Below are 144,179 nucleotides of genomic sequence, written 5' to 3' on the forward strand. Positions count from 1 at the left end.
GAGAGAGAGAGAGAGAGAGAGAGAGAGAGGAAGGAAGGAAGGAAGGAAGGAAGGAAGGAAGGAAGGAAGGAAGGAAGGAAGGAAGGAAGGAAGGAAGGAAGGAAGGGGGGAGGGGGAGGGAGGAGGGAGGGAGGGGGGAGGGAGGGAGGGAGGGGGAGAGAGAGAGAGAGAGAGAGAGAGAGAGAGAGAAACCATACAAAGCTATACTTTCCAGTGCAATGCAGTGCCAGAAGTGTTCAGAGAAAGATGCCACAGAATAAGCTTTAGGCCCTGGAGTGGGCAGTATGCTCAGAGCCATTTGATGTTCAAACATGTCCATAAGGAATCATCTAGAAGGTGCTACCCAAGAGGTCACTCAAGTTTGAAAGCCTTTTCTGCAAATATGATAGCTATACTGCAAAAAGAATAAAAACATCTAAGTAAAAACTGGAGCCTTTATTAGCTTATAATGACATGTGACATCTTTGGGGAAAATATTAAGCATAAATTCTTCCACTAAAACACGTAGGAATAACAACAAATATTTTACAATGCAGTTTGTTAATATGAATATTGTAAGGCTGAGGGCATTCACTGCAGAGTTGGAAGGCACAATGATGCTTTAGCAATCAGTTAATTACTCCTCAGTGTCTCATCAATCCTAGTTATTCAGGGTTTAACCAGGAGTAATGGGGATAGATTAGGAAGAAAAAACTATGCTGGATATCAGGAACATTTTCTTAATCATTAAATCAATTAAACAAAAGAATTTAGAAATGGATATTTAATGTGACAGATGGAACCACAAAAGAGAAACTATAATATCAGGAATGAAAATGAAGTAGGATTAAAAGGTAAGCACGAGCCTATCCTTCTGGTTTGGAAAAAACAATAATTTAGATTTCCACTCAGATAGTTGTCCTTTTGGAAATTTTTGAGATTTCAAGACATACACTTTAAAAATAAGAGTTAAATTTCTCCAAATCCAGTAGATTCTGCTATAAAAATCTCATTAAACCTCGGAAAAGTTGAGTGCCCATTCCTCATACTCACTGAGAAAGACAGAAAGTAAGAAGACACCCATTGCATATTATCCTGGATCACAAACTTCCAGATTTAGCAAAAAAAATGTATAGGATGCTACTATAATACAAATTAACTCATGTTAAGTGTGTGTGTGTGTGAGAGAGAGAGAGAGAGAGAGAGAGAGAGAGAGAAAGAGAGGGTGGGGGAGGGCAGAGACAGAGAGGACATGCATGCACATAAACGGGGCATGCTATTAGGAGGCGAAAACTCATTTCCAGCAACATGGGGGTTGGGGGTCCCCTGATCTACATTTCCTAGTAAAAATAATTATGGATGCTACATTAAATATTTAAAAATATGCTTTATGGGGCTAGAGAGATTGCTCAGTGGTTAAGTTGCTTTCCACACAAGCATGAGAACATGAGGGAACCTGAGACCACCAAAGTTTGAATCTCCAAATTCCACACAAATAGTTGGTCACAGCCATACAAGTGTGGGACCTCCCCTCCCCAGTCCCACAGAGGAGCAGTGATCTGAGAATCTTTGGAGCTTGCCACAGGCAAGTGTATGGGATGCTGCAAGGGTACAGTCACATGCACACACTGCCGGGCTCCCAGGGTGGGGCCAGGTAGTGCCCAGGGAAGCGCCAGGCCTGCTGGTTCCTCCACAGGGTGTTGAGGGGATGATGAGCGTGGGACACTCAGAAACCTCTCCTGGCAACCGGAGAAAAACCACATTGAGTCTTCTCCAAGCGGAACTCACTTTATTGTTACAGGCGGGTATTTATACAATGTTGAGAAAGAAGGCGGAGACTTTAGGGTGGGGTGAGATGTAATAGCATACTGCGACCTTTGAGATGATTGGTTCTAAGCGATCATGAGTGGGGGACTCCAACTTCCTGTGCAGAAGCTGCAGGCTAGAGGCCATTTGGCCCCCTGCTGAGTTCTAAGCATGCAGGGTCAGGAATTCTAATTTCCTGTGTGGAAGTAGCAGGCCAGAGGACATTTGGCCCCCTGCTGAGTCATAGCTGGGCAGAGGCACTTCACCAAAGTTTAGCTAGGCTCAGGAGGTTTCTCACATCTGGGCCTCTCAAGGCCCAACAACACACCACATATAGCACACCACACCATAAACACACACACACACAACTTCGAATGCATTGATAAACTAGCAAGTTACTCTCAGAATCCAGCAGCTAGACAAAAGTAGGAACTTGGGCAAGGACATAGAACATGGAAAGCTTTTGCTTTCAGATCCCCCAGCAGAGGACACAAAGACATAGTGAATGCCCAGGTCCTGGCCAAGATCAGCAGGATCATAGAAGTTTCCTCTACATGAAGATGCCACCCTAAATGCATTCTGCCAAAGGTAAGCATAAAACTAGAAATAAGCTTTGGTCATGAGAATATAAGGATAATTATTGTTCACAAACTTGATACTCATTGAGATAGAAAATTCTCCTTGTAATTTGTAAAGGTCAAATAATCTCTACAACTTGTAACTGAAATCCACATTATTTGGGTGATTGAAAATAATTTGCAAGCATGGATTTTTTTCAAAGTGGTTCTGGGTTTAGCCTGGCACCAGACAGAAGCAAGCAAAATAAATCCTCTGTGGAAGAGCAAACCCCACATCTGTTCTTATGGAGTTTCTTTAGAAGAAATTCTAAGAAACACAAAGAAATCTACAAAAAAAAAAAAAAAGCAGACATGGGGATTAAGTCATTTTCAATATTAAAAAATATACTGGATAAATTCACTATTGTGATATGACCCTCCAGCCCCCATGATGGTCAGCTTTCAGTTAACAAAATACCTGTGATAATTACTTGGTAAAGAGACAAGCTTTCTCTTGGCTCAGTTCTAGAAGTTTCTCCATGACTGCAAGGGATGGCATTAATTTAGCCTCTGGTGAGGGTGTAAGATGTTAATGGCAAGAGATGGATGGTATAGAAACTCCCTGACCTTTCTTGGCCAGAATGCAAAGGAGGAAGAGGAAAGGGCTAAGTCCCAGCACCTTCTCTAAGGCCTACTCACAATGGCCTAGGAATTTCACACAAGTTCCTACTTCCTCAGGGTTCTACTACTTCTCAATAGCATATCCCTGTGAATCAAGCTTTTAACACATGGGCCTTTAGAGGACATTGAACATCCCAACTATAGCAACCCCTAATTCTGTCCTCCTGTTATGGCATTTATGGTGTTACAGGTCCATGCCTATGGTATACTAGAGTTGATTGTTGTGAACATAATGTGCACAAGTTATGGGTGGGATTCACTTTGAAGACTTGCTTCTGAAAACTACTACACCTCTGTAGTGGAGGTCTCTCTGTCTCCCTTTCTCTCTTCTTCCTCTTACTTTCCCTATCACTCTCACTTTATTTCTCTCTCTTATCATTCACTGTAGCAGAAGGAAAACTGCTACAGCATGAAGAACTCATGCTTCCTGCCAACAGTCATGTAAGTAGACCTGACAATGGATTTTCAGCTTCCTCAAGTGGCCACATCCCTGGCTTAAAGCTTGGCTGCAACGGCATGAGAAACCCAGAGCTCAAACCATGCAGTTACAAGCTCCCTGGACTCCTGACTCCCATAAATGGTAATATATAATACTTTACTGTTTTATGCTGCAGTTTGGGAGTCATTGGTTACCCAACAACAGAAGGTCTGCCAAGGACATGGCCATAGCATGTTCCTCTAATTATAATTCCCATGCCTATCCAGTCACAGGCATGATTACTAACACCATTGTAGTTACTACAAGAAGATAGGACAGGAGATATTTTATTAACCTTGAAAGGAAGCCACTCACCAGTCTCTACAGCTGCAATTGGGCAGTTCTTACATCTGTTCTAAGGGAGGATAAGCCAAGTTATACCATGTTCTCCAAGACATCCACCTTATGAAGTAAAAGGAAAGTAATGCAACCATGGAGGTCACCCTCAGAGCATGAAAATAGTGGTTTTCAGAGCAGTGCAACACAGGAAATTTGTTCCAGCTTCTGATATCTTCAACAGATATTTAATGAATATCACTGTACCCTCAATACAGTTTTAGACATTCAGGATATTAACAAGTATAACAGACAACATGTCTGCTTTCATGGACATTATATTCTAGTGAGAATAATAACCAACAACCAAATAAATGAAAATGGAAATGTATCAAATTACTAATTTTATAATTTTAATTAATTTTGAAGTTTCCTCATAAACATATTGCATATTAGTCATATTTCCATCAAGTTATACTCTTATCTTCCCTCTCTCCCACTCCCATTCCACTGAGAGCCCTCCTCAGAGGATTATTGGTATTCAAAAGTGACAAATTTTATTGATTTTTTAAAAAGTAAAGAGCAAATAAGAAGATAGATTCCCGAATGAGGGAAAAGAGCATACCAGTGTAAGTAAAAAGATCTCTCCAAATGAATATTTGTGTTAAGTCCAAAAACAAAAGTACTCTTCTGTTTTCCTTTAAAATATTAAATAAAATATCACAACTTGAAACTCTGCTTTTACCTTCCTAACTCCCACATCCCATCACACATTCTCCTGTGAAATCCACAGTGTGCCAGCAGTGCTGAGGCTCCTAGATAATGTGGCTTCCTCCTCAGTCTCTTCTCTGAATTGTCCCACCTTATGTCAGGTAAAGCAAATGAGTACAGAAACTGTCAGGATTTCTAAGATACAATTTAAAGATAAAATTGATTTTTATATGGGAAATCTCAGTCGGTGCTTTTAAGAATGTCACCTGACTAGATAAGGCCCACTCATCCACATTGCAAAGGATACTTTGCTTTACTCAACATAGGTACACCGAAAACATACCATACCTTCTCAGCAAATATCTTCTAGACTTATTTTTCCTTTTGGTAGTGCTGGACATCAAATCCATGACCTTGTGTATGATGGGAAAATATTCTACCATTGAGCTCCACCTCCAACCTACACCTAGATTTGTGTTTAACCTTTAACTAAACCACTGAATGCCATAGTCTAACCCAGTTGACATAAGCTATTGACATCATATTCCCTTCATATTACCAAGTCCAATCAACTTCCTTATGAAATTGACATTAAAATTGCCTACATTTTATAAAGGAGAAAACAAAGTCCAGAGGACATGTCTAATATCATACTGAATGTTGCACCATGAAAAAGCACCCATCCAGGACAGCCTTGACACAGAGACCTCACTGTCAAATACCTTCTCTATGCTCAAGGATTCTAGTTAACATAGAGGAAATCTAAAAGCCACACTTCCTTGTCCCCAAGTCCATTTAAATACTGAGTCTATCCTGAATATCAGCCATGACAGCCTTTTATTTCACTTGCTGCAGTAAAAAGACTATATGTCAAGCAGAACTGTGGGGTGTCTCCCCAGCCAGAGAAAAGATGGGCACTGCAGGATTTGAGAATTTGTACATTGGCTTTGAGCTTATCAAAACACCAGACCACCTGTTGCTGTGAGCATAACTTTTCAATGTTTAGAGTTTGAGTGAATCAGATTACAAAAAGAAAAAAATAAAACCATCATAAGCACATTAGAAGCAGCTTTTACTTCTATATAGAAAAACCTTTGGATCAATAGCCAGTGGTCTCCCAGATATGATTGCCACTTACATTTCTGCATTTCTAACTTGGGTGGGTCCATCCAGAATTTCCAATAAATATATGTACCAGTGGTAGAAGGAATAAGGTTTTGCTGCATAAAGGAATGATGCAAGTAGAAACAAACAGAAAATGAATCTTACTGCTCCTGTAAAGTTCTCTCCTGGAACTTTTCTACTTCGGGTTATGGGTTTTTTGTCTTTGTGCTGTTCTCCCATTTTTATTCAGAGTTCAGGCTCATGATTTAATTAACAGTCTGGGTATATTGAAAGAGTCCTTGCTCACCAATATGTGTCTGTCACTTGCAGGAACCTCCTATGCCATCTCCAACCCTGAGTTACCTATTGCTTCACATTTTATCCTCTGCACTAAAATTGAACCTTCCTTCTGTCACAGACTTCATTTTGTAGCACCTGTTGAATTAATAACTGGAAAATTCAGTTCAACCAAAGGCCAAACACTTAGAAAGCATTGTTCTGATGCAGTAATTAACCAGGTAACAAAAAGTAATCTTTGCAGATTTACTTCCAAATAGAATACCTATGTGAGAATCCATTTCATCTCTACACAGTAATAGAGTCACATTATTTTTTGAAATAATTATACTTCACTTTTTCTATAACATAAAATGGGAAAGTATGGTTAATAAAACTAGCAGAACATAGCAATCTGTTTGAAAGATGGCACAGGTTTCTGCCTTGTCTTTTGATTAAAAGACAGTTTATAAGGATGAAAGGAAATGTCTCTTTGTGTCCTGACTTATTTCAATCTAGACAATGTCCTACAATAGAAAGGGAATAGCTTTGAAATCAGATTTATTGGAGTTTAAATACTGATTTGGCCATTTAGCTGTGGTGTGACCCTTGAGCAAAACACTTTGCCTCTTGGCTTACAGTTTGCTCATCTGTGAAATAATGATTGTGAAAACTACAGGACTGTGGTGGTAGGGAGAGAGGGGGTGATGGAAATAGACAATCAAAGCACCTCACAGCATTCATAGCTTAAAGTAGGTGTTCAATTAGTGGAAACCACTGGTACAGGAGATGATAGGTAGGAAAGACTTCAGGGACCAAGGTGCCATTTTTCTTTCTCAGCCCCTCATTCTGCTTCACTGCTTTCTGCTCCCACTTGGCATCCACGTACAAGTAGTAACTTGAACCACTTGCTTAGCAGCAAAACCTCATTCCTTCTACCACTGGTACATATATTTCAACTCCAATACTGACTTTACCACAAATAAAAGTTTACCTTCACCCATACTCAAGCTCAGACTTTACCAATACCACTAAGATAGGTAATAGATACCATAGCTTTATTGTAACCATTGAAAGGATTTAGATACATTATCTCTCCTCCAATGATTTAAAGCACTGACTAAATTTTACATCTATGCAAATAAAAATGTCTTGACATCTTATGTTTGGTTTGGTTTTCATTTCCCTACAAAATTACTGACACACCATTTATTTTCTGATGACATATTGTTATTATTTCTTACAGATAGTTATAGTAGTATAAAAGGTGAACCTGTGAGTATTCGCAACATTTCCTCTATGTCACTAATGAGAACTCTGACGTGGCCCCCTTCAGTCTCTTCCTTTTCCTCTGCCTTCAAAAGGGTACAGACTAACAGACCAGGCTTGAGCCTTCTGAGGTCCACAGCCAGGAACAAAAGGGAAGAGATAGGAAGGGATAACCAGTATAGGTGAACACTTTTGAAGAGCTATGGGAGATTTTTTAGGAACTTGGAAAAGATGATAGAAGGATAGGAGCTAAGAGAAGGGAGAAGATTGAAATGAAGGGAACCTTAAGAAGCATTAAAGTCTCTGCTGCATTTGGTAATGCTAAAGGAATATAGAACTAGAGTTCATTATTTATTTTGAAATATGTTTACTTATTTATTTCCAAGCAAAGAGAGAAAGACAGACTAAGAGAGAGAGAATGGGCATGCCAGGGCCACTGCAAATGAACTCCAGATGTATGTGCTACTCTGGGCATCTGGCTTCACATGGATACTGGGGAATTGAACCCAGGCCATTAGACTTTGAAAGCAAGTGCCTTAACCACTGAGCAATCCCTCCAGCCCTTGAGTTTATTTTTAAATCCCTTTCAACAGCAAAAATTGTGTTTTTTAAATCTCATCATTGCTCCCAAATTAAACACTATGGGTTAGGGCATTAAAGACTTATTTCTTACCAATTGACTATCAGATTTATTTTTATTGAACTATCTAAACACCTGCACATGCTTCCAAGCTTTTAATAACACACTGTTTGCTTTGTTTGACTCACTTTGACATGGGTCATCAAAGCCAACAGGACCTCAATTGCTGTTTGAGATAATCAACGTTCTATTCCATTTTCAAGAGTTGAGAGATTTATTCTTAAATAGGAAACAGGATTGGAAGATGCTGCTCCAAATAAGCCCTTGTCAATATATTCAAAGGATTTTAGATGTGGTTGAAGTGCTATCATTGAACTTAAGGAGCCCCTCCTTAACTTAAGTGGAAGATAGTCCCTCGAAAACTCAATATATGCAAGTGCTATTTGGATTTATGTTTTTTTGTTGTGGCTGTTGTTGTTGTTTTTACTATGGGACTGGAGAGATGGCGTAGAAGGTAAGGCACTTGCCTGCAAAGACAAAAGGCCCAGGTTCCATTCCCCAGTGCCCACGTGAAGCCAGAGGCACAAGGTGGTACATGCGTCTAGAGTTTCATTTGCAATGGCTGGAGGCCACTAACTGCCTATTTAACTCTCTAAATAAATTAATAAATTAAATATATTTGTTAAAATGTTTCTTCATGACATACAGAGCACTGAGCTGGAGGATATCTATCAGGGCAACATTCTAGAACCATTTTTCTAAACAATGGCCTGTGAGTACTGAGGAAAGGCAGTGGTAAACTCAGCATGAGCTAGCAAAGAACAGTCCTGCCTAACTAACCTTATCTCCCACTGACAGTTACATGAAGGAGCAGAGAAACAGCAAAGAAATGGTGTAGATTTCAGTTGTCTCAAAACACTGTTGAAGGCAACACTAGGAGAGCACTTCAAATGATGCTGTGGTTGTTCAGACTCACAGTCAAAGGAAAATTAGCATCCCCAAATGATTAATGAGTCACTGAAATTCAGAAAAATATTTTAACTCAACAAATTTACCAAATTTTTTATGTTAGCCACTATATCAGGCCTAGTGATATAATGGCATAGGAACAGAATGGGTAAAACCAAACATAGCAACAACAACCTTCAGAAGAATCATTTTTGTAATTTTTATTACAAGGTATCAGGGAACACCTGAGGGCATGTCAGACAAGCATGTGTCAAGAAGAATGTGGGGGCTTTGCTCCTCTCTCATGCAGGCTGTGTTCATGTGTGCTCCAAGCACTGAGATGCTAGATCACATTCCAAACACAGGAAGAAGAGTGGAAAGAGAACTTGGACATAGGTCAAGGCCTTCCAAGCAGTAAAAGTGAGGCAGAGCATGAAATGCAGATGGACCACCTATACAGGGGGTGGGTTTCTTTATGAATGGAAATGCTTAAGTGTGGCCTAGAGAAAAATACAGAGTGAGAGATGGAACCCATGACTTTTAACCTCAAAGCCATTCTTTCCTAATCAGAGATTCTGAAATCTCCCAAAGACTATATAACCTCAATTGGTTCTCTATTGCATACTTTTCTGTAGGATACTCTATTATTATTTCAACTTATTATAATAATTCAAGAGGCATTTTAACATATAAAAAGGTACATAGAAAACACAAACCAGCATATTTCCACTACCTATGTAATCTAAAAATATTTTGCTATTTGAGCTTCAGATTATTTTTTTTATTAGTTATGTACATACTGAGTGTGTAAGCAGCCATGTTGGTACCATCATTAGCCTCCTCCATGTCCTCCCCCCTCTGCAGGGACCCTCCTCGTTGGGGGATGTGGGTCATGCATTGTGGGGTTGGCCATCAGTTATGGGGAAGAGGCAATGTCTCTGTGCATAATGTCCCAACTTGTGGCTCTAACAATCTTTCCACCCCCCTTCCATGAATTCCCTGAATTATGTTGGGTTCATTTTAGGTCTACTTCAGTGATGAGGTCTTGGGAGGCTGTGTGTCTCTGGATATCTGCTTTGGTAGGAGTTGAGTATTCTCTGTGTCTATATCCTTCACCCTTGTGCTGGTACCAGGTTCATAAATATATCATTATACACAGATCGCTCCTTCCCTATACAGTGCCAGCAGTATGGTGAAAATGGTTCATTCATGTATACTCTGTCTACATGTTTCATTTATGTCATGTGTATAAATCCATAAATTGTATTCCGGTACTGAGAGGTATATAAAGGGTCCAGTTTGCTGGAGGAATTTATATAAGCCATTACAAAAGATATCATGCCAAGTGTTGAGGGGCAAAGATCATTAGTTCCAGGTAAAGAAAAGATAACTAAATCCCTCTGCCTGCCTCCTCCCTCCCACAAAAAAAACCCACAATTGACTTATATAGCTTTAAGGAGGAGGTCAGTGAGGAGTATGAAAACAATGAAAATGAAAATTTAATGAAGACCAAATAAGCAGTGTGTGAGAATATGATTTATATTTGTGTTAGAGAAGTGAATATACTAATGATATGGTTAGACTGGAAAGGGGAATAAAAAGGCTGAGAGTCAACCAGGTGAATATTCTAAAAGTCTTACAGATAATATGAATTTAAAATAACTAAGAATAAAGATGCTAGATTAAGAATATCTCTTTTTTATATCTTTTTGGCTTTTCAAAGTAGGGTCTCGCTCTAGCCCAGGCTGACCTGGAGTCTCAGGTTGGCCTCAAACTCACAGGGCCACAAACTCCTAGTCTTCCTCCCAGGTGCTAGAATTAAAGGCGTGTGCCACCACAACCAGGAAGAATATCTTTAATGGGGCTACAGAGATGACTCAGCAGTTAAGCCACTTGCCTGCAAAGCATAACATCCAGGGTTTGATTCCACAGTACCCACGTAAAGCTAGATGCATAAAGTGGCATGTGGGTATGGCCCTGTTGTGCCCATTTTTTTCTCTTTCTATTCTCTCTATGCTTGCAAATAAATAAAAAATTATCTTTAAATGGTTTTAAAAAGAGGATTTTTAATATTATTGAATGCATGAAAGCCTACTTGTAATAAAAATGAAAGAGATCTAAAGCTATGTATTGTATTTCAAGGACAAATTTGTAACATGCTGGTTCAGAATTTTGATAGTATAGGTTAGGTTAAATAACATTATTAAATTAATCATAAAATAATGTAGTAAAGATTAAAATTATAAAAATTCTTATAGTACCACTAAATAACATACTTTTTGATTTTTAATAAACCCATTTAGTTTTCTAAAAAAGCTTTTATCAGTTTGTTTTGATGTATAAGATAGGTATACAGCCTTATTAAAAATAAACATTTCAAAAGTTAGCTATAACGGATATAGCTTAAAAATCATTTTATTAGTCTAGCTTCCATTCATTGTTCAGCTGTTTCCTCCTCCATTTGCTCTCTTTCCAGTGGAGAAAACAGAACAGGGTAAGAAGACAGTGAGTTCTACTCTCTTCCTATAGGAACAAGAACAGAGACTTGATCACCCCACTCATCTGCCAGGAAGATATGAGAACAGGATTCCATAGCACAGGGTGTGCAAACACATATGTTCTGGTTCTCACAAAGAAAGCTAGAACTATGGGAGCACGAAAGAGGATTCATTTGTGTGGTAAACGCATCCTATTTCATTTTCAGAAGTACTTGTTCTTGTATTTGTTCTTAACAATGTTACTCAGCATTGTGTAACTCCAAAGTGATTAGTAATTTGCCTGAATTTTACCTTTAAGTCTTTTACATATTTTTATGTGTAGACAATATGAAAGTTAGTAATGTTTGTTAACAGTGGAAGTTTTATTCCCCCTTCTTGTTTCCTCTTCCTTTTTTTTTTTTTTTTTTTTTACAGTTTAGAGACAAATAAAACAATGGGAGATCTTAACAGATGACTTAATTATCAAGAGGTATCAATTATGTAAATGAGTCTGATGCCAAATAGAGCATCTTTTTCTTACAGAGTTGTTACTTTTTCTGGGACAATGGTTTTCAAACTTGAACATGTATCAGAATCACCCAGAGGGCTTATTACAAAACAGATGGAAGATTCATCCCCAGAGTTTTTGATTTAGTAGGTCTTGGGATGGGTCCTGAGAATTTGCATTTTTAATAAGTTCCCATGTGGTGAGGATGCAGCCGGGCAGGGACCATCCTTTGAAAAGCTCTGCCCTAGGAAGACTTTCCTACCTCTGAGACTGAGTTCAATGGTCCTTTTATGAGCCTCTCTTTCCCTCTGTTTATCCCTCTCCCAGGATTACCACTCTGCAGTTTGATGGCTGACTGACACGTCTCGCTCTTTTATGAGAGTAAGCACATGTTTAATTTACAGCTGCATGCCCCAGAGGACAGCATAGCGTTGGCTGGTAGAGACTAGTACATGGTTAATATGTACATGCTGGATGGCGTTAAGTAAATGCAAATGTGCATATATGTACACATACTTATTTATAATTTTAAATTTTCAGATCAGTGCTAAGAAATACCGTGTATTCAGGGATAAAGGAACATTAAAGAGACTCACCAAAAAAAAAAAAACCCTAAGAAATTTAAAATCCACTCTAGTTACTGTAGAATATGATAAAAATAAAATATTTTTGAACGATCATAGCAATAAAAATGTGAAAATAGTTTCAACTTTGTCAGATATACTCTTTGGCCCACAAATACCTCTTAATACTCCATCCTGTGTAGCTGTAAAGCTAAGACTCACCCCAATTCACCTACAGTATAGCCAGGGGCATACCAGAAATGAGAGAGGTCCCCTAACATCCTAAACAGACAAAGAGAATTATAAGAAGAAGAAAAATGGAAAAGGCCTATGAGGTCATTCACTTCTAGTCCCTGGAGTAGTGGATTAAATAAAGCAACACAGGAAAAAAAAAAAAATTATGGAAGTCTAGCCAAGAAAACTTAAGACTTTCTGATCCTCTAATTTCTAGTGCCTCATGAAGTTCAAGGATTTATTGTCAACTCACTGCTTAAACCAACATTCATCAAAAGGAAAACATTCCCTATAGTCTGCATTAGAAATGGAAATAAGAAAGGCAATGTAAAAAGTTGGTTTTGTGGTATTAAATGACTCTCTTTTTCTTGTGTTCATGAATTTCTGGTTTGTAACGGTACTTATCCAAAATATTAAAATGACCTTGAGGCCAACCCCTTTACTTAAAAGTGAAGGGGGAAGAGAAAATTACTAGAAGTTGACCATTATAGAAATTACTTGCACGGCATTTTTCTTTGATAGCTGCAGTTTCACTCATATTATCATCCTTTTCTGTTGACAAGTTTCTAAGATTTTAATCTTGGATTGGAAATGTTACCCTATCAGAAAGGGCTTATATTGTCAGGAGTAGTGCTGTCGTGGAATGTAGAATCATATATGAGAATGCTTGTTGTACTGAAAAATACACCACTGCTAGGAAAGGCATTTAAATGCTTAGTCGGCTTGCTCATAAATCACTTTCAATGTGCTCAAGTTCTCAGACAACATGCTGAAGGCTTTCCTGTTTCCTCCATTACAGCTGTGTCATCTGCATTGCTGAACTTGGGGTTATGTTGGCAATTCCAGATGAACCCTTGCTTACAGGATTCATAACTCTCTGATTAAATTTCACCCTAGCTTAGAATTCAAAGGTAACATTTTTATGAGTTTTTTTTAACTTAATACATATCTGATACTTTTAAGAAGTGGTCAGATTCACAATGTGTGTTTACCAGTAGAAGCAAGCAGCCTACAGCACACAACACTAAGTGAGCACAAGAAGGTTTGGGAACATTTTTCTGAATTCACTGTCTGCTTAGTTGCTTCAGAAACACATAGTAAAGTATGCACAGTTATCTCCCACTTACTGGACAGTTTGGCTGCTTTCCTCCTCCTTTGCTTGCTTTTCTATTCTTCTTATTATTGTGGCCATTTTTGGACAGCTTTATCGGCTTCCTCTTCATCAGAATATTCTAAATTCACCTGGACATCTGCTTACTTTGCATATGCGCATACTCTGGACCCTCATTTTTGTTGTCTGCTGCTATAAAGCCAATATTGTTATCTGTATTGCCTGCTTAATAACCACCTGGCATTGTTTTCAAAAGATTTTTAAAAAGTATCCATTAAACAAAATTAAAGAGAAAGATAAGCTAGAGTATATTGACAGGAAGCTTTTGAAGTAAGGATGAAATCGAATTGGGATGATGAAGTGAAGCCCCACAAAGAAGCTGAACCCAAAGGAGATTCATTCATGCCCATTCTCTCTCTCTCTCTCCACCACCCCTCTTTATCTCCTTCAAATATATATGGAGAAAGTGTGAAACCAAAAACCAACAAAAAAAATAGGATCATAAAAGTTCTGTCAATACACACATCTAGACTCTTGGAAAACCTTACTCCACATATGCTAAAAATGGAGTACAGTTTAAATAAATGGGCCCACCCAGTAGTTACCAAGATGTATCAGGGAATATGATCACAAAAGCAAAAGGAGGAACCTTGTAGGTACTGTCTCATTGCTGGGACAAGCCACCCAACCAAAAGTGGCTGATGGGAGGAAAGGATTTATTTAAGCTTTTAGTCACAAGGGGAAGCTTCATCTGATCAGGAAAGGGCGGCAGGACAGAAGGTGGGCATCATTCATGTCACAGCAGCTGGCAGAAAGCAGCAGGAGAGTGAGCTGAGCTCTGGCAGAGGGAAAACTCTATTGTAACACCCCAAAGCCCATTCCCAACCACACACCTCCTCCAACAAGGTTCTACCTCCCAAACTGCCACCAGGTTGGAGCCAAACGTGCAAAACACATGAGTCTATGGAAGATATCTAATTCAAACTACCACAGGGAGTGAGAGGATCTTTAGAGTTCATAAGGCCTCAAGTGACTGCTGAGTGCCCACAAGTAAGATTGCTACATGCCATGTGGAGAAATTGTTGGGTTGCATGGTCCTGGGAAATGACAAGTCTATGAAAAGTCTCAATGCTAACTAAGTTGTCCATTTCAGTGAGTAAATGGATGGGAGTAACCTTATGTGAAGGAAAGGGTTTCTAAACGGAAGCAGAATTGGATGGAACAAATGGTTTAACTTGGAATGCATTGCAATTGAGGGCTGACCATCCAGAGATGCCCATAAGATGAGTGAAAGTGCTAGCTAGATTAGAGCTCAGTAGAGCATGGAAGTCTGAGAATAAAGGCATGATTTTGTGGCTCATATTGAGAACTTCACAAAGAATATTTTTTAAGCACATATGTTAACAAAGCTTCTCTCTGTTCCTTAAAAGGCAAGCATTTATGCCATCTGGGAAAATAAAGAGCAGGTATGAAGTTTCATCCCTATACCTTATGAATACAAGGAGAGCTGGGAAGATTGCTCATTGGTTAAAGGCACTTGCTTGCAGAGCCTACTGGCTGAGTTTGTCTCCACAGCATCCATGTAAGTCAGATGCAAAAAGTGATACAAACTTCTGGTGTTCATGTGCAGTGACAAGTGGCCCTGATGTGAACTTGTACAAACATACACAAATTGCAATAACAAAAAAATTAATAAACCAAGGTAAGAATGTTCTGATGAAAAATAAGGTGCTTGCTGGAGAGAGTATGATGAAGACTGACCTTAATCTTCTACAGCTTCCCAACTTCTCTCTCTCTCTCTCTCTCTTTCTCTCTCTCTCTCTCTCTCCTAACTCTTGTATATTACTTATCTTTTTCTTCCTTTTCTTAGTGGGCACTGACCTGTAACTCCCAGTACCAGCATGGGGCTATCATCCACAATTAGCTTTTGATCAGAGAGACCTACAAAGTTTCCTAAAAGACAGATTTCTGTCCAAGTACTTGATGACCCACCAAAGGTTAGTGGTAAGACCCTACTGCTGAAGACACCTTATGTGGTTGACACGTAAAATGGAACGGCATGGCTGAAAGATGGAAGAGAGTCAGTCCCCATACAGTCAGCATGTCTAGTGTCAGAAGGTGCTACATGGGCGACTGGGAGAAAATGACCAATATCTGTCTGAGCAACTCATGGTCTAACCTATTTAGCAGAAAATAACCTGTTGTGATGCCCACACAAGTACAATAGTGGCACACAGCCATGGTGGGGAACCAACTGCTCTTGATTCAGCTAACTGATCCCCTCAGTGGTGCAGGACCCATAGCTGGAACTGGGAAACAAATCAGAACCATATCCAAACATAAGCCAGCTCTCCATTATCAAGGTCCCACCAATCATGGGCTACAAGAGGGCCTACACCTACTAAATTCTCTATTAAAAAAAAATTAAGCATTATCTCGTTTGTCCCGGTGCTAACTTACTCTCCATTGGAGAATCTGCTTCTCTTTTTCAGATAGATGTAGATCCTAAGGAGAGAGCCACCCCATCATACCTCAAAAGGGCCCTGGTTGAAACTAATTAAAATTGGCGAAACAAGCAAGGGTGCTGTTTCCTTGGTGAACCGGGTACCAGCACAAGGGTAAAGGAAATCAACATAGAGAAAAATCAACTCCTACCATATCAGAGAGCTCATTGTGGATGATCCACATGCAGGAAACTAAAACTTGACCCACACCTTTCACCATGCACTGCACTCAAATCCAGATGGATCAAAGACCTCAACATAAGACCAGAAACTCGAATACTACTGGAAGAAAATTTAGGAAGTACTTTCCATGATATAGGAATGGAAAAAGACTTCCTGAACAAAGCCCCAGTGGCTCATGTTCTTAAACAGTCACTCAACCAATGGGATCATATGAAGCTGAAGAGTTTCTTTACAGACAAGCATATAATAAGCAAAGCCAATAGAATACCCACAGAATGGTAGAAAATATTTGTGGGTTATCCAACTGATAGAGGCCTAATCTCTAGAATCTACAAAGAACCCAAAATTCTAAGCAATAAGAAGACAAACACCCCACTCACAAAATGGGGCACAGAGTTGAACAGTTCACAGAGGAAGATATACAAATGGCAAACACACACTTAAGAAAATGTTCATCAGGGCTGGAGAGATGGCTTAGCGGTTAAGCGCTTGCCTGTGAAGCCTAAGGACCCTGGTTCGAGGCTCGGTTCCCCGGGTCCCACGTTAGCCAGATGCACAAGGGGGCGCATGGTTTAACTTGGAATGCATTGCAATTGAGGGCTGACCATCCAGAGGTGCCCATAAGGTGAGTGAAAGTGCTAGCTAGATTACAGCTCAGTAGAGCATGGAAGTCTGATAATAAAGGCATGATTCTGGAGTTCGTTTGTAGAGGCTGGAGGCCCTGGTGCGCCCATTCTCTATCTCTCTTCCTCTATCTGTCTTTCTCTCTGTGTCTGTTGCTCTCAAATAAATAAATAAAAAATTAAAAAGAATGTTAAAAAAAAAAAGAAAATGTTCATCATCCCTAATCATCAGAGAAATGCAAATTAAAACAATTTCAATTTTTTATTAAGAGCATACTGTGTATGGATACATTGTGTGTTGGTACCATCTTTTTCTTCCTCTCTGCCCCCATTCCGCTGAGGTGGAGTTGGTGATATTCTCCACAGGGTGACGTTATTCTCCAGTGGAGAATGCTTTTCTTTTTCAGGAGGTAGCTGGACCCAAGGAGATAAACCACCTCCCATACTTCAGCTAAAGCCCAGGTGAAACCACAGAGGAATTGGGGAGGTGAGCAAGAGTACTACTTCCGTGATGAGCCTGACAATCAGTACCAAGGTGAAGGAGACAGACACAGAGGATACTAAACATATACCAAAGCAGAGAAAAAAATATCATTAAAAGGAGAATGGAGAGTGATCAAAAGTGCCAAATACTTCAGAGATTGTGTTAGTTTGGGGCTCAGAGACAAAGAGTAGATACAGTGACTCTGACAAATAGGTATGGCGAATTCAACCAAATGTTCTCCATAAACTCATGTGTTCTGAATATTTGGTCCCCAATTTAGGAGGCAGACTCCTGCAGAGGTATGTTATGTGTGGCTTTAGGGATATCATAGCCAGGTTCCCCCTGCCAGAGCACAGCTCAATCTCCTGCTGCTGCTGTTCACTGGGTGTTAGCAGAAGTGATATGCAGCCACTGCTCATGGCATGTTTTCCTCTGCCATCATGAAGCTTTCCCTAAAATAGACTGCAAGCCAAAATAAATATCTTTCCTCCTATCAGGGATTTTTGTCAGGTGCTTTGTCCCAGCAACAAGAAATGATCTATAACAGTAGGTTTTATGTCAGTCTTTACTGTGAACTTTACTGAAGAGATTTTTATATGTAATTAGAAAAGCACAATTCTGGGTGTATGAGAAGGTGTTTCCAGAATGAATTCACATGTAGGACAATAGCTGAAAGGAAAAAGAGCTGCCCTGAATGTGGACAGCATCTCAATAGACCAGGGTCCATGATGGGACAAAAGTGAGCAGAGAGGGCTGGAGAGATGACTTAGCAGTTAAGGTGCTTGCCTGCAAAGCCAAAGGACCCAGGTTCGATTCCCCAGTACCTACATAAGCCAGATACACAAGGAGGCGCATGCATCTGGAGTTCATTTGCACTGGCTCCATGGAGACCCTGGTGTGCCCATTCTTTCTGCCTCTCTATTTCTCTCTCTCTCCCTCCCTCTCCCTGCCTATTTCTCTCCCCCTCTCTCTTAAATAAATAAATTTAATTAATTTTTTTAAAAACATGACCAGAGAAGCAGGCACAGGCAAGCTCCGCCCTGCATGAGCACATGTGGCCATGGCTGCTGTCAGTCACAAGCCCACAAGCCCAAGGACACCAGCCTCCAGCACACCAGCCTATCCACAACCCTTGCCTTTGGCATGAAACTGAGACTGCATCAATGTCCTCCCACCTTGGATTAAGCTGTGTTCTCTGCCCCTCCAGTGTGCAGATGGCCATTGTTGGATACTCAGCCCCTATAATGTAAGTCAATTCAATAAATCCTCATATCTATCTATCTACACACACACACATACACACACACACACACACACACATATAGAGAGAGATATAGATATAGATATAGATATAGATATAGATATAGATATAGATATAGATTAGATATAGATCTAGATATAGATATAGATATAGATAGATATAGATATAGATTGTTTTTTTCCTCTTGAGTACCCTGACTAATCTAGTAGGAAAAGTTTTTTGCATGATAAGAGAGAGGGTTGGACAGCCAAGCCTAGAGAAGAAAGTGAAATTAGAATAGGAAGATGTTTCTTTCAAGAAGTTTTGCAGTGAAACAAAGATCAAAGATGAAAGCGAGCTGGTACATTGAGTTGTACAACCAATATATATATGCCTCCGTGCTCATTGTGGTGTGTCTGTGTGCACACATGCATGCACAGCATGTGAGAGAAAGAGAGAGATCCAACAAGAAAATAGAAGTTGTAAATTTAATTTTCGAACAGAATACTGATGAGTAGAAGTACAGATCCAAAAAGCAGAAAGGACTAGAATTCAAATTGTGGAGAAGTGAGGAACAGCTTTTCTCTCCCAAGAAGAGTCAAGAGCTAAGGTAGATGCAGGTGCAATCAGGTCTGGAGGAGAGAGGGCTGGAAGTTTCCATCATCCATTCTTGTCAGCTTTTTTTTCTGCCCTTCTGGTAGCAAGAACAAGGTTTTCTGCTGAGTCAGGGAGATGTAAGGTTGGAGGCTTGTGGAAACTGGCCAATTTTGGAAGAGCTACTATGTGCATTAGAAGAATGTAGTGGTTTCAGTGTGAAATGTCCTGCACAACCTCAGGGTTTGTGACTGAGCCTCATCATCAGTCCCAGCTGGTGGAGGCTGGCAAGAGGAAGCATGTCACCAGAGGCAGTCCTTCAGGCTTAGTAGCCCAGCCCCATGGGATGTTCACTAGCATGCTCATTCTTCCTGTTCTCACCATTACTGATGAATGAAGGTGTGAACTGGCTGCCTGCTCTGCCATGCTTTCTCTACCATGATGAAACTTCCTCTCAAAACTGTAAGCCTGAGAAAAGCACTTTCTTCCCATAAGCTGGTCAGATGTTTTGTCCCTAGAAGGTAACTGCAAAAGAAGAGGTTGGTTTTCTCTTAATAAATAATCTGATTTACTATAGCCAATAAGCTTTAAATGTGAAGAGTTGAAGAAAGACTCCAGTGTCTCACAGACATGCTCCCTCAGCACTTCAGCATGGGTAACTAGATGTCTGCTGTTAGTTTCTGCTGTTACACACCTATAGATAACCCAGGCTCTTTTAAAAATGACACAAAATCACAAATATCCATAGAGCATACCAACAAAGGATATGAAACAGGAAACAAATGAGGTATTGTAACAGGCCATGGGGGAGAATTGGGAGCCTAGCAACCAGTAAATCATATTCATCCAAATTCTTCCCGTGCAGCCACTGGTGGTTGAATAGGGAGGCAAAGAAAACTGGATGTGATGAGGTTTTGTGTCTTTGAGGATTGAGGAATCAGTCTGTACAGAGGGTTTTGTGGTCCTTCATCAACACAAGCATGGGATTAATGAAAGTGGCTCTTCTTTCTCATGTATGGCAACATATTTATCACTATTTGCTTATTCCCTGTGACCCCTTGAAAATGGCTCCATCCCGTGGCCCTACCAACTTTTCTCAACTAGAAGAGTTTTGATTGTGTCTGATTGTTACACTTCCTATAGAGGCTAACCAAAATAGAAAATCTATCCACTCATGACAGTAAATTTAGACAATGTCAATGTCTGAAAATGAAAATAAGATTGTGACATTTGAGCTCTATAAGTTACAAGTGATGTGAACCTCAACATTTGTGGATAATATTTTATGTAAGTTGTGTGAGATATAAAACATGTATTTTGATGTGTCCATATCATGCCATAGAAACGGCACCTCTAATGGTGGGTGGGGGCAGACAAGAAGCAAACACACAAGGCCAGGCCCATGCTATTCTCACCTGTTCCCACCTGACTAGAGAAGTTGAACTTTCATATTTGCAAACAGTTTCCAGACAAGACTATGTTTACACATAAGTCTCCTGCCCCAAAGGAACAGAAAATTTCAAAAGATCCCTGCACTAAACCAATGGATCATTTCACCTATTGGACAAATGTTAGCTGAGTGTCCTCTGTGTGTGCACCTGTCCATTGCACAATGATGGCTATGAAGAGGCTAGACAAACAGGGAGCAATAATAGGGAGAGAGAATTAATGGAACACATCCTTGAGAAGGGCATGTGTGACCCTAACAGGGAAAGAGAACAGTCTTAGGTTCCTCACAACAAAAGAAATGGCACAACGTGTTTGAGGGAGAGGAGAGATAAACAAGGATGAGGAAAGTTTTAATAAAGGTTTGAACTAGGATTTGAATCCAAGTCTGTCTGAATACAAAGCTCTACTTCTCACCACAGCACCAGGTTTAATGTCTCTTCACTGACATCTAAATTTTTTTGTGGGTAGAGGTGGTGTTTGTTCTTGTTTGTTTTGTGAAACAAGATTTCACTATGAACCCAAACCAGCCTGAAATTCCCTATGTATAGCCAAGGCTTACCTCAAACTCACAATCCTCCAACTGCAGCCTTCCTAGAGCTGGGATAACAGACGTGCACCACTAAACCAGGTATTCATAATCACTTTTAATACCATTTACCAGACTTTCCCTGAATCTCTCACCCACACATGACAGAAACCAAAATGGTTTCTTTTATGAGAGAGAGAGAGAATTGGCATGCCAAGGCCTCCAGCCACTTCACTGGAACTCCAGACATGTGCACCCCATTGTGTACATGTGCAACATTGCATGCTTGCATCACCACATCTGGCTTTCATGGGACCAGAAAAGTCAAACACGAGTCCTTAGGTTTTGCAGGCAAGCATCTTAACCACTAAGCCATCTCTGCAGCCCCAAAATGGACTTTAAGAATACTTGACAATTTTCTGAAATACCTTTATCCCCACAACACATGTTGGAGGGAAAATACATTCTCTGAGGGAAAATACATTCTCTTCTAAATGGGTTTCCATTTGCCAGAGACAACCAGCTCGTCAGGTGAAGAACTATCGACAGCTTATTTCTCATGGACTAGTGTTTGGCTTTGAGAACTTCTGGGAGTCTGTGTCTTGGCCACGTGTACATCTCAGTATATAGCACAGAGCCTGGTGTCTTGTGCCTTGTGCACCATGCAGAGGAAAATTCCAGCTAATCCTAAAGGATATGAAATGATCAAGAACATGAACATGCCCTTTTTATGACCAAGCTGGTAAAGATGCCCTTTGTGCATGGTCTCCTTGTGCTAAATCTATCCACAACATGATCTCACAATACTCCTAAGTATTTGAGTTAATTTGCTTCTCAACAGGAACCTGTGTTTTAATACCAAACTCAACACCTTTTTATCCCATTTAATTGGCATCTACCTAACTCTAATGAACATTTGTGAGATAAAATGTATAGTCTTCATTTTGCAACTGAAAAAAGTCCCTAAGGATAATATTTGTTTGTGGACTGTGAGGATGGCTCACGGGTTAAAGGCACATGCTTACAGAGCTTGATGGCATAGGGTTCAGTTCCCCAGAACCAACTGGAGAGATCTCTCAGCAGTTAAGGCACTTGCCTACAATGCCTCATGACCTGTGTTAAACTCTCCAACTCCCCAGAACCCATGTTAAGCCAAGATGAGCAAGATAGAGCTTGCTTTTAAGAGCTTGTTTGCAGCGGCAAGAGGCCCGGATGCTCTCACAGTCAGCATCTCTCCCTCTTTCTCTTTCTCTCTCACTTAAATACTATTTTTAAAAAGATGGTTTTTATTCCTACCAAGAAGCTCAGCTAATATGTCATGGAGACATGATTTCATGCAAAAATTTAGAAGGAAGTTTTATGATGGAAATCAAAGAACTCTTCTAACAAGAACTAACTGACCTCTTGATGAGAGAAGATATTCTATCTGTAGCATCAGGAGGGAAAGCGCTTGCACTTGCCCTTACCCTGGAGATATAAAGAGAAGATTTTTGTCACCAAGACAGTCTCTGCAAATGAAACTAGAAGATCCCAGAAACTTGAGAAAATAAAAGACCTAGGATTAATTTCCTATAATACATCTATCATTAATCTTTTAAATGGATTTTGTAAGGATTTTATTACACATAACTCTAGCTGAAATCTAAGTCAGATTTACAGAAGCTAAAATTTCCATAAAATATAAAATGTGAATAATTTAGATTACATTCTACTGTACAATAAATATACATCCCAGACAGGAAGAGATCTATAACCTCATTTTCGTCTTGACATCCACAGAACAGCTTTCCCTGGCAAAAAGTTTGCTGACTCCAGCAATTCAGCCAGAGTCCTAACAAAGCAAAGCACAGTTTTCTTTGGTTAAAAAATGCCTTTCCTACTAAAGACTGTTTAGAGAACAGGCTCTGGAGTTAGACACTCTAGTTTTGAACAGTCATTTACCACCTAAAACCTATGTGACCTTCCTGTGTCTCATGTTCCTCCTCTGTATAAATTGGTCTAGGATCAAATGAAAATAATGTATATAACTTCATTAGATTGTTTTGGCACATAATAAGTACTTTAATGTTAGTTATCATCACAAATATTAGCATAGGTTTATGTTTACAAAAGCCTAGACAAAATGTTTCACCTGTGCCTTTATTCTACTGAGCTCATGGCCAGTGACTTTTAAAGTGACAGCATCCACAGTGTTTATGTGCAGAATCAGAGGCAAGGATTCTAATATGTATTTTCAGTTCTCTAGTAAGCAGTCTCACAGAAAAATTAAATGAACAGACGGCTGTTTTTAACACTGCCCTGATAGGGTACTCACTATATAAGAAGTACTGTTTATAATTCTCCCAACAGTCCTGCAATTCTAATTTGGACTTTCATAGCTAAGGAAATGAAATCTCCAGGAAGTCATACTGATAAGTGTTAGGAACCAAAAGACAAGCTCAGATTAGTCTCAAAACAAGAACACTGAAGCTATTTCTACCATATCATCACATTGTCTATGCTAGGTGACACTCCATCCTTTAACTGTGTCCTGTTCTGTTTTTTTTGTTTTTTTGTTTTTTTGTTTTAATTTTTTATTTATTTATTTGAGAGCGACAGACACAGAGAGAAAGACAGGTAGAGGAAGAGAGAGAGAATGGGCGCGCCAGGGCTTCCAGCCTCTGCAAACGAACTCCAGACGCGTGCGCCCCCTTGTGCATCTGGCTCACGTGGGACCTGGGGAACCGAGCCTCGAACCGGGGTCTTTAGGCTTCACAGGCAAGCGCTTAACCGCTACTCCATCTCTCCAGCCCCTGTTCTGTTTTGATACCCCTGCCCACCCCAACTCACTCCTTCATGCAGTGTTATAACTAAGCTGAGACTTTATATCCTCTGACTATCACCTGGACTTGACCTACCTCCCTTACCTAGTCTCTCCGGAGTTCTATTCATTTTTCCTTTTTTTTTAAGCTATGGTGTCAACAAACATAAATAACTTAATATTAACCCTCCTAGAAAAAATAAGTATGTTAGCCAACATGTTCTTACTTGGAAAATATGTACCTTGTGATTACAATTTTCACAAAATCATTTCAAAAATGACAAAGTTAACTCAATTTTATGAAAATCACAAAAGTAGTTATTGACAGTTTAGATATTATCTAGCACTTACTGATACCAAAATAATCAAACCATACTGAGAATTTTATTCCACCATACATCCAGTACTGAGATCAAACTAGGCAAGTGCTCTACCACTGAACTGTATCCCAGTCTCTTTTCACTTTTTTTAAATTTTCGAGACAGTGTCTCACTAAATTGCCCAGGCTAGCTTTAAACTCACTCAATAGCAGATATCAAATTGGAAATCCTCCTGCCTCAACCTCCTGGACATCTGGGGTTATAGGCCAGCACCACCAGGTCTGAGCTCTTACTTTAAGTCAAAGCTTAAACAGGCAGAGTCAGGCTTGTTCAGAAGACGGAGCTGACAGAGATAATTTAGCCCATGTTTACAGTCCACAGAGTCAGCAGCTGGGAGTTTTCTAGCTAAGGTTCTATCATAATTACTCCTCAGGTTTTCATTTGTGTACTTTCTTCCAATCACAACATTAGTCAGACAAATGTGCAGTTTAAAAGTAGAAAAACTTTTTGTTTAGGTTTGGCTTTTTTTAATATTTTATTTACTTATTTGATAGTGTGAAAGAGAGACAACAGAAAGAGAATGGGCATGTCAGGGCCTGTAGCCGCTGTGAACAAATTCTAGACACATATGCCACTTTGTGCATCTGGCTTTATGTGGGGACTTGGGAACTGAACCCAGGTGGTTAGACTTTGCAGGCAAGTGCCTTAACTGCTGAGCCACCCCTCCAGCCCTGCTTTTGTTTTATTCCATTAAACCCAGAGTTATAATGCAAACCTTGTTACATATTAAGGTATACAAATAAAGCATTAAGGATCATTAACAAAAATTTTTAAGTCCCTCACAGAGACCAGACAGCAGCTTTTCTTTACAGACAAGCTCTAGAGTCTAGTGAACATAGTCATTGTATTCTCAGAGAAATTGCTGAGTTTGTACTGTTGACTCAAAGTTGTAGCCTCTTTCTGGGTAGGGTTCTCAAAGTAATCTGCCACAAACAATAACAAATATGACAAATCAGGGAGGTCGCATTCAGCTTTTCTCTAATAGTCTCCTATTACTCTAGAGACGTCTTACTCCAAACCCTGCTTTATATGTTTGGAGTCTTCCAGAAGCATGACTGATCTTGACTCTTCTCTCTCTTTTTGTGTGCATGTATATGTAGTGTGTCCATGTATCTATAGTGAGTGAATGAGTGAGTGTGTGTGTGTGTGTGTGTGTGTGTGTGTGTGTGTGTGTTGGTATCCTCAGGAATGCCATCTACCTCTCTGAGACAGACAGGATCTCTCATCGTCCTGAAGTTTACCAATTAGGCTAGAATGGATGGTCAGTTAGCTCCAAGGGTCTTACTGTCTGCATTTCCAGCTCTAGGATTATAAGTGCACACTATCATGCCTAAAATTTTATAGATACTGGGAATCAAAGTCAAGTATTCATCCTTGCAAGCCAAGCACTTCGCCTACTGAACTGTCTCCCCAACTCCTCCTCCCTTGCTTTTTAAGAGTATTTCTGGGCTAGAGAGATTTCTTAGTGATTAAGGCTCTTGCCTGCAAAGCCTGAGGACCCAGGATCAATTCCCTAGTCCCGACATAAGCCAGATGCACAAAGTGGTGCATGTGTCTGGAGTTCGTTTGCAGTGACTAGAGGCCCTGACACACCTATTCTCTCTCTCCATATGTCTCTCTCTGCTTGCAAATAAATAAATAAAATATTTAACAAGTATGAATAACTTTAAACAGAAGGTTTAAATTTAAAAATCACAGCCTGAATATCTAAAACATGGGAACCTGCTCTTCACAGCTGTCTGCTATACAAGCTCTGCTTCCTTTTGTGACTTGTCCCCCTCTCAGAGAGTAGGGTGAGAAGAACAACAGGGATCATGAAACTGAGGGAGTGCTTGCTAAACTCTAACTCACCACTCAAAGGTAAGGGATTATATTATGGTTATCATTATTGATGCTCTAGACTCTTCCTAGTTAAGAACTGTCAGAAGTCCAAAAAGAGCACCTAGGGGTAGGGGGTGGAGGAATATAGTTTTTGGTAATTCATTTAGGATTTGCACCAGTTGAATTTTAACTCTAGACCATTTCCAATAATTATGATTTACCAGTGCCAGAAACAAATATAGCTATCAAGTTCAGCCACTTGCTCAGAGAACAAATTAATTCATAAATGTAATGGATTTTATCTCCAGATTGAAATTTTGGCCTAACTCAGTGACAGAGAGTAAGTCATTTAAGTTCTCAGTGGAGTAATTTTGGTTAGTTAATGCTCTCAAGGGGAAGAGGAATAACCATGAAGAGTAAAATAAATAAATAAATGTAACTAGGGGAAAAACATATTCCTTCAGAATATTACAATAAGTGTCTTGTTTATGATATTAAGATGGACAATTGTTTTTTTTTTAATTTACTTATTTATTTATTTGAGAGCGACACACACAGAGAGAAACACAGATAGGGAGAGAGAGAGAGAATGAGCGCGCCAGGGCTTCCAGCCTCTGCAAACGAACTCCAGACGCGTGCGCCCCCTTGTGCATCTGGCTAATGTGGGGAGCCTCAAACCGGGGTCCTTAGGCTTCACAGGCAAGCGCTTAACCACTAAGCCATCTCTCCAGCCCGGAAATTTGTTTTTAAAGACTGCAATTCAATATGTCTTTGGGATCTGCAGTTCTGACAATTTTAACAAAATTATTCTTGCATTTTTTATTCTTTGGTTTAGAGAAGGATTGAGGATTTTTTTTTTAATAAGAATCTTAAGAATTTTGATGCAAGAGGACCTCAGAATCACTGTAGAAAAAGCCTTTCAAACCAGACTCCAGTCCAGATCAGAGAAAGAACGGTGAAGAAATGAGGGAGAGAGGCAGGCCTGTGGGCTCCATGGTGAGCAAGGAAAGCCCCCCTCTCTTTCAGCGAGGATCTGCTACTTTCCATCATGAGTCAGGTTTTATGCCAAGGAAATACACACCCAGTTTTCCAGGTGCTTCCATAGATATCCAAAGTCTGAATTTGGGTGTGTGTGAAATGTCTTGATTTTTAAAAATGTTACCTGAACTTTTAAAATACTATGTGAAGTACACAAAATGTTCTGGAAGCTGGGCATGGTGGTACATGTCTTTAATCCCATCACTCGGGAGACAGAGGTAGGAGGATCACCGTGAGTTCAAGGCCACCCCAATACCACATAGTGAATTCCAGGTCAGCCTGAACCAGAGTGAGACCCTACTTTGAAAAAACAAAAAGCAAAAAAAAAAAATTTTTTTTGGAGCTAAGACTACCAGGTAAATAGCTATTCTGATACCTCTGTTCTATCTAGAATAGCTGGGAACTAATAGAGTATGGGCCTTGTTATCAGCAGGTAGGTGGGAGGGTTTATGGGTGGATGAATGAGGGGCACGGAAGCTCTTTAGGATTGCTGACCTGATCAAGCAAAGATCTGTCCTAACACTTGAAATAATTAAAAATGATCACCCTTTTGTCTTGAGTGGAGTGAACTGTCCAATAAGACAACTATACACTTGTTCATTGTGGACACGTCCTTCCCTCAACATAACATTTTATTTTGTTCCGGGCGCAGTTGTCTGCCTATCTTTCATGGTGCAGCTCATTGCATTTTTAAAAGATGGTTTTTTTTCCAGGAGCTAATTGAGCTTTATCTATGTGAGTGAGCTAGAATCTGTCACTGACAGCCTACAGAAGGCCATTTCTTCAATTGCTTGAAAGAACTAAAGAGTCAGACATGACAAACTGCAGCTCAGAATACCTGGCAGCAAGCCCATTGCTGCTGCTGTGCCAAGATGTGCTAATAAATTACTTAGAGAACACAGACTCACTTTATTTCCGTCATGAAACTTGCAACCCTAAAACCAAAGGAAAAGAGTAGGCTTCCCCCGCCCATCATAGTTTGTCAGAGGCTTTCAAAAATAGAATGCATTTTTTTTTATTTTTTTGCAAAACGTAATTGCTGGCAAACCCACTTTGGTCGAAGAAAACAGCTTCCTTTTGTTTCTTACATGATTTCTAGAGAAACAAACCTTAGGCTTTCTTAATACCCCTCTCTCTCTGCCAAGAAGCAACTGTTAACACAGAAACAACTGTAACAAATAAAAAACCAAACTGTTCATTTCTTTCCAGTCCCATTTTATAAACTGGATCCTATCCTCCTAACTTGCTTTGTAGCCTAAGAGGTGATTGACTTTTTCCTAAGGGGTGGAGCAAGAGTGTCCCAGTTTATTAGGATGTCCTTATCAATCATTGATTTAAGGATTAAGAACACTATGTGAAAGGTGACTGCCAATGTCCTGGGGATTTGCTCTATTTAACTTAGATCAAATCCTTCCATAGGCAGAGCAGGCCACAGAGGATTCAGGCCTTAAATTGATAAGTTCCTCTAAAATTATCCTCAGGTAATTCCCTGAATTGATTCTTTATGCTGTTCCCATCCCAATGCTAATGCTCATTTCTGATTATGTAGCCCCGGACTACACAGTTTTCTGTATTGTCTTTGTATGGTCCTTGTTGATACAGTCCTTGCCACAACAGAGCCACCTGGCCAGTAGATGGCAATTCTCTGTTGGCAAGTCTACAGATGAACCTTTCATGGGACAAGATGTACTGGGGAGGAACAGGAGCCCCAATTAAAAGTAGAGTGTTGTTGCAAGGAGGTAAGGATGGGATGCAGATAACTGAAAGTGAGGAATTCATGTCTAATCGATTCATCTTGAAGCTCAAACATACATGCAGCTGCCAGGCACACTGAAGTCCAATCTAAAGGAGAACTTGATACAAATGTTTTGAAGCAATAGAAGCCTTATAATAATAAGTGCAAAACCTTCCAAGGGATCTTCAGCACAAGGAAGATACTCATTTGGAATTAAGACCTCATGTAACAATTGCAAGCACAGCTTCAGTGTTCTTTGTCCACATGCTCACAATATTAGCAAGCTGACAGATAGTGGGCTACAGAAAGACATGCCTGGGAAATTCTAGTTTAAGTATCTTCTCCAACTTATTCATCACTAGTCATTCACTCAGTGCAGTCCCCAAGAAAATCACCTTGACAACAAAGGAAGCAGCTGTTCAGCTGATAGCCTGGAGCGTGGGGACAGAAGGTGAAAATGCCACAGGACTTCCTGTGCTCACCCACTACTGTCACAGCCTATCCCTATAGGGTCATGGAGCTGGTGTCCCTAACCCAGAACTTGTCTACGCAGAGGTTATTATTTACAAGTTTTGTCTCTGTGTACTGTGCTGAGGTTGAGGATGAGACAGAAAAAAAAGGAAATGAGTAGACATCATTCTGGTACTCATTCCTTTTAACAGACTCGAAGTTCAGAATCTGTGCCCGTAATCACATATTTCCATCATAAACAACCTTATGGATTACTTTTGTTGCAGCTGTCATGGAGAAATCAACCTGCTCCCTAGGCAAGGTTGTTCCCATGGATTTCCAATAAAAGTGAGACTTTCACTTGCCATCTGGATCATCTTTTTCCTCACTTAGATGTCCTTCCCCTGGACAATGCCCACTTTCATGAGCCAAAGGAAATCAGAACCTAGCATTTCCCCTATTCCATCCCCTATGCCCCACCATCATTTCAGTGGCCATAGCTTCTTCTAACATCACATTAGCAACTCTTCTTAAATGGCCTCCTCTGGATGATGTTTTCTCTTAACTACAACTTTCTGGTTAACTCAATGACTAATATTTCAAGTGTACCATCTCTGCATCAGACCCATACTGCTCACTTAGAATGAAAAACACACTGTTTAATTCATTGAAGATATATGTGCTAAACACATCATCAATGCATGGAGAAAGAAAAGCAAACAGAACATATTTATAAGAAATATGGCAGTGATGTTACAGGGAGCTTTATACACTGATTTGGAGACACAAATGGTTCTCTTTCTAGTGGAATCCCCTTGGAAGATAATATCTTGTCCTGAAGAAATCTGGTAAACTCTACCACACCATGCTATTCTCTTCTACCTAGGGCACCCAAGCCCTTTAACCCAAGCAATTTTGGCAACAGTGCTGAGAAACGAGCCTTAGGGTCTCGCTCAGTTTTCATTTCCCAGGCTAAAAGCATAAATAGGGAACAATATTCAGGAAAAAGTAGAATAATATCAGTTGAGTAAATCAGGAATGTAAGCTCAGCCTGCAATCCCTGCAATCAGAAGGCTGAGGCAAGAGAAATGTAATGAGTTCAAGGCCAGCCTGGGCTATATAGGAAGTATACGAAGTTCTGAACCAGACCAGACAGTTTGAGTCTGTTTCAGAAATACAAGGCCTGGGGAGATGGCTGAGTGAGTGAAATCTCTGGCTATGCAAGTATGAGAAACTGAGTTCAAACCACAGCACCCACATTAAAAGTTGTCATGGATGCTCAAACCTGTAACTCCAGTGGTGAGGGGAATGGAGGCAGAAAGATTGCTAAGACTCCCTGTTCAGCTAATCCAGCCAAGATATGGAGAGCATTAGGTTTGGTGAGAGACTCTGTCTCAGGGTGTGGTGGTTTGAGGAAGTTGTCCCCCATAGACTCATGTGTTCTAAATGCTAGATCTCCAGATAGTGGCAATTTGGTAGTTGCTGGAGAAGGTGTGTTGTTGGAGACAGGCTTTTTGGGTATTATTCCCCTTGCCAGTGTTTGGCACACCTTCCTGCTGCTGTTGTCCACCTGATGTTGGCCAGGAGGTGATGTGTAGCCTCTGCTCATGACAATTTTCATCTGCCATCATAAAGTTTCCCCTAGAGTCTGTAAGCCAAAAATATTTTTTTTTTCTTCCTACAAGCTGTTTTTGGCCAGGTGCTTTGTGCCAGCAATAAGAAAGTAAATGCAACACAGGGAAATAAGGCAGAAAAATATAGGACATCTCACACACACCAAGGCACACACATATACAAGTATCACACAAACACGTGCATACACACACACACAAACATAAAAATAAAATAAAATCAGTTGAGTTGTTATCACAAAATTAGTTGAAATAGGGCTGGAGTAATGGCTCAAAATTAAGGTGCTTGCCTGCAAAGCCAAAGGACCCACATTTAATTCCCTAGTATCTACATGAAGCCAGGTACAGAAGGTGGCATATGCATCTGGAGTGTGTTTACAGTGACTAGAGGCCATGGTCATTCTCTCTCTATCTGTTTCCTTCTCTTTCTCTCACTCTCTCTCAAATAAATACATATATGTGTGTGTGCACGCACATTTAAAAAAACATTAAAAGTTAGTTGAGGGCTGGAGAAATAGCTTAGCAGTTAAGGCCTGCAAAGCCAAACGACCTCGGTTCGACTCCCCAGGACCCATGTAAGTCAGATGTACAAGGTGGCACATGCATCTGGAGTTTGTTTTGCAGTGGCTTGAGACCATGGTATGCCCATTCTTTGTCTGTCTGTCTCTGTCTCTCTCTCTCTCTCTCTCTCTCTCTCTTTCCCCTTTCTCAAATAAATAAATAAAAGTATTTATTATATTATATATAATTATATATATTATTATATTATATATATTATTATATTAAAGAGGAGGGGTGTTTTTAAGTTAGTTGAAATAAAATGTGAAACATACATTCTCTTGACTTAGGATTCATACTTCCTTCTGTGAGAACCATGACATAGAAACATTATTCCTTTTGCTTTTGATTTAACACCACATAATTCTGGTCTGTGACAACAGTTGAAATAGAAGATGGTGCAGATGTCCACCTGCTGTGAATTTCCTGTGGCTTCCTTCCTTCTAAGGCCCAGGGCATCACTAGATGGAACTCAGTGTCACTAATAGGGATTAGTTCAGAATGGTCATCACCCAAGAGCCTCGAGGCTACACTAGGGAACATGTACTTGCAGGTGTAATGTTCATATTCTGATTGGATAAAATTATGAAAATCTGTGCATTTCATTTTTGAGCCACATTTGGAATATGGTGCTTCTTAAGCATAGAAGCTCATCAATGAGTGAACTTAGGCCACCTCTCAGTAAGCATGCATCAACCTTACATTGATTTTTGTGGTTTACATACAACTGTGCATATTTTTGCTATGTATATATTTGATAGAAATAATTATAAAAAGCACATTTTTAGCAAAGTGACTCACCAGTATCTCAGAATATCCTTTATAAAATACTAACAGTCTACTATATCTTGTAATCTACATTTTCCATTTTCTCCCTGGCACTGACTAACACAAAGACATATTAAATTGTTTATTAGATATTGAATGCAGCTTCAACTATGAGTGGTTTCATATGATATACTTCAGACACTAGGATGATCTGTAGGGATGCACAAGATTTTCAGAAACTATTTTTCTATGCTTTCCATTTTATTTTTCCATTTTCAAAGGCTTAATGGTACCCATCTAGATATTTACATTTAAGAGTGTCATATTATGGGATTCTTAACATACCGCTTTTCACATAAAATGATATTTGGGGATCTAACTCCTTACATTACCTTCCTGGGGCTTAAGTAATCCTTCTGCAATCATATGTTATTACAATGAGGTTTGGTTCTCTGTTTTAAACATGGCATCTTTACCAACCTGGAACTTTAATGACAAATTCAGTATTCAAGCAACACTATGATAAATTTTCTGGAAGAAATAAAGGGTCTGACACCACAGAGATATTGTTTCTAAGTGTGGATTATCCTTTTGCTTTTCTGACCTCAGGCCATGCATGCACTCCTCTGAGATTTAGTTTCCACTCCTGTAAAATATGAATTGTAGTGGGTTGTAATGTGGCCCTTAAAGGAATATGTGTACATCTTCATCTGCAGAAACTGAGAATATTAGTTTACTGGGGAAATAAAAATATTACCCTATATGGTGAAAAATATAAGGATCTTGAAAGAGGAACTTCTCCCAGATACTCTGAATGGGTCATATATATAATTATGCACATCCATGTAGTGGTAGAGCACTTCCACAACATGCCCTGGGTTTGATAGAGGAGGGGGGGGTTTAGAGATAGACACACAGAAGAGAAGGAGTCAGTGTGATTTCAGAGGGTCAGTGTGGTGTGACATAGCCATGAACCAAAGAATTCCTAGACTTCCAGAAAGTGGAAAAGGCAAGGGACAAAATCTCCCATGGAGCCTTCATGGGGAGTGTGGCCCAACATTAACCTTCATTGCAGACTTAATCAGAACTATGAAAAGATAAATTTCCCTTGTTTTAAGTCACTAAGTTTTTGGTAACTTGTTAAGACAGCCATAGTAAATAAGGCCAGGAATTAGAGCTACCCTGAGAGTCAATTGAGATTGAGGTTAGGAGGCTGGAGAACAATGAGCTTTCAGTAAATTATTGTTTGGATCACTGTCTTATTATTCCCTAACCAGGACATGCACATACCAATGTTAAAGTCACAAATATCTTTATGCTTCTAGGAGAGGAATAACCAACAAAGAAAAACCACCCTCCTTCCCAACTTGATCTCATAGTACACGCTTACTCTTAGCCAGCTTAGTTCCTGCCTGTTGTCTTACACTGTCATTATAGACTGTTCCACCTTTTACCCAGATTGGACAACACATAACCTGGTTGCCCTAGTACACACCAAGCATGCTAGAATATTGCTAATGGCCACTGCATAAGTTCCATAATCCAAGAACGCTTCTAAACATTTAACTTATATTGAATTATCTAATTATTACAGAAATTTACGAATAGCAATATTAGCTTTATTCCCACTATACTCAAGGATGCACACATAAGTGAGCAATGGAGCTGATGTGGGTTCCTTGACCACATTGTATGGTTATCTCTCATATGTGGATTCTAGCTACAAATGACTGAGTTCTGTGGGAGTAGGAAGAAAACTCAGTAGCATAGGCCAGTAAGCTAGAATGAGATATAAAGGGAATAGAAAGGGAGAGGGGACTTAATAAGATGTTATTGTATATATGTAAGTAGAAGAACAGATTAATGAAGGTGAAAAGGCCTACGTAAGGTCAGGGGAAGAGATTGAGTAAAGGAAAGGTAGAGGGAGGGATAATCAAAATCTAAGAGGATATAAATAAGTCATATGGAAACCTACTGTTTTGGACAATGGAATACAGAGGAGCCATAGACTGTTGCTAAAAAATTTTCAGCACGAGGGCTGGAGAGATGGCTTAGCGGTTAAGCGCTTGCCTGTGAAGCCTATGGACCCCGGTTCGAGGCTCGGTTCCCCAGGTCCCACGTTAGCCAGATGTACAAGGGGGCACACACGTCTGGAGTTTGTTTGCAGTGGCTGGAAGCCCTGGCGTGCCCATTCTCTCTCTTTCCCTCTATTTGTCTTTCTCTCTGTGTCTGTCGCTCTCAAATAAATAAATAAAAAATGGACAAAAAATATTTATAAAAATTTTCAGCACGAGGGATGGGATACCTTCCAGTGAGTTGTTGGCCAGGGAGGTTCCTGATGTCCACAAAACATTACAGGCCATTGCAGAGGCCCTTGGTTTCCCACCAAGAATAGATGGTAAGACCCTATTGCTGAAGACTCCATATTCTTGAGTTTCAAGGCCACTGAGAAATCCTGCTGGAGCTGAACCAAAAACCTCTTCCATGTAGACCAGCTAACAGAAGCTAGAAAAAGCCACACAGCATTGGGAGAGAAAGAAATCACCAGTGAAGATACCCAACAATGGACACTGCAAGCTTTACATTTGGCCAGGCAGGCCAAATGAGCCAATGGGTACTGGCACATCTGCTATGGGGAAAACCAACTGCCCTCTAATTTGACTGGAGGCCTGCTTCATGGGAGGGAATACATCCCTGATACCAAAAACCTACAGCAGAAGTACTCATGAGTCCTAGGGGTATAACATCTGCTGGGGTCAGGCTAAATGTGTGCACTGTGCTCACCAAAATGCCCATTCTCTTAATGTTCATACCCATATATTAATACTACTCTCACTTTTGGTTAGAGAACCTTCTCTTGTTAGATGGCAGTGACCTTGGGATGACTCAGAAGGCACCATGGTGCTGAGAAGTGACAGAGGAGTGCATAGCACTGAAATATCTCAATCATACCTTCCATGGCTCAGGGCTCCTTGCAGAAGAGGTGGTAGAAAGAATGTAAGAGCCAAAGGAAGGATACAAGTCCTTACAACATGCTCCTCCAGAAACAAAATGGCCTGGATATCCATTACCTTACAGTGCTTGACACTACTTACACAAAACCATCATAATAGGAGGAAAAGATCATGACATCAAAATAAAAGAGAGACTGATTGAGAGGGAGAGGGGATATGATGGAGAATGGAGTTTCAAAGGGAGGGAATAAGATTTCCATGGGATATTGTTTGCAATTATAAAATTTGTCAATAAAAAATTAAAATTAATAAAAGAATGTAGATTTGTACTCATAGCTACACTGCTCTTCTGCCTTGTCATTGCTTGACAAGGTCTGCCACAAGTCCATACTCACACTTCACATTTGCTAGGTTCTCAGCTGCAGTGTTAAGTCACTGCTACCTTTCAATCAATTGCTAGGAGTCACATGCTTGATGTGTTATTAATTATGTGTTCTGTTGTCAAAACATGTTTAAATAACTTAAAGCAGATTCAGGATTATTCTCACAATCACATCACAAACTGACATGAAATTCAAGTAACAATGGACAGAAGAAGAGCTGCTGTGACAAAGGACCAACACACTCAGATATGGGAACCCATGCAGGTGATGGGGACATCATTGAATTGCCTACACTTCAGTGGGTGGGGAGGGGGAAGCTGAGAGCCACATGCTTCCTTTATCTCATTCCTTTATCTGGTACCTGTCCTCTTGCCATCTCCTATCAACTACTTACCATTTCATTCAATCCCAGAGTGTATGGTAGGTGTTTGTCAGCTTTCTGCTGCTTGACAAAGTTCCTAGGAGAACTCAACTTAAAAGAGGAAATGTTTATTTGAGTTCATGGTTTCAGAGAGTTCAGGCCATGATCCCATAGTTCTGTTGTTTTTGGGCCTGTGAGGCATGGCCTTATGGTGCAGAGTAAGCAGTTGAGCCAAGCTGTTCACCTCATGACAACCTGAAAGCAAAGCGGGGAAGTGGGGAGGAGTAGAAAACAAAATAGATCTTTCAAGAAGACATCTCCAATGATCTACATCTTCTAAGAAGACCATATCTCTTAATATTCCCACCATCCTCAAGTAGTACCTTTGGCCAGTGACCAAGCCTTAAGCACATAGCCTTTTGGGGACATTTCAAAACCCACCAGAAATAATGATCACCATTTACAAACATCTGTGAAAGAAAAAAATTGTAATGACTTTTGAATGCTCATTGTTGAAAAGTTGCTTTGCCATGCATCCTAGTTTACAATATTGCATAGTGACTGAGATATTATTCTATATCCCAGCTTCTCTACAGGTCCTTGTGGATATAGACCAACTCATGCTCTGTTCTACATTCCAAGCAACAGGCACAGCTTTCCTACACAGAGGGTCCTGAGATGTTAGCCTTATGACTTAGAACTTATCTCATTGTGCTATGTTTATTACTTTAGCCTATCCTGCCATCCCATAAATTCTTAGCCCACTAAATGAACAATCAATATTAAGTTTGTAATATTGTCTTGAATGACTATTCTATAAAGCATTTTCTGTTTATACCCAGAAAAACATGAGAATATAGGCATGAGCACCAACATTGCTTCTCTATAGACAGAACAAGGCTAGTGACTCGAACAGATAGTTCCCCTATTACATATGTGGATCTAGAAAAACTTCTCAAGGTAAAGAAGAAAAGGCACTCGAGTTTTGTGGTCCTCAAAGCATGCTTCCTACAACAGCAGTAACATTTCATGGGAGCTTACTAAAATGCAGAGTGGCAATCCTGCAACAGACCTTCTCTACTTGTAGAATGGTACCTGGCACTGGCAAGCACTCACAAGGTTATTGATTCTTAATATAATCAGTAAGATGGGTTTTGTATGATGATGAGGTAGTTTTCAGAGGGGGATAGATAAGATAGAAAATAATTCCTAACAGTGGAAGGTGCCTAAGTACAGTCAAGGAAACTCAGGGGCTTAGATAAGGCATTTGCCATAGATGCTGTGGTCAGAATAAAAACCCACATCAGTAGTTTGATGGATCTGGAAAAAAGTATATATTGAATACCATTCCCACAAACTTCTTTTCTATATTGGGGACAACAAATATGTATACAAAGAAGTAATAATGCCATACTTCTTCAGTATTAGGAAGTACTAAAGAACAGCAAGGCAAGAAGAGTAGAAGTAGAGAAAGATACCTAGAGAACTATAGTATGGCTACAATCTTGGCCAAAAAAAAAAAAAAAATGGTGGTTATGTGTGACAAAAGCACTGTGGGCAGATTAAAGACACACCTCTAAATAAGAACATCTAGTTTTTAGTCAACAATTAGTAATAAGGTGACTGTGAGTTTCATGTCCAGAGTAAATAATTGTTGTAAACCAGGTGACATAACACACACCTATAGTCCCAGCTACTCTGAAGACTAAAGGAGGAACAGAGCTGAAGCCCAAGGGTTCAAGACCAGCCTGGACAGAAGAGAAAGACCCCCTCTCAAAACAGCAATAACAAAAAAATGATGATGATAAAGCATTTGACCATGTGTCTAAGTTATACTTAAGTGGCAGCTATAAATGCAATAATAGAAGTAATTAATAGAAAACTCAGAATAATACAGACTGCAACAAAGAAACTTGTTTTTCTATTAAGCAGTAGCCCAGATATAGGCAATCCAGTATTGAGACAATGTTCCTTGGAACTGGTACCAACACTCCTTCTATCATGTTGTTTATTATTGGGGGACACTTACCACAGTCACCTTATGGCCCAAGTTCATTTACAAGCTATACTTCTAGCCAGCATCTCCTCATTCCAGCCAAATGGGTTAAGGAAAGAGTACTTTCAGTGGCTTCCCATTAAGATGTTTCCCAGAAACATTCTCTTGTACCCTTTCATTTGTATATCATTAAAAAGAATAAATGTGGAGAGGTAGATATTATTTTGAATGTCCATTTGCCCAATTAAAGTTAGATACTCCACTACTATCTTAGAAGTATACAGAAAACCCAGAGAAATAGGACAAGGGAAGCAAACTTAGCTCAGAGTAAAATAAAGCAGAGACTGGGGTAGCTATGAGGACATTCACTGAGAAATGCCCAGGAAGCAGCTGGACATGTCTCTTGAGTCTAGAAAAACAGTGTGAAGATGGAGATGGGACGTTTATATTCCTTTCTTTCTGCTTCTCCTTGCCCCCAAATAAGCCTTTGAGATTCTGAAAGTAGCCAATTTATTCAATCTATAGAGAAATGGCATGGCATGGCAACAAAACTGCAACAGAAATTACAGCATTATGATTGTCAAAAACATAGAGTAATCCACAAGGTTTACGGTAGAACCTTCTCCCAGGATTGCTCAATAGCTCTGCTTCTGAGGCCTATGGGCAGGTCATATTTTACATCTGTCAAGTCTGAGAGCCATTTCTTCATTTTGTTTCATGGATTTTATGAACATTCAAAATCCCTTATAGCAACTTCTTTAAAACATACTTCATATCACAGTGTTTATGCTTTGTCAATAATAACATTTATTTTCATGACTCTAAAGTTATAGGATTGAATTGGAGAGTCAGATTCCTTCCAAGAGTTTATGGTACCTGGAAAGTTTGACTATCATTATCCTGGTGCAGGGTCTGACTCCCTCAGAGCAGAACTCAAAACTATTCTCAAGCTGGCCTTATGCTCCCAAGGTACTACGACTAATACTTCTGTGAAGAATTTAGGGCCCTGGCAAAGTAAAATAAATAGATCCGCAGAGTTATCCAGTCACAAGTTAAAAGAGACATTGGCAACTTGAGGACTGAGAGACCTACATATTATAAAGGAGCTGAAAGTTCAGTCCATATGAGATACTCCAAGGATTCTTCAGAAGAGGTAACCACAGGAAGATCACACACAGACTCCAAAAGATAAGGCAAAACACATCCTCACTAATAACAGGGACCCAGGAGAAGTTAAGAAATGAATAGAACCTAAACTGGGAAGCCCTCTCTATCAAAATTCCAATGAATTTTCCACATAAATAGAAAAAACAATCAAAATATTTTCAAAATACATAATAAAAAGGAAGGAAGGGAGGGAGGAAGGGAGGGAGATATGGAAGGGAAGGGGAGGGGAGGGCAGGGCACAAAATACTAAAATAATATTGAGGTAAAACAACAAAGTTATCAGCCCAACACTAACTACTTCAAAATATACAATAAAGTAAAATAGATGGTACTGGCATTAAAATTTTAAAAAAAGACATGCAGACCAAGGGAAAGAAATCCCAGAAATAAATTCATGCTTTTATAGCTAAATGATTTTTGTAACAGTACCAACAATGCACAACAGGGGAAAAAAATAGTCTCTTTAATAAATGGTACTGGAAAAGCTAGATACCTATATACAAGAGAATAAAATTAGACCCTTACCTCATATCAGATATAAAAATCAACTCTAATTGATTAAGCACTTAAACAAAAGTCCCCAAACTATAAAACTAGCAGAAGAAAATATAGTAGAAAACTCCAAAATATTGGTCTGAGGAATGATGCTTTGGAGAAGACTCAAAAAGATAGGCAGTAAAATAAAAAAAAATGGGATTGTGGGGCTGGAGAGATGGCTTAGCGGTTAAGCGCTTGCCTGTGAAGCCTAAGGACCCCAGTTCGAGGCTCGGTTCCCCAGGTCCCACGTTAGCCAGATGCACAAGGGGGCGCACGCGTCTGGAGTTCGTTTGCAGAGGCTGGAAGCCCTGGCGCGCCCATTCTCTCTCTCTCCCTCTATCTGTCTTTCTCTCTGTGTCTGTCACTCTCAAATAAATAAATAAAAAAAATTTAAAAAAAAATGGGATTGTGTTGAACTAGAGAGTTTCTACACAGCAAAGTAAATGGTAAAGGTGATGAAAGGACAACCTACAGACCTGGAGAACACATTTGCAAATTGTGCATTTAAGAAAGGTTACTATCCAAAATAATTAAATAGCCAGAAAATAAATAATTCTATTCTAAAAATAATCAAAGGGAACTTATAGGCACCTCTCAAAAGAAGTCATGTAAATGACCAAAGGGCATTTTTAAAAATGCTAAGCATCATTAAGGATCAGGAAAATATGAATTAAAATCACAATAAGTTATCATTTCAAATATATTGTAATGTCTACATAAAAAATAAGAGAAATAACAAATGTTGGGGAAAAAGAAACCCTTGCACATACTTACTGGGAACTTAAACTAATACAGAAATTATGGAAAACAATATAGTCCTCCAAAAGTCTGAAATATAATTACCATGTGATCAAAAAAATTCAGGTATTGGGTATGTCAAAGAAATATCTACATTCTGTATTAGTACATTCTGCTCAGCGTAATTCATGAAATCTGGAATCACCCTATAGGTTCAGCAGTAGTTGAACAGATAAAGAAAGTGTGCCATGTATCACATGATGAAATATTTGGTATAAAAAAAGGAAATAGAACTGTAGAGGTTGCTTAGTCATTAAGGCACTTGCCTGCAAAGCCAAAAGACCCAGGTTCAATTCTGCCAAGACCCATGTAAGCCAGATGCACAAGAAGGCACATGCATGTGGAGTTCCCTTGCCACAATTAGAGGTATTAGCATGCATATTCCCTCTCTTTCTCTCTCTCCCTCTCTCTCTCTCTCTCTCTCCCTATTTCTCACCCCCCCATCTCTCTCAAATAAATCAATAAAAATATTTTTTAAAAAGGAAATATAAGCCAGGCATTGTGTTTCACTCAGGAGGCAGAAGTAGGAGAATTGCCATGAGTTCAAGGCCACCCTGACACTACATGGTGAATTCAAGGTCAGCCTGAGTTATGGCAAGACTCTACCTCAAAAAGGGGGGCTAGAGAAATGGCTTAGCAGTTAAGGTGCTTGCCTGAAAAGCCTAAGGACCTATTCTCCAGTGCCCATGTAAATCCAGACGCACAAGGTAGCACATATATCTGGAGTTCATTTGCAGTGGCTAGAGACTCTGGCATGCCCATTCGCTCTCCCCTCCAGCTTTCTCTCTCTCTCAGACAAATAAATAAAATTTTTTCAAAAAAGGAAAGAAATGCATTCTATCATTTTCAATAACAATGGATAGGCCAGGAATAGTTTATGTCAAGTGAATTAAAGCAAGTACAGAATGACAAATATTTCATGAAAATATTTACATGTGGAATACAGCAGGATTGATCTGTTAGATGCACAGTAGTATTAGTACATTAGTTAACACAAGCTGGAGTGGTAGAGGATTGGGAAAGTTAAGGGAGATTCTGGGAAAAAAAGTAGAAAATGCCAGTTTGAGGAAGAAATTTAAGACATCTACTGTACAATAGCATTGGCTATAGATGATAAAATGCTGTATTACAGAAAAAGAATACTAGGAATAGATAGTAAGTATGCTTACCACAAAAGTGATAACTATGTGAGGTCATGCAGATGTGATTCAGCTTGTCTTAGCTCTTCCACAGTGTGCCTGTTTATAAGACAAGGTACATTGTGTTATACTGTGTGTATATACAGATAGATAGATAGATAGATAGATAGATAGATAGATAGATAGATGATAGATAATTTTCTGTGCCAATTATTTCAAGCAAAATTAAATGTTGAAAAATAAATTGAGACAGACAATCTATCAGCAGAATAAAACCTATTGGACAAAAAGATTTAGTAGGAGAAGACATTATCCTGATATAGTAAAGACTAGCTATGTCAATCAGTGTTTTATTGAATAAGAAAATATAGAAGCATTGCCACTCAAATCAGAAATTTTAAAATGATACTCAATATTGTCACTGTTATACGTAAGTTCTAAAGATTAAGCTGTATCAACAAAATATAAGATGTATACTCACTTGAAAGGTGACAAAAAGTCATTTTTGGCAGATGCTATGATTTATGTTTTTACCCAGAAAGGCCAAGCAAATCAACTGAAAAGCTGTTAAACTTATAAGAGTTTAGGAACATGAACAAATACCCAAAAAACGTAGAAGACAAATAACTTGCATATTTACCAATATGAATAAATTAGAATATCTAATGGAGAAAGATCACATTAGTAATGGAATGACAGGTGCTGATTTCTAGTAGCACACCTAAAAGTGTGCTGTGTTCTGAGTAAAGGACAAGAGACAAGGAAGAATGCTGTGGAATGTTGTCTTTTGAATGTGGCATGGCATGGTTATTACTCATGATCTACAAAAGCTATGATTTCCTGTACAAGACTGAGCCTATCAACATTCCACAATGGATGAGGTGGAGCTCAAAAGACCCCACTCCTCCCAAATTAGCTATTGGTGGTTAATAGTTGCTACGGGAGGAAGAGACATGTTCCTCAGTGATGTAACTACAGGTAAGTTGCTCACATTATAGTAAATAGCCTACACCCCATCCATCCTCATCAAAGCAACCCTAATTTAACTTGGCAAGTCACTGAAAAAAAGACATGACAGTATGAAGGCAATTTGTTGGGAAGAAGAGGTTTAGTGAGAGAGGGGGTATAAAAGAGGGTGATGGGAGTGAATATGAAGAAAACTCACTATATACATGTATGTAATTGCCAAAAAATAAAATAAAAAGAGGGAGCCAGATCTATCTGGTTCCCACCCTCTTGCATTATCCTACTGAGAGTCATGTGTAGGCTGGGCTGGACTGGGCGTCAGCAGAGGGCCCTTGACCTCATAACATTTATATAGGGGTATGAGGCACAGCAGAGCACCAGCTTCCTGTAAAGTGATGTGAACCATTTCTGGAAAGCAGCCCTATTTGCAACGGAAAGAAAGTCAAGGCATCCTGGACTCAGCCAAAAACTTTCACAAATCAAAACTATCTGTATCAGCCAGAGATATTATTACTGACCTCTGTTGAGCCATCATAGGCCTGCCAACACACAGCCACTAGCTCAGGTACAGAGACCACTGCCAAGGCTACAGGGAAACAGGCTTCTGTCCCTTCTCACAAGTAAATTAAAAAACGCATTTAAGAATATTTCACTAGGTCTGGAGAGATGGCTTAGCAGTTAAGCGCTTGCCTGTGAAGCCTAAGGACACCAGTTTGAGGCTCAGTTCCCCAGGTCCCACGTTAGCCAGATGCACAAGGGGGCGCACACTTCTGGAGTTCGTTTGCAGAGGCTGGAAGCCCTGGCGCGCCCATTCTCTCTCTCTCCCTCTGTCTTTCTCTCTGTGTCTGTCGCTCTCAAATAAATAAATAAAAAATGAACAAAAATATTTTTTTAAAAAAGAATATTTCACTAAATGAATTCATACCATTACCTGCTTAATTCACTAAAATAATTTGAAATTTTAAACTTGTTTATTTAAAAATAAGCAAGTAAATTGATAGTTATCATGACTAGAATAGGCTGATCAAAGACAGCAAAATAAATAAATAAATAAATGAATAAATAAATAAAAACATTTAGAATGAGACTTTAACTATGAAACAGAGTCAATCATCCAAAAAGCTAGGACAAGCAAATGTAAAGAAGCAAGTTCAGAAGCCCTGAATTCAAAAAGAGATAGGAGACTGCAGAGATGGCTTAGCAGTTAAGGCACTTGCCCACAAAGCCAAAGGACCAAGGTTCACTTCCCCAGGACCCACATAAAGCCATATACATAAGGTGGCACATGTGTATGGAGTTGATTTGCAGCAGCTAGAGACCCTGGAATGTCTATTCTCTCTCTCTCTCTCTCTCTCTTTGTCTTTCTCTACCTCCCTGTCTCTCTTTCAAACAAATAAATAAAAACAAAATATTTTAAAAAGAGAGCTAGGAAGGATATTTCAGCAGTTAAAGGTAATTACTTGCAAAGTCAGTCATCTTAGGTTTGGTTACCCAGTACCCATGTAAAGCCAGATGCACAAAGTGGTACATGCAGGTGGAGTTCATCAACAGATGCCCTAGCATGCTCACTTGTACTTGGTTGCCCCCCCCCACTCCAGATAGAGGGTTCTTGGATAACAAGATCTATGGGCAAGAAGAACATGTAGCAGGCACAACACAAAAAAGGAGGAGGAACTAATGAACATGGCCTCTAGGTCTCTTCCTGAGCAGCATGGATTTTAGTTGGTGTATAGTGGGAAATCATTGACAGATAAAGGGCAAGATAACAAGTAGTTATATTACTAGGTCTATGGCATTTTTATTAAATGACTATGGCTGTTGTATTTGTCAGTTGTTATTACTATAACAAGATACCTGAGTTTCTGGTTAAGATGGCACCATAGGTACCATGCCAAAGCATCCTAGGGGGGAAAAGCCAAAAAAGAAAAACCCAGCAAAATATACACTTTTACTAAAAAGTGAGGTATATAGGAAATTGAAACAGCAGTGGAGAAGTAGGAGAGATCCAGAGCATCCCGAGCCCACATGGGCCAGCAGAAGTGGCTCCAGCATCCATGGGCGGCGCACCAGCCAGCCTCCAGGCTGAGCTTGAGCTGCAGGAAAAGCCAGGTGAGGGGATTTTCCGCTCACACTGGAGCTCTCTGCAAACTCAAGAAACGTGAAGGGAGAATGGCAGTGAACAATGGAGGAGCAGATCGCAAGGTAGAAGAACACATGGAACAGCAAGAGAACTAGAGCAGCATCAGCAGCCTCCCTTCCCCCACCGCCAGTGCCCAGCTCCAGCAAACAGAGGTCCAGGGACCCAGCCACACCTACTTGAACCGACAGCAGGATTCAAGCAGGAGCAGAGACCAAAATCATCCCAAAAGGTAACTTGAGATTACACCAGTTCAGTACCCACCTAATAAACCAGGTATATAGGCCTGAACCAGAAGTGCTAATTGCACCTTCCATATCAGGATAAATTATATGTTAAATCTGATGAATGGTCAGACTTGCCATTATCAGTTTTTTGTTGTTGTTTTGTTTTTGTTTTTGTTTTTGTTTTTCGAGGTAGGGTCTCACTCAAGCCCAGGCTGACCTGGAATTCACTATGGAGTCTCAGGGTGGCCTTGAACTCATGGCAATCCTCCTACCTTTGTTTCCCGAGTGCTAGGATTAAAGGCATGTGCCACCATGCCCGGCTAGGACTTGCCATTCTTAAATTAGCTGTATTTTGGAATTGTTATTTGTTGCTTCTTGATCTATAGTAGCTTTGTTTCCTCTTCTGTTATACATTACGGAAGGGTCTCACCTGGTCACAAGCTGACTTGGAACCCTCTACAGACCAGAAATCTTAACCTCCTTGTTGTCGGGATTAAGGAAGTGGGTGAGGCACCACACAGCCTAACAGACAGACAGAGGATCTGGTTGTCATAATACCTACTCTTAGATACATACTCTGTGCTGATTTTCACTGAAAGTATACATTGTTTAGTTAAATTTTAGAAACTATCTGTATTTGGTTCCACGCAGCCTACTTGAATACTCTCATAATAGACAAACCCAATACCTAGAGTCACTCTTGTAGATACTCTGAGAATCCAGGATGAAAAATATATACATTATAACACAAGAAACATCAAAAATCAAGATAATGTAAATCCACTCATAAGTATTAATGCATCAGAAATGACCTCCAGTGAGAATGAGTTAAAGGAAATGCCTGAGAAAGATTTCAAAAGAATGATTATAAATATGTTCAAAGAACTCAAAGAAGAAATTAAAGGAAGCAAAGAAGACACAGGACGCCAATTTAATGAAATAAAGAGGTCAATAACTAAACATAAATAAGGAAATTGAAATAATAAAGAAAAACCAGTTAGAATTACTAGCAATAAAGAGCACAGTTAATGAAATAAAAAAAAAAAACTGTAGAAAATCTCACCAGTAGAATGAAGGAGAGGACAGAATATCTAAGCTAGAAGACGAGATACCTGAGATAAGTTCACTTTTCAAAGAAAAGAATTTTGTGTAACACACAGTTGTGGTGATAGAAGGCTCAGGTTTCAGCAGTTCCACCACTCTGGCCCCTGGCAGTTATAGAATGGTGCTTTGTTGGTGGGAAGGAGAGTTAATGTGCAGGAGAAAGAGGTGTCATTGCCAAAAGAAGTCAGAGAACAATGCAGGGCCTCACTTGCTTTTATAACAATTCCCTCTCATGAGCATCTGTGGGTCTGATGAGAGCCACCCTAACCTCATCTGAGAGAAGCTACTTCATTTACCCAAGGATCTCCCATGAGTGGTCATCTTTTAAAGTCCCCACCGCCTCCCAGCACTGCCACAGTATGGAAATCCCCGGGGTACCTACTCAAACTCAATCCAAACCACACCAATGGTCATATAAATACAGCCTAAGCGGAGCTGAAGCATGGGTCCTTGAAGGAGAGAGGAGATACAGCAAAAGAGGGAAAGGCTGTCATCAAAAGCAATTCTTGGGCCCTGGGCTCAAACCCCACCACTGAGGGGAGGGGAAAGGAATTCTTGGGAAATATATAATATACAAAATAAAAGAAGGGGGGAATGAAGGTAGTTTCCAGGCTTCTGTTCTGAACAATGCAGGTTTTGGTAATGTAAGTAGAAATGGACAAGGAAGAGTTGAGGGGAAGAAAGCTCAAGGGTTCAGTTTTGAACACAGTAAATTTAAGGAAGCTGTGAGACATGTAAGAGGAGCTGTCAAGTAGTCAGTCAACTAGAAGAGTCTGAACTCCAAGAGAGGTTTAAGCTAACGATATAAATGGAGCTGTCAGTATGTCAGTGGTGTAAGCCAGAGAAAGTGAAATCACACAGGATAGTGGTTCCAAACAGAGTCACAATATTTGCCATATCTGAGCAGCATATTTATATACAAGTATTTACTTTTAATACTTTTTCGAGAAACCATTTTAAATGTTTGCTTAAATATTCACTTTTATCTCTTCCAAAGCACTTGTGAAATCTCCCATCTTATATGGCAGTTATATTATACTGTAACATGAAAGAAATATGTAGCTATCCAGAAAAAAAATAGTCAATTCAGGCCTGCTGGTTCACATCTTTAATGCCAGTACTCGGAAGGCTAAGGTAGGAGGGACTCTATGAATTCGAGGCCAACCTGGGCTATAGAGTGAGTTTTATCTCAGTCTGGATTAGAATGAGACCCTGCCTCAAAAAAAAAAAAAAAAAAAGGAGGAGGAGAAGAAGGAAGAAAGAAAAAGAAATCCTGGTGTAGTGGCATACACCTTTAACCCCAGAAGTTGGGGAAGCCAAAGTAGGAGGATCACTGAGTTCGAGGCCACCCTGAGACAAGATAGTGAGTTCCAGGTCAGCCTGGGCCAGAGTGAGACACTACCATAAAAAAAAGAAAGAAAAAAAGAAAGAAAGAAAGAAAGAAGAAAGAAAGAAAGAAAGAAAGAAAGAAAGAAAGAAAGAAAGAAAGAAAGAAGAAAGAAAGAAAGAAAGAAAGAAATGAAAAGAAGGAGGGAGGGAGGGATGGAGGCAGGGAAGGAGGGAAACAGGGGAGGGAGGGAGGCAGGGAGGGAGGAAGGGAAGGAGGGAGAAAGAATTTGTATTCTATCTATACTCAACTTTGGTCCATTTTAATTGCATGTAATATTTGAGGACATATTGAATGAAGAAGTCAAACACAGATTGGGAAGGTTCTTGGAGCTGTGCAGAAGTTATTGAATATTAAGAGTGACTGAGGAAAGGTAAACTCAGTCTATGACCCTGAGCAGCCAGGGGAAGGAGGACAGTAAGAAGAGTGGATGAACTAATAGGAGTCCCTTTCTGGATTGAAGGACTTAGTTCCTCTGAGTAGGAAATAGTCCTCAGCTGAAGAATGCAACCTGCCCACTGTCACACATACTTCAGGAAAGGCACATCTCATGATTGGCCAGAGGTCCTACAAGCTCTGCCTCCTTGCCACAATGTAGACAACCGACAGGCCAGTTCACATAGTATGGTGGCCACCACCTTGCTGTCTGTCGTCCTATCATGTCCTTTAAGTGTCCTTTGGTTGGTCCAAATTGAGAGAGATGCCACGTCTAAAATATTCCATGCAAAATATTTTGTTTTTTCATCGCGAAATGTATATAAAATGTTACATTAATAATTTTGTAGTGTGGAAATTATAAAATGTTTACTATATTGAGTCAAATATGCTCAAGTTAATTTTACCTATTGTCTTTCCTTTTTTTAATATGGCTACTCAAAAACATAACTTTACATATTTGGCTTGCAGTTACAGAGCATATTTTAAGTATGTTTTCTTGAGCAAGTTTGACATGAGAGCTTCATGCCAGGCAGTGACATAGTTCATTTTGATTTACATTTTACAGTGTGTCTCTGGCTTCAGTGTTTCCTCCTCCAATGTCCCAGTTATGCGCATGTGTAATTCTTAGTCACTGCTTTCCCTCCTTCCCCATCCTCTTTACCATCTGCTTCTCCATCATATTATCCTTTCAAGAGAAGATCTTATTCTAACATGTAACAGGCCCATTTGTATAGGATTGTTATAATTTGAGGGACTAATTGCAAAATGTAGGCTTTTACCCCTTCAGAGAACAAAGGGAACAGGCATCAAAAACCTAAAAGACAGATATGGAAGGAAACAATCTTTTATAAGTGCTACATCCACGCCATGAACATCATTGCTACCTGAATACCTTTCATTCAGATGGTGCCTCCCTGGCCCCCAGACACCTTCACACACTGCCTGGTGCTGAATCTCTCCTTCCCTTCTCAGCATCCCACTACTCTTTATCAACAGTGGCCATAACCATTAGAGGCCTCTGCTGACCAGTCCTACTGATAGAAGTGTCCTGAGGCAGGAGGCCTGTGGTGTGTCTGCGGAAATACAAATTGAAGCATCCTTGGGATTCCAGAGATGAAGGTCACTTTAACTTGGCTGATCTTTATCAGCTCTGGTCACAAATATTTATAGTAGGAACTAGCATTGGGGGACTTGGGAGGCCTCCAGTAGCCATGGAAGGTCAAAGTTAACCTCATGACACAAGTATACCAGGTAAAATTTAGTCTCTTCTAGAGAAAATGTAGCAGCAGATTCATAAAACACACTTCATAATTGTTGTTTTGTGTACCGCCTTTACGCACCCACTGCTATGAAACAGCCATGCTCATTACGACAGGACTGGAGGCTGGAGGGAAGAACTCACAGACAGGGTTCTTCAAAGCCAGACAAAAGTCTAGGATTGCTACTTTTGAATTAGGGTGGGAATTTTAAAAGGCTACAGGAGCCAGGCAGGAAATGTAAACGAAAGAAGTAGGCCAGCTCTGAGACTGTGGCACACAGACCAAGTAATTGCAGTGAAGCTACTACAGTTAAATTCTACACGTCTTCCCTTTAACTTTGTTTTCAATTTAGATTGGTTAAAAAAAATAAAATGTATATGCAGCCTTTCCTTGGTATCTATGGGGGGGAGATTAGTTGCAGGAATTCCCCACACACACATTGTAGATTGGCTGTTAAAGTCCCTAACACAAGTGTTTATATATAAGTGTTAAAGTCCCTTATGCCAAGTGTTTATATATAACCTAAACACATTAAATCATCTCCACATCACTCCCAGCACCTACAACAGTGCAAGTGCTCTGTAAATATGCTATATTATTTTGGGAATAATAATGAAAATGTCTGTACATATTCAATATAGATTCAATTATTTTTTCTAGTATTTTCTATCCATGGTAGGTTGAATCCTCTAACACCAAAAAGTATGGAAGGACAAGATCAAGATATACATAAGGAATGTTTATCATATACATTGCATATACATAGTCAAACCAGCTAACAGGTTCATCAATTCACATGATGACTATTGTGTGTATGCTGAGTATCTGTAAGGCCTATTTAATAACAAATTTCAAATATTTAGTATTGCTAAGGGAATCATCGTGCTATACACTTTTTGTTCAGGATTTATTCTGTTTATAAGTGAAGCTTTGATCAGTATCTCCCTTTTTCCCAGTTCTTAATGATCTCCATTTTACTTTCTATTGCTATGAGTTTGACTTTTTACCCACAGAACTAGACATCTAAATTTTATATAAATTACTTTTTAAAAGTGAGTAACTGGGCTAGGGAGATGGCTCAGCAGTTAATGTGCTTGCTTGCAAAGCCTAAAGACCCAGGTTCAATTCCCCAGTACCCACATAAAGCGAAATGCACAAAGTGGTACAAGCATCTGGAGTTTGCTTGCACTGGCTGGAGGCCCTGGTGCACCCATTCTTTCTGCTGTTGGCTTTCTTCTCCCTCTCTCTCTCTCTCTCTCTCTCTCTCTATCTATCTGTCTCATCTATCTACCTCTCTCTTTGCAAAAAATTAAAAATATTTTTAAAGTGAGCAATTAATTCACTAAATAGATACACATGGGCTCGTATACACACACTACTGTGCATAGCCAACAAATGTCAAATGTCAACCAGTGCTTGCTCTCTGGAGCTCATCTATTCTTTGCATACCTGGTTTTGGAGGTTTAGCTGCAGCTCAGTCATTTCAGACCTCTGATCAATAAATTTATAGCTGATGTTGTGCTACCATCAAAAGGTTGGCATCGTAGCAACAAGACCCTCATAATAGGAGAAAAAGGCAATGACATCAAAATAAAGAGAGAGAAAGACTAACAAAGAGAGGAAGAGGATATGATGGAGAGCAGAGTTATAAAGGGGAAATGGGGAAGGGGAGGGAAATATCATGGTTTATTGTCTGTAAGTAATGAAGTTGTCAATAAAACTTTAATTAAAAAAATAAATAAAAAGAAAAAGTTTGGCAACAAAAAAGAAGTCTGACTTTTGCTATTATAGTTAAAAAGGTAAATCTAGATCCTAAGCAAGAATACTTCAAGCACATAGGCTGGAAAGGAGAATAGTCATAAACAGAGATGATGATAGAAAATGTCTGGGAAGGCAAGCATCTCATAGACTAGACACTAGGGTGGATGGGGAGGGAGGGGAGGTCATTGAAGGGTGGAAAACACTAATCTAGACCCAAACAGCAATGGTACCATAAAATTCTACTTCCTAAAAGGCAGACCAAATGGCTGAACCTTCACCAGGACTTTACAGGAAACACCTGAACCACAAGACACTGGAAAGGGTAGGATCAAGTCTAACCTAAATCTTCTACATCTTCCCTCCCTCCCTCTCCTTCTCCCTCTCTCATTCTCCCCCTCCCTCTCTAACTCTTGTATATTAGTTATCTTTTCCCTCATTTTCTTAGTGGGCACTGACCTGTAACTGCCAGTACCAGCATGGGGCTACCATCCACAATAAGCTTTTGATCAGAGCGACCTACAAGATTTCCTAAAAGAATGACAGATTTCTGTCAGAGTACTTGATGACCCACCAAAGTTTTGTGGTAAGACTCTATTGCTGAAGACACCATATGCAGCTGACACATAAAATGGAACAGCATGGCTGGAAGCCAGGAGAGAGTCAGTCCCCACACAGTCAGTGTGTCTAGTGCCAGAAGGTGCTACATGGGTGACTGGGGGAAATGACCAATATCTGTCCAAGCAACTCATAGTTGAACCTACTTAGCAGCAAATAACTTGTTGTGATGTCCACACAAGTGCAATAGGGCACACAGCCATGGTGGGGAACCAACTGCTCTTGATTTGGCTGACTGATCCCCTCAATGGTATGGGACCCATAGCTGGAGCTGGGAAACAAGTCAGAACCATATCCAAACATAAGCCCACTCTCCAGTATCAAGCTACCATCAATCATGGGCTACAAGCAGGCCTACACCTATTAAACTCTCTAAAAAAAAAAGTAAGGGTTATCTCATTTGTCCTGGTGCTAACTTAATCTCTGTTGGAGAATCTGCTTCACTTTTTCAGATAGATGTAGATCCTAAGGAGAGAGCCACCCTATCATACCTCAAAAGGGCCCTGGCTGAAACTAAGGAAAACTGGCGAAACAAGCAAGGATGCTGTTTTCCTGATGTACTGGATGCCAGCACAAGGGGGAAGGAGACCAACACAGAGAAAAATCAACTCCTACCAAATCAGAGAGCCAGAGCCTCCGAGGCCCCCAACACCTCAACACTGAAGCAGACCAAAAATGAACCCAACATGGCTCAGGGAAATTTTGCGGAAGAGAGGGCAGAAAGAATGTCAGAGCCACATGTTGGGTCATGATATGCAGAGACATTTATCATACCAATAACTGTGGGCTAACCCCACAATGCACGACCCATATACCTCAACAAGGAGGGGCTAAGGGGGAGGGGGTAGGCCACGGATGAGCCTAATAATGGTACCAAACTGACTGTATTTGCTGAATACAAAACTAATAAAAAAAAAAAAAGAAAAGAAAATATATGGGAAGAAGGTATGTTCAGATCAAGAAACTAATTGTAAACATGCTTTGCTCTAAGTCAGTTGGACAAGTGGATTGGCATGCAATTTTATATAAATGGTTATCTCTATTGAGATCAGCACACTTGGCTGGCTAATGTGTACATAACACAAGAAGGAGGAAAGATCTATGAAAGAGAGTAGCTTACTACCCAGATAGTTCACTGACTGAACTGGTGTGCCTCCCTTCTAGAGGGAAGGCTTTGAGCACCAAGGCTTTGAGCCACTCACAGACTCCCAGGGGCTCCAGATTAGCCCACACTGGGAGTCCAAGCCTTCTGTCCTGCTTTTCTCTCATGCCTTACTCACAGACAATGATGATCCCTGGTGACAAGTACCATTTGTTAATCACTATTATTCTTATTAGCTATTAGTCCTAACACCTTTTGATAGACATTTTAAATTGATTCTAAGCAGTTTAACAACTTGTAGTTGACATCAATTTACTAGTTGAAATTTGAAGGTGATCAAATTTAAATAATGATCTACTCACCCGGGACAAGTAAATAACAGAAAGCTGGAGATCCAACATAATGAAAACACTCCCTTGCTTAGAAGAACTTACATTCTTTTGCGTGGTATCCATTTAAGCAAGGAGAGAGGAAAGGGAAGAGGGAGGGAGAGAGGAAAGAATGGAAGACAAGAGAAGGTGTTTTTTTTTTATCTCTCATCTCATTCTTTCCTCATTTCCAAATTTCTCCTATAAGAATATTTCATTGCACTAGATCTGATGTTAAGAACATGTCTGCCATTTTCATACCTTGAAATCAAAATGATAATTTCTCATCTGCCTCCCTACACCATGCTCCATGAAGTTCATATTCCATAAGGGCATAAAAATCTATACTTAAAATAAAAATCCCCTGAAGGGTTTCTTATGATCACCCTAGCTAGAGCCCCTCACATCACTCCCATCCCCAAAGCCCTTATTCCTTCTGCTCATTATTGAACCACCAGCCTCAGGGTCTAAAAATCATAACCATGGCCCTGACACAAAGCGCTGTTCACAAAGACTGTTCAAAGCTATGGAGTGCTCTGGCTCTTTCATAATTGTAATAGATATTGAAATGAAGCGCATTCTCTTTTCTCCATAGGGAGAGATTTTTTCTTTTTTCCCCTTTAGTTCAAAGACTTCTCTTGGTACCCTGATAGCATAATAATTTGCTTTTCTTTCCTATTTATGTATGCTTGTGGACACAAACTCCTCTGTTTTTGTCCTATTTCAATAAAAATTATTGACACAAACTTCACAATGAATAGTTCTGATATAACTGATTGTTCTCCTGTTGAGTAATAATACTCATAAAAAGAAATGGAAAGTGCAAGAAGAATCAGAGAGTGGGCAGAAATTGGAATCAGAGAGGGAAACTGTTTAGCATTTATAACTTCCATAAACTTAACCTTGTATTTGTGTCAGCTACTTTATAGTTTTCCAATTTACTTTTTAATTGAGTCCTTTTTTTTAGCCATGTTTAGAAGATATAACTCTAAGTCGTCTTTCAAAGCCTTACCACTTTAGTTCAGTTCAATTGATCTCTCTTTGTATTTATTATTCTTGTGCCCAACATATATCACTTTCCATTTGGCCAACTGCAAATGCAATTTGCCATTCATCAAGCCCCTTACACAGCAGAGCTGTGTTAGTTAATATTTTATTTGGAGTGGTCCTTTCCATGTCTGCTGTTAGCCCTGAACACTGCCACTTACCATATAGCTTAAGACATAAAGACAGAAAGAGTGGCTCAAGTGAACTGACTCACTTGTCTGATCGAAGAACTTAACTGTGTCGAGCAAAGCTGCTGCAAAGACACGTAATATGAAATCAGTGAACCAACCTCCAGCCCATACTCCAAAGGACTCGAGAAATGTGCAGATGGTCCATTGATGCTTCCTTCTCAGTGTGGTCTCTCAGAAAAACCCCTGGATCTGGAAGATAAGAGACCCGAGTCTAGTTCTAGCTCCATAACCCAAGGGTCCTAATTTCCTTCTTTGATTACATTTGCCTGATTTTGGAAAACCCAGAGAGTGCTTCCTAAATGGAAGTCTCATTGATAGAATGGATATATATGCAAAGGACATTTCTTAGATCAGCTTACATGATACTGTTGGGTAGTCCAACAATAGCTGTCTTACATGAATGCTGGAGAAGACAAGCTTCGGTCCACGAAGCTGGATGCCTCAGCAGGACGAGCCTGGCACTGAAGGCTTGGAAGATTCCTGGAGCGCAGCTGATTTTCAGCCCATGTTAGAAGGCTGAAAAAGCTAGATTCTGGAATCAGGGAAGGAAGGACAGCAACCACAGGGCAAATGCATTCAGCAGCAAGTAAGGAAGCCTGGACAAAAGGGCTACATCTTCCTAGAACTTCTTTTTATGTAAACTGCCAGCGGAAGGGATGTCTACTCTTGGCGAGGGTATTCTACACTCAGTTGGTCCTTCCTGGAAATCCCCTCACAGACATACCCTAGAAGAGTGCTTCTTATTTGATTCCTAAAGTGATCAAGTTGACAATAAAAGATCATCACAGTAAATCACGAAAAGCATTGGTTAACCCACAAGTAAGAGATTAAAATGAATAGAAGAAAGAGAGAAAGATGGTACATATTTAAAAACCCAGGTAGGGACAATTCACAAAACTAGAAGTAGAAGGAGACAAACAGGTGCAGGCATTTAGAGCTGAAAGGTCACCCCCTGGTGCTGACTATAATGTGTGCCACTCCCAGTGCACTGCAGAGGAAGGAAGAGAAGTCTGACAGGAAAGGAGTTCCATTTCCTAGTAGAACCAAGTTCCAAGTATGCACTAGAGACATTTTGATCCAAAATATTGTGTATACACAGGACATACCTTTTGTAGTTGGCTTCAGTGAAATAGGATAGGTCCTGATTTTTCCTGCTACAAAATACTGAATCCTCTCCATGCTTTTAAGTAAATGTTACTAAAATGGGCTTTGCTACTATGAAGGTACCACTGGACTGGTATTGTAGTTTTCAAGGTTCTTATGCAACCATCCATTCTGCTTTTCATTCTAATTCTCACCCACTCACCCAGAACATGCAGCTACCCTTGCTTCTAATTCAATTGTTTTCTACAGAAATAGAAATGTATTTTAAATTTACAATTTACTTCAAGATGCTTCAGATTTATGTTTATTCACAAGTCCCACTTACACATATGTCTTCTTCTTTTGTGTCTCTTGAAGAAACCATTTGATTGTATTAAAAGTTCCCCTCAGGCTGGAAACATGGCTTAGCAGTTAAGATGCTTGCCTGTGAACCCTAGGGGCCCAAGTTCGATTACCCAGTACCCATGTAAGCCAGATCAGATGCACAAGACTGTGCATGTTTCTGAAGTTGGTTTGAAGTATGGCTAGAGAGTCTAGTGTGCCCCATTCTCTCTCTCTCTATCTCTCTCTCATAAATAAATAATTTTTAAAAAAAGAAGTTCCACTTTCAGGGAGTGGTGATATACTCCTTTAATCCCAGCACTCAGGAGGCAGAGGTAGGAGGATCACCATGAGTTTAAAGCCAGCCTGAGACTATATAGTGAATTCCAGGTCAGTCTGGGCTAGAGCAAAACTAACTCACACACACACACACACAAAAAAAGTTGCCTTCACACCTTGAGGATGCTCAGGTCTTAACCATTTCTGTGTCACTAACCCTGGGTGCAATGACCAAGTGCTTGTCATGCTACAAGCACTGTGGGAACCACTGGATAGATGGACATGACTCAGTGCCCTTCTTTTCAAGAGTGTATAATAGAATGGGGTAGACATATGTATAAACAAATAAGTGCAAAAATTGTGATGGGTTACATCAGTTAGCATGCCTTAGGCTGCAAGTACCAGAAAAGTTAACTGAAGCCTACCTTAAAAGTAGAGAAATTTTTCAGACCTTTCCATTTTATTTCCCTTCCAATCCATTCTCATGTCAACCAGTGAGGGAAGAAGAGATGGTGGCATGTGAAAAGCAACGGTGAGAGGGTATGTGTAGAAGAGTCAGAGGGAAAAGATAACTCAGAAGGTAAACAAGCTAAATGATAGAGGACATATAAGTAGAGGACATATGTGGAGGACAGTGGGAATCAGGTTCCTCGCTATCTGTAAAGGGATTTAATAGGTATAGAAGAGAAAAGGCTAGGGCTGGAAAGATGGCTTAGCAATTAAGGTGCATGCCTGCGAAGCCTAAAAATCCAGGTTTGATTCCTCAGAGCCCACATAAGCCAAATGCATAAGGCGGCACATGTCTGGAGTTCATTTGCAGTGCCTGGAGGCCCTGGCACACCCATTATCTCTCTCTATCCATCTCTCTCTCTCTATTTCTGAAAATAAGTAAATAAATAAATAAAATATTTTGGGGAAAAAAATTAAGGCTAAAAAGAACCTTGAACTATTGGGCTGGATTTTTAACTCTCAAAAGGAATGTTTGGTTATAGCTGGGTAGATAGAGTAATAGAGAGATGGTAGATAACAAATAGATAAACAAATGATAAATAGATCAATAATACATAGATAATACACAGATGTAATGATAAGCACATACATGTATATACATATATATTTTGTATATTTTAAGGATAGAAAGCATCATCAGGAGCTAGGCACATGTGCATGTGATGTACACTTCTACTTCCTGACCTTGTCCTAGGAGAGGACTTAGAGGCACTGTGCCCTGATAGCAGTGATCTAAAATCCATCTCCTACTACAGTCTAGTCATGGAGAAATGTCAGTCAGACTCAGATTAGGAGTCATTTGACAAAATTAAAGACCCATGTTCTTTAAAAGCACTAAGGATGTGGGAGAACTGAGAAGACTGAGGAACTATTGCATCCAAATGGAAAGAGACTGATGAGACCACCACACCATGAAACATGTTCTTAGGTAAGTTCCCAGATTAGAAAGAACAGGAAGCATGGCTGATAAAGTTTCTGTGTACCACATTTTGACCTCAGTGCCTCAAGATTGCTATTAAAACATTCAAAACTATGACAACTAGCTCAATTGTTTAGCTCTTATAGAAACTTACTTACAAAGCTTATGTGTATCCAATAGTGGCACATTTTATTTAGAAATGGTCCTATTATTATGCAAAAACTCTACTCCTAATGACAATAAAATGGCTCACACTGGTAATAATACCCAAATTACAATTATACCACTCACAGATTATAATGTAGCAGCATCCCTTCAGTACTCCAGTCACTTATATACTTTTGACCCTAGTCTGCTGTCACTCCAGGACTACAAAATCCTTGCACAATGGGACTGGCTCGGTTCTGTTGCTCTCTCTCTCTCTCTCTCTCTCTCTCTCTCTCTCTCTCTCCCCCCCAGAGCTTCTCTCTCTCTCTCTATCTCTCATAAACTCAAGGTCCTCCCTTGGTTGTTTAAACACCACTGATTCAGCTTAAAATTTTTACAAAATATTGAAAGTTTAAACATATGAGAAGGAGATTACACTATAGTTGCTCATTCTTGAAACTTCATGCAATATCCTGAGAGTCCATGGAACCCAGAACTTAATAGCATCTCCTCAAGCACCACCTTGCCTAGTTTCCTGACTCATCCTACCACAGTGGATACTACACAAAGAAAGACTTGTCCTTCCTCTTATCCTTGGTCTGACTTCTAGATTTTCTTTTCTTATTTCTGTATCATTCTCTTCCAGAATGGTAACCCATGCTACCCTGACCATAGTTAAACCTATAGCCTCAACAGGACAATGGCAAATTCATAAACTCTGAGTTGTTGAAAAGATCACATATGAAATAAAAGTTCAGGCCACTGCTTAGACTGAGTTGTGTTCTTCAAAAATGTGTATGTTGAAATCCTAATCCAAGTACCTCAGGATATGAATGGTTTTAGATACTGGGTATTGAGAGAGCAATGGAATTAAGTAAGGTAAACTATGAGTAAATAAAGGTCATGAAGACCTTAAACTTGACCAAGTATCTATAATAGAAAGGGAACTTTAGACAGAGACATACAGAGGGAGGGAGTATGAATACATGCATGGCCCTCAGATGGAACTAACTCCATAAGCAGTTGGATTTCAGAATTCCAGCTGTCATGATAGAAAGAAAATCCATTTCTGATTTTAATTCACCTTGTTCTTTTTATATCAGCCCTTAAAAATTAACATAGCCCCAAATGTCTTCAATTTTATGGAGTTCAGTCCACTTTTTTGGAGTCTCTTACCCATCAATAGGTGACATTTGAGTCTAATTTTTTTGTAGTTAGTACTAACAATAAAGTGGGATTTCATATACAGACATACACAAAAACTGTTTATAGGCACATGAGCTTATATATAGCAAGAAAATTTCAAAATCCCCTTCCTTAACTTGCCAGACTATAAAAGCATGTGTATGTGTATGTGCATGAATGAGGGGGTGGGTAGAGAAAAAGAGAGAATACCTGTACCATGGCTTTCCTCCTTTTCCTTCTTTTATTCCAGCCAGAACCCCATCCTATGTGAGGTGACACTTCCACTATGATCAATCTTCCCCCATTCAATTAGTCAGGCCCAGAGGTATGTGCTACTATTCTGCTAGGAGTTTTCCAGTGAAATCAAGTTCACAATCAGGTCAACTGTTATAGTCCCAAAGAACAATTCAACTCTCCACCTTGGAACAAATAGAAAGCTTGTTTTAAACCTCACAATTCCATTCACATGAGATATCTGAGATGGTCAGACTCACAGACAACAGAGCACAGAATGGAAGTGCTAATGAGAGAAGGAAACTGGGAGATATTATTCAAGAGATATAAAGCTTCAGTTATAAAAAAAATAAGCAACTTCTAGTGGTTTGATATCACTGAAAATGTCATACTGAACACTTAAAATTATTAAGAGTCTAGGTCTCATGTTAAGTCTTCTCACCACAAACACAAACAAAGCCATAACAAGATGAAAGATATGCTTATTTTTGTTTAATTTTAACATTTTATTGACAACATACATATACACAATGTACCTTGATCATAATACCCTCACTCTGCCCTCTTTTATCTCCCTCCCCTATCTCACCTCTACTAAACATATTCTTTTTGTTTGTTTGGTTGGTTGGTTGGTTGGTTTATTGAGGTCTCACTATAGCTCAGGCTGACCTGGAATTCACCATGTAGTCTCAGGGTAGCCTCGAACTCATGGCGATCCTCCTACCTCTGCCTCCCAAGTGCTGGGATTAAAGGCATGTGCCACCATGCCCGGCTTCCCGCATTCTTTTTTTCCAGTAGTCTCTGGTCTATTTTAATGTCATGTCACTTTTAGTCCTCATATTTTGCAGGTCTTGTGTAGGTAGCATAAGTCACTGTGGGGACAAGAATATGACAGTCACCCAGAAGAGAGCCAGTCCCCAAACAGCCCATCTAGACCTGAAAAGCCCTACCTTAGCTGCTGGGGCAAAGTGGCCAACTTTCTGAGCAACCAGTGGTCTAAGCTACTTAGAATCAAACACCCTGACAGGATTTACACACCAGTGCAACAGTGGCACCTAGCCTTGGGGGCTAACCAATAGCTTTGTGACTAAGAGACCTGCTCCATATATAGGACCCACACCTGGAATTGGGAATGAGGTCAGATCCTATAGAGACAAAGATTATGCTCTCCAGTGTCAAGCTCTCACCAGTCTTTGGCTAAAAGAGGAAGTACATATATCAAATTCTCACTACGTTAAAAATGCTTATCCCATTTAAACCATGCTGACTTCACTCTCTGTTGGAGAATTAATTCTTCTTTTTCAGAAGGTAGTGAGACCCAAAGAGATAAACTACTGCTCACATTTCAGAGAAGCCACAGCTGAAGCCACAGAGGAATTGAGGAGAAGAACAAGAGCACTGCTACCATGGTGAACCTGATAATCAGCACCAGGGTGAAGGAGACAGACGCTGAGGATACTCAACACTTACCAAAGCAGAGATCCAGAGGCTCCTAACAGCTCATAACTGAAGTAGACTTAAAACTCACCCACCACAGCTCAGAGAATTTTGTGGAAAAAGGGTGGAAAGATTGTAAGAGTCACAGGTTGAGACATCATGCCCAGAGACATGCCCTCCACAAAATAACTGAATGCTGCTCCCACAACACATAACCCCCAACCCCATGGGGAATACCTCAAACCCCATTGAGTAGGGTCCCCAGCAGAATGGGGGCAGGGACAAGGGAAAAGAGTGTACCAACGCATGATGTAGTCATATAAAATATGTTATTTTTTATATTAATAATAATAAAAGAATATAACAGTCACTTTGTGTCTGGAAGACAGACTTCTAAAGCACTCCTCACCTTCCTTTGGCTCTTAAATTCTTTCTACCACCTCTTCCACAATGGTCCCTTAGCCTTGGAGAGAATGATAGAGATGTCTCACTTAATGCTGAACACTTCGCACTTCTATTCAGCACTCTGGTGAGTTTTTAGTCAACCTAGTAGTCACCACCATCTGAAAAGAGAAATTTCTCTAACCCAAACTGAGAGTAGCCTTAATAGATGAGCAAAAATGTAATTTTTTTAATATATCCATTGAGCCAAACAACAGTAGCTTCCTTCACCCAGGTCTTATGACCTCCTAGCTGTAAGCTTTCGACTAGGTTTTTAGAACATGTAAAGGAATTCATGCTTTTTATTTTGATTGTGGTAAAGATGTATGTATGTGTCAAATTCATTACATTATATTCATTAAATTTGTGAATTTTATAGATCAAGTATAGCTTAATAAAATTGTTTTTTAAAACTAAGTTGAGCAGGGCGTGGTGGTGCATGTCTTTAATCCCAGCACTTGGGAAGCAGAGGTAGGCAGATTGCTGTGAGTTCGAGGCCACCCTGAGACTACATAGTGAATTCCAGGTCAGCCTGGCCTAGAGCAAAACCCTACTTTGAAAAACCAAAAAGAAACTAACTTAAAAATAATCCAGGCAACCCATTATTTCCTTCACAAATAGTAAACAAATAGTTCAAATTTCAAATTGTTCCCATATTCCTCCCTGGGACATTGCCACACATTTCTCCCAGGACCCAAGCTACCATCATATCCCCATGTCCAGAAATTACTCCTGTAAAAAGAGAAAGATCTACACACAGACCCTCTAGCAGCTTAGCATGTACATCTGTCCATACCTGTCGAGACCAGTTTCAAGGACAGCTTTATACTTCACAGAAATTGTAGACAAGAGCCTGTCTTGAACTTATTATCTAACTTACTGGTAAAATGGCAAACTTGATGACTGAGAATGTGTCTTCAGAAATGACACTGGTACCTTCCCACATGGCACCGATTGTTACTGTGTTATACTTGGATGAAGTAAAGAATCAGTTCAATAGTACCTATTAAAAATAGCACCATTGCCCCACAGGAAAAGCCAGTGCCCAGCTCCAGAAATCAGAACAGCAGCCCAACCACCCAAGCAGCAACTTGACTGAGACCAAAATTATCCAAGGTAACTGAGATTGCGCCAGGAAAGGGTCTCACTTGGTCACAAGCTGACTTGAATCCCTCAACAGACCAGAAATCTTAACCTCTTTGTTGAGAGAGGATCTGGTTGTTATAATAACTACTCTTGCATACATACTTGGGGCTATTTTTGATTGAATGTGTACAGTATTTAGTTAACTTTTAGAATCTACCTGTATTTTATTCCACTCAGCCTACTTGAATACTCCCATAGCAGAGAAACTCAACCCCTAGGAGCACCTTTGTAGATACTCTGAGAGTCTTAAGAGCCACACCTAACACCTTATGCTCCTATCCTGAAAATATATAACATCAAATCAATTGATGCAGCTAAGAATACCCAGCTAGCTACAAAATCCAAGCATTAACTTAATGCAAGATGCAAAAATATATACATTATAACACGAGAAACACTAAAAAGCAAGACAATATAAATCAACCTAAAAGTATTAATGCGTCAGAAATAACCTCCTCCAGTGAGGATGAGTTAGAGGAAATGCCTGAGAAAGATTTCAAAAGAATGATAGTAAATATGTTCAAAGAAGTCAGAGAACAAATCAAAGAAGTCAAAGAGGAACTCAAAAAGGAAATCAAAGGAATCAAAGAAGACGCAGGACACCAATTTCATGAAATAAAGAAGGCAATACAAGTGATAAATAAGGAAATAGAAATAATAAAGAAAAACCAGTCAGAATTACTAGCAATGAAGAACACAGTTAATGAAATAAAAAACTCTGTAGAAAATCTCACCAGTAGAATGGATGAAGGAGAGGACAGAATATCTAAGCTAGAAGACCATGTGGCAGATCTAATACAGGCCAACAAAGAGAAAGACAAACTTATAGAAAAGTATGAGTGGGAATTTCAAGATATTCGGGACACTATGAAAAGATCCAATATAAGAATTCAGGACATAGTAGAAGGAGAAGAATTCCACTCCAAAGGCATAGTAGGCGTCTTCAACAAAATCATAGAAGAAAATTTCCCCCAAATTGGGAAAGAGGTGCCAATGCAGATACAGGAAGTCTTAGGAACACCAGCCAGACAAAACCTGGAAAGAACCTCTCCATGCCATATTATAATCAAACTTCCAAACACACAAACCAAAGAAAAAATATTGAAAGCAGTTAGAAAAATCAAGTTACCTACAAAAGCAAGCCCATCAGGATTACAGCAGATTATTCAACACAAACTTTAAAAGGCAGAAGGGCTTGGAGTGATATATTCCAAGTTCTGAAAGATAACAACTGTCAACCAAGGTTTCTTTATCCTGCAAAGCTATCCATTCAAATAGACGGAAAATAAGGACATTCCATGACAAAAGCAGATTAAAGGAGTACCTTAAGACAAAACCAGCTCTACAGCAAATACTTGATAGAATCCTCCATGCTGAAGAAAAGGAAAAGCACACATATAAGGGGCCTAGAAAAAACAAGCAATACTCAAATACTAGCTAACACAAGAGAGCACAAGTAGAACCGGAACGACAAAAAAAAATAAAAGGCAAACATAAATACACACCTTTCAATAATATCTCTTAATATCAACACCCTCAGTGCCCCAACGAAAAGATGTAGGTTTGCAGAATGGGTTAAAAAGCAGGATCCTACAATTTGCTGTCTCCAAGAAACTCACCTTTCTACAAAGGATAGGAATTATCTTAGGGTGAAAGGTTGGAAAATGGTGTTTCAAGAAAATGGGCCTAGAAAACAAGCAGGGGTTGCTATCCTAATATCTGACAAGGTAGACTTTAGTCCAATGTTAGTCAAGAAAGATAAGGAAGGTCACTTTATATTGATTAAAGGCACACTCCAACAGGAGGACATTACAATCCTAAACATATATGCACCTAACATGGGGGCTCCCAAATTCATCAAGCAAACACTGTGAGAACTAAGGTCACAGACAACACCAAACACAGTGGTGGTGGGTGACTTTAACACCCCACTCTCATCAATTGACAGGTCATCACAGGAAAAAATAAACAGAGAGGCATTGGGACTAAATGAGGTCACAGAAGGAATGGACCTAACATATACATACAGGACATTTCATCCAAAGGCTTCAGAATATACATTCTTTTCAGCAGCACATGGAACATTCTCTAAAATAGACCATATATTAGGACACAAAGCAAATCTTAACAAATTCAGGAAAACTGAAAAAATTCCTTGCATTCTATCTGACCACAGTGGAATTAAACTACAAGCCAGTAGCAAGAAAGACTAAAGAGCATACACAAAATCATGGAAACTAAACAATACACTACTAAATGATGAGTGGGTCAATGAAGAAATCAAGAAGGAAATCAAAAAATTTATAGAGTCAAACGATAATGAGAACACAACATATCAAAATCTCTGGGACACAATGAAGGCAGTTCTAAGAGGTAAATTTATAGCCTTAAGTGCCTATATTAAGAAATTAGAAAGGTCAAAAGTAAACAACCTAATGCTTCACCTTAAAGCCTTGGAAAAAGAAGAACAAGGCAAACCAAAAATCAGTAGATGGGAAGAAATAATAAAGATCAGGGCAGAAATTAATGAAATAGAAACAAAAAAAAAAAAATCCAAAGAATTAATGAAGCAAAGAGTTGGTTCTTTGAAAGGATAAACAAGATTGATAACCCTTAGCAAATCTGACCAAAAGAAAGAGAGAAGAGACACAAATTAATAAAATCAGAGATGAAAAAGGTAACATCACAACAGATTCCAGAGAAATTCAAAAAATCATAGGGACATACTATAAAAGCATATACTCCACAAAGTATTAAAATCTGAAAGAAATGGATGATTTCCTTGATTTATATGACCTACTTAAATTAAATCAAAATGAGATTAATCACTTAAATAGACCTATAACAAACATGGAGATCGGAACAATTATCCATAATCTCCCAACTAAAAAAAGGCCAGGCCCGGATGGATTCACTGCTGAATTTTACCAGACCTTTAAGGAAGAGCTAACACCATTGCTTCTTAAGCTTTTCTAGGAAATAGAAAAAGAAGGAATTCTACCAAACTCCTTCTATGAGGCCAGCATCACCCTGATACCAAAACCAGGCAAAGATAGAACAAAAAAAGAAAATTACAGATCAATCTCCCTCATGAACATAGATGCAAAAATTCTCAACAAAATATTGGCAAACAGAATACAAGAGTATATCAAAAAGATCATTCACCCTGACCAAGTAGGCTTTATCCCAGAGATGCAGGGATGGTTCAATATATGTAAATCTATAAATGTAATACATTGTATAAACAGGTTGAACGACAAAAATCACATGATCATCTCATTGGATGCAGAGAAAGCATTTGACAAAATCCAACATCCCTTCATGATAAAAGTCCTACAGAGACTGGGAATAGAAGGAACATATCTCAATATAATAAAAGCTATTTATGACAAGCCTACAGCCAACATATTACTAAATGGGGAAAAACTGGAAGCTTTTCCACTAAAATCAGGAACAACACAAGGGTGTCCACTGTCCCCACTTTTATTTAATATAGTTTTGGAAGTCTTAGCCATAGCAATAAGGCAAGAGGCACACATAAAAGGGATACAAATTGGAAAGGAAGAGCTCAAGTTATCATTACTTGCAGATGACATGATTCTATACATAAAGGACCCTAGAGACTCTACTAACAAACTGTTAGAGCTGATCAAAAACTACAGCCATGTAGCAGGACACAAAATAAATAGACAGAAATCAGTAGCCTTTATATATGCTAAAAACAAACACACAGAGGATGAAATCAGAGAATCACTCCCATTCACAATTGCATCAAAAAAAAAAAAGTACCTTGGAATAAACCTAACAAGGAAGTAAAGAATCTCTACAATGAGAACTTTAAAACTCTCAAGCGAGAAATTGCAGAAGACACTAGAAAGTGGAGAAACATCCCTTGTTGCCTGGTTTGGAAGAATCAATATTGCGAAAATGGCAATATTACAAAAAGCATTCTACATATTTAATGCAATCCCTATCAAAATTCCAAAAGCATTCTTCATTGAAATGGAAAAAGCAATCAAAAAATTCATTTGGAATCACAAAAAACCTCGAATATCTAAAATAATACTGAGCAACAAAAATAAGGCTGGTGGTGTCACCATACCTGATTTTAACCTATACTACAGAGAAATAGTAACAAAAACAGCATGGCACTGGCACAAAAACAGACGTGTAGATCAGTGGAACAGAATAGAGGATCCAGATGTAAGCCCAAGAAGCAAGAGCCACCTGATATTCGATAAAAATGCCAAAAATACTCATTGGAGAAAAGACAGCCTCTTCAGCAAGTGGTGTTGGGAAAACTGGATATATATCTGCAGAAGGATGAAAATAGATTCTTCTCTCTTGCCATGCACAAGAATTAAGTCCAAAGGGATTAAAGACCTTAACATCAGACCGGAAACTCTGAAACTGCTAGAGGAAAAAGTAGGGGAAACCCTTCAATATATCGGTCTTGGCAAAGACTTTCTGAATACAACCCCAATTGCTCAGGCAATAAAACCACAGATACTGGGACCTCATGAAATTACAAAGATTTTGCACTGCAAAGGACACAGTGAAAAAAGCAAAGAGGCAACCTACAGAATGGGAAAAATCTTTGCCAGCTATATATCTGATAGAGGATTAATATCTAGGATATACAAAGAACTCAAAAAGTTAAATAATAAGTAATCAAACAAGCCAATCAAAAAATGGGCTATGGAGCTAAATAGAGAGTTCTCAAAGGAAGAAATACAAATGGCATATAAGCATCTAAAAAAATGTTCTACGTCACTAGTCATCAGGGAAATGCAGATTAAAACTACATTGAGATTCCATCTCACTCCTGTCAGATTGGCCACCATCATGAAAACAAATGATCATAAATGTTGGCGGGGATGTGGAAAAAAAGGAACCCTTCTACACTGCTGGTGGGAATGCAATCTGGTCCAGCCATTGTGGAAATCAGTGTGGAGGTTCCTAAAACAGCTAAGGATTGATCTACCATATGACCCAGCTATAGCACTCCTAGGCACATATCCTAAGGACTCATCTCATTTCCTTAGAAGTACATGCTCAACCATGTTTATTGCTGCTCAATTTATAATAGCGGGGAAATGGAACCAGCCTAGATGTACCTCAACTGATGAGTGGGTAATGAAGATGTGGCACATTTATACAATGGAGTTCTACTTAGCAGTAAAGAAAAATGAAGTTATGAAATTTGCAGAAAAATGGATGGACCTGGAAAGGATTATACTAAGTGAGGTAACCCAGGCCTAGAAAGCCAAGCGCCACATGTTCTCTCTCATATGTGGATCCTAGCTACAGATGATTGGGCTTCTGCGTGAGAAGGAAAATACTTGGTAGCAGAGGCCAGTAAGTTAAAAAGGAAACATAAAGGGAAGAGAAAGGAAGGGAAGAGGATACTTAATAGGCTGATATTGTATATATGTAATTACAATGATTGTAATGGGGAGGTAATATGATAGAGAATGTAATTTCAAAGGGAAAAGTGTGGGGGTGGGGAGGGAGGGAATTACCATGGGATATTTTATTATAATCATGGAAAGTGTTAATAAAAATATAAAATTAAATATATATATATATTTAGTCATTCATTATTCATTTATTTGAGAGAAAAAGAGGCAGATACAGAAAGAATGGGCACACTAGGGCCCCCAGCCACTAGAACAAGCTCCAGATGCATGTGCCACCTTGTGCATCTGGCTTTACATAGGTACTGGGGAAATTGAACTGGGTCATTAGGCTTTGCAGCCAAGTGCCTTAACCACTTAGCCATCTCTCCAGCCCACTCTCATTCTTTTCCTAATGCAATGCAGTTTCATGTCATAAACATCTGGATAAAAACAAATACTAGAAAAAAGAAAAATTCCCCTAAGTCCCATAATCTAATATGTTACTATTAACATATTAATCAATAATTTGTAACATATGTCTGATGATTTAGCAATCTTTTGATATACCTTCCCTACCTTGCCCTGACTGCAGCTGAGATTTTAATAATACATAGTTTTAATAATAAGAAAGGTTTTGATGATCAGACAGACACCACCAGAGTTTATGCCAAATACTAAAAACAATTTTCAGAATAGTGAAGCCTCATTAGCAAAAAGCAGACCTATTTTTTAATCTCTTTTAGTAAGTCCCAGCTTACCTGTCCCCTCCACAGGGAAACATTTCTGACTATTCAATGAGACAGATTGCCAATGTATGTGTGATCTTGTACAAGCATCCTGGGCTTTCCTTCATGGGACCCATCACAATTAACCCTCTGACTCAGCTGCTGTTCTCTCCAACTAGAATAGTGGCTCTCAGAAATCAGTCACCACATCTGTCTTGTTCTCTATAGGTCTCTAGTGATTGAGTTTGATGGAAGCAATTACAGAAAGAAAAAAAAAATACTTAGCCAATAATGGATGGATGGATATATGGAAGAATGAATGAATGAAGTAACAAACCAACCTGAGACCATTACTGATAGGGAGATGAAACAGTGGGCAAAGTAAAAATATGTGAATAAGGACTGTGCTTATAGTGGGATGAGTTATCTATGTAGTCTTCCTCAGGTACCAGGGCACTGAGGCAAGACCCTTCTCAAGAACAGATGCTTGGCTCCATGGTTAAAGGTGCTTCCTTTCAAAGCCTGCTGGCCCAGGAGCAATTTGCCAGCACCCATGTAAAGCTGGACACAAGTGGTAAATGCATCTGGTGTCTCACACACACACATGCACATATGTGCAAATCAGTAAATGACTAAGATTGTTTTTTAAAGATGGAGACTCTCCTCAGGGAGCCTACCTGCTGTGACATGGAGCCATGGAGCTTCTGCTTCTGGAAAGGGCAGGGTAAGGCCACTAGAAACTTGAAACACCTTGAAAACACATTTGCAACAACAATTTGTATAAAAAGAAAAACAGAAAAAAAATGTGGCTTTCAGTTATGAACCATCAGGTGGCCCAGGACAGGAATCCTTGAGATAAGGGAACAAATAAGTGAACTGCCACATTGATTGTCAACTTGACAAGGCCTCAGATCTCCTAGGAAACAAGCTTCTGGGCATGCCTGAGAGGGCTGGTCTACATTAGGTTGCTTCTGGGGAAAACCCAGCTTGATAGTGGGCAGCACCATTTCATGGGCTACATACAGTCCTGGACTGCATAGAACGGAGAACGCTAGGGAAGCAGCAACATTCACCTCTCTCTCTGTGATCGCTGGGTGAACACGACCAGCTACTGCATGCTCCTGCTCCCATGTTTTCCTCACCATGATGAATAGTGGCCTTGAACTGTGAACTGTAAGCTGACATGAACCCTCCTCTCCGTAAGTTGCTTCTCATCAGGCATTTGATCATAGAAACAAGAAAGTAACTAATTAATACATGCACCTTATTGCCTAGAGAGTTTTGAAGTTGGAAGCATAAGAAGAGGAACCCAGGCACCAGGCTGTACCAGAGATGAGGAGTGAGGATTGGTTGTCTGGGGAACCCAACACAACTAATGCCCATTCCGTCCACATCGTAGAGCACAAAAAGGGAAGCTGCACAGAGCAGAGTCCTGGAGATCCAAAGCCCCCAGCCCCCAGTCTTCACCTGAGGGCGCACAAGTGAAGAACACACCTGAGGAGAGGAAATCCATGTGAAATGACAAGATTATGCAGTGCATGGTCCTCCCACAGGACTGGAGCTCATATTCAGCCTTGCCAGTCAAAGTGGACATGCCTCATCACATGTATGCCCTGGGGCATGATCAGAAGGCAGGGCCTCTGAGGTGTAGAAAAACAGCCTGGCCCTAAATGCTGCTATCATCCCACCACACTCAAAAGAAGCAAATCATTGAAAATTAACTATGTGTTTACTACAACACTGTAATATTACAGGAATCCAAAATATTCTGCACAGAGCAAAGTAACTAGCATCCATCCAAACTGATGAAGCAGGCTGGAGAGATGGATTAGCAGTTAGAGGCACTTACTCACAAAGCCTGCCAGCCAGATGCAAAAAGTGGCACATGTGTCTGGAATTTATTTGCAATAACAACAGGCCATGACATTCCTATACACCCACCCCCCCCACACACACACACTGAAGGAGTAGGAACATATGACTCACAGAGAGAAAAAAGACAGCAATGGGAAAGATGGGGTCTTAGAGAAAAAATGATGGAATCCAAGTACAACATCTAACCCTGCATTAGACAGACAGCGTGCATTGTAAAAGAGAACATTCAGAGCTGTATCCCCACCAGTTACTACACAAGCTTGACTCAGAAGCTGTTTTCATAACCATTGCTCCCTGTGGGAGGATGGGAAGATCTGGAAGGATATGCAGCGAGAGTGGCATGACTCCTGGCAGCCTAGGTGGTCATTTTGAATGGCCAGACCTCCTGCACCTCTAAAGATGTTTCATTTCTGTATACTTGAGAATGCAAGAACTGACCCTTCTCTCCACTCAGACAGAAGAAAACTGCATTTTGGAAGTATTGCTGCAGACTAATGGGTATTTGTCTCCAAAGCTTCCTCCCATCTGCCCTGAACTTTGGACTTTTTTCGTTGCTAGCAGTTTTTACACCATGATTCAAAAAGGATGGATTTTGCATCAATTAAGTGGCATACCACATTGACCTCATATGTCATAAATTTCATGGATTTCTCAATATCTTGTCACAATGAACCCAAATTTAGCAATATTACCAGACTGCGGCTCTGCATATCAAGATACTTAATGTTTGTGCCAATAAATGACATGTATCATTTCTTGAATGTGATGGGCCCAGTGCCAGTGGTCTTTTCAGAGTGTGTCAGTAGTGGTTAAACTTTGTGAAATCAATAAATTATTTTGTCTTTAAAATAAACTTCAACTGTTCTGTCCTACATTGCTTTCATAGCCAAAGTATTGCTTCATACCTATAGCAACTTACTATTTGGAAAAGAAATGTTCTTGAAATCTTGCTCAATTAGCCACAGTAAATTATCTGAAATGGTCCTTAGTGAGATACATGAATTAGCAAAGGCATTGCTTCAAAAACAAGTGAACAATGACTAAAAAATACTCTGGCTTAGCAAAAGATGTCATGCAAAGACATAGTCCTTATTAAAGCCCTGCTCTTTTTAGGGCCAAGCACATTAGTAATGTGGTAAAAGAGAAATCGTGCTTTTGGCACCTTGCTAATATGGTGCCAGATGTCACAGACTAGGGGAGCTGTGACATAGTCAAGGAGGATGGAAAGATCAGGGCAGGGATAACAGTAGCAAAGGCAGGAGGAGTTATGGGAGAGGCACGCGTACCCATCTAAAGCCTCAGCCTCAGTGGGAAAGAACAAGGGAAGAAATCAATGTGTGAGGCATGGCTGTCTTTTGTGCTTCTGCCATGTCTGAGAAGATCACACAGCCAACAGAGTCAGCACGAGGAGGAGAGCATCCAAGCTGCTCCTGTGGTCCTGACAAGCACCTGAGTGAGAGAGGAGGATTGGGCTATCATTCTGACAACCAGCGGGTTAGAGAATATCTGACTAGGAAAGCCATAAAATGGCTGAGGGTCATAAAAAAAAAGCAATTAAGGAACAAATATGGATTTCTAACAAAGACAGCTTGAAGACAAGAGCAAATCCCAGGACCTGTAAAATCACAAAAGGAGCAAATCAGCCAGTACTCATGCACATGTCTGTGTATTTACATGCCCATATGCAGGTGTGCAAGTGTGCGTGAGCGCGTGCGCAACACAGACACACACACACACACACCTCACTGTGCTGAGGAAGACAGTCCTCAAGCTGAAGACATGCTGACTGCTAAAACTGGCATGCCATATAGAATTTCCTCAAATCACATGGTAGAAAGCTGGAATTAGAGTCCTTATTTTGCATGAGGTCTGAGAAGATGGCTTAGTGGATAAGGCAATTATGACATAAGCATGAGTACCTGAGTTCAGATCCACAGACCTCACATTACAAATTTTGGGGTGTGGGCTGAGAGTTTGCTCAGTGGTTGGAGGCACTTGTTTTCATGGTCTGATGACCTGTGTTAGATTCCCCAGTACCCACATAATGCCACAGACACAGGTTAGCCCATGTGTCTAGAAGCTGTCAGAGACCTGGACACTCTCTCTCTCTCTCTTTTCCAAATAAATAAATAAAAATATTTTTTTTAAACTGGGGCTGGGAGATGACTCAGTGTTTAAAGATGCTTTCTTGCAAAACCTGCTGGCACAGGTTTAGTTCTCCAGTACCTTTGTAAAGCCACATGCACAAAATGGCACATACAGCTAGACTTTCATAGAAATCATGGTCTGTCTCTCTCTCTCACACACACACCCTAAGGAATGAAACTAATTTTTAAAAGAAATAAAACTAAGGCCGGACATGGTGGCACACACCTTTAATCCCAGCACTCGGAGTCAGAGGTAGGAGGATCAGCACGAGTTCGAGGCCACCCTGAGACTATAGAGTGAATTCCAGGTCAGCCTGAGCTACAGTGAGACTCTAGCTCGTAAAACCAAAAGAAAGAAAGAAGGAAGGAAAGAATAAAGACAGAAAGAAAGAGAAAAACAAGAAATAAAACTAGTTTTAAAAAATATGAAGGTGGGCTGGAGAGATTGCCCAGTGGTTAAGGTGCTTGCCTGAAAAGCTTAACAACCTGGGTTCGATTCCCCAGTGCCCATGTAAGCCAGATACACAAAGTAGTACATGCATCTAGAGTTCATTTGCAATGGCTAAAGGCCCTGGCACACAGATACACACACATTCTCTCCCTCCCTCCCTCCCTCTCTCTCTCTCTCTCTCTCTCTCTCTCTCTCTCCTCCCTCTCTCTGCTTGAAAATAAATAAATAACTTTTAAAAATGAAAACCACATGTGCCAATAACTTTTGAAGGTCATTCCAGTAAATAATAGTTATATAGCCTCTTACTCTGATTTTATGGTAACAATGGAATAATATTTAGAGATCACAGTTTAGTGTAGATGGAAGAGAAAAAAATGGTAGCAAAAATAGAAAGGTTATTTCTAATGCTTTCATTAGACTTCAGATGAGAGATCGTATTTGTCTAACCACTAATACATACTACCCAGTGCAACATCTGGTGTGCAGTGGGTACTCAGTGAGAATTTATTAAATAGAGTGAAAGAATATAATGTGTTAGAGAAACAGAAAACATTAAAAGACTAGATTTCCAAGATAAAAATAAAATCCATTTGGTTTTGACTGAGAAGTCAACAGTGAAGGTGTCTTAAACAAGGTGGAATTGTCTTTCTCATTCACATTCAAACACCAGAAGGTAAGAAGGGATGAAGTTGGCTGGGTTTCAGTTCCACAGAGGAGGCTGGGATGACAATACTTCACTGACAATGCTTTATCTAGCCTTTCTCCTCAAGGTCCAATACAGCTGCTAGAGCTCAAGATACCACTCTTCACTCTAGCCCAAGGAGGATTAGTAAAAATAGAGAACCAGAAGGACATACTCACCTCTGAATACTAATGAGGCCAGGCCCATGGGCCAATATGCCCAACCCTTGCACTCCAACATCCCCTCATTTCAGAGGGTAGCTTAGCACTTACCACTTTGTGTACATGCCCACTTCATCTTAGAGGGACATTGAGGAAAACAAAAACCATCTTTTTAGATCATTCATGGTAGTCCTACAGGTAGAAGACAAACACATGAAATAGACAAGACCTTGGTGCACTCTCAAAATGGAGTAAATGGCTTCTATTTCAAACTGGTTCTAAGCAAACGTCAGGAGGACATATTTTTAAGCCAGACAATTTGAAGACAAAGAGATGAGCAGAGAGGAGCAGGAAGACTAGATAAAAGGGTGTGACACAATGTCACATGGGCCCATCTCCCTTGGACTTATTGAATTTTCCATCAGGGCCCAACAACCTAGAGACCCCTGTAACAGTGACAGTGGAAACATGAAGAAACATCATTGTATCCACTTAGAATTTGGTATTGTGAGATACACCCAGGATGAAACAGAAATGTAAAGCAATATAGTTTGTAAGGAACCTCAGAAAATTGAAATGTTTACCATTATTTTAATCATGTCCTCCTCTGATTATTTCTTCTCTCCTCTGGACAGGTAAATTAGATTGGGATATGTTCTATGTCTTCAAGCTGAACAAATCAGTGTCACTTTAATTCTCAATCATGAGTGAATAAGATTATGAAATTATTAAAAGGGGAAAACATTTAACAGAGAAGAAAGGCTCATTGGTGACACTAGTCACAATGATCAGGAGGCAGTCGCATGTTTAATTATTTTCAGAAAAAGCAGATTCTCTCTAATAGCCTTCAATGTTTGATGTTTTCCAGTACACAATACATCCTTTTCCCCCTGAGGACTTTCATTTTTAATAAAAGTCTTCTTATTTAAAGATCTTGTGAAATTAAAATGGATAAGGATATTTATTTTTACTTCCTGCTCTGTTATTAAAGGGTCTGTTATTAAATCCCAGGCTTTCTCACCTATTTTTCATGTTACCCCACCTTCACTGTCTTAAATGACTCTTCATCTGAATGAAGTCCCTTCAATATTATTTAGTGAGGTAAAAATTGGCCAGTTCAACATGTACCATTCAGTAAATCAAAAAAATAAATAAATAAAAACCTCAAATATTCAGAGAAAGAGAAGAAAGTGGTGAAGCAGGGCAGGGAGATTAAATTAAATAATGCAAAGTGATGGCTATGTAGATGAACAAGTCTAAAGAACTAACATACAGCATGAAAACTACAGCTAATAATATTTAATCATTGCCTACAATTTTGCTTTATAAGTAGATTTTAACTACTCTTGCTGCAAAAAAAAAAAAATGAGTGGCTGTCAGATGAAGGATAAGTTCATTTGCTTCACTACAGCAGCCATTTTACTTTCTGTGTATACTATACGTCAACTTGTATACCTTACATACACACAGTTAATATGTTTAAAGTGTTCAGTTCACTGCTATGTAGTATATGCAATATGTATCAACATTATCTAATTGCAAAACATTTTCCACACCCCTGAAAGGACTCCTGGACACACAAAGTAGTCACTCTCCATTCCCTTCTCTTCCATTACCTAGAAGCACTCCTGCTTTTTCATTCTATGGATTTGTTGCTTTAGCACATTCCAATGAGTAGGATTAAAGAATATGTAGCTTCTTGTGTCTAGCTGTTTTCACTTACTATGTTTCCAAGGTACATCAATATAGCAGTCGTTTGTTATGGCTACTAGTCTATTGCATTGAGACGCTGTATTTTGTTTATTCATTCTGCAGTTGCTGGGAATTTAGGTTGGCTTGAAATATTATGATTAAGTGATATGACCAACATCCATGAAGATGTTTTTTTTGGAATTATTTTCAACTTTCCTGGGTATATACTTAGAAGTAGGATTGCTGAGTCCTAAGGTGATTTTTTTTATTTTAATTTTGAGGAAAATGCCAAACTATTTCTGTAGCTGCTTAACCATTTTATGTTCCCACCAACAGTGTACAGAAGTTCAATTTCTCAGTATCCTCACCAACACTTGTTTTCCATTTTTTCATTATAACCATCCTAGTAAGTATGAAGTGGGATCTCACTGACAAAATTTATGTCTCTTTAATGATTAATCATATTAGCTATCTTTTCATTTGTATATTGGCTTAGTATATGTTCTTTTGAGAAATGTGTACCCACAATCTTTGCCCATTCTTAAATTTGATTATTTAACTTATTGTTGTTGAGATATACCTACTAATCATGTTTTTTTTTATTTTGTGTGTGTATTGTGTGGATGCATGTTCACACCATGCTCAGGGATAGATCCTCCAACTCACCCACACTGTATTTTGGAACAGATAGTATTAGTAAGGAATGGTTAGCTATTGTGTTTCCCTTTGGATTGCCAATGATAGCTCAAGGAGAGGTTTGCAGAAACTTGGAATAGGAAGAAAAGTTTAAACTCACATGGAAATACATAGTCCCAAAGTGACAATTTTGGATAAAAGCCTAAGTAAGAAACCTGCAAAATGTAAAATGTACTCAAAATGGGTAAACGCTATGCATTTTTAGTCCTAGTACCTGAGTCTGAAAAATGAAGGCATTCAGCTACTGAGGTATATACACCAGAATCTAGGGCTTGGTAAGCAAGAGATAGAACACAAACATTAGACATCAGACTTGGTTAATAGTTTAGAACACAGACTGAGATCAGATAGGTCCAGACATTGAGAACTGACTACTTCTTACAGGGTATGTTAAGTAATGGAAATTATTATTCCTAAGTCGTGGCTTTCTCATTTTAAACATAAGAAAACATCTATCTCACTCATTTGCTTATACATAGCACAAAGCCTTGAATACAGTGATAATTATTGTAACTGTTTTGAAAGATGACGCAGATGGTGAATGGAAGACTAAATACACAGGGAGAAGCTTTGAATCAATTCTGCCTAAAGTAGTCCTATTACAGATACAAATTCATTTTTGGGAAATAAAAGAGAATTTTATAATTGTCATTGTCTATCCCCTTTCTAATAATTTATTCAGAAATAAAAATTATGTAATTTTAACCTTAACTCAAGTGCAAACTCATTTACTTTGTTCAGTTCAGCCAACATCAGCCCATGACATTTCTACCTAATCCCAGCACTCAAGAGTCTAAGGTATGAGGATCACTGTGAGTTTGAGGTCAGCCTGGAGCTACAAAGTGAGTTCCAGGACAGTCTGGGATATAGTAAGACCCTACCTTAAAAAAAAGAAGTGCTGGGCTAGTGGCAAAGACCTCTAGTTTCAGCAGTCCCAACACTCAGAAGGTAGAGGTAGGAGGAATTGCCATGGGTTTGAGGCCACCCTGAGACTACATAATGAATTCCAGGTCAGCCTGGGCTAGTGTGAGGCCCTATCTCAAAAAAAAAACAAATAAGCCGGGCATGGTGGCGCACGCCTTTAATCCCAGCACTCGGGAGGCAGAGGTAGGAGGATCGCCGTGAGTTCAAGGCCACCCTGAGACTCCACAGTGAATTCCAGGTCAGCCTGGGCTAGAGTGAGACCCTACCTCAAAAAACCCAAAAAATAAATAAATAAATAAATAAATAAATAAATAAATAAATGTAAGTAAATATAAAGTTTTCCAAAAATATAAACACAATTCTTATGATTTTTAAGCATTCTGCATTATGATTCATATGGAGGTGCTAGTGTTAACCTATAGCCAAGTCCATGAGCTAAAGAATCAATTACAGGATATTGAAGTGCACAGTACACACTTTCCAAAAGATATTCCAGGTCCCAAGCCCCAGAATCTATAACTAGTCCAGGATGTAGTAAAAAGAAAAAGTAGGAATATTGCCTTATGCAGCAAATGATTTAACTGTTAAAGATCTGACATCCAGATGCTTATCCTTGCTTACCCAGATAGGCCCTAAATGCAATCCTATGTATCCTTATGAAAGATAGAGTACGTTTAGATTCACCACAGGAGAAGACCATGAGGCAACATGGCCAGACGATAGAGATTAGAAGACCCCAGTCACAAGCCAAGCAAAGCCTAGAGTCACCACAAGCTGGAAGGCACAGGACAGATTCACCTGCAGAGCCTTCAGAGAGCCTGTCCCTGATGACACTCAGACTTTAGGAGAAGAAATTTCTATTGTTTCAGGTAATTTGTTATAGAAACCCTTGAAATTTACTACAGCAATAGGCCCAAATATGAATGGTTTGAGGGTTAAGTAATTATGATTGCTGTGACCAAAGGAATTCTAATTTTATTTGCAGATAAGTATTATTCCAAAGGTAGAGCTTTTTTCAGGAATTGGCTGTATCAGAGGAAATTAGAGTAATGTGTTTCAACCTAAGTCAGGAAAAAAAGCTACCTATACAAACATACAGTCTCAAGAATAATAAGATGAAACCAACCTCTGCTCTGTTTAGGCCTATAAATGCTAGCCTCTTTTATGCCTTCTTCTTTATCCCAGAAAATGTGAAAATGTAAATAAAGAATTAAGTATCACCTACTATGAAATTTAATAGGAATGTGAATTTCATGAGTGTGGGAATTTGCATTCATCTCTATGTCCCCAGATCCAACTACACATGTAAGCCACTAATGAAATACTTCAAGAAACTCATGAATGTTAGATTATTGGATATATGTTATATGTTTCTTTTTTCATAATAAACTTCAAATGGATGGGACAGAGGAAAGAAATGTGATAATTATACCTCTGGGGACATACATAATAATTGAGAAACTTGGAAAAGAGCAAAAGTAGGCAACAAAAAATAATTTCAAAAACACATTTAGCTTAAAGACCAAAATGGGGCTGGAGATACGGCTTGGCAGTAATAGTGCTTGCCTGTGAAGCCAAAGAACCCAGGTTCTATTCTCCAGTACCCACGTAAGCCAGGAACACAAGGTGGAACATGCACCTGGAGTTTGTTTGCAATGGCTAGAGGTCCTGGCGTGCCTGTTCTCTATCTATCTGCCTATTTCTCTCTATGTATCTCTCTCAAATAAATTAATAAAATATTAAAAGAAAAAAGACCAAAATGCCTTATATCTGTGATTCTAGATTCAGAAAAAAATATCATTCTAGAAATAAGAATTAAAGTTCAGTGTGCTATGCAGAGTTTTTATTTTATAGGCAGAAGAGGGCTGAAGAAAACAAAAACAGAACAAATAGCATACTGACTATTTTGAACTTAATTTCTGTATAAGGTTAATGCAAAGAAGATTTCTTTGGGATACTACACCACATCCACAAGAGTCTCCTGTTTCTTAGGAAAACTCAATCATTTCATGGACTTGATTTCTTGACAGCACAAATGGCTCCATTCAGCTTTTGTCTGGTCTTCCAGAGCCTAGTGTAAAACAATGGCCTTCCATAACAGTATGTAACATCAGAAATACTGTATGATTCAAGACTATGTTGAGAAGAGTAAATTAGCCTCAATATTTTGAACCACATGTGGGGTGATGATGGAAAATCCACTCAAAACACTCAGGTGTTTGGACATACTGCATTGGAATTTAAGTGAGAACTCAGAAATTGATATTTATCCATATGCTAGTTAAGGAGCTTTTCTTTCTTTAAAAAATTATTTATTTATTTATTTATTTATTTACTTACTTACTTAATTGAAAGGAGAAAGAGAGAGACTTCTGTGGCTGCAAACAAACTCCAGAAGCATTATACCATTTTGTGCATCTGGCTTTATTAAGATTCTGGAGAATCTAACCCAGGGCCACCAGACATTGCAAGCAAGGGCCTTTAACTGTTGAGCCATCTCTCCAGCCCCAAAGATCTTTTAATAAATAATTTCTCCAAACGAAGGTTTAGAGCAAAGATGGTATAGGATTAAGCTGCAGAGGCAGTACTTTTAGTTACAAAATATCTCAGAGAAGATAAAATTACCAAGGCATAGCACTGTGCTACCCATTTCATAGAGGATAAATAAATGTGAATGGGTAAAAATGAAAGAAGAGAAGAATGGAAGATAAATAGAAAGAGTTGGGGAGAAGAAATCTTATTTTAAAAAAGACATGGAAAGGAAATATATAATCATAAAGCTAAAGGCAAGACATGCTTCCAGGCAGATAAAATCAATAATATCAAATATCAAAAAAGTCTATAAGAACTAGACTATGGAGATGGCTCACCTGTTAAGAGCACTTGCTACTTAAGCACAAGAGCCTCTAGGGCCAGAGACTGCCAAGTTCAACTCCCCAAAACCTATGTAAAATGCTAGGTGCACTCATGCAGATCTATAACCCCAGTGGGAGTGGAGTTAGACTGGTTATCACTGTGACTCCCTGTTGGAAAACAGCTCCAGGTTGAGGAAGAAACCCTGTCTCAAGGAAATTTGTGGGAAAGTGATAAAAGGAGAACACCTGACTTTTTCATCTTGCTTCCTTATATATATTCATTGGACTCTTGTATCTTTCTATACCACACATCACGCATACACATACACACACCACCACCACCATCACACACACTGCACCACACATATACTCTACACCTATACACATGTGCGCACCAAAAGAACGAAAGAAATAAAAGAAGAAAGAGAGGGAGGGAGGGAGGGAAGGAGGGAAGGAGGAAGCTATAAAAACAGGATTTGAGGAGAGTCAGTGTAGCCTGCAATCCTAAGATAACCAGTAGGCCCTAAGGAAGCCCTTTCAGGAGAATGACAACAACACACACCATATTTCCAGATTGTAATAAAGAACACAAAGGAATGAAGACATAGTGCAAAATAAAGTCACAGCAGTTCTGCTTCCTTTGTCTCTTGTTGGTCAGCTGGTTAATTGGTGGATTGTGTCTTTTCTTTGGTGGATTAAGTCTTTTCCTGGTCAGAGGACACACATAAGCACAGACAGTTCCCTGGGAGGAAAAACCTTTGCACAAGCAGTTATGTGGTCAAGATGATACATTAGGTGTCTCATCATTTGCCTTATTTTCTTAGAAAAGTGACTCTTCCCACACACATACCTACACATGTGTCACTTAACCATGAGAATGGATGGGACTTTGTGTCACTTATTAAGCTGTGGAATCTGAGTTTCAAATTATTTCTCTGACTCAGCTTTATGATGCATGAGATGTGAATCTGTCAGCCACTCTTTTTTCCACCCCAAGAATTGGCTGCTGATTTTTGTCATTTTTTTCCCTTAAGTTATCTCTCTTTTTCAATTCTTCAATGCCACTTAGTAACTGTTAACATTACATGTCTTCTGTTTGAATAGCTGTGATGGATTCTGAATCCTGGACCCTGAATGACTTCACTCTCCAGCAAGTTTCCTCTGATGTTATTTTTCTCCAATAGGACTGGGAGCTTTTGTAGCATCTGCAAAGAAGCTCATATCCATCATTGAGTTGCCCAAAGCAACCACTGGCTGTACTAGGTAGGCATCCTGGCCTCAGGGATTCTCCAAACCCTGGAATCCAACACTATGTGAATCCAAATGGCCAAAGAATCCAGAAACGTCAAACTATGGAAAAGTTGAACTCTGAAAATATATAATAAATTCATGTTTCCTAAGGAAAAAGTGAGAATGGAAGTCCAACAGCATTGATTGTATCTAATCTGAAGAATTGTCATCTTAATGAGTCTTCAAACATGAAGGACTTTCTGTGGAATAGTTACACACACTCAGGTAGTACCTGTGAGTAAGCAAGAATGCTTGATTTGTCCTGGTACATCTTCACAAAGGGTGTTCACACCTGTGAGATGAGATCAACCATATTCTGGGTATGTTTATTTTGAAGGAGAAGTGACTGGTCTCAACATGGCATTCTCATAGTGACCAAGACAAATAAACTAAAACAATTCCTCTGCTCACATCACACCTACAACACACCTTTGTCCAAAGCCAGTTAGAGAGACAGGCCCAACTTCAGTAGAATGCATCTTCTAATATGCAAAGACACATTAACATTATGTAGCAAATAAATGACTATGCTATCACATAAGGAGGGAGGACCAACAACCCAATCTTAACAACCTCCGAGGTCTTTTTCAATGCTATGGTTTTACATCATGTAATTTTATCACAGACTAATAAAGACATGTGAACTCTCACAGCAACCTAATTATGCACTTTCTCTCTCAGTCATCTTTCAAAAGACCATGGATAACTAATCTCATTTGATCATATCCTTTTCTTAGGCCCTCCTGTTTATATTCATGAGGAAAATTGGTCTGTAATTTTCTTTTTTTGTTTTGTCCTTGCCTAGGTTTGGTATGAGGGTGATGCTGGCTTCATAGAAAGAATCTGGTAGAATTCCTTTCTTTTCTGTTTTATGGGAAAGTTTGAGGAGCAATGGTGTTAGTTCTTCCATGAAGGTCTGGTAAAATTCACCAAGGAATCTATACCACAAAAATCTCAGAAACTTTGCTTCATCTTCATCCCTATTCTCTATTCTCCTAAATCTTCACCGTGACTTATTTTTCAGCATACAAGCAAGCATTTAACCTGTGATCTTAAAAATAAAACCTGTCTCATGACAAAATATCTCTCATAGCAAGCATCTGCTTCCTTGAATTCACTTTCCTAAGAACTCTTTTATTCACAGCCCATTTCCTTTCCATCTATTCACAGTCAAGTGTTCTGAAATCTGGCCAAAACTGCTTGCACAGAGAACAAGAATACCACATTTTGCCAAGTTTACTGTTTATTTTCAGAGAGTTTGGTGAAGTAAAATAAATAGCACTTTCATTCTCTGACTAAGTCTGCATCAAGAGAAAAAGCAATGAAACCAATATTTAAAACTTCAACCTGTGCAGGAGACCCACACCCTCGTGACCAGTTATCCCAAGAATAAGGTTTTCTCCATGGCAGACATGTAGTTTTCTATCTTATTGCCTTTGGTACAAGAAGCAGGAGAAAAAGGCCAAATCTTATATTGCACCAAAACTGTTCCCCAGCCTAAAAGAATGGGCCAATACCTAAGATCCAAGAAAAAAATGAGAAAGAAGGTATAAAGTATATAGGGGAATTGCCTTCCTGGAAATTAGGCACTTGGGGAAGGCATGCAGAGTTACTTGACAGGTCATTACTTCAGCTGAGATCTTCATGTCGTTTAGTCCTTGTGGTGGTTTGATTCAGGTGTCCCCCATAAACTTAGGTGTTCTGAATGCTAGGTTCCCAGCTGATGGATATTTGGGAATTAATGCCTCCTGCAGGGAGTGTGTTGTTGGGGGCGGGCTTATGGGCTTTATAGCCAGTTTCCCCATGCCAGTGTTTGGCACACCCTCCTGTTGCTGTGGTCCATCTTCTGTTGGCCAGGGGGTGATGTCCACCCTCTGCTCATGCCATCGTTTTCCCCTGCCATCGTGGAGCTTCCCCTCGAGCCTGTAAGCCAAAATAAAGTGGTACCGAGGAGTGGGATTGCTGCTAGACACCTGACTATGTGGCTTCGGCCTTTTGGAGCTAATTTTCAAGAGGAATATGGGAGGATTTGAAACCTTGGCCTAAGAGATGCTTTGCAGTGCTGTAAGTACAGCTTGATGGACTATTCTGGTTAGAGCTGAAAGACCTGAAGGCAGTAAGAACTATGGACTGTGAGGTTTGGCTTATGAGGGTGAGAAAGAGCTGTGCCTGGACTGGGCTAGCAGTTTGTGTGAGAAGCTTGCTCTTGTGCCCATGTCCTGAGAAGTTGTGCAGGGTTGCTTAGCATAGAAATGAACTGGTGTGTGCAGAGGGATATGGCACAGAAAGGAAAATCTTTGGGTGAACTGCTGCCCGTTCAGCTGCAACTGAGAGATAACAACCTTTGAGACTGGGCTAGCTGACCTGCGCTGGGGCAACAGGAAGAATGTCAGCTCTTTTGAAGGGGCCTGAGTGCTCAAAGAGTGTCCTGTTCTTCAAAGTCTGCTTTATTCCCCCCTGGATTAACAAATTGGCACCCTACTTGGTATCGTGGAGTATAAGAAATGCTGGAAAAGAGGGTCATTGAGTTTGCAACACGGTCTTGTGTTTTGGAAATGGCCATGGGCAGTGTGAAGCGGGTTTGCTGGATGCCTGCATAGAGACCCCATGGGGCCATGAGGATGAACCATGGCTTGCAGTGGAGACCCAGTGAAAATGCCGGGACCATGAGATGGCTGCCGAGGAGCTGCCGGTACCGATGAAGTTTCCCAGGACTGTGAGTAGCCTAGCTGGAGGGGCAGAACTGGAATACCAGAGACTTGTTGCTGGTTAGAATTATCGGACTTGAAGATTTGTCACTGGTTTGAGTTGCTGGACTTGAAGCTACAGAGTTTGATGTTTGCCCTGGTTGTTTTAAATCTTGTATTGGTTGAATGTTTCTTTGCTATGCCCAATGCCATCTTTTGCAGTGTGAATATTAATCTGTGCCAGTATGGGTTTTTTGAGGTTATATTTTGGTATTATGGCTCAGTTAAAAGATCTTGAACTATGGGGATGTATGATCATCATTGAGATTGATAAAAACTATGGGGACTGTTAAAATGAGATGAAAGCATTGTATTTTACATCATGTATGGATATCAGTTTATGGGGGCCAGGGGCGGAATGTGGTGGTTTGATTCAGGTGTCCCCCATAAACTTAGGTTTTCTGAATGCTAGGTTCCCAGCTGATGGATATTTGGGAATTAATGCCTCCTGCAGGGAGTGTGTTGTTGGGGGCGGGCTTATGGGCTTTATAGCCAGTTTCCCCATGCCAGTGTTTGGCACACCCTCCTGTTGCTGTGATCCACCTTATGTTGGCCAGGGGGTGATGTCCACCCTCTGCTCATGCCATCGTTTTTCCCTGCCATTGTGAAGCTTCCCCTCAAGCCTGTAAGCCAAAATAAATCTCTTTTTCCCAGAAGCTACTCTTGGTTGGGTGATTTCTAACAGCAATGCGAACCGGACTGCAACAGTCCTTATATCCTTAACTTCTAAGAAACCCAAGTTTTTCTCCTATTGCTCCAATATAATGTACTCGCCCACCCAAATGGGAAATCTGTGATGCTAGTGTATGATTTTGCCCTACTGTGTTACTTAGAAATCCCGGTTACTCCTATTACTTTCACTACTACTCCTGTGTATGGAGGCACCTAACTGGATAGTTACCTGCCTACTAGGCATTTCACTTCCACAGCTCCCATTGTTGGGACAAAACACCAGACTAAAAGCAGCTGATAAGGGGAAAGAGTTTTTTTCTGGTTTACAGTCTCAAGCTTCCAGCCTTATGCAGAGGAAAGCACAGCACGAGCACAGGATGGACATCACTCATTGCCACAGCAGGTAGAACATAGCAGCAAGAGTGAGCTGAGCCAGCACCGGCAAGCTCAGGGGCTAATAATGCCTCAAAGTCTATCTCCAGTGACATACCTCCTCCAACAAGGCTCTACCTCCCAAATTTCTACCAGCAGAAGACCAAACATCCAAAACTCAAGTTTATGTGGAACATCTGTTTCAAACCACCCCACACATACACATATTTAACGTGAAATGTCACCTACAGCCTCTGCCTTGGTGACTGGCACTGACATTTATCTAGTGTTGTAAGCCAATGCTTAGGAAATACCTCAGCTCCTCCACATTATTTCCTGCCAGTAAATTTTATGTCTTAAATATCTTTTGAGTCAGTCTCCACTTCTGTATTTCTACTACTCCCACCTTGGTGAAAACCCTTACCATCTGTTCCAGGCTACTTTACTACAATAGTCCTTCAACTACTGAACTCAACTTCAACCTTCTTATACTGGAATATTTATTTTATTCTTGGTTGTTGCAGGGAATTATTTGAGGGGGGTACTTTGCCAAACATCAATTTCCTCTTCCTTTGATAACAGCATGTCAATTTTGCTGAATAAATTTGATGCTGGTGAGTATTTTCATTTTAAAAGGTTGCTTTCAATTGGTATTCTGCATATGATGGATATGCCAGGTCCCCATTGACTGAAATATTTGATTAACCAAAACTGTTTATTGCTTAATAATGGCAGTGAAACGAGAAATTACAGGATATGTTGATGATCAGGGGATCAGAGAACAGTAAAAGATTTCATTACAAAAATGAAACCCATTGAACCAGAGGAACAATGATTCTTTGGTTTCTCCTTCTTGGTCACTAGTAATGTTTTAATATCCGCCACGCACAATCATGTAGCTTGTGTGTGTGTGTGTGTGTGTGTGTTTTAATAAGTGAGTGTGGTTCCTTTTAATAGGGTTGCTTCTGTGACAATATCTAAGTCAGTGGAACATACTCCATAAGCTTATACTATACAAATCCATGCTTTCATCTCTGTAACACTCCCTGAAAGACCATTTTATATCAAAGTAGTAGTTACTTTAGATGTGTTCAAACTCACCTAAACATAAAGCATTTGCTTTAGTCTGACATGCATTGCTTCCTCCACCTTGTATATTTGAGGGAGGTCCTTTAGTTTGAAAGATTTGCCAGTGTTTAAGAAAGTAAATCACTTTCAAGTTTTTAAAAGGATTTTACAAAGGTTCTTAATAACAGAAAAGTTTCTCATTCCCCACCCTCAGTTCAAATCTGACTTTAAACTCTTTAAATTTGATATTAAGCTTAGACTTGGTGACTGTGAGAACTGAAAAGAATTTTAGATTCCATCTCAACCCGACCTCTTCATATTATAGTCCAGGGGATAGAAATTCAAGAAGAAAGCATCTGTTCAACATCTTCATAGAAGTGGCATAGTTGAGATTTATTTCCGTGATGCCTCAGGATGCTGAGCAGCAGGGATTTCACTACCCGTCAGACTTTGGCACCTGTCTATTCTAATCCTGAGGCCACACATTATGTCTTACAAAAGGTTGATTTCTATGCATTCCTTTAGACCTGATGAGTCCTCTGCAAGTCTCTCAGAGAAAGAAGTCATGGGGCTCAGGAGTGTGAAAAATTAAGCTGAGGCAGAGCAGTGAGCCATTGCTTCTGGAAGCTAATGGTCCTCAGTTGGGATAGCCCCAGTATTCATAGACATCACCAAAGCCTCTAGCTCTGAAAGACACCTGGATATCCAGAATAAGAAGTAAGTCTAGCTGCTCATTACAACTGTGAAGGCAAGAGAAGGGGGAGGTGAGCAGTAGCAACATAGTTTTCTCTTCACAAAATGACAAAAGTGATCAGGGTTTCCCCTTTCTTTCCTGCATTCCCCCTACACCACATATGCACATGTATACATCAAAGCAGTAAAAGCCATTGCCTGCTCTGGCCATCTGTCATTTGTCATTTTGCTATATTTTTACACTTGTTAGGTCATGGGTGGGGTGGGGAAACAAAGAAACAAAGATACAGTGTAATTAACCTTCTGGTTCCTCATCCCACAAAAGTCCTATATTTTAAAATGCCTCATAAGTCCAAATATGAATTTTTCATCTCTCCAGAGTTCCCATCTTTGCCTTATAACATAAGGTATAAAGAACATGCAAGGGCTGACTGGAGTTCCAATAACCTTATATGTTCAGAAAACCAGAAGTATAATGGTTCATTACCCACCCTACCACCACCTTTTCTGTCACCAAAGAAGAATGTCTGAAAACGAAAAGGACTATTGATTGAATGAGATGAACCCAAAGGCAATATTATATTGAATTTTTTAAATGTCTACATGACTAACCATATTCAAGTAGGGACTAGACAGTCACTCAGGATTTCAATAAAAAGAGTTGAAGTAGTTAGCAAAATATTGAAATAGATAACCTTTATAAGTTGACCTCTAAGGTTGTTGTTTTTGTTTCAAGTTAAGTTTTAGGGATGCTTAGCAAAAATAATGCTTGGGACAAGAACCTGGATTGTCTAGGTCCTGGCTCAAAATCCTGTAAATCACATCCTGCATCACCAGTAAAGTCCCTCTTGTCCTTGTTATCTCACTCCCATCTCATTTCTGTGGTGGAGAATTTTCCTAAAGCAGGAGTGCTATATTTTCTTCTCTACTCTCCAATCCCTGCAGAGCAAGTTGTGGTCATACACTGAGTATAGTTGAACACCAATCAGAAAGCAACTGCAAGTGGGAATGAAGCAAGTTCACATGCCTTCATGGAAGCTAGCGACATGGGTTTTCAAGGTAATATCTATTCTAGAAAATAAAACCATCAAGACAATAAGAGCTTGCTTTGTCAATGTTTATTGTTCAAGTGAATCTGTCCAGAAGTTGAAAAAAGAATTTAGTACTCTGTCTTCTCCATGCACATAATTACTTAAGCAATGCAAGTCAGGTTGGTGTCAGTATGCATAAAAATTGACTGTGGGGTTGTTCTTTTAGAAAGAGCATTCTAAAGGCAAAATGGCCTTAAAACCTTGTTAAGAGTCATCATTCTCTTTCTAAGAATTGAGTACAATTATAGTTAAGGCAAACAATTGCCATTGAACTTCCACAACAGCCAGTGGAGAGAACTGATTTGTAAATGTGAATTGACTTCGTGATACTACTGCAAAGTGCCATTGATCCTAGACAGTGTGAATGATGATGAGGCACTCTTGTTTCCTACCCCAGACCAATAGCTTTTTGTTATGGCCATAGCCATTGTTATAGGTAGAAACACCATGTTATTTGAAAGGTGTTCCTTCCTTTGTGCAGCTTCCTCTTTCAGAGAAGAATCCAGGAAAATAAAATTCCCAAGATCCAAGAAGGGAGGTCAAGTAATGTACAAAGACAAAAAAAAAAAATCAAATCAATGTGGGCTCATAACCAGAGCAAGCACTTATGAGGTAGCAGTATACAAAGGATAGAGATATTTTACCATTTAGATGGCTGGACTTGTTTAGTCTCTTTTGTTATTATTTTTCAGTTTTGTGGAGACAATTCATTGCATGGTTCTGCTAGGAGACAACCTCTGCTGTTAAGGTACTCACTGGCTGTGGATCTTCCCTGGCCCATGTGCTTTGTACCTGTTACAGTAGACAGCTAGGTAGATTTTAGCAGGAAAGAGGAAAGTGTTATGTGAAGTCAAAGATTAGGAGAACTTGGGGAGCTACAGAGATGTCTCAGAGGTAGTGGGCACTTGTTTGCATGGTCTGATGACCCAGATTTGATCTTCCAGTACCCACATAAAGCTATGCACACAAGGTGGGCACATTCATTTATAGTGGCAGGAGATCCTGACTTGCCCATTTTCCCTCTCTCTCTCTCTCTCTCTCTCTTCTCTTCGCTTCTCTTTTTCTCAAATAAATAAATAGAAAATATACTGTACTCATTTTTCATCCAAACTCCACCTAGCCTAGCTCCAACTCTTTTGTAGTCAGACATCCTAAGATGCTAGGCAGAGAGTTAGACATGAGCTAACTGAGGAAGTTTTGCCTGCATTTTGGTGGCTTTACCTCTGATATGAAAATGTCCCTCTGTGGATAGACAAAGATTGGCTCTTTACCAGGGCACAGTTGCTAAACACGTGCACATATGTACATTTTAATAAGCAGGCAGGGGAAATAATACACAGGAATTTTCCTGGCCCCAAAGCATTGCAGTAAGAAGGGAACAGATCCTCATCTGATCCTGCTCATTATTCTACTATTACCATAGTTTCATCAGTGCCTCCCGTCCTTTCATTTAGGTACTCATGGTTAGATAAAATAAAATTGGCATGTCAGCACATAATCAGTAGAGTGGGATGAAACAAAGGCAGCCATACAAGGGGAAGAACTTAGCAATGACATCACAGGAGAGAGACGATCATAAGAAAAATCCACAGTTCAGAGCCTGTAATTCTGGGATTCACATAGCAGAAACAAAAGGATAACTGCAAGTTCACAGCCAGGCTATATAGTTAAGAATTACATACCTTGTCTAGTGAGGGAAGGAAGGAAGGAAGGAAAGAAGGGAGGAAGGGAGGGAGGGAGGGAGGGAGGGAGGAGGGAGGAAGGAGGGAGGAAGGAGGGAGGAAGGAGGGAGGAAGAAGGGAGGAAGGAGGGAGCAGAGGGGAGCCAAGGGAGAGTGGGAGGGGAAAGGAGAGGGGGGAGGGAGGAAGAAAGAGCATAATGCAGAACCCAATAAGCTGCTACCCATCCTGCTCTGAGGACTTTGGATTACCGTTTTGTTTTGTTTTGTTTTGTTTTGTCTTACTAAATAACTCCTTGTTGAAACTGTGTCTGTCAACTGAATTCTTTCCTTTGAGGAGACAAGAAGGAAAGAGAACACCCACCCAGTTCATAACCTCTTTGACACACCTCCTCCTGCAGTAACACGCCATGCCCACTGCTTGTCCTCACAGCCTCCTAATTTGTTACTCAAGTTTTTTAAAGCTGGGAAAATAGCTCAGTCAATAAAAATGCTTGCTTTAGAGGCATGAGGACCTGAGTTTGATCCCAGAACTCACATGAAAATGCCAAGTATTGGGGCAGGAAAGAAGGCTTGGAAGGGCTGTGGGCGCGGGTTCCCATTCCACCCATATAAACTGCTGCAAAAAGTGGGACAAGAGCCTGGCATTTGTTTGTAGTGGCAAGAGGCCCCTGTGTGCCCATACATGCACATATGCATGCACATGTACAAATAAAATTTTTTAACGCCAGACATAGTAAAACTTTTTTGTCAGCCCAGCACTGAGTAGGGTGAGGATAGATGGATCTCTGGGGCTTTCTGGCCAACCAGTGTATATAATTATGGAGCTCTGGGCCACTAAGAGACCTGGTCTCAAAAAAGGTGGACAGTGTTCCTGATGATGATACCCAACGTTGTCCTCTGGCTCTACATGTGTGTGCATAAGCATGCACACACACACACACACACACACACACACACACGAACATACACACATGCACTAAGAAAAGAAAATAGAAGAAGTCCAGGATAAACTAGAGGATTCTTAATTGAAAAGAGAGAGAGTAAGAGGGCAGAAAAGGAATAGATCCAAGAAGGTTTCAGTGAGTAAGAGACTGCCCCAGACATACCACTGCTCCCACCAAAAACAACAGTGGATTGGAAGGTTCACAGAGGACTCAGGAGTCAAAGACTCCTCCAGGAAGGATCATGTTTTGAAAAACAATAGGAACTATGGGGTTGGAGAGATGGCTTAGCAGTTAAGTGCTTGACTGTGAAGACTAAGGACCCTGGTTCAAGGCTCTATTCCCCAGGACCCATATAAGCCAGATGCACAAGGTGGTGCATGTGTCTGGAGTTCATTTTCAGTGGCTGGAGGCCCTGGCACACCCAATTCTCTCTCTCTCTCTCCCTCTCTTTCTCTCTGTCTGTCACTCTCAAATGAATAACTAAATAATAAAAACTATAGGAATTAGAAATAAGAACAGTTTGTATCTCAAGATCCGTTGAGATTATGCAAGAATAGAGAGATGGCAAAAGAAAGAGATTAGCTGTACATAAGCCACTTGCTCTTGTCTGATCAATGAAATTAAAGATGGTCTATATCTAGTGAGTGAGTTGCCACTACCAATCTATTGAGTTGTATCCATTCATTGATAACATGCTGTGTAGTTATGGTGTCCTAGAATGCTGAGCGTATATGCTGTCTTGGCTCTGGTTCCTGGTGGGTTTATTAGCTCAGCTCCAGGTAGCTTCTTCAGCTAAAATCAATGCTGGTGATGTCTGTGGGTTTTTCAGCAGCCTACACTTCCAGGATTTGTGATTATACTGACAACTAGATGCCGCTCTGTGAGGCAGAGTATGTTCAGTGGTAGTCCTGAGAGTGGTTTGCTAAACTGTAGGTATAAGGCACCCATCAGTCTATATGGTTGTGTAGGAATGAGACACGTTGGCTGGTGTGGTATAGTATACCTCAAAGTGATAAGGAGTGCCTGTCAGTGTCTGAAGACTATATAATGTCAGACCTACATCAATCAACTTAGAAAGTATTCCTTATATGCCCAAGGACTGCAGAAGTGACTGTGATCAGGGCTGTCTACCTAGATGTTCCCAGGCACTGATAGTGGACATTGCCAAGCATCTATTTATCAGTGTCTCTATGTGCCTATCTTCTGAGAACAAATAGGTTCACTTGCCTCTTGGGAACATGGGAATATAGCTGAGGCTACAGAAGGATGGCTGGAGCTACAGGAGGCAGTATGGGTGGGAGCAGGCAAAGCCATTCCACAAGGATTACTCTGATATACCTTCCCAAGTGAAGGAGTGGATCATCAGAGCTTTCTTCTGCTTCCCTAGGCCTCTATACACCAAGTTACTTAGTCTTGGTTTCCTGGCTAATGGGCCACCTGAATGTTCCTGGACACTAACCAGATGGCTTCCTGGTTGACTCAAAGGAGAGTCCCAGGTTGGGTCATGATATGCAGAGACATTTATCGTACCAATAACTGTGGGCTAACTCCACAATGCATGACCCATTTACATCAACAAGGAGGGGCCATTGGGAGGGGGTAGGTCATGGATGAGTCTAAACAATGGTACCAAACTGCCTGTATTTGCTGGTAAGAAAACTAATAAATTAAATTAAAAAAAAAAAAGGACTAAGTCAGCCAACACAGTGAGGTCAGCTGCCTAATGACTTCTTCCCAGGATTCCATGTGCATGGTGCCTCAAGATAGCATCATGCAACATGAGCCTGGATAGAAGGAAGAGCAACACAAGGTTGGTTCTTTCTCCGGAGAAATGATGTGTAGTAAATTGGCATCTCCCAAATTAGAATTCAGGCCTATACTGGCCACAGGGTTCTCCTATAATAAATGTCCCAGGTGTCTACAGTGAAAGTAGGAAATTCCAGGGGTCTCATGGTTACCCTTCCCCTGATGGGCATAGTCCCACCTGGTTTAGAGTTGATCTTCAAAGATGAAATAGTAGGTGCTGTGTGGTACAAACTTTTCTTTATGAGGCCATCATGTACCTCCATCCTCTGACAGTCAAACTGCTTCAAACCCTCCAGTAAAAAGCCCTTTTCCATGCTTTGGTGCTTTGTGTAATAGAAAGTTTTCTTGCCCATATCCTTCTTCATTCTTTAGTAATAGGGTTGCCATGTATGCTTGCTTGGTAACATTTATTTTAGCCCTTTAAAAGTATCACCTCACTGGCTCCTGACCTGCAAGGTTTCTACTGAGAAATACAGTGATAGTCTAATGAAGACTTCCTGTAGATTGTAAGCCTGCTTTTCTTTTTTTTTTTTTCCCATTATTGAATTCAAATGTCTTGGTCTTTGAATTTTTTGAAAATTTGATTATAATGTCTGCCAGTAACATCTTCTTTGAGTTGAAGCAGTTTAGGGACCTTTGGGCCACATGTACCTGATATCCACATCTCTCCCATGGCTTGTGAAGCTTTTGGGCATTATTTGTTTAAATAAAGTTCCAGACACTCTTTCTTTTCCTTTTGTTAATTCTATTACATAACTATTAATTCCCTTAGTGGTACTCCATAGATCTTATATGCAATTCTTTTCTCTTTTTTTTTCTTTCTGATTGAACAATTTCCAGGACATCTTGATTAAGTCAGCTGCTGAAGCTTTTTATTACATTTTTACTTCTCTGGGTTATTCTTTAGCTATAATATTCATTTGTCTGATTGGATGATTTTTGGTTTTTTGTTAAACTCATTTTTAAAATATTAAAATAATTTTATAATTTCATTGGATGCATATTAGTGTTCTTGTCACATACTAAATTTCCTTAAAACAGTTATTTTGAGCTCTCTGTCAGGCTATTCATACATTTCCATATCTTTGAAGTTGGTTTCTGGAAAATTAGTTTCTTTTAGTGGCATCAGGTTTCCTTGATTTTTCGTGCTCCTTGAAGTGTTACATTGCTGCCCTCACATTTGAAAACACCTCACTTTCTCCATTCTTACTGAAAAATGCTCCCTAACCAAGCACTTTCTTTTTAAAATATTTTCATTTATTTATTTTAAGCAGAAAGAAAGTATGACTGCTTGGTGTAAATGAACTCCAGACACATATGCCACTTTGTACATCTGGCTCTATGTGGGCACAAAGAAGTTGTACCTAGGCCAGCAGGCTTTGTAAGCAAGTACCTTTAACTACTAAGCCATCTCCCTAGCCCCAGGTATTTCCTGCACATGCACTCACTCCACTTGTCTTGTTTCCTCTTGGAGAGAGTGATTCTAAAGAAAGATGCCTTCTAACAATATCACAAATCCAGACTGGGTGCTGAGAACTGGTTAGTTCTGAAAGTCAAGTTTGAGTATTCTGTTCCAATTCCACAGAACCAAGCCAGATAATATACATACCTGTACACTATGTACAAGACTCAAACTCACCATCTGGGGTGGGAGGGCATATGCGGGGGGGGGGGAGGTCAACCACAGGGAATAAAAGAATTTTCTTGGGAATTTGGAAATAACTCTGAACAAATTGGAAGGAATAATCCATGACAAGACATCCCACGTGGCTCATGTGCAGTCATCTCATGGAGCTCAAGAGAAAGTCCACAGTTGGATATGTCAATGGTTTGCATATGGTTTTAGAGTTCCCAACACTTTCAAGTGTTAGAAGCTTAGCCTTCAGTGCAGCAGTGGGAAATAGTAAGTTACTGAATATGTTACCCTGAGGGATTACAATAGTTCTCACAGAATCTCCGAGTGAAAAAAGCTTAGGCCTGACCATGAATCTCTCTTTGTCTTCCTGCCTATTTTGGCAATGAGACTACTCCATCTCACATCTACTCACACCAAAGCATCCTCCAGGACATAACTCGCAAGCACTTGTTTCTGCACACTGCTGCCCAGACACCAAATCTCTAAAAATGTGACCTTAATAATTCTTCCTTTCACCTGGAAAGAAGAAAGAGTTCAATGGAAGAAAAGCAGGTGCTGAGGGAGTCAAGAGAAGGAAATAGGGGGATTATGATCAAAATACCTTATATGCATGCATTAAAATTGTCAATGAAAAAAGCTCTTTTAATTCTTGCTATCATTATAAAGTAGGCCTGCCTTGAATATTTCATTATTGTAACAGAAAATAAACAGGAAATGTACACAGTCCTTTGTTGGTATTGAGCACCTGTTGCTGTGAGTTTCCACATTTCCTCTGCTCCCAAGAACTCCCAGTCACCCACCTATTTCTTCAGTCTCCTAAATGGGCCTTTTGTATAGTATTCTGCACAACCAAGAAAATCAGGATCTCACTCACTATGTTCTCACTTTTTCTTATAAGAAAAATCATGGGCTAAGGGATTATCTCTTGGAACTAAGCTATGTCACACCTTTGGTGAGAGTAATACCAGTCAAGTGAAATTGTTTTCTTATACTCTTAAACATATCTAGTTTCTGAATTTCTTTATGCAGTGGTATGCTGGGACTTCTATGTAGGCTCCCACAAAGGCAGTCTTTCCCATGGGTCCTTATGAGAGTCAAGATACCATGGGAAATGACAGTACTAAGGTCCAGCCTTGCCAACTTGCTAATATCCCTCCAAAGTTGTTAGGTCTCTAGCCACCCTATCCTCATGTTGAAACCACCATACTAAATAATCTAGGTGTTATGGGTGAAAATTTTCTTCTCTCAAGTACTCACTGATTACCTTTCCTGATTCCTTTGGGTATCCTATAGTTCTACCACCCCCACTATTAAGAGATGGTGTTCAAAGAAACTGATTGCTCTGAAGACACAGTTCCCCTGTTGGTTTAAGCATTAGTAATGGCCACATCAAAGTCTCCATTTGCGGTTTGAAATTTTTTCCTTTTCTTTCTTACTCCTTTCCCTCCAACCCCTCGCCTCACATCTCTCTACACTTACCAAGGAATTGTTACATATCTAAAAAGTACATTTTGACAAAGGAGAGAAATAAATCTGAACTCAAATGAGATACACATTGGAATGTATCATCTGAAAAATAAAGTCCCATTCCTAAGTTTGCACACATCCAGCTCTTATCTGCCTCTCCAGACTTATCCAAAGCTGATCTCCATGATGTAAGCCATATACTATAATTCTTAGGAAGCACACTGCTATTTCTAGCTTTTCTTTATACATATATTTTAATTTATCTTAAATTCTCTTTCCCATATAATCTACCTAATAGTGTCCTATCTATTCCCCAAAATTCAGCTCAGGAGCCTTCTCTGTAACGTTTCCAACAACATCTGAAAAACATCCATATGTACTCTCCTATGCCCTATTGCTTTTATATATAGTTATACTTTTCCAAAGATATTTTATCTTGTGTTTTCATATCCATAAGCTGACATTACTTATATTTACACAAGCAAGCCTTCATAAATAAATGGCTGTGTGGATGTATGTCTATATTTCTTTTAGACTGGAATGAAACTTTCAAAAGTACCTTAGGCCTTTCTCATGAGACCCAGAAAACTAGCAACTTTGCATCATGATTATGAAAGGCACGTAGGTTATCTGGTTCCATGCAGAGAAAATTAAAATAACAAAAGCAAAGATCATATCCATTAGGAAATTGTGTGTAGTGCTGATGCTCTGATATTTATCTTGCTCACTCCTAATTTCTTCAGATCCTGCACATCAGAGTAGTTAAGATCTTCCCACTCTTTATCTCTGAATAAATTAAATTTCTGATTAGCACTAAAGGAAAGATCTGCACAAAGGAATCTTTTTAAATGAGAAAACCCTTACAGGGATGATTTCAGAGGTAGGACCTCAAAACTGTAACAGGATACTATGTCATTAGCCTTTAAATCCAGTAAAGCCTCTGCAGCCCACCTTCTGGCATGTTTTCTGGTATAGGTGTGATGAGTATCTTGTCAAATACTTCAACTTTACAGTTCAGGTCTCTAAGGCAAGTAGAAGAGTAAGTGATTTTCACCATTCAAATTATCCTTGCACAGTACTCACTGATCTGCTGGCTCACAGATTCAGAAATTTAGCCAGTGCTACCCTTCTATAGCCAAATCATTGATAATGAATCAGGGAAGAGTTAAAAAAAAAAATTAGAAGAAGCCAGGCATGGTGGTGCACGCCTTTAATCCCAGCACTCAGGAGGCAGAGGTAGGAGGATCACCAAGAGTTCGAGGCCATCCTGAGAGTACAGAGTGAATTTCAGGTCAGCCTGGGCTAAAGTGAGACCCTATCTCGAAAAACCAAAAAAAAAAAAAAAATTAAAAGAAATGAAAACTATTTTGTATGGGGAATGGCAGTATTTGGGAGCTATATGGTCAACATATTAAATATAACTTCTCTTCAAGGTTCTGAGATGAGGGAAACTTTCCAACTATTAAGCAAAAAAATGATGATTGAGAAAAAAAATCTTTAGAGAAAGGGGTTTCCTGGTGACACTTCTGCCTCTGTCTTTAAACATACTAGGCAAACATTCCTTCTTATGTCTTTAGACTGAGGGGTTGTCACTACTTAAACATCAAAGAACTTGGTCAATTACTATCTATAGGATAGTCAAAGTCATTAGGTAAAAAACATGAGCTACAGAGCTAGGAAATAGAATACTTACAAGACTGTCCAAGCTCTCTTCCAGTTTGTAGAGCCTAACAAGCTGTTGTCAAACCTTCATCCCAGCTTTTCTGATACAGTCTCAATTTTAAAATACAAGAATGCCTTAACCTTGAAGCAACTACATGTCCTAAACAGACAGGCAGACATGAGTCCAAACATAAGACCTTAGCTATAAACAATCTCAAGGAAGAGTAAGCAATTTCTAGTTCTAGCTGGTTGTTAGCAAATGTGGGGAGGGGGTATGTGGGATAGGATGATATGACTTACTTTAAACCCACCAATTAGGACGTTGAGAGAGGATGACATAGATAACAACAGAGAGGTAGACAAAATGGTGAAACACCAAAGTGAACCCATTTTCCCATGGACTGTTTGTGCCTTTGCAAGTATGTCATTGCTACAGTAAATCTTGTTTTCTGCATCTTTGTTTCTTATTGAGCAATAAAGGAATATGAGAATATGCAAGAAGATGAAAAATTATGGGTAAGAAAAGAACAATATCACTGAAATAGCAAGAGGTAAAGCATAGAAACTAAATATAGAAAAATTAAATAGTATATGTGTAATGATTTAGCAAGCCTCTAAGTAATGCCAGAGATATTTTCATCTCTATAAAGCTAACAACTAAGGACATCCTGATAAGTCAAATATCTAGCCAGATTCCAATAAGGAAAATGATAGTTTAAGAGTCGTGCCTAGGGCTGGAGGGACGGCTTAGCAGTTAAGGTGCTTGCCTGCAAGACCAAAGTACCCAAGTTCAATTCCTCAGGACCCACATAAGCCAGATGCTCAAGGTGGTGCAAGCTTCTGTAGTTTATTTGCAGCAGCTAAAGACCCTTGAACACCCATTCTCTCTCTCTCTCTCTCTCTCTCTCTCTCTCTCTCTCTCTCTTTCTGTATACCTCTCTCTGCCTATATATCTATCCCAAATAAATGTTTAAAAGTCACACCTACAGATAGGCATTATTTAGTGGATTACTTAGAAAATCTAGTTATAGCCCAACTTTTGTACAAGTCTGATTATAACCAACCTAATTGTATGTGTTTACATTAAAGGATCCTATTAAATTATGAAAGGAGAAACATTTAAAAAGAAAATAAAATGAATAGAAATGGTCTGATTTGGGTGCCTTGGCAGCAGAAGACAAAACAGAAATCCTTTGCAGCAGTTACAGCACAGGTTCTCTCAATCTGTAGAGTTCTGGCAGAGCTGTTCTGTGCAATGAAGGTGTTCATGGCATCTCCGGCCAGTGTCACATGTGTACATTCACATGCATGTAGACTCACTCATGCATTGTTCTGTCAACTAAATATGTCTCAGAACTGGGTTTGGATAAATGTCCCTGATTGAGACACAGTAAGACTAAATCTACCATTTTAATGTTACCTAGAAAATAATAGTGAGCATTGCTACTGTGCATGCTATCCAAGAAACAGTTTAAGTTTAAAGTCTTAGGCTTAATAATCTTTCAAATCAAATTTCCTTCAAACAAAACTCAGAATGCCAGAAGTTACATTTTAATATTTCAGGAAAAAATTGGAATGTGACTATGTTTTCCTGAGTGGAGTCTATGGAGGAAGCAGCTGTTAGAACTTTCACCAGGATTTGTCTAGCACTCCCTCTTCCTCCTCAGGAGATTTTTTTTTTTGATTTTTTTTAATTTTTATTAACATTTTCCATGATTATAAAATATATCCCATGGTAATTCCCTCCCTCCCCACCCCCACACTTTCCCATTTGAAATTCCATTCTCCATCATATTACCTCCCCATTACAATCATTGTAATTACATATATACAATATCAACCTATTAAGTATCCTCCTCCCTTCCTTTCTCTACCCTTCAGGAGATTTTTTTAAATATTTTTAAACTTTTATTTACTTACAGAAAGAGAGAGAAAAAAATAAGCACTCCAAGGCCTCCAGCCACTGCAAACAAACTCCAGATGCATGTGCCACCTGTGTATCTCGCTTGAGTGGGTCCTGGGGAAATCGAACTTGGGTCCTTTGGTTTTGTAGGCAAGTGCCTTAACCAATAAGCAATCCCTCCAGTGCCCTCACGAGTTTTTGAAGGATGCTATGGTCTAAATGACATCCTAGGTTATTTTAGCATCCATAACCTAAGACATGTGAGGATAACACAGGACGCTTATGGTACCTAGGATGTATAAGTAGAAGTTTACATCATATGATTTATTTGAACATCCCTATCACCTGGATTCAAATACATCACATTATATCACTCATTAACCAATTAACAAAACTTACTTCTTTTATGCATGATGTGTATTGTGCATGTGTGTGTACATGTGTGATAAGTGCACATGTGTGCAGATTCATGCACCCCACGAGCACATGTCTGGAGGACAGAGAACGTTAGATTCCTTTTCTATTGCCCCTCGGCCTTATTTCCCTGAGGCAGAGTCTTCTACTGAACCTGGAGCTGCTATTTTTCAGTCAGAGTGACTAACTAGCAAACTCCAATGATTCTCCTGTCTCTGTCCCTACAACACTGGAGTTAGAGGCATGCAATGGTGAGGATTGAATCCAGGGTCCCCTGTTTGCATAGAAAGTACTCTTAACCACTAAGCTATCTCCTCATCCCCAAAAACTCATTCTAAAACCTGAAACTGATGGTTCACCTGACTCTTTGGAACTGGCATTTAACTGTCTTCTTCCTCAGATGCCCTCACTCTACTCCGACTGCAACTTTAACCACATTTCTGTTGCTTTCCTCATTAAACTGCACATATTGCATAGATTTCTGCTCCACTTTCTGTTTTTTTCACTGTAAATGAAATTTTGATTTAGCTTACCGCTTACTATGATTTAATTGTGAAATATCCCTCATAGAGTCATGTGTCTGAGTGATTGAACCCCAACTGACAGGACTGCTTGGTGAGTGTGTAGAGCCCTCAGAAGGGGTGCAGAAGCTGGAGAAAGTGTGTTCCCAAGAGGTGGGCTGTCAGTGTATAACATGGCCCTGATTACAGTCTGTTCTCTGTGCTTCCTGCTCTATAAAGATGTGAGGAGATAGCAAATGCTACCTACTAGCTCCTGTCACCAGGAAGCCATCTGATGCCATGCTTTTACCCCTACAATAGTCTGCACCACCTTAGATGATGGGGGAAAATAAACCCTTCCTCCTTTAAGTTGCTTCTGTTACAGCAATGAAAACAGCAGCTAATACAGAAACCCATTACTGAAAAGTGGGGTCGTTGCTGTGGCCTCCTGACTTTGTGGTGTATAGTGCAAATGATTTATGGGGTGAGTAGGATATAGAAAGTTTGCTGTTAACAAAATAGAGGTACCTAAGAATTCTGAAAGCAGAACTTGATGTGTAATTTTGAAGGGAGTTCATAAGACCAGTATGCTGAGAAAAATGCAGACAGCAAAGGCCAAGCTCACCAGGCTTCAGAGGGGAATAAGGTCTCCATTGGCAAGTGGCTAGAGGTTGTCTATGTTATACTATAACAAAGAACATGACTATATTCTGCCTGTGTTCTATAATTGAGTGTTTGAATTCAAAAGAAAAGACTAAACTACTTGAAAGGAAATTACCAGATGGCATAGCAAAAAGGTATGGCACTGTTGCTACTCACTGCTTATCAGATTTACAGTGATAAGAACAGAAAAGTATGAAATATGTGAAGTTTGATGAGGAAGGCAACAAGAATTTGGTTAAAGTTTGTCAGGCGCAGTGGCACATGCCTTTAATCTCAGCACTCAGGAGTCAGAGGCAGGAGGATTGTGTTGAGTCTGAGGCCACCCTGAAACTGCATAGTAAATTCCAGGTCAGCCTGGGCTAGAGTGAGACCCTACCTCTAAAAAAAAAAAAAAAAAAAAAAAAAAAAAATTGGTTTCAGATAGAGTGAAAAGTACAATAAAGTAGCTGTAGTTGTTAAATAGATTGGTATCACTAAGCAGAAACTGCACTCTGCACTAGGACAATGGAAAGGTACCTTGGGGAAAAGGCTACAGCTTATAACATGTAAATCAATTTGAAAGTGGTAGGCCTGAACTGAAAATACCACTTCAGTGGTTCCCTACCTGGAAAAAAAAAAAAAAACCCTACAGAAGTGTTTTCCAAAGTTCAGCACTTGGAAACGAGGCTACATCTCAAGCTGGTTGCAGAAGTTGGTATGATCCACAGGGTACTAGTTTTTAAAGTTTGTAAGGTACAAGAGTTAAAGGTGAAAGGAGTCATGGAGTCCAGAATCAATGTTCCCTAAAGTTACTGAGGCCAGGAAATATGTGACAAGGTTGAATTCCTTGCAAGGAAGCTCTGAGAAGCCACTATATGAAGCTAATAAGGTAGAACCTAAGTTTCTATGGAGATTCCAGGGTACTAAAGCATGGGCACCATGATTGCAGGCACCAAGCAGTGCTAGAACAACAGAGGGACCACACCAACTACAGAATCAGAGGGGTAGGGGGCTACCCAGGGCTGTTGGAGCAGAAATGATGCCACCAAAAGAGTCTCAGGTGTTGGGCATGGAGCTACAGGGTGTGTTGTTTGTCCTGCTGGGTTTTGGTCTTGCTTTGGACCAGTCTTTTCCTCACTATAACCCTATTCTTCCCTTTTGGAATGGGAATGTTTATACCTTCATATGTCGGACATATACAATAACTCATACTTAAGAGACTGCTGTAAGTTGCAGGAGAAACTTTGGATTTTTAAACAGTGTAAACTCTAAGGGAACTTTAGGAATTGAACTTGATTGTGTTTAGAACTGTGACATGGCTATGAGTCTATGAGGGCCAGTAGTTATTATTTAGCATGAAATGTTCCCATAGGTTTTGCTATTAAGGGAAGTTAGAGAACCTTTGGGAGCTGGCACTTAGCTGAAAGAAATGAGTCACCAGGAGTGTGCCTTTAAGTTGAAAACCTATTGAGGCTTACAGTCCATTACCAACTTCCTTTTCTACCAAGATAGAGGTGAGGAATCCTACCACCATGGAACTGCTAGCCCCATCATGAAGGATTATACCCCTCAAATCATGAACCTAAATAAAATTCCCCACTTTTGTCAGGTATTCTGTCATAGCAACAAGAAATGTAACCAATACACTCTTTTATTCTCTCTGATCTTAGACCCTGAAAAAGAACCTTCATTATGTTCCAGTTTAAAACACAGTGACACTAAATAAATTTATTCAGCATGGACGGAGGCTGTTCACAGGGGAAGAGAGTCCACCTTCATCATGAATGGAGGCCGCTCACAATGGAGGAGAGTCTACCTTTGGCATGGAAGGAGCTTGTTTACAGGGGAAGAGCGTCCACCTTCAGCATCCATGGAGGCTGTTCACAGGGGAGGAGAGTCCACCTTCAGCATGGATGGAGGCTGTTCACAAGGGAGGAGAGTCCACCTTCAGCATGGATGGAGGTTGTTCACAGAGGGGGAGAGTCCACCTTCAGCATGGATGGAGGCTGTTCACAGGGGAGGAGAGTCCACCTTCAGCATGGATGGAGGTTGTTCGCAGAGGGGGAGAGTCCACCTTCAGCATGGATGGAGGCTGTTCACAGGGGAGGAGAGTCCACCTTCAGCATGGATGGAGGTTGTTCACAGAGGGGGAGAGTCCACCTTCAGCATGGATGGAGGCTGTTCACAAGGCGGGAGAGTCCACCTTCAGCATGGATGGAGGCTGTTCACAAGGGAGGAGAGTCCACCTTCAGCATGGATGGAGGTTGTTCACAGGAGAGGAGAGTCCACCTTCAGCATGGATGGAGGCTGTTCACAAGTAAAGGGAGTCCACTGTGAACATGCAATGAAATCTGTGACATCTTCTTAATGGTCAAACTGGTAATTCAATAATTTGATACTTATCTCAAGGACAAATCATTACCTTTACTTTATGACTAATAAAAATTGAAGAAATTATTGTCAAAAAAGCACACAATGTGCATGGTCTGTCTCAAAATTCCAAATTCTAGCTCCTGAGAGATCCTATTTTTACTACACTTTCAAATTACATTTTCCAAAAGTGGAAGCAATATCTCCCATCCCAAATGCTCCTAAAAAACATTCCCACCTCCTCCACCACAAGCACAAGGTTGAGCTTCATTTTGAACATTGGTAGGTTATTTGTAGATAGGTAATAGACTCAACTCAAGCAAGAGTTTAGAGAGAAAGATTTTGTGACTTTTCAAGAATAAGTCACCTTTACAAAAGCATTTCTGGATTGTTGTCTTTAAGATACTAACTCACAGGAGCTCAACCATCATTCTCTGAAGAAGCCAAAATGGTCTTTGGACTTGTCCACTAGGTGATGGAAGCATCTGAAGTTGGATTGCAGTGGCTGCGGCTCTGGCACACCAATTCTCTGTGTGTGTGTCTCTCTCTTTCTCTCTCACTCTTGCTCTCACTCTCTAAAATGAAATAGAACAAAAAAGGCTAATTCTTTGTATCTGAAAGGGAAAATTTGAATAAGGTCCTAGATGGTAAGCAAAGGGAAGAAAACATTGGCTTCCCAAATAAGGTAACGTTGCAAGCCTATTTTAAACAATTAAAATTAATAGATTTTACATCTTAATTGTGTATAGCCTGCCATGTTTTCAAGCCTTTTCTCTAATTTTTTTTTTTCTTCTATCTCCAAAAAGAATTGTGAAATCTGGGACTTCTGGCCAAGATGGTGACCAACTAGCTGCACTGCAAATCCCGGGGAAAGAAAGGCAAGACATTAAGGGTTTTCTGGGTCTTCTTATCAGTGGGAGGGCATGGGGGTGGGGAGAAACAGGGAATTGCGGATCCCCTCATGGGCAGGTAGACCACCCCTCCCACCAAATAGCCGCCGCAGCCCGCCATCGCACCCAGTGCCGCTGCTGCCATGCTCCAATTGTGTGCCTATCACACACCGATTGCATGGCTCAATCCCTGTGTGCAGAAGCTTAAACTGTTCTGCACACTTGCCCACATTACTGCTCCTGCCACTGCACGTTCAGCGATCCCAGTCCCACAGCAACTGCCACACAAGCTCAGACTGTGTCTCTCACTTGCGCCAGCTCAGGTGCAATCCCCTACCTGTCTGCTGTGCAGGCAATCCCCCATTCTCTTGTGGCCGGAGAGTGCAGACTGTTTCCGGGTCCCAGTGTTCCCAACAAGAATTTGGGCTGCCTCAGGGCTTGATACCTCAGTCCAACCTCCAAGCTCCAAAGCAGGCAGCTTTGGCGCATTACAACTTGAGAATTCAGGCAACTTTGGCACCCCTCTCAGGCTGTAGATAGGCGGCTTTTGCAAGTGGGAGCCAAAGCCCAGGCTGCTTGGCAACTACCCCAGGTTGCCTCAGATTCCCATTGCACTAGAGCCCAGGCTGATCCACCCACATACCTGCCCATACACTGTCATGGGCAGACCACAGCACAAAAGAAATAACATGAAAAATCAAATGCAAGAAAATCCAGTTAGATCACCCAGTCCTACAATGCTACATCCATCTAACCAAAACATAGAAGAGCTTTTAGGATCAGAACATCAAATTGAAGCTATGAGCAATGCAACCCTGACCAACCTACTGGTAGAACTTGCAGGACAGCAACAAAGGACCAATAATTGTGTGGATGCTACCATCACTAAGCTAGAACAAATTGATAAGATATGGGAGGGAGTTCAAAGAAAGTTAAGAGTTTGAGAGAGAGTGAAAAAAAAAAAGAGGACCTTAAAAATCAGCTGACCATACTAAATGAAGACATAAAGAAATGCAAGGATGAATTCCAAGAATCATCAAGAAAATCAGAAAATAATGTGAAAAGGGAGCTTGACATAGTGATGGAAATGATATATAGAAAAGTAGTAGAAAATGCAAACTTAATTGAACAAGCCCAAAACTCTCTAGAGGCTCTCAAGAATAGAGTCAGCAAAGAGGAGGATAGAAACTCTGATCTGGAAGACAAGATGGAAGAAACAATTCAAGAGTTCAAAAATTTCAGTAAGTTCAAAAGTTCCTGTGAATAGCACATGAAGGAATTGTGGGATACACTTAAACATCCTAATATCAGAATCATTGGAATACCAGAAGGAGAAGAATTTCAGGCCAAAGGCATAGAAAACTTATCTAACAAAATAATTGAAGAAAACTTCCCCACTCTCTTAAAACAAAGGCCCATCAAGATACAAGAAGCCAACAGAACTCCAAACAGACTGGACCAAAGAAGAAACTCTCCAAGACATATTATCATTAAGACTCTAAACATTGACAACAAAGAGAAAATCCTAAAAGCAGCTAAGGAAAAACAGCACACCACTTTCAAAGATAACCCCATCAGAATTACCTCAGACTTCTCAGTGGAAACCCTGAAGGCTAGAAGGGCCTGGAATGAAACTCTCCAAAGTTGAAGAACCTATGGCTTCTAACCCAAAATACTCTACCCGGCAAAAGTATCCCTCATAATAGATGGTGAAAGAAAAACTTTCCATGACAAAACTCAGCTTTACAATTATATGAACACAAAACCAAACCTAGAGAGAGTATTTCAGAAAATTCTCCACAGACAAAAAGCAAATAACCAAACTCAAATGCCTACAAGAAGCAGATCACAATAACCAAACTCAGAGTAGGCACAAAAACTACAAAGCCCATGAAAACACCAACACATATCTACCATCACAATATGGCAGGGATCAAATCAAATCTTACAGTCATTACCCAAAATATTAATGGCCTTAATACACCCATCAAGAGACACAAGCTAACAGGATGGATCAAAAAATTAGACCCCTCAATCTGCTGCCTTCAAGAAACCCACCTCACCACAAAAGACAGACACCTCATCAGGGTGAAAGGGTGGAAAACAATATTCCAAGCAAAAGGGAATAAGAAACAAGCAGGTATAGCTATATTAATATTGGATAAAATAGACTTCGAACCAAAAATAATCAAAAAAGACAAAGAAAGCTACTTCCTACTTATCAAGGGAACAATCCATCAAGAGGATATTAAAATCATAAATCTGTATGCACCAAACACAGGGGAACCACAGTTCATAAAACAAAACCTACTTGACAATAAAACAGAAATAACCACTAACACCATCATAGCTGGGGACTTCAATGCAGCATTATCAGTAATAGACAGATCATCCAAACAGAAACTGAACAGGGAAGTAAGAGAGCTCAACAAAACTATAGGTCACTTAGACCAAACAGACATCTACAGAACTTCCATCCCAAATCCACAAACTACACATTCTTCTCAGCAGCCCATGGAACATTCTCTAAAATAGACCATATACTGGGTCACAAAGACTGCCTCCACATATTTAGAAAAATTGACATAATTCCCTGAATGATATCAAATCACAATTCTATATTGCTAGAAATCAACAAAAATTACCCACCAAGAATCAAAATGGCACCTGGAAACGGAACAGCACACGTTTAAACAATAAATGGAGAGTAGGGCTGGAGAGATGGCTTAGCGGTTAAGCGCTTGCTTGTGAAGCCTAAGGACCCCGGTTCAAGGCTCGGTTCCCCAGGTCCCACGTTAGCCAGATGCACAAGGGGGCACAGGCGTCTGGAGTTCGTTTGCAGAGGCTGGAAGCCCTGGAGCGCCCATTCTCTCTCTCTTCCTCTATCTGTCTTTCTCTCTGTGTCTGTCGCTCTCAAATAAATAAATTTAAAAAATTTAAAAATAATAAATAAAAATAAATAAATAAATGGAGAGTAGATGAAATAAAAAAATGAAATTGCAAAATTCCTGGAATTGAATGACAATGAGAACACATCATACCAAAACTTATGGGACACAATGAAGGTGGTCCTCAAGGGAAAATTTATAGCACTCAATGCCTTCATAAAAAAAGACAGAAAGATCCCAAATCAACAACCTAACCATCCACCTGAAGGCACTGGAAAAACAAGAAAAATTCAACACAAAGAGCTCCAGAAGGAAAGAAATAATTAAAATCAGAGCAGAAATTAATGAATTGCAAACCAAGGAAATAATTAAGACAATTGACAAAACAAAGAGCTGGTTCATTGAAAAAATAAACAAGATTGACAAACCCCTGGCCAATTTGATTAAGCAAATAAAAGAGAAGCTTCAAATTAACAAAATTCACAATGAAAAGGGGGATATCATGACAGACATAAGTGAAATTGGGAGAATCATCAGGACTTATTTCCAAAATGTCTACTCCAGAAAACTGTATAATGTGGAGGAGTTGGATAAATTCCTAGACGTATACCATCTATCAAAGCTAAACTCAGAGCAGATTAATCACCTCAATGAACCCATCACACTCATGGAGATTGAAAAAGTAATTTAAAAACCTCCCAAAAAGAACAATCCAGGACCACATGGCTTCTCAGCTGAATTCTATGAAACCTTCATGGTAGAACTCAAACCAATCTTCCTAAAACTGTGCCACACAATTGAAGAAGAGGGAAAGCTACCCAACTCCTTTTATGAAGCTAGTATCACCCTAATTCCAAAACCAGGCAGAGACGCCACAAGAAAAGAACACTACTGGCCTACTTCCCTAATGAACTTAGATGCAAACATCCTGAACAAAATCCTCACAAAATGAATCCAACAACACATCAAAAGCATCATCCACCTTGACCAAGACGGATACATCCAGGAACACAAGGGTGGTTCAACATATGGAAATCTGTCAATGTAATATACCACATAAACAGGTTAAACATAAAAACCACATGATCATTCAATAGATGAAGAAAAGGCCTTTGACAAGATACAACATCACTTCATGATCAAAACACTGGAGAGAATTGGCATGGTTGGTTCATATCTTAACATAATAAAGGAAATATACAAAGCTCCGAAGGCCCAAATAATAGTTAATGGAGAGAGACTGGAGGAATTCCCATTAAGATCAGGAACAAGACAGGGTTGTCCTATCTCACCTCTGCTTTTCAATATAGTACTGGAAGTCCTAGCTTAAGCAATAAGACAGGAGAAGGAAATAAAAGGGATACAATTTGGAAAGGAAGAAGTTAATTTAGCTCTATTCTCTGATGACATGATTATATATGTAAGATACCTGAGAGACTCCATCCCAAAACTCCTGAAGGTGATTAACTCCTATAGTAAAGTACCAGGATACAAAATCAATGCACAAAAATTAGTAGCATTCTATATGCAAAAGACAAAGATACAGAGAAAGAAATAAGAGACATAGGCCCATTTTCAATAGCAACAAAAAAATAAAATACCTTGGAATAATGTTAACCAAGGAAGTGAAATATCTATACAATGAAAACATAAAAATACTCAAAAGAGAAATTGAGGAGGACTTGAGAAAATGGAAAGACCTCCCATGCTCCTGGATAGGCAGAATCAACATTGTGAAGATGACAATCCTACCAAAGGCAATATATAGACTTAATGCAATTCCAATTAAAATCTCTACAGTGTTCTTCACAGAAATAGAAAAAATAATCTCAAATTTCATATGGAAAGGCAGAAAGCCTCACATATCCAAACATATCCTCAGCAAAAGAAATACCTCTGGTAGCACCACCATACCTGATCTAAATCTATATTACAAAGCTATAGTAATAAAAACAGCATAGTACTGGCATAAAAACAGGAGTATAGACCAATGGAATAGACTTGAGGACCCGGTCTTTGGGTCAAGCAACTATAGCTACCTGATATTCGACAAAGGCCTGAACAACATCGGCTGGAAAAAAAGACAGCATCTTCAACAAATGGTGCTGGACAAACTGGATAACCACATGCAGGAAACTGAAACTTGATCCACACATCTCACCATGCACTACACTCAAATTCAAATGGATCAAAGACCTCAATATAAGACCAGAAACTCGAATACTACTGGAAGAAAATTTAGGAAGTACTTTCCATGATATAGGAATGGAAAAAGACTTCCTGAACAAAAACCCAGTAGCTCACGAACTTAAATAGTCACTCAACCAATGGGATCACCTGAAGCTAAAGAGTTTCTTTACAGGCAAGCATACAATAAGCAAAGCCAATAGATTACCCACAGAATGGGAGAAAATATTTGCGGGTTATCCAACTGATAGAGGCCTAATCTCTAGATTCTACAAAGAACTCAAAAATCTAAACAGTAAGAAGTCAAACACCCCACTCATAAAATGGGGCAAAGAGCTGAATAGGCAGCTCATAGAGGAAGAAATACAAATGGCAAACATACACTTAAGAAAATGTTCATCATCCCTAATCATCAGAGAAATGCAAATTAAAACAACGATGAGATTCCACCTTACCCCAATAAGGATAGCAAACATCAAAAGATCAAACGAAAATAAATGCTAGTGAGGCTGTGGAGAAGTAGGAACATTCATCCACTGTTGGTGGGAATGTAGGATGGTACAACCACTTTGGAAAGCAATATGGAGACTCCTGAAAAAGCTGACTATAGAGATATCAACAGACCCAGTTATACCCTTACTGGGCATCTACCCTAAAACCTTCAAACCACAGGCCAGAGAAATTTGCTCAACCATGTTTGTAGCGGCTCAATTCATAATAGCTAAGAGCTGGAACCAATCTAGATCTCTGACACTAGAAGAATGGATAACTAAGATGTGGTATATCTACACAATGGAATTCTATACAGCAGTAAGAAAAAATAACACAAATAAATTTGAGGAAAAATGGTTGAACCTGGAACAGATCATTCTCAGTGAACTTAGCCAATCACAGAACAAAAATCGCCACATAGTCTCACTCATCTACAGCACCTAACCTGAATATACCCAAGATTCCTCACATACACAGCAAGTATGCCATGGACTAGACACTAGGATTGATGGGGAGGGAGGGTAGGGCATCGAAGTGGTGGGAAACACTAATCTTGACCCAAATGGCAATGGTACCATAAAATTCTACTTCCTAAAAGGCAGACCAATTGGCTGAACCTACACAAGGCTCTTACAGGAAACACCTGAACCACAAGACACTGGAGAGGGTTGGATCAAGTCTAACCTAAATCTTCTACATCTTCCCTCCCTCTCTCTCTCTCTCTCTCTCCTCTCTAACTCTTATATATTAGTTATCTTTTTCCTCATTTTCTTAGTGGGTACTGACTTGTAACTGCCAGTACCAGAATGGGGCTACCATCCACAATGAGCTTTTGATCAGAGAAACCTACAAGGTTTCCTAAAAGAATGACAGAATTCTGTCAGAGTACTTGATGACCACCAAAGTTTAGTGGTAAGATCCTATTGCTGAAGACACCATATACAGCTGACACATAAAATGGAACAGCATGGCTGGAAAACAGGAGAGAGCCAGTCTCCAAACAGTCAGCATGTCTAGTGCCAGAAGGTGCTACATGGGCGACTGGGAGAAATGACCAATATCTGTCCAAACAACTCATGGTCTAACCTACTTAGCAGCAAATAACCTGTTGTAATGCCCACACAAGTGCAATAGTGACACACAGCCATGGTGGGGAACCAACTGCTCTTGATTTGGCTAACTGATCCACTCGGTGGTACGAGACCCATAGCTGGAGCTGGGAAACAAGTCAGAACCATATCCAAACATTGGCCCACTCTCCAGTATCAAGCTACCATCAATCATGGGCTACAAGAGGACCTACACCTATTAAACTCTCTATAAAAAAGTAAGGGCTATCTCATTTGTCCTGGTGCTAACTTACTCTCTGTTGGAGAATCTGCTTTTCTTCTTTAGATAGATGCAGATTCTAAGGAAAGAGCCACCCCATCATACCTCAAAAGGGCCCAGGCTGAAACTAAGGAAAATTGGTGAAACAAGCAAGGGTGCTGTTTTCCTGATGAACCGGCTACCAGCACAAGGGGGAAGGAGACCAACACAGAGAAAAATCAACTCCTACCAAATCAGAGAGCCAGAGCCTCAGAAGCCCCCAACACTTCATCACTGAAGCAGACCATAAATGAACCCAACATGGCTCAGAGAAATTTTGCTGAAGAGGAGGCAGAAAGAATGTCAGAGCCACATGTTGGGTCATGATATGCAGAGACATTTATCATACCAATAACTGTGGGTAACTCCACAATGCATGACCCATATACCTCAACAAGGAGAGGCCAATAGGGAGGGGGTAGGTCACAGATGAGCCTAATAATGGTACCAAACTGCCTATATTTGCTGAATAGAAAACTAATAAAATATAAAGAAAGAAAGAAAGAAAGAAAGAAAGAAAGAAAGAAAGAAAGAAAGAAAGAAAGAAAGAAAGAAAAAGAATTGTGAAATCTGCTGTAGCTTTCCACTAGTTACAGCTGAGGCTCATGTGAGGAATGTGTGGCACATCTGTTCTAGCCCAGGCTTTGAACCAGCATTGCATAGGGCTCTTCTACTATGGGTGTGGAGGGGAAAATTCCCCTCACTATTCCTATTACCTGAACATGAAGCTCTTACTCTTCAAGAAAAATGAATTCAGCTGCATAATTTAAACAGCTGTGGTAGGAATGGCAACTGTGAAAGAAAGGAAAAAGTTGCTACTCTACTTGTTTTCAGCCCCCTTCTTCCTCTGAAAGGGTCTTCCCATTGTAGCTATCTATTACAAGAACCAACAGTGTTTTTTATTTTTCTATTCCCACGGGGGCTGAATTTAGCTGGAATCATCAAATATAATATACTCTAGATCTCTAAGTAGAGTTGATATGAAGACCTATTGAGTGTCATGAAAGAAATATAAGAAAAGGAATGAAAAAATGTGCTGAGCCTTGAGCAAAAGGGGTTGTGTGGGGTAGTCTTCCTACCTGGGATGTTATCATAGTAGAACTCAGGGTCAGTTCCTCTAATTTTGAGAGGCAATGTATGGAAGAAGACCAAAGAATACCCTTTGTGCATTGTTTATTAACTTTAAAGTAACAAGTAATTATCAAGTGCTGCACATGAAAATGCACACTTTATGAAGTCTTGAAGTGAACCAGAGTGGAAATTTAATCTTGTTCCATCACTTGCTAGAGGTGTAAGTAAGTATTCAGCAATTTTTATTTTTTGATAATTAATTTTGTGTGTCATCCTGTGTGGGCCATAGGATACCCAGATATTTGGTCACAGGAGTTTCTAGATAAGATTAGCAATTTAATTAACAGGCTCAATAGAACAAATTGTCCTTCTCAATACATTGAATCTCATCCAACAAGTTGAAGGCCCAGATAGAGCAAAAAAAACTGAGGAAAGGGAGTGCCTCCTGCCTGCCAGATTTTGCTGGGTCTTTCCTGGCTTCAGTCTTAAATTTATATCACTTACTCTCAAAAATCTTAAGGCTTCATTTCCCCTTTGGTTCACTTGGGCCCCAGGTTTGCTGACTCTGGATCATGGCATTTATTGTTGTTTCTTTATTGTTTTGTTTTTGGATCTTCAGTGTTGAGGATTGTAGTTAGAGGCACTTGTATACTAGGCATGCTCTCTACCAGTGAGCTCTACCTGCAGATGAATCTCGGGGTTGGGGTTGTGGTTTATCTGTCCAGACCTCTGCAAATAAAATAAGTCATGGGCTGGGGAGATGGCTTAGTGGTTAAGGCACTTGCCTGCAAAGACAAAGGACTTAGGTTTGATTCCCCAGGACCTACATAACCAAATGAACAAGGGTACATGCATCTGGAGTTTATTTGCAGTGGCTGGAGTCCCTGGTACACCCATTCTCTCTCTCTCTCATAAATAAAATTAAAAATATTTTGGGGGTTTTTTGAGGTAGGGTCTCACTCTAGCTCAGGCTGAATGGAATTCACAATGGAGTCTCAGGATAGCCTCGAACTCCTGGTGATCCTCCTATCTCTGCATCCCAAGTTCTGGGATTAAAGGCATGCGCTACCACACCCAGCTTAAAATTAAAATATTTTTAGGGAAAGAATTTTTTAAAAAAATCAGGCTCAGGTACATAGTGGGTATGCACTGCATATTGAGTTTCTCCCATAGACCTAATTTCCTGATATAAAGACTACTTGTAGTTACATGGAGTACACACCATAGCCCACAAACTCAGGTGTAAGATCAATTATCACTTTATTTCCTTTATAGTAATTTATTTCAAATTTTGATTGACACAAATCCTGCCAGAACAAAGGTACATTCTCAGTCAGTATTGATATTTCATTCCTTTCCTGCCCTAAATAGATGGTGCCTACAAAACAGGAAAATTGCTACTTATAACTGTCATTTACATTAGCCAAGTCATCCCTCACAGTCCAGAGGCATAAACTTTGGTACTAGGCATGGTTTCTCAAAATCCGAGTGAAATCTGGACATCCTGATACCCAAGAGCTTCACCTGCCCAGTGTCCCAGAGAGCCAGCCCTGCATGGCATCATAATCCTGAAGCTTCCTCAGCTGCTGCCAATCAGTAGTCCCAAGACCTTCTTGTAGGAAACTACTTATGTCCATATATCCATTGACTTGAGAAATTTTGAAGGATATTGATCTATTGTCTAACTAAAAGTGTTACAGAGGGAACAGCTATAAAATCATCTGAAGAAGGGAAGGAGGCAACCTTGTACTTTTGGTAAGCCTAAGTTTGAGAGCCAACTCTCAGATAAAGTCTAAGGTAAAAATACTTTATATTCACTTTTTTAAGTATTTTATTTATTTGAAAGAGATAGAAATAGACAGAGAGAAAGAGGAAGACACAGAGAGAGTGAATATGGGTGTCCCAGGGTCTTCTGCCATGACAAACAATTCCACATACTTGGCTGCAAGGCCACTGAGAAATCCTGCTGGAACTGAGCTGATAACCTCCTCCATGTAGACCAGCTGACAGAAAGCTAGATGAAACCATTCTATATGTAGTTCAATGGGAGAAAGAGATACCACCAGTGAAGATACTCAACAGTGGACACTACAAGCCTTATAATTGGCCAGCCAGGCCAAATGAGCCAACGGGTGCAATAGTGGCACGTCTGTCATGGTGGAACCCAACTGCCCTCCAATTGGACTAGAGGCCCCTTTCCATGGGAGGGAATACATCCCTGATACTGAAAACTTAAAACAGGGGTAGTCATGAGCCCTAGGGGTGTAGCATCTGCTGATGTCTGGAAAAATGTATATACTATGCTTATCAAACTGCCCAGTAAGCACTTATCTTAATATTCATACCCTTATATTAATGCTACTCTCACTTTGGGTAGAGAATCTTCTCTTTTCAGATGGCCTTGGGATGACTCAGAAGGTATCATAGTGCTGGAAAGAAGTTACTGGAGTACTGAGTAACATCTCAATCACACCTTCCAAGGCTCAGGGTCTAATGCAGAAGAGGTGGTGGAAAGAATGTAAGAGCCAAAGGAAGGGTATTATGTATAAAGAAGGAGGTTGACTTCACCTGAGAGGATGAATGTTTTTACTGCTTTTGCAAACTACTAGAAAATTGGTCCAAGGTACTTTATGTGAAAACTTCCCTTGCTTTAAGTCTAAGAGAAGATCCATATTTATAGAAACTAATAGCCCTCAAGATGAAACCCCTCCTGATAAACTGGGCGAACTACAGCCTTTGGCAACATCACCACCTACTGGACAAACAAGTCCAGTGCCCGCATGGCCAGAGCCTAAAGCTAAAACTCTTACTTGCTTAGATGTGTCCCCTTCAAAAACATGTTAGAGAATTTGAACAGTTTTCTTAATGCAAGACCTTAAGCAAGTCAAGAAGGATCTGGGTAATTTCTTTGTTGATCCTGAGGAATACTTAGAGGGTGATTTCCTTCCCAGATAGTTTATAGTGTCATGGACATACCCTAAGTGATTCTGAGAGAACTAGAATGATTCAAGTAGCTAGGTGGTATGCAAGTGGCCTAGAGATGATAGATCCTAAATATCCCACAGGACTGGAACTACCTCAGATGTGTCCTCTGAGATAGGATTGTAACACCCAGGATGATATGTGGTTATATCAATATTTTGTTATCTGCACGCTTGAGGGACTAAAAAGCAGTAAAGTAAAACCAAGAATTCATGCCAAACTGGCAACTAGGACTAGAGGTCTAATGAATACTCTACTGCCTTTTGAAAGCACCTTAGAGACACTATACAAAAATACTCCCTAACTAAGCTCTCCTCCTTTAAGGACAAAATCTTCCTAAGGGATAGATTCCTTAAACTGCTCCTGGCATAAGAAGAAGATTACAAAAATTGTCATTGGGACCCAAAATCCCTATTGGTAGATACAGAAATTTATTTTTTCTATAACTTAGACATAGCAAAGAAGCAGTGGGAATGAAAAGAAACAAAAATTACCAAAGATAAAAGGCATGCAGAACTTCCTGCAGCATTGTGGGGTGACTCAAGGTCTCCCTCTGGCTCTTCTGCTAAAGGAAAGAAGCTGGAAAACAAGTGCTATGTCTGTTGTCAGGCCACGAGAAGAAAAAATGCCCAAACACTGGATATCTGCCGGGCTTCTTCCCAGGCAGGTAGTGCTGTGGAAGGACCAGGCCTGCTGGTTCCTCCCAAGGGGTTGAGAAGGAAGATGAGAGTATGACGACTCAGAAACCTCTCCTGGCCACCGGAGAAAAACCACACTGAGTCGGGAGTCTTTTCAATCCAGGAACTCACAGAAAAAACTCACTTTATTGCTATGAGCAGTTGCCTATATCATGTTGGGGACGAAGGCGGGGATTTTAGGATGGGCGGGGGGTGGGGCAGAGGTAAGGGCCAGTAGTAAACTGTAACTATTGAAATGGTAATTACAATTGCCACATGGAGGTGGCAGGCCAGAAGCCATTAGGCATCTTGCTGAGTCCTAGCTGGCCAGAAACAGGTCGCCAAACTTTAGCTAGGCTCAGGAAGTTCCACTAGTCCTCACGCCTGGGCCTTTCAGAGCCCAACAGATATCCTCCTGAGATGCCTTGACCCAAATGTGGCAAAGAGGGAAATGGGCTTACTACCTTGAAAATCAAAATGCCTTGGACTAGATCCCCAAATAGTGTTACTAGGATAGGATAGCCTTCATCTCCAACTGGCCTCTAACTCAACCATCACCAGCAATGGGATAGAACCTTGAGTAAGCATGGATGTCACAGAGAGGACATAAGTTTTCTCCTTGATTTAGGAACTCTTGCTCTATTCTTACCTCATATTCTGCATGAGTGACTGCCTACTTTGGTCAAGTTATGGGCATCAATGGTACTCCCATGACCGTATATTTCACTCTGCCTCTTTGTTATTGATGGAAAAATTTACCCTTTACTCATGCTTCTTGACAATGTGTGAGTGTTCGCTCCTTTTATTAAGAAGAGAGCTATTGGTAAAAATGAAAGCCTAAATTATCTTCAGCCTCTAGCCTAAATAGTCCCATGATAAAATGGCAATGATCACTTGTCATGAAGGGACAATGATTCAGTCTTTTCAGCCCTACTGATTAATCCCCAAGCATGGATTACTGACCTGCTGAGTAGGGCTACAACAGCCTCCCTGTGTATAATCAGATTAAAAGACTCTGTGCTTTTCATAAACACAAACAATATTTTCTCCTTCTTAAAGCTGAATCAGGGCTCCATCTCATCAAACAGACATTACCCTGGTGAAGATTTACAAAGTGTTTTATACAACTGCCTCCTTGCTAGAGAATTAAATAGTTATTAGTCTTTGTAAATATTTTCACAAGATTTCAAGAAGTCTTCCCAACTCCATCTAAAAAGGCCATTGAAATATTTAAATCACTCCTTCAGGAAATATCCCGCAATATGTCCTCCTGTTATTTCTTCAAAATATGTTTCTCAGATTACTCAGCCTATAGCTAAGTCTCTGGGGGTTAGAAATTTTCTTCATTCTTCTTGAAGACCTTGATCTCCCAAGAAAGGTGAGCAATACTAACATACCCTAAAGTTCCTCATGAAAACGCTTTCCCAATAGACTTATCTCACCTGTAGGGTAATGCTCCTGTTAGACCTCCTTAGAATTCATGTAGCCTTATTCAGCTCTGGACCTAAGTCCTTTTGAGGTGCATTATGAGCATCTTTTTTCTGTATTTAAATGTTTCTGTGGGGCCAAACAAAATCTTTCAGTCAATTTGCCTCTAGGCTTAATGAATTGCAACAGACTATCAAAGAATATGGGCTACAAAGACTGCCTAAGCCAGCAGGAAAACACAATAAACCTCATTTTCAACTGGGAGAAAGAACAGGTGCTAATTAAAACTTACAGGGCAGACCTTCCGGATCAAGAAAACTTCACTTTGGAAGGCCATTTTCCAGCACTTTTGTCTCTGATAACTATCAATATCCTAGGGATTGCCAACCAGAATCATCTCTCTCTTGGAAATCTTGGAAAGGAGACCCTCTAGAAGAAAATGGCCTACAATCCCTTGGCAAACTCAACACACAGAGGACTTTAATTACTTCTTCAAAGAAGCAAATAAATGAAAACTTTATTGTTTATTTCTCCTCCTTAAAAACCCATGGCTTACTGTCTGACTTTGATTCTGATAACCCTTTGTTTCTGCTTTCTTATACCCAAGATGAAAAGTCATTTTTTACATGGGCCTAAGACTATGCTCATGATAGTAAGCAAGACAGTTTGTTGGGTCTGTGAACTTCTGCTCATTTCTAATATTTATGGAATCTCATGGATATATCCTCTTCAAGAAAATGATTGAAATCAATTATAACAGTACATTAATCAGGCCAGGATTAGTACCCGCATCATAAACCTGGCTGCCAGATGGGATATCTCACAATGGGTTATTAATTGAACTAAAAATCAAAATGAACAAAACAAATACAGTATTCCATAGGCAAGTTAAACCTTCACTTTCTAGAACTTCTCTTTCAATAATTAGAGAAAATAATCACAGATATCATGGGTTTTTTTAATTTAATGTGACTATATATGATGCCTTCAACAAAAACCCACTTAAGCCAGATAATTCCCTTATGCTAGGAACAAAACCATACTCATTCAATGTATCATAGTGACATTCAGTGTCTAGGATGGATCTCTCCTGATTTTTATCAAGATATTGTCCTTCAACCATCAGGATCATTTTTTCATAAGTCATGAGGGCAAAAATACACTGGACAGCTGCTAAAGATATAGCCTCCCAGTCTTGAGAGGAGATACTCTGAAATGACACTTGTACCCTTCCTTTGGCTTTCAGACTATTTCAATAATGAACCCCAGAATTAAAATTTCTCCAGAAACTTCATGCAGGTGGGGAGGGAAAGCCTGAAGTCCTAGTGACGGTTTAATTAGGGAGAAATCAAAAATTGTAGGGCTTATTTTAAGGGAGAATGGGCTCTAGGAAGGAAGGCTGGAGCAGAGTCATAAACACATGGGAAGTAGGAAACACACACTTGAGCAGAAAACATTGTATAGTTCATACGGTTCATTTAAGAGAGATCAAGACTTTCAACAAAAGGCTGGAGTACAGCCAAAGCACATGAAGGATAGAATTTAGGAACCTGTGTAGGAAGATTTAGGAGGAATATCCAGGCTGTCTGCCATGTGTTTCCCATGGAGGGAAGATAGGAGGGCAAACGGTGAGGATCAAGGAATAAAGAGAGAGAGAAATCAAAGCAGAGACCAAGAAATTTAAAGAAATGAATAACAAAAAGAGTTACTCTCAAAGTTACCCCGAATTTAAAGAAATTACACAGGTAGCAGGCCTGGAGTTAGTGAGAACACCCACATGGTAAATCCAATGTGCAAGAAAAATACATATGTGGCAAATTCAGAAAACAGAGGAAAATTATGCATGTAATCAAAGTAAGAAGTTATCCTAAACTATAAAGCAGAGGCAAGCAGAAAAGTTCTCCCAAACCAAGAACCAGTGTGATGCTCCCACACTCACCGGGGGAAGCCATACTCATGTGTTTCCAAGTAGAGATGGGAGGGAATCCAGAGAGAACTCTATAAAGAGGAAAAAAGCAAAACAGGAAGATGAGAGCCTTTATGTGCAAGAGGAAGACCTGATTGTTTTGTAGATTTGGAGGGCAGACCCAGGAACCTCCCCCTGGGCTCCCTGACTAGGTAGTGTGCTAGACTGTGGACAGCAAGGGGCACTGTAGATCAGTCTCCATCAGATACAAGTCCCATTTCTGCCAAGAGTTCCTTCTGGTGCCAGAGCAAGGTGGCATAAGGGATGGCATCTCCTTGTTCACTCTGGGCTCCAATCTCTAACAGAAACTTCCTAAGAGAAGCTAATTTTCTTCTATTCACCTTCAGATTAACCCTAAGTATTTGCAATTGATGTGATATCTGCCATTGTTATTCCACCTATGCAACTAGAGATGTCATTTGACATATTATTAAATATACCCAAAAAGATAAATGGCACAGTCTGGGGAATTTCTTTTCTTATTCTAAAGTGCAATGGATAAGAAAAACAGTTATACCATATTGTCTGGCTTTAGATGTCCTCATACCCACTTAGGGCTATACTCGTGTTATTATCACTGTTAAAGATTATTTATATGTTCCTAATAATTTTGTTACCAGAGTTATTAAGGTCAGAGCCTGTGTCCTGGCAGCTCAAATAAACTAGGCTGTGCTACTCATCCTCAATAAGCCAATTAAAAGAGCCAAGTTAACAGATAAAAGCAGGAAAATGAAATTTATTCAATGTGGCCACAATGGAAAGAAGCAAAGTCTAGTGACTGCCCCTCCAGTCCATCTTGGTGGAGAGATCATGACATACTGTTTAGGCTTAAATAAAAAGCAAGAAGCGTGCTTAGCTGAGCTTGTCAAGGTGCAGTTCTACTCGTCCCATTGTATCAACTCCATCCTTTCCTCAAAAGTCATCTTTCCTGTGGCAAGTTTCTCCTCTATCTTCATCCTTTTTCTTTTTCAGCCTGAGATGTCTGGAAAAATTCCATTCCTTGGGGTTTACCATTTCAATAGTCTGATAGCCAAAGGGAAGGGCACAAATGTCTCTGGAATGTTTCCCTTCCTGTCAAGCCAGTGACAATTTCCCTGTCATCTGTCCTATACAATCTACAGAATCAGATTCAGGTTATGCCAAATACTGCCCTCCTTTTTGATGAGCAGTTTGGAAATTGGACCTCCAGATTTTCTTGATGGAAATAGGTTATACCGCTCATAGCCTTAATAGTGAGTGAATCTTTCGGGTTTGGAACCTATGTGCTAAGCTGCTATTTTCATACTGTCTCCTCTTGGTTAAAACCTGAGGCACTTTCTGAGTAACAGGGCTTTCTGAAAGTAAAAGTGAGGAATATCATTGAGCCTTAAGGGAGAATCTGACTCATACTTATCACCTTTCCCCATAGTCTTTGTAGCCTCTACTTTTCTAGAAGCTAGAAGTCTGTGGTTTCTTTATCTCTGCCTGAAGGAGTTCTCTTTTTCGTTAAACCTAAGCCCCTCCCTAATCTCTTATTCTCTAAAATCCTCTCCTTTCCTAGGACAGATATGAGCCCATAATTTAAGATTCCTGGAAAAATTACTCCTTTTCTCATAAAACTTGACCCTCTACCTAAACACAAGGCATCAGGGATGGACTAACCAGTTCAGCATCCATCCAGTCACATAAAAGAGCCCAATCTGGGATGCTAGATGGGCTTCTCTACTTTATAGAACCCATTCTTGGCTCCTTTTGGGTAAGAGCTCTGCATTCCTTCCTTCTCTTTTTTTTTTTTTTTTTTTTGTTCATTTTTATTGAGAGTGACAGAGAGAGAGAGAGGGTGGGAGAGAGGTAGATAGGTAGAGAGAGAGAATGGGCACACCAGGGCTTCTAGCCACTGCAAACGAACTCCAGATGTATGCGCCCTCTTGTGCATCTGGCTAACGTGGGTCCTGGGGAATCGAGCCTCGAACCAGGGTCCTTAGGCGTCATAGGCAAGTGCTTAACCGCTAAGCCATCTCTCCAGCCCTCCTTCCTTCTCTTAATTTCTATCCATGATCTTTCTAAACTTAATCCATTCTAGTCTGTAAATGTCATTCTTCAAATTCTTAAAGCAAGAGAGTCTGAAGGATTCAGATTCAGTGGAAGTTGTGCATGACCATGAGTCTCCAGCACCCTAGCTCCCAAGGTATCACCCATCCAAGAGCCAAGAAAGGCTCCATCATACTCAAAAACACTCCAGAATTCCCATATTAATCAAGATGGTCCTATGGAATATATATAGGTTCACTTGATAGTTCTCAGAGGCCTAAGAATCAGCAAGAGTGGAGATCCTACATACTCATATGCTCAATTTTAGTAAGAAGTAGCCAGATTGACCCAATGTCCCTCTCCTACAGCATTTAAGGGTCTCACCTCTTTAGGGAAGCTTGTTAGAAAACTAGATAAATTAGCAGGCTTGGAGGACAATGGGGATAGACTCTCTCACTATTCAATTGCCCATAAGCAAAGGATTAGAATAGCAGGACTTTAATAATTGGTCATAAGTATGTGACATAAGTCATAGCTCCATCCCAGAATTAGAGAGAACATCCCAAACTTCCTGGAAGGTCACTAACATATAATCATCTTGGGCTGGAGAGATGACTTAGCAGTTAAACGCTTGCCTGTGAAGCCTCAGGACCTCGGTTCAAGGTTTGGTTTCCCAGGACCCACATTAGCCAGATGCACAAGAGGGTGCACACGTCTGGAGTTCATCTGCAGTGGCTGGAGGCCCTGGCGTGCCCATTTTCTCTCTCTATCTGCCTCTTTCTCTCTGTCTGTCACTCTCAAATAAATAAATAAACAAAAAAAAATTTTTTTAATCATCTAAACCTGGATCCAGGGGTCCTAAACCTTATAAGATTATTATACAAAATGAGGTACTTTTATAAAAAATAATCCAAACAGACCTGGCAATCAGCTGGAGAAGTCAAAATTCATCAGAAACATATGCTTGTTCTAGAGATCCCTTTAAATATATATATTTTTTATTTATTTATTTGAGAGCGACAGACACAGAGAGAAAGACAGAGGGAGAGAGAGAGAATGGGCACGCCAGGGCTTCCAGCCTCTGCAAATGAACTCCAGAAGTGTGCGCCCCCTTGTGCATCTGGCTAACATGGGACCTGGGGAACCGAGCCTCGAACCGGGGTCCTTAGGCTTCACAGGCAAGCGTTTTACCGCTAAGCCATCTCTCCAGCCCTAGAGCTCCCTTTAAAAAGGAGTATAAAAGCTTGCCTGAGTGTTAGGTTTGACAGTGGTCTCTTTAGCTGTTGTCTTCTCTCACCCCTTAAGAGTATACTCACTTTGGAATAAACCCTGTCTACCTTCTATACTATGCTCTTAAATGTGTCTCCTCTGAATTCTTCCCACAGAGTTCAAAGACCAGAAAAACAAAGGGTGTCCAGACTGAAATCCCAGTTACCGTGTATTATGACCAACTTCATGAATAGTAGTGAGAGGATGTGATGGTTTTATTCAGGTGTCCTCCATAAACTTATATGTTCTGAATGCTAGGTTTCCAGCTGATGGAGATTTGGGGATTAATGCCTCCTGGAGGGAGTGTATTGTTGAGATGGGCTTATGGGTATTATAGATGGCTTCCCCTTGCCAGTATTTGGCACCCTCTCTTGTTCCTGTCATCCACCTTATGTGGGCCAGGGGGTGATGTCCACCCTGCCATCATGGAGCATCCCCTCGAGTCTGTAAGCCAAAATAAACCACGTTTTTTTCTCACAAGCTTCTCTTAGTTAGGTGATTTCTACCAGCAATGCGAACCTGACTGCAACAGAGGGAATGGGCAGTTAGGGTGACTGGGACCCCTCAAAGTAAATTAAGACAGGAAAATATGCACTTGCTAGAAATCAAGGATGATCTGACTTCTTATCTCTTGCCTAGTTCCCCGGACCTGTTTTACCACAAGCAACCTTGGGACCCTCCTGGGAGGGAGATCTTTGATTTGAACATTGTGGTTGGTCAAGTTCAGCCCCTAGAATTTGGTGTCAGGGCTCGTCTGTTCCTGAGACATCCCCTATCCCTAACCAGATGTCCCTTTGGTTCTAGAAGACAGGGAGGTTATAAATCCTTTTGCAAGGGAAGGGCATGCTCTCTAAGCTGCCCAAACACTTGGGAACTTCAAGCTGCTAGTGAGTTTTTCCTCAACTGAGGGGAAAGCCCCCTAGCCCCTGGCCCTTACTCTCCACATGGCCTCTTTATCCTCTCTAGTTCTACACATGGCAGGAGTCCTTTGAATTTTGTTCTGTATTTTTCTTTCCACCATTTTCCCCAAGTCCTTCACATGGGATCTCTAGCCATGTGGGTACCTTGGCTCTGTACTTCAATATAATACAGTATATAATAAATATAATATTAATATAATAATTTAATAATTAAATGTAATACAGTACTTTAATAATTATCATTTTCAGTCTTTTTATTTAATTCCTTGATTAAAAATCAGACACAAACCTAGGGTTTAGAGTTCAAGGACTTTCCTGAACCCTGAGCACCCCATTACAGTAGAGAAATCTTGAGCACTTACACTGGCTACTGTTGTTTGACTTTTTGTAGGGACATGTGAACAAATATATAATCACTAGATATAACACCAATGGCAGATAAAAATTTCCATCCAAATCTAGGTTGGTGAGTGAATGAGTTTACTGGATTTACTTACAGAAGTATGGATGAAATATTACTTAGAGGAGCAAGAGTGACTCAAAACTATATGTATCACTGAAAGTCCCACCCTGGCATGGGGTGGTGGCATAATTAAAGTTGCATCAATGAACCAACCTTCCCCCACCCTAAATATTCTAGCATCACTAGACCATATGCCAATGGGACAGGCAGAAGGAGATAATGTTTAAAATCCCAGGTGAGGATCTAGTGACCAGTCTTCTACTCTGGAGTGTTAACAGCCCCATTACTGTTGCCATGGACCTACTATCACTGTATTGCTTATTTCATTGCCATGACTATGCAGCCAAGGTATTCTGTAGGTGACTTCAGTACTATCTACTCCATGATAGGTGGCGGTTGTGGTATATCCAGACAAAATAGCTATACTGCAAGTTCTCTTCAGAATGAGACACTGATATGTAAGCCTATTGATGGATCTCAAGGATAATAACTCATCCCAAAGCAATAGCAAAGAAGCCAGGAGTGATGGAGCACACTTTTAATCCCAGAACTCTGGAGGCAGAGGTTGGTAGATCACCATGAATTTGAGGCCAGCCTGAAACTATATACTAATTCCAGGTCAGCCTGGACTAGAGTAAGACTCTACCTCCAAAACAAAAAAAGAAAAGAAAAGAAAATTTTTTTTTAAATGAAATAGTAAAGAGACAAAAAAAACAGACCATAAATACAAAATAAATATACTTTAATAAGCCAATAACCCTCTTTCCCAGCCAATCTTTGAATCTTTGTGAAGAAAGCTGCCATGATGTAGAAAAAAATTTCAAAGTGTCACCTTAAGCATGCTGTTGTAAGTTTGCAATCTCAGCTTCTCAATCATACCATGTCTCACTCCACTTAGCAATGATAGATAAGCATCCTAAAGAAGAAAGCCTAAACACATAGCTGTATCTTAGATAGAACACTAGAATGAGCGGAAATGAAGCTACAAACCCTCTGAGTTCTGGGCCTAAGGCCTGTCAAAGGCCAACAAGAGTAAATAACTCTCCCACTCTACCACACACAAGGTACATAATCTGATCTCTCTAAAACTTAATGGCCAAGGTAAAGAGCTATGCAAATAGGCTAAAATATTTAGCTAAGCCATGCTGGAATGAGTTAGGCTAAGTTCCATTTAATGTGCCTGAGGTGGTGTAAATCAGATGTTCCCCCATGAACTCATGTGTTTTCCATGCTTGGTCCCAAACTTGTAGCAATTTGGGAAGTGGATCTTGCTGGAGGAGGTTGTGTTTCTGAGGGTGGCCCTTAAGGTTCATTAGCCACCAGCTTGATACTGTTAGCTTAGCTCACTCTTCTGGTACTTTCTGCTAGCTGCTGTGGCAAGAATTAATGTCCAGTCTCTGCTCGCCATTCTTTCCTTGCCATGCTGAAACTTCCCCTGAAGACTATAAATTGAAATGAATTCTTTCCTCCCATCAGTCACTTTTGATCACATTTTTTTCCCTAACAATGTGAAGGTAACTATGACTGAAAATTGGTATCAAGAGTGTGGTCATTACTGCTAGAAAGCTGACTTTTGGTCTTTTGGAACTGATTTGTTGCAGGATTTAAATTTATGTTAAGAGATGCCTTGCAGGGCTGTAAGCAGAGAGGTATGGATCATTCTGATGGCAGTTGAAAAACACAAATGCAGAAATAACTGTCAACTGTAGAAGGCTGGCTTATTAGGGAAAAGAGAACTTTTCACAAAGTGGTTTATGCATCTGGAGATTGTTTGCAATGGCTGAAGGCCCTGGAGAACCCTTTTCTCTTTAGCTGCTTCCCCCTCCCCTCTCTCTTGTAAATATATAAAATTATTTTTAAAAGATTTGAATCTCAATTATATTCATTACATTATATAACAAACATAGATTACCTGTCTACCTGTTAAACTATAAAGTTTCTGTCAATTGTCATCATGCAGCAACACCCCACTACTGGTACTAATTTTGATGTAGACAGTTTCATGCTGCTGGGATGAACCTACAAACCAGGCACAATGATGGGAAGAAGGAATTTACTTGAAGCTTGCAGGTCCAAGGGAAGTTGCATAATGGCAGAAGAAGCTGGCTCCCTTTCACAGGTCCATGCAGAGAAAAGCAACCACCACAAGCACAGTCCAGAAACCCAAGGCAGAGTTCAAGCACTCTGCATATCTTAGGCTGGAATTCAAGATCCATCCCACACTGTGACACCAAGTTAAAAGCTTGAATAAAACTCCTGAATTTATTGGGGAGCCTCCATTCAAACTACAACACCATCTATGTCATATTGACCTTGCATTTTTATGATTTCTTTTAGCTGTAGTTCCTTTGGTCAATTTAGTACTTAGTATTTACTGTCTTTTTTATAACTCTGTTCTCTTATAATTTTTTATAATTCTGTTCTTTTATAAATGCCTATAAATAGTTATGCTTTATAAACCTTGTGGAACTTACTCTGACCTTCTAGAACATGCTTAGGCACTCTTAACTTGGTCCACTCCTTTCATTTTCAGCCATTTTACTTTAGGACAAAAATAACGCCCTCCAAAAATCTGTCTTTATCATATATTTTCATGGTTATATTCTTTTTTTATTATGTAGAAATTTTGTGTGGATATGTTGGTTCCATAATTTTCCTCTTCCCTTCCCTCACTCCACTGAGGGCCCTAATTGCTGGGATTGCTAAAATATTCACCATGGAGTTGTGGGTTATGATAGTTGTGAGAGTAGCAGTTAGTCATGGGGTGGGGGACAGAGATACATCTCTGGATATTCCTTCCAACCCTATGGCTCTTAAATTCTTTATGCCCTCTCACAAAATTCCCTGAACTTTGGTGGGTGTGCTTTAAGTCTACTTTATTGTTAAGCTGTCAGCAGTTTTGGAATTTCTGTTTTGGTGCATTTTGAGTATCCTCAGTATCTTGTCTCCATCACTCTGGCACAGGTTGTCAGGCTCACAATGAGAACAGCACTCTTGTCATCTTGTCAATTTCTCTATGGTTTTACCTGGGCCCTAGCTACTATGTGAGGGATGGTTCATCTCCTGCCAGGAAGTCAGCTATCCTTGTCTTGTTAGATTTTGGTTGTCCTTGGTTCTCACTGCTTTCTGAAAAGGAAAAACAGATTCTTCAATGGAGAGTGAAATCAGGATAGGTCAAAGGGGATGCACATTGTTACTTTAGAGAGATTTTGATGGGTTGGCCAAAAACTAGTGGGAGCTTCTCATTGGAGTCCATAATCCTAGTCTCCATAGGATTCTGACTCAGGTCCAGTTCCAGCTATGGGCTTCTTTCCACTGAAAGAATCTCTTAGCCAGTCAGAGAGCCTTCTTAATGTTAATATCTTAATATTTTTCTCTCACTTTCTTTTCATTCTATCAAAATGATTCTTACAGCTTATAGACCCAAGGAATGTTCCATCAGTGGCAGAAGAACCTGGCTCATTCATAAATCTAAAAAGAGACAGACACCACCAAGCACCAAGCACCCAGCACCACAATCAAACACACATGGCAGAAAACAGGGGGGATACAGCCAGATCTCAGACTTCTCTGTATACCTTTAGCCCCAATAACACCTTAGTCCTGGACCTCAGGATCCACCCCCAGTGACGCCTCCTCCAGCCAGGCAGTTGGAGACACGTTTTAATAAAACATATGATAAAACAAACTATTGCGAGACATACATTCAAAGTTCCACGTTGACTTAAACTCTCAATATCTTTGTTTGGCATTTATATTTAGTTATAAAAGCAAATGTCTTGGGACCTTGAGATCATGCCACCAACTGGAGTTGGCACAAATGGAGGAGTGTGCATGTTCCAAAACAGAGTAGGCTCTGGCCATTTTTTCCCCCTTCCCCTACATTTTGGGTGAAGTTTCTCTGACTTTGAGGAAATGACAGTGGGGAAGAAAGAAAGGTCCAAGAGCCCAGGAAGAAACCAAAAACAACTCAAGATACTCTCGAGAAGAAAGATATTACATGTTCACTCTAAAAAAAAAAAAATCAGGAAATATTTTGCTTAGAAGTTTCTAATGAAGCCTATGCAGAGCTGAGGGACAGAGAGATGAGTTAAAATGTCAAACCACTATAAGTGAGCTGAGTGGAAGCAACCATGGGCATGACCACAGTAGTGCCTGTGGAAATATGCCATCTACTTTAAATCCTCCAACTTCTCTCCATGCTCAAAAAAATAAAAGAGAGAGAGAGAGAGACAGAATCCCTCTAATTGGGATTGCTAGATGAACAGTAACTTTTTCCCCCATGAGGAAAAATGTAACTCATTTGATGAACAAAGACAGGAAGTACAGAGACAAGAGGCATTGGAAACAAGTTGGGGGGGGGGTGGACCAGCAACAGACAGAAAGGGAGAGAGACCTGCAGGCTGGAAAGCAGTGTCAAGATGAGAGTTGGACATGGGAAATAATAATTTGCCACTGAAGGAAGAGGTTTTGGCCACAGAGATAAGAGGCAGTGAGGTTTGTGTCCTTTGTTCAGACTGCAAGAGGTAAAATTCAGTGAGGTCTTTGGGTAGCTGGAACATTGGCTCTTCTTGTGTTGGCATTTAGTTTCAGGTAGAAACTATCAGCTGTTCTGGGACTTTTATTCAACCTCGTGTGACATAAGAACAGAGTGGAATCCTTGTTTGACACCCAGCTAAGCAGTGGGAAATGGATTCTAATCAAAAGTCTTCCAGTTTCGCCAGAGAGCAGCTCCGGTCAGGAACCATCAGTTGCTTTAAGACTTGCTCCCAATCTCACATGACAGACTGGTCACCATAAGCAGAAAGTAAGTCAGTGCAGAGCTGACATTCTCAGTACCAGAGCATCTGTGAAGTCAGTTCAGGCATTCTCAGGAACCCTAACCTCCATGACTTTAAAGAACAGGAAGCCATGCCAATCACTCTCTGGATGACAGAATCCCTGTGTCTTTGTGATAGAGTTTCAAGGACTACATGGGGTTAAAGTAACCAAACCAGAAGAATAAAAAAAGAATCCAAACTTAAGAAACAAGTTAACTTATCCTTCCTTATTTACAGCTCAGTGAGACTACAAAACAGGTTACCAGTTTTGACAGAAATGGAGCCTCCCAAGCCAGTGGCTCTAAGTCAAAAGAATTACTAAGTGCAGGCCCGGCAGAAGGTTAAGTGTGGTGGTTTGATTCAGGTATCCCCCATAAACTTATATGTTCTAAATGCTAGGTCCCCAGCTGATGGAAATTTGGGAACTGGAGACTTCTGGAGGCGATATATTGTTGGGTGTGGGCTTATGGGTGTTATGGCCAGCTTCCCCTTGCTGATGTTTGGTACACTCTTTTGCTGCTATTGTCCATCTGATGTTGTACAGGAGGTGATATCCACCCTCTGCTCTCATGCTGTCATTTTCCCCTGCCATCGTGGAGCTTTCCCTTGATTCTCTAAGCCAAAATAAACCTTTGCCTGCATAAGCTGCTCTTGGCTGGGTGTATCCTGCCAGCAACACAACAGTAAGATTTATTTTAGGGAGCAAAGTAGAGGAGAAAAGCTCCAGAGTTGGGGAGGAGTCCTGTGTGGGTAATCTAATGGTAACTCAGATCAATATTTCTCATAACCTTGGGGTGTCAATTAAGCAACAAGTTAGGATGAACTTTGATGGTTAAGTTTAAATGTTTACAGAGGGCCTGGATTCATTGGTGGGTCAGGGAGAAAAATGCAAACTTAGAATAAGCCCTCCAGTGGGGGGGGGGGGAAAGCTTGTGAAAAATTCCTAGAAGGAGGAAGAACCAGGAAGTAAAAAAGGACTGCCCTGATTGCCATCTTGATGAGTCAAGTTTAGGTTCCAACTAGAATTAGTTTAGTCTCTTCAGAGCAGCTTGATGTCTGTGTTCTTTTGGGCCTGTGTCTCTAGATAACCACCAGTTGAAGGACAGACTTTGCCCAATGTTAATTAGCAATTGAAACATTTATTTCTGTGGAAGGCAGACCAGGAAACTCATAAAGTCAACAAGCCTGGGAAAAGAATATAAGACCCCTCCCTAAGGCAATATAAAAGGAAAACAACCCCTTGGGGATGAGACTTTGGGAAGTGAGCTTCCTGAAAGACATGTAGTAGGTTCAAAACTTTCCAACCAGTGGAGCTGCCTTCAGGTTGTGCAGTGGGCTTCATAGCTACAGCTTCTGTGAGTCATTGCCTAGACTGGGGTGGGCTTCTCGGTGATATAGCCGCCTTTGAGTCATCCATTGCTCCTGTAAGCAGTCCTTCACCCTGCTCTGTAAGTAACCCCAATGAACTCAGTGGTTCACCAAAGTGGTTTGGTGTATCATTCTTTGAACTGTCCTCTGTGCCCTATCTGAGGTGAAGACATGTGTTCATACCACCCCAAGGAAAAAGTTTTGCAGGACACCACCTTTGCACATAAAAGGAGATAGACATTTATGAACTGACATTGTCCTAACAGCTATCCTGTTAGACTATCAACTGAGTAGAATTTGTATGTAGAGAGGTGGGAATGTTGCTGTCTTACTTAGCCCCTTGATAGCTGAATAATACCCACCTCTATATCTGTCATAAAATCCTTTGACCAAATAAATTCCTTTGAAATGTATACAGAGGTCCCTTAGCTTCCAAACAACATGAAAGATAAGAATGTTATCAGATCGTGTCTGAGTTGTAACCTGCCTACCTGATGTTCCCACCAATGTATTTTAAAAATGCTTTGGTTAATGTGGTGGTCTGAATTAGGTGTCACCCATTAACTCATGTGTCCTGAGTGCTTGATCCCCAGTTGACGGCAACTTAGGAATTGTAGTTTTACTGGAGGAGGAGTGTTTGGGGGGACAGGCTTATGGGTGTTATAGCCAGCTTCCCTTACCAGTGTTTGGCACAGTCTCCTACTGCTGTTGTCCACCTGATGTCAGCTAAGAGCTGATCACCAGCTTCTGCTCATGCCACATTTTCTCCTGCCATCGTGGACCTTCCCCTTGAGTCTGTAAGTCAAAATAAACCCTTTCCTCCCACAAACTGCTTGGTCAAGTGCTTTGTGTCAGCAACAAGAAGGTAAGTACAACAGGTTATAAAGCTTTTGTGTTCTGTGATTATAAAAACTTCATGAAATTGTTAAAATGTGGGACATTGAATTTGGGGTAACCTAAATCTGTATCCCCAAATAGTCAATAGTCACTCATGTTTGGCTCTAAAATGAATTCTTTTTTTTCCCCTTTAAGGCGAAATCTGTGTTTTGTGTCAATACTTAATGGCACATGAACCTGAAGCCTCAAGGACAAGTCACTTCCACTAGAGGAATTGTCTGGATTGGAGCCAGGTACCAGCTTAGGTCCTTGTGCCCAATTATACAGAGCTGTTTTCTTAGGTACATGTTGGTGAGTTCTTTCTGGGACTTAGACCTCCCTTGATTTAATAGATCATCTATTTGTTTATTCTAAGCTGCTTTTGATATGGGAATTTGGAACATCTTTGAGAGCAACAAGGATATTCTCAGCGTTGGGGTAGGGCTTTGACTCATGAGTTAGGGTGGTAGGTTTTTTCCATGGAGTGGGCTCTTGTCTTTTAAATTCTTCAAGTAAATCCATGATGCACAATAGATGAGGTTTAGAAGATTTTTTTATAGAGCATAAAAGAATGGAAGAAGGCAGAACTCCTATATAGTAGGAGAGGGCCCCAGAAATGGGATATCATGAAATAAAATTTATTTTAAGAAAGAACCTAACACAGAAAGCTCCTGAAATGAAAGTGGTCCCAATCAGGTAATTTGCATGGTGACAGGATTAGGGTTTCTTGTATGAAGAAGATTTTGTTGGATGGGTAGATGAGCTGGACAGTCCATTTCCAATGCTAGGTATCAAGACGCCTTGTTTGAGTCACATCCTACAGGGAAAAGGAATAAGGAAAAAAAACAGACTCTTCTTTTTGGAATTTCTGGCCTCCAACATGGTGAACAATGCTGAGGAAGAAATAGATATAGAAAAATTGGATCACTCCTTGCAGACTCAAAGACACTTCCTGATTTTAGATGAGAGAAAAAAAATCTTTTCACTATCAGGGTCTTGTTACCCTAAACTGCATAGCCAGGTTCTATCTCCTGCTATTCATCAGTTTAAGATCCTATTTGTTACGTACCTTTGGTTTGCTTTCAAAGTGTTTAATTTAAGGTACCCGGTTGTTGGTTTGCTTGGAAAGCATTTTGGTTTATAGCCATTCTGTCTGTTTGTGTTTGCTTTCAGATCTTTAGTTTCTTATGGTTCTATTTGTTAAACTGCTAACATTCAGCTTTCTTTTTGCTTGCTACTTCCCCAATATTTAATTCAAGAAAGAAGGAAATCTTTAGAGAGAAAACTATTTGATACTACAGCTGGTTTCATATTTGATAATTATGTTAATTCAACTTTCAAGTACTTAAGAATGGGGAAAACAAGTTAAAAATAAATTATATTTCCTACAATGAAAAAATTTGGTCCTAACTAAGGGTTCATTTATGTTTTTATTTTTTACCATGCTAAAGTATGAAGAATAGGTTCTTTTAAATCATAAATGGGCAGTCCATTTTCATTAGAACTCAATCCCATACTGGGCTGGGATAAAATTTAGTTAGTGGAGTGCTGGTTTACTGTGGTAGTTTGAATATAAAGTGCCATAGCCTCTTGTGTTTGTGTTTATGCCTCATACTCAATTCCCTACTGATAGATCAGCCCTACTGAGTGTTAGCCAGTTCACTCTTGAGACACATTCCAACTGATGTTCAAGATGTGATGTCCAGCCTATGCTCTGTGTGCTTTTCCCACCATTATAAAACTTCCCCTCAGTACTATAAGCCTGAAATAAACCATTTCCTCCCATAAGCTACTTTTGGTTGGGTGTTTTGTCCTAGCAATGAAAAGGTAACTATAACAAAAAATTGGTACAAAAAAGTGTCACTGTTGCTATAATAAATCTATGTGGTTGTTGTAGTCAACTTTGCATTTCTGGCAGAAAGCACCCAACCAAGAGCAGCTTCTGGGAGGAAAGGGTTGATTTTGGCTTACAGACTCAAGGGGAAGTTCCATGATGGAAGGGGAAAACAATGGTATGAGCTGAGGGTGGATATCACCTCCTGTCATCATCAGGTAGACAACAGAAGCAAGAGATTGTGCCAAACACTGGCAAGAGAAAGCTGGCTATAACACTCATAACCCTGCCGTTAGTAATATACTGCCTCCAGGAGACTCCAATTCCCAAATTTTACCAGCTAGGGACCTAGCATTCAGAACACCTAAGTTTATGGGGCCATTTGAATCAAATCACCACAGTGGGTTTTGGTCTTTTGGAACTGACTTGTGAGAAGAATATGGAAGGATTTGGGACTTTGTGCTACGAGAAAAACCTTGTAGTGCTGTAAGCAGAGAGTAATGGATCATTCTGGTAAGAGTTTGAAAGACCTAAATACAGAGAGGACTGTGGACTATACTCACCTTATGAGATTTCAGGGAGGAAAAAAAATACTTTGTAAGAACTGAGCTATAAGCAGTTTGTGTGAGGAACTGACTATTCTATCTATGTACTGAGAATTTGAGTAAATATTAATTTAAAAGTAATGGAGTACAGGCTGGGAAAATGGCTCAGTGCTTAAAGCCACTTGCTTAGTTGGTTGATTGGTTACAAAGTCTGCCAGCTCAAGTTCAGTTCCCCAGTACCCACATAAATCCAGATGCACAAAGTAGTACATGCATCTAGAGTTCATTTGCAATGGAAAGAAGCCCTGGAATGCCTATACTCTTCTCTCTCTCTCTCTCTCTCTCACACACACACACACACACACACACACACACACACACACACACAATGTGTGTGTATGTGTATATATATATATATATATATATATATATATATATATATATATAGTTATATATATATATATATATATATAATTTTTTTTACAGCCAGGTATGGTGGCACATGCCTTTAATCCCAGAACTTGGGAGGCAGAGGTAGGAGGATCACTGTGAGTTCAACGCCACCCTGAGACTACCTCGAAAAAACTATATATATCTTTTTTTTTTTTTACAAATTTTAAAAAGTAATGGAATAGTATCTTTGGCAAAGGAAGTATAAACAGATTCAGATTCCAGCCACAGACTGTAGTTGCATGAGCTGCAATTGTTTGAGAGGTTACCACCATTGATATTGTGTCAGTTGCTCTGCCTTGAGACAAGCAGAAGAATGCTGAATATTTTTTTAACTTTATTATTATTAGTAGTAGTAGTAGTAGTTATGTACACAGTGTATATACAGCCATGTTGGTACCATCATTAGCCTCCTCCCTGTCCTCCCCTCTCTGCAGGGACCTTCCTTGTTGGGAAATGTGGGTCATGCATTGTGGGTATAGCCATCACTTATGGGTGAAAGACAATGTCTCTGTGCATAATGATCCAACATGTGGCTCTAACAATCTTTCTGCCCCTTCTTCTGCAAATTTCCCTGAGCCATGTTGGGTTTGTTTTAAGTCTACTTCAGTGATGAGGTCTTGGGAGCCTCTGTGTCTCTGGATATCTAGTTTGGTAGGAGTTGAGTCTTCTCTATACCTATCTCCTTTGTCCTTGTGCTGGTGCCAGGTTCACCAAGAAAGCAGCACTCTTGCTCATTTCCCAACTCCTCTATGGTTTCAGCTGGGTCCCTAGTGAGGTGCAACAGGCTGATTTTCTCCTTAGGATCTGCATCCATTGAAAAAGAGAAGCAAATTCTCCAACAAAGGATGAAGTCAGCACCAGATAAATGGGATTACCACTATTATTTTAGAGAGAATTTAATAGATGTAGGCCCTCTTGTATCCCATGATTGGTGGGAGCTTGATAATGGAGACCAGGTTTGTTTTTTTGAGATTAGGTAGTGATCAAGGAAGAAAGCTAAAGGAAACTTCTACTCCTCAAAGTTAGCTTTATTTCTTCCACATATGTACCCAGAATTAACAAATTTGGTAGTGTAACTGGTACTGGTTTTGGAAGTATGACAAATGCAGAAAAAAAGCAGGGTCATTGTATTTATAATCTAACTTTTTGGAGATGGCCCCAGGTGACAAGCAGAAGATCATAGTCCACTCGAAAACTGACTCCCAGAAGCACACCTCCTCCAGCAAGGCTCCACCTCCCAAATTGCCTCCAGTTGGGGACAAAGCATTGAAAACACATGAACTTGTGGGGGATATGTGATTTAAATTACCACACTAAATACTTCTTTCTCTTATTTTTACATTTTGCAAATCCTATTGTGTTAAATTTTTAATAATAATAAATAAATCCTGGGTGTGAAATGACCTAAGTGGTGTGAGAAGAAGTAATAGGGGACAAAAGGGGCTAGAATCATGGTCAATCAAAGCTAAAAAGGTTATGAATAAGCCATATGGAAATGTATTTGTTAGCTAGTTAAAAATATATATGTTAATAAGTAGAGGGTTTTTGGTGAAGTGTCCTGCAGGGATATAAATGCTATGCCTAGAAGCCATAGGTTGTCAAAGAAAAATTTTGGTGCCACAGTTGGGATTCCTACCACTGAGGTATTGGTCAAGGAGGTCCCTGAGATTCCCAAAATGATACCAGAAATTGCCAAGGCATTTGCTTGCCCACCATAACTGGATGGTAACACCCTATTTCTGAAGATGCCACATACTTTGATTGCAAGATGGAGAAATTAAGCTAGAACTGAGCTGGATGTGTCAGCCCTGCTGACTAGTGATCATAGTGCTGGAAAGTGCTGTGTAGCCTTCTGGAGAAGAAATTCATCACTTGTCTAAACTAGCTATGGACCCTGAAAGCTACACAACTGGGCACTCAAGCAAGATGCCACTAGCACAATGATGCCATGTCTGTTATAAGAGTAACCAACTGTTCCATAACAATTTGAAGCTTGCTTCTTGGGAGTGACTTCATACCTGATACTGAAAGTCTATGACTGGGAAGATCACAAACCTTAGGGAGGAAATTACTCCTGTCATTTGGCTGCATGGATATATTATGCCCACCAAATTGCCCTCTGAAGAGTTATGTTTATGCACATATATTAGTGCTGCTCTCACATTTTGTTGGAGAAGTCTCTTTCTAGACAGCTGTGACCTCAGGTGAGACTCAAAACTCATCAAAGTGATGAGAAGTGACAGTTGAGTATTCAGCATTTAATGAAAGACATCTCTTTCACACACTCAAATTTCTCAAGGACTATGGTAAAACAGGTGATGTAAAGAATAGGCTGAACTCTAGTGGTTAAGGTTCAAATTTGTGTCTCAAGCCAAAGGAGAATTATGGAATACAGACAAGGAAGTGGGGAGAGTAAAAGTATACTTTATTAATAAAAATATAGAGCAAGATTTCCAAGAGTAAGAGTATTCTCATAAGAAAGGGACAAATGCATCAGGAACTTGCTGCTGAGAATAAACGTCCCAAGTTGTCAGGGCAGACATGCTAGGGTTTCTGTGGACATCCAAAGAAGGAAAAGAAAGGGAAGGGGAGCCAAAAGTTCCACTTTTTGAGTTAGGACTCAGTAAAGCAAGCAGGTTCAATCAGTGAGGGTCTGAGAGCAACTGCACCAAGGCAGGAGCTTCTATAGGCTTACGTACATTATTATCTCATTAAGGGGACATCTGTTCCTCCCACCTCTTTAGCATATCTGTCATTGAAAGATTTTCTTTTGACCAGATGAGTGATTGACAGGCTCCTAGAACCAGAGGACTTGGTTACTCTGATGGGGTAGAAATGCCTGTTCCCTTTCTAATGTTACAAGAGAAACAGGAAATGGGGTTTTTCCTTCAATAACCTCTTAACCTAATGTCTGCCTATTTATAATATTCTTCCCTCAAGAGTTAAAACCATAAAAGCATTTAGGAGATGGGTAGTGACTCAGCCTAGCCTCTTCAGGCTAGAGTGACTAATAAAGGTTTTTGGTACTGCACCCCCTGTAATCCACACTTGTTAATCTTGTAGAGCAGGTTAGTACCTATGTTCTCTTAGGCCTGTCTCCCTAACTGACTACCTATGAGAAAACTACCTTGCTCTGCTCAATTCTAATAGGGCAAACCAGTTATTATCCACAAATAAGAGTTACATTAATTTATATATTAAATACTAGCTGCTCCTGAGTGCCCTTGTGTGGGTAATCATAGTTAAGAACTCAGTGCTAGCAATCAATTGTCACTTTTTCTCAGAACTTCCAGGAGTTTTATGTCTCTTCAGCTGTCACCACCCTGAAAAAAGAAACGTCTCTAACAAAAAGTAAGAGCAACAATATGTGAACATAATCATAAATATGTAGAGGGCAATTTAGTGGGCATAATGTATCCATTTATATTGCAAATGAATTCCTTCCTATGGAGTGGACATCAAATCTAATCAAAGAGCAGTTGATTGCCTCCCATAACAGACATTCACTATTGTACTAGTATGTACATCTTGCCTACCTGGCCAATTGCATAGTTTGTTGCAAGGTCCACTGCTGTTGAGCTGCTGATGATTTCTCTCCCCTAGCAGGCTACACGGCACTTTCCAGCACTATGACAGCTAGTCAACATGGAGGAGGCTTCCAACTCAATGCTAGATTAATTTCTTAGTGCCTGCAACCAAAACATGTACTGTCTTCAGCAACAGGGCCTTACCATATACTTAGAATTTTTTAAAAATTTTTTTCAAGGAACAAGAAAGAAAGAGAATGGGCACATTAGGGACTCTTGCTTCTGAAAACAAACTCTAGATGCATGTGAATCTGGCTTTATGTGGGTACTTGGTAATTAAACCAAGGCCAGCAGGTATTTGAAGCAAGCGAATCTAACCACTGATCAATCTTCCCAGCCCAGACATTCTTTTTTTTACCTGTTTTTTGTTGTTGTTGTTGTTTGTTTGTTTGTTTTTCAAGGTAGGGTCTCACTCTAGTCCAGGTTGACTGAGAATTCACTCTGTAGTCCCAGGGTAGCCTCGAACTCACAGTGATTCTTCTATCTCTGCTTCCCAAATGCTGGGAATAAAGGTGTACACCACCCAGCTCAGACATTCTTAAAAATAACCAAACAAAGGGACTAAAGGGATAGCTTAGCAGTTAAGGTGCTTGCCTGCAAAGCCAAAGGACCCAGGTTTGATTCCATAGTACCTTTTGTTGGGGGGAAGGCAGGGAGTTTAAAATTTCACACAAGTTAGTTCTGAGAAAGTAGCTGTGATTGTTAGAGATCATCACCAGCAAAGAGAGACTTCTTGCACTACACTATGACAATAGCTAAGGATCCTAGGGACGACATCACACCCATTGGAGGATCCACTTTGTGAAATCCACATTCATTTGAAAGTCTTAACTGACAATAAACAGCTCCTGTGGAAGTCTTTCCCACAATCAGCCTGGAAGGTATACAGCAGCTTATCCAGCTGTGGTCCAAAAAGTCCAGGCTCCTTCCCAAGTTAGCAGTAGAATGTGACCTCATCATATATGTGGTACTGGTTTGGCAGGCATGAAAGATTCAGGATCGACAAGTTGAGTGGTCTTATACTATGGTTCCAGAGTGCTGCCAAGGCCAGGTAATGTGTGGCAAGTTTAGAGACCCTACAAGGAGGCTCTGCCAGGCCACTTTGTGAAGCTGTGAACATGGCGTCTAAGTTGTAATGGAGATCCCAGGGCACTGGAGATGTCATTGTCATGGATGTTAGGTGAGGAATGTTGAATGCAGGTAGTGGCATCAGCTCAAAAATGTCCACCCTCTGCTTGTGCCATCATTTGTTTTCCCCTACCATCATGGAGCTTCCCCTCAAGTCTGTAAGCCAAAATAAACCTTTTTCTCCCACACACACACAAAAAAAATAAACCAAGGCTATGTGTGCTGAATGCATCAGGCTAGAAAGGTGGAGTTACCCAAGCTCTTTAGAGAAGGTATGATTCCTGCATAAGCCCCAAATACAAGATATGATTTACATGACTCAGTGTTTGCCTGCTGGGTTTCAGTTTTGTCCTGTTCTGATCTCTCCTTGATCAACTATTTTACCCTTTTGAAATGGGAACACTTACTCTGTGCTGGAAGTATGAAACTTGCTTTCCATGGTATAGGGGATCACAGCTAAGATATGGCCTCAGTATCAGCAAAAATCTAGTAAGATTCTATCCCATAAGATAAAAGATGAGGACCTTTACAGTAGTTAGGAGATACCTTTTTCAAGGGTGGAATGAAGCAGGAATCAGGTAGGCCGTTAGGGCCTGTGTCCATGGAAGGAAAATGTAAGTCATACATCAGTTGCCAAGTAAGGAAATAAACTAACCCTAAACCACTAGATGTCTCAACAGACAAAGTTGGGGGGGGGGGGGCGGTGTAAGACTCACATAAGAGGAAAGAATGACAGACACCCAACCACAAGTGTCTGCACAGAGTATGACCAGTTATTTAATTAAACCAAAGATGCCTGAAGTACCGGTGACAACCTCAGATTGGCCTGACTCTCACTATACCAGAACTCCATTAGAAGATCATGGCAGTCTCTACAATCCTCCCAGTAAAAATCCTCACACAATGCCTCTAGTGGCCATCCGTGGTTCCTCCCTGCTCAGTAGTCTTTCTTCCTTTTCCTATAATAAACTGTGTGTTGCTCACTTCCTTCTTTTGTCTGTGTCTTTTATATCTTCAACAAAGAACTCACAGGCCATTGGCACACAGGAGATACCTTGGTGAACACTAGAAGTCCTGTGGCCCTGTCTCCCTGCACCAAGACCCATCGAGCCTGCAGAACCTTGCCCCAAGGCTCTCAAATTCATCTACCTACATCAAGAAAGGCCAGGTATGATCTGAATGCTGGTGCCAAGATGAATGCAGAGTTACCCATGTACAAACCAGCAACTGAGATGGTTGAAAGAGATGAAAGCTTCCTGTGCAATTCAAAAATGATGCATTAAATACCAGAAGATTTGGCACCTTAGTTTGAGGGGGGTGGGGTGTGTTAGCTCAAATGAAATCAAGGGCAACCTGTAGGTAATGCTCTTACCTTTTGTGTTCTCCAAGTAGGAGGGTTAGGAGGCCCAAATATTCTCAAAGATATGCCTTAAATGAATCAAAGACAATAAATATTAGCAGGTTATCTGCTAACTCCAAACAAAAGGAAGGAGTAAATACCCAAGCCCTTTCTCCTGCCCACCTGCAGGGTGCCCATCCCTTTGCATAACATCTGGCATCACCTAGCAGCTCTAATCTTAATGATATAAGTGCTCAATTCACTGCTAAGGATGAAGCAACGAAGAAATGGCTTCATGTTTTGGTCCTTTTTCACCTGCATATGATAAAAATGGATATAAATGTTATAATTTCATAAATGCAACAGAACAGGAAGCATCAAAAATGTTACACAACTCTTTTGCTTTTTGCCATTCACAAGTGAGGCAACTGACATTTAACACTTTAAATACTGGAAACAGAACAAACCTCCATTTGGATTCTTTGCTCTCTCTCTCTCTCTCTCTCTCTCTCTCTCTCTCTCTCTGTGTGTGTGTGTGTGTGTGTGTGTGTGTGTGTGTGTGTGTGTGTACTTTTTCCTATCAAAGCATCTATATTTTTAAAAAGGAGAAAACTTCAAAATAAAGGCAATTTCAAAATAGAAGACACTTTGGTAGTTTTTAAAGTCAGTTTTTAGGGCTGGAGAGATGGCGTAGTGGTTAAGCGCTTGCCTGTGAAGCCTAAGGACCCCGGTTCGAGGCTTGGTTCCCCAGGTCCCACGTTAGCCAGATGCACAAGGGGGCGCACGCGTCTGGAGTTTGTTTGCAGAGGCTGGAAGGCATGGCACGCCCATTCTCTCTCTCTCCCTCTACCTGTCTTTCTCTCTGTGTCTGTCGCTCTCAAATAAATAAATAAATAATTTTTAAAAAATAAATAAAATAAAATAAAGTCAGTTTTTAGCTTGCTAATGAATTCTTGTTCAAATCAAAGGCATGATCCTTAAACCCTGGTATGCATATTATAGAGTTGGTCAGTTTGGGCTCAGACCAGGAAAGCCACCTACTTCGACTTTGAAAGCAGGTGTGTGACATTATAGTGTCTTGGGTTTGCTACTGCAGAACATAAAAAGCCATTGGAATTTTTGAAATCCTGAATGCAAGATCCTCACTGCTTGGATCTGACTAACAATGTCTACTATGTGCAGCTTCAACCTCAGCATTAATGACACCCAAATGAAATCAGGGGAGTTCTCTCTGCTCAATGAACAAAACTCAGACTCTGGGATTGTTGAAGGTTTACATACCCTCATGGACTCTAAGATAATTATGGATACGGGATGGCTTGATGGGTTGCATAGACCTGCCATAGAAAGGCATTTATTATCTAAGAGGCTTCCTGAAATTGAGCTGCCACCTGGCACTGCCCTGAAGATAGACTCTACATTCAGAATGTGTGGTTCCTTCCAAATGCTACAGGTTAAGGGAGGACACATCATTTGAGATGTCACCAGGCTAAGACAGATCTTTATAGCTAATGGAATTTATTTATTTATTTATTTATTTATTTATTTTTAAAAGATTGGATCTTTTTTTTAATTTTTTTATTTATTTGAGAGCGACAGACACAGAGAGAAAGAGATAGAGGGAGAAAGAGGGAATGGGCGCACCAGGGCTTCCAGCCTCTGCAAACGAACTCCAGACACGTGCGCCCCCTTGTGCATCTGGCTAACGTGGGACCTGGGGAACCGAGCCTCGAACCAGGGTCCTTAGGCTTCACAGGCAAGTGCTTAACCGCTAAGCCATCTCTCCAGCCCTAATGGAATTTATTTTAACTGGTTAGATTCAGGACCCATATAACTATGGTCAGTCTCATGGGATGGTCCCTGTAGCATGGGGGTCCTATTAATATATATATTTTTTTTTGGTTTTTTGAGGTAGGGTCTCACTCTGGTCCAAGCTGACCTGGAATTAACTCTGTAGTCTCAGGGTGGCCTTGACCTCACAGCGATCCTGCTACCTCTGCCTCCCGAGTGCTGGGATTAAAGGCGTGCACCACCACGCCCGGCTCTATTAATATTCTTGATGCAAAGATGCCTCAGAAAATGGTGAAGGGAATAGAGTACACAAAAAAGAGATGGTACAGCGGGCTTAGGACTGTATCTTTAGGGTCTACATGCAAGATTAGCCCTTACATTACACAGATCCTTAACTAGTATGGGAACCTCACTGTGCCTACACTGCTTCTTCTAGGACTGTGAATTTTCAGTGGTACATGCAAGGGCAGAGGGTGCCCATGTGTGAACCCCACATAAAAACCCTTACTATGTACATGTGCGTCATGTACATAGTATTGTCAACAATTGTTACAAAAAAAAAAAAAAAGTTTTGAAACACTCATGCTATATGCCCAAGTCCTTAGTCCCTAGAACTTATGTGATTTCACAATAAGGCCTTTGAAGATACAAGCAAGCTTCTTGATATAAAACCTACCCTAGGGCTGGAGAGATGGCTTAGCGATTAAGCCCTTGCCTGTGAAGCCTAAGGACCCCGGTTCGAGGCTCAGTTCCCCAGGTCCCACGTTAGCCAGATGCACAAGGGGGCGCACGCGTCTGTAGTTCGTTTGCAGAGGCTGGAAGCCCTGGCACGCCCATTCTCTCTCTCTCTTCCTCTATTTCTCTCTGTCTTTGGCTCTCAAATAAATAAATAAAAATAAAAAACTACTCTAAGTTAATGAGGCCCTTCAGCCTAGTGATAGTTATCTTAAGAGAAGGACAAGATATCTAAAACAAAAGGTAAACAGAAGAAGGTCACATGCGGAAAGAGGCATAGACAGGAGAGGTGTGTCTATAAGGCAAAGAAAACTCAGAACTGCTGGCATGACCAGAAGCTGACAGGGAAAGGCTTCTCCCTCAGATGCTTCATGGGTGACCAGCCTTGCCACCACCTTTGGGTACAGAGGTCAAGAGGATAGATTTTTTTTTTCTTCATGTCATCACCTTTATACTTATGTGTTAAGGCACATTTAGGCATCTCATATAGGTACTAAGGAGCAAGTAGCCTTCCCTGAACAGAAATATTGAGCAGATAGTTCTGCATTTTTTTTACTGCTAGTGAAAGAAACATGTGAGGTGTATCTCCTCATTAAATAAAGAGGAAATAACAAAGTCCATGTATAGATTTCCCCAGACTTGTCCTGTCATGTTTCCTGTGGCAGCTACATAGCCGAATGGAATCCTAAGAGGCCCTCTAGCAAGTCACTGGATAACTGGGTGGGTTCCAGGAATAGACAGCATACATAAAGGCACCTCAGCATCTCAATAGAGAATGAACTCCCAACAGTCCTTGCAGGAACTGAAGGTGAAATGAAGCGCTTACACTACCCAGTGAAGAACACTATAAAAATCCCTGTTCAGAGAAGTGTGAGTACGAAGAGAAAGAGAAAACACTTAGTGCTGAGATCATGCTGTGCCCTACTCTGAGTTGACCAGGAAAAGAGTATTTTTTTTTTCAGACTGCTTAGAGGATCCACTATGCAAGCAGCTTTTGACTCCATTTTCAGTGCAAATGCAGAGCTGGGATAACCCCACACCTTGGTAGACACTCAAGACCATTGTTCTACAATACCACCCATGAGGCAGATTGATGACTTATTCTTAAAGGCATAAAGGGAGCAACACTGTACATTTATCAAAGTAAGTTGAGAGTAGTATAAACACATCAGCATATTGAAATCATACAAGAAAACACCAGCTCAAGAACTTATCAGAGAGAAGACACCACACCCTCACCTGGACCCCATAAAGAGGAGAATAAATACATAACAGTGCAATGAAGTCGGCTTCCACCATCCTGTCATCTGACCACTCGTTTTGTGCCTCTAAGGACCAACAGGGAGAGAGCAGCTGAATGTCCCATCATCCATTGCTCCAGTTGTCCTTCCATTTGAACATGCTGTCCATTCATCCACCATTTGTCTGTCTGGACTAAGTCCTGCCCTTCACCTCTACAACCGTATCTCTCTTCTGCATCTCAACTCCTCAACTCTGACCCAGTGGTCTGACTCTACAGCAGCATCTCCTGCAGGGTTCATTATCTCATGTTTGCATCCCTATCAGCTCCCCTGCTTCTGCCTTTCAGTATGGCCTCGTTGGAACTCTGACATCTGTTGTGGCCTCCTCAGCCCTTTGTAGCCATCCTGTAACCTACATATATTTCCTGTGTGATGTGAGAGTTAAGATTGGAAAAAGAACATGTTTGCCTTGACCAGCTATTAAGAAAATCAGTGTAGGAGCTTAAGGTGTTAGGTGTGGCTCTTAAGACTCTCAGAGTATCTACAAAGATGTTCTTAGGGGTTGAGTTTCCCTGCTGTAGGAGTATTCAAGCAGGCTGAGTGGAATAAAATACAGGTAGATTCTAAAGTTTAACTAAACACTGTACACATTCAATCAAAAACAGCACCAAGTATGTATGCAGCTGCTCTGGTTCTCTAGCTGTTCCACGTGTTCTTCTACCTCGCGGTCTGCTCCTCCGTTGCTCACTGCCGCTCTCCCTTCACGTTTCCTGAGCTACGGAGAGCGCGGTGTGAGGGGAAGCTCCCGCACCTGGCTTTTCCTGTGGCTGAAGCCAAGCCTGGAAGCTTTCTGGTGTGCCACCGCGGTGGTTGGCCGAGCTGCCGGAGCCGCTTTTGCCGGCCTGTGCAGGCTCTGAATGCTCTGGATCTCTTCTACTTCTCCGCTGCTGCTTCAGTTTCCTATACACCTCACTTTTTAGTAAAAGTTTGTATTTTGCTGAGTTTTTTTTTGGTCTTTTCTCCCCCCAAGGCTGCTTTGGCGTGGTACCTACGCCACCATCTTAACCAGAAGTCTATCTCTTCATTTCAGATACACTCCAATGTAAAAAAGACAACTCCAAAGATGTGCACTCTCACAATGCAATTAATGAAATAGAAACAAAAAAAAAAATCCAAAGAATTAAGGAAACAAAGAATTGGTTCTTTGAAAAGATAAACAAGATTGATAAACCCTTAGCAAATCGGACCAAAAGAAAGACAGAAGAGACACAAATTAATGAAATC

Source organism: Jaculus jaculus, chromosome 1 (genome assembly GCF_020740685.1).
Source record: "Jaculus jaculus isolate mJacJac1 chromosome 1, mJacJac1.mat.Y.cur, whole genome shotgun sequence".
In the NCBI taxonomy this organism is placed as follows: domain Eukaryota; kingdom Metazoa; phylum Chordata; class Mammalia; order Rodentia; family Dipodidae; genus Jaculus; species Jaculus jaculus.